Source organism: Pristis pectinata, chromosome 8 (genome assembly GCF_009764475.1).
Source record: "Pristis pectinata isolate sPriPec2 chromosome 8, sPriPec2.1.pri, whole genome shotgun sequence".
In the NCBI taxonomy this organism is placed as follows: domain Eukaryota; kingdom Metazoa; phylum Chordata; class Chondrichthyes; order Rhinopristiformes; family Pristidae; genus Pristis; species Pristis pectinata.
In genome coordinates this window covers 83,494,710-83,638,888 of record NC_067412.1, presented here as the reverse complement: position 1 = coordinate 83,638,888, position 144,179 = coordinate 83,494,710, and the positions used below count along the sequence as shown (strand labels likewise).

At 39.9% G+C, this 144,179-nt stretch overlaps 2 protein-coding genes and 1 long non-coding RNA gene across 5 annotated transcripts; 2 read left to right on the top strand and 1 right to left on the bottom strand.

Annotated features, from left to right (window-relative positions):
- Positions 1 to 78,390: 78,390 nt before the first annotated feature.
- On the bottom strand, positions 78,391 to 120,833 carry LOC127573176 (ubiquitin carboxyl-terminal hydrolase 12). Of its 3 annotated transcripts, XR_007956759.1 has the most exons (10): positions 120,573 to 120,833; positions 104,742 to 104,822; positions 101,163 to 101,376; positions 100,203 to 100,429; positions 96,400 to 96,476; positions 86,234 to 86,317; positions 85,700 to 85,897; positions 85,165 to 85,303; positions 84,358 to 84,436; positions 81,572 to 81,608 (listed from the first exon to the last, which is right to left on the bottom strand). XR_007956759.1 is itself a non-coding variant. In XM_052021149.1 (9 exons), the coding sequence occupies exons 1-9, from the start codon at positions 120,618 to 120,620 to the stop codon at positions 81,507 to 81,509; spliced, it is 1,110 nt and encodes a 369-aa protein (XP_051877109.1). In that variant the 5' UTR covers positions 120,621 to 120,833; the 3' UTR covers positions 78,391 to 81,506. The 3 variants fall into 3 exon arrangements, 2 of the variants coding, with proteins under 2 accessions (XP_051877109.1, XP_051877110.1); XM_052021149.1 differs by lacking the exon at positions 85,165 to 85,303 and having other exon boundaries at positions 78,391 to 81,608; XM_052021150.1 differs by lacking the exon at positions 85,165 to 85,303 and having other exon boundaries at positions 78,391 to 81,608; positions 101,163 to 101,339; positions 120,573 to 120,640.
- Positions 120,340 to 126,784, top strand: LOC127573757 (uncharacterized). The gene is made up of 3 exons (XR_007956810.1): positions 120,340 to 120,505; positions 123,287 to 123,382; positions 126,539 to 126,784. It is a non-coding gene; the product is annotated as an uncharacterized LOC127573757 (long non-coding RNA).
- A 1,079-nt stretch (positions 126,785 to 127,863) lies between these two features.
- On the top strand, positions 127,864 to 143,941 carry rasl11a (RAS-like, family 11, member A). The gene is made up of 4 exons (XM_052022011.1): positions 127,864 to 128,194; positions 133,051 to 133,107; positions 133,200 to 133,279; positions 143,336 to 143,941. The coding sequence occupies exons 1-4, from the start codon at positions 128,053 to 128,055 to the stop codon at positions 143,801 to 143,803; spliced, it is 747 nt and encodes a 248-aa protein (XP_051877971.1). The 5' UTR covers positions 127,864 to 128,052; the 3' UTR covers positions 143,804 to 143,941.
- The last annotated feature ends 238 nt before the right edge of the window (positions 143,942 to 144,179 follow it).

The window sequence follows — 144,179 nt, the reverse complement described above, 5'->3', positions numbered from 1 at the left end:
GAGAGAGTACATACGAAATCCAAATGTTCCACGATGGAACCCAAACGACACTTCAGTGTTTACTCGGTAGTGACTTCCTCACCCCGAAAAACATCCGAACCGTGGTCGTCCACACACAAATACCTGTTTCCTTCTACAGGTCAGCAACAAAGTGAACTCCACCGGATTACTTCCAACTTCCATACATGGATTTCAGTGGCAAACACAGTTATTGTTTCTCATCCATCGATAGAGAAAACAAGCAGGCTGGTGTCTCTCTCCCTTCTCTCTCTCTCTCCTTCTTCTTCTTCTGACTTCTTCAACAACGTCATTACGTCCTTTATCTTCTATTGACGTAAGCACGCCCCACACACATACACACACACTCTCTATCTTAAAGGGACTTTCACTGAGTCCGTAACAGACTTCTTTGATACTAAGGTTATCACAATTTTGAGGAACAAGCTTCAAGGGTCTTTCCCCATCCATATTGTTCATATGTTCATATATTTCTATATGAGTCATTGTGATTAAACATGCCCAAATTATCTAATGACTGATTTACTTTGGTTTCTTACGATTTTTATTTTCATCAATGTTAATATCTAAAAATGTCCTCCGTCAAATATATTCTCTGTAGTAATTTCTTCAAAAACATTTACTCATTTTTGCCTGGATGCTATAACATCTCTGTTTTACAGTTTTAGGAGCATGAGGCATTTCCCCCAGAAACAATGCCACACCTGATTACTATTCTTGTTTATTTCTGTGTACTTTATATCAAGCTGTAAATGGGAAGAAATCTGGAATGGACAATATTAGTTGCTATTTAAAAATTCTATGTCATATTCATATTCCTTCATGCCATTTAGTCTAATCTGTTGTAAAAATATTTTCTTAGCTCTGTGAAGCCAACAAAGTGTGGTGTGTGAAATGGTTCATCCATGTGTACACACAACTAATGGAATACTTTTGAAACAAACTCAGCTTCTTCATGCTAAGTTGTGACAGTGGACTTAATAGTTCTCCTTATCTGAATGTTGTATGAATTCCTGTCCAATGCCTCCCATGGGTACTGTCCATCACTGTCACATCATCAGTACCTCAAGATACTCCTTAGTTTATACTGAGAATATCTGAGGATTATAGACCAGATATTCAGATTTTATCTGTGAACTGTAAAAATAATGGAGAAAACTTTAAAGAAAAAAATAGTCACACCACGGTGAATTCAATGGACCTAAATTTATGACACTCTATTGCCAAGTTTGGCTAATAATGTGGCAAATACTTTGTCACAATGCTGATCAAATCAAAAAAGACAATATTGTTTCATAGTGGGTGTTAGAAAATTTCAGTTCATATTTGCAATTACTTCTTTGTGTATTTTGCTTCATGCATTTATTAATGTTTCTGAGCAAATGTTCATTTTTAGACATTTCTGGGATTTTCTTTGTGTTTATTTTCTTTCATTGATATTTGATGCTATTTAAGTAACACTATATAATGTAGTAAGGATGAGTATTCAGTCCTTTGTGGGTTCTGTTTCTACTGCAAATCCAGAAGAGATTTCTGTAAGGGTCAACAAATCCAGGTGTACTGATATCTAAGACATTTTTGATATACCCATCACTAACCCAGAACTCTGCTAATAGATGCCTCAACATGTACTAAAATAGATCAAAAGAAATGTACCTTCACCAACTCCATGTCACAAGTAAGATTGCCAGATAGTTCTGTTCCTCAAACAACATCCAAAATAAAGAGAATCATGGCTTTTTATATTAGCCCATGACCTGTGTCAATAGAAAGGAGTTACAATCAATTCGTATAGTATCGGATAATTTATCATGCATATCAGAAATGGGAAGTAGTATGTAACATGAAAGATTCTCCAGGCTGGGGCTTTATTCTCTAGAAAATAGAAGGCTGAGAGGCTGACCTGATAGAAAACTAAAATTATGGAAAGGTTTTAAACTGTACCTTCAACCATGTAACTTCTTCTCTATGTAACAATGTGTTCATGCTGCTAACCTATGGATAGGGCAGTCACATGGTGTGCTTGCTTCTCAATGTCATAAAAATGTCACAGACAGTCTTGAACATTCAGTCGGTCAGCCTAAAGGCTGCAGCCTTGCAAATAAACAGTTACCGCTTTGGATATATGCGTAATGTATCTCAGTGCATTTGTGAAGACATTACATGTTTAATGGTGTAAACATTGAGACTATATTTCTATTGTAGTGGGTGAACAAAACTAGGGGACATTAATCTAAACTAGTCACAAGTAAATCCAATAAATAATCCAGATAGTTACAGAATGTGAGGGAAGTGAATAAAACAAGAGTGTTTAATGATAAATTAGATTAACAAAAATGGGAAAAGGAAATCATATGTTGGGGTTTGGATCTAATGTACTGACTGGAGCTTTGATAATTGGTTTATTATCATCACATGTACTGAGATGCAGTGAAAAGCTTTGTTTTGCATACCATCCATATAGACCATTCCAAAACATATGTATATCAAGGAAGTACAAAGAGAAAAGCAATAACAGAATGCAGAATTTAGTGTTACAGTTACTGTTGCAGAGAAAGTGCAGTGCAGGTAGACAAATAAGGTGTAAGGGCCACGATGAGGTAGATTGTGAGATCAAGAGTTCATCTTTGTTGTGCAACAGCAAGATAAAAGCTGTCCTTGAGCTTGGTGTTGCATGTTTTCAAGCTTTGTACCTTCTGCTGATGGCAGAGGGGAGAAGAGAGAATGACCAGGGTGGGAGGGGTCTTTGATTATGTTGGCTGCTTTCTGGAGGCAGCAGGAATTGGAATGGAAGGGAGGCTGGCTTTCATGATGGACTGAATTGTGTCCCAACTCTCTGTAATACCTTACGGTCTTGGGCAGAGCAGTTGTCATATCTAGCTGTGATGCATCTGGATAGGATGCTTTTGATGGTGCATCTATAAAAACTGGTGAGGGATAATGGGGACATACCAAATTTCATTAGCCTTCTGAAGAAGTAGAGGCGCTGGTGCACTTTCTTGGCCATAGCATCTACATAGTTGGACCAGGACAAGTTATTGGTGATATTTATATGTAGGAACTTGAAGCTCTCCACCTCAGCACCATTGATACATACAGGGGCATGTAATGCTTCCTGAAGTCAATGACCAGCTCTTTTGTTTTGCTGATATTGAAGGGAAGATCGTTGTCTTGATACCATGTCACTGGCTCTCTATCTCCTTCCTGTACTCAATCTCATCATTGTTTGAGATCCAGCCCACTGAGAACTTGTAGATGGAGTTAGAGTAGAATCTGACCACACAGTGGTGAGTATACGGGGAATAAAGTAAGGGGCTGAGGATACAACCTTGTGGTGCCCCAGTGCTGAGGATAATCATGGTGGAGGTGTTGCTGCCTATCTTTACTGATTGTGGTCTACTGGTCAGAAATTGTTCTCTCTCCATATTACCAGTTGCCCACTGGAAAGTCCATTGTTACTGTACATTTTTAGTGGTGCTTTGTTATCGTATCCCAGTACTTTCGCTTTCAGTTTATAATGGTCCCAAATTGACTATTTTCATCCAGCACTGTCATGCCCAGCCCAGATTACCTCTGCTGTCATGGTCAGCACTCCCTTCTGTGTTCCACTGCACAGGCTTCACCTCCCATCCTTTTCTCTCCAAATTTTTCTGTTCCCCAATACTTCTTCCTCCTTCCTTACAGTTTCTGATTGACTGAAATTCTGATTTCCATCTGATAGAACATAGAATATTACAGCACAGTACAGGCCCTTCGGCCCACAATGTTGTGCCGACATTGCAGTCATCGAATTTAAGCCAGGAGTTAACTCTAAAACTTCTGTGGTACTTAGCAATAAAAGAAACATTTGACAATAAGGTATTATAAAATAGTAACTTTCACACATTATAAATCTTATAAGTTAAAACATTTTATTCTGTAACTTATTTTAAATAATGTTGTGAAGTTCCACTTGTAATAAATTAGAATTCCTTTCCTCATAATTAGCTGAATCGTGGACATTATATCACCATTATAAATCACTATGGTTTCTTGCTGCTCTTCAATGGCAATATTGTGAAGCTAAGTGTTGATCTTTAGCTCAGATGTCTTAATGATTAATTTTGCCTTTGTAACCTTGTATGGAAAAATCTCAAAATAGTAAAGGGGCAGTGAATTGTTGGCAGAAGTCATTCAATCATCTTACATCTGCTGCCAGTTTTAAGGGCCTAAGAAAGATTCCATCTGCATTGTAAAAGAAATAAATAAAAGCTCTAGAGTCATTGACCTCCATGGGAAAAAAGAATCATGTAACTATATCTGTGCCACTTAGAACTTTGATTCACATAATATTTCCTCAATGCTGTTTTCTTGAACAAGGCAGAGAAGGACTTTTATCAGAAGGAGAAATTGGAAAAACTTGGATTGTTTTCTGTGGAATTGAGAGGTTAAAAGGAAAGCTTTAGATGGTTTAATAGAGTAAGTAGAACAAAACCATTCCCTTTGGCAAGTTGATAAACTACCTCAGGCAATAGATCTGAAACATTTTACCGAAAATATGGAAGGGAGATGAATAGATTTTCTTTTTCACTCACATTTGGCAGGATCTGAATACCTTGCCTGAATATGTGATGAAAAGTGACTCCATAAATAATTTTAAAAGGGAGTTGGGCATACATCTGAGGATGAGCAACTCAGAAATTATGGAGATAAGTCAAAAATATAGAACCTGACACAAAAATGTATTTTTCAAAGAGCCAACATACGCATGATGGCCTGCTTGTCCCAAGCACAGTGTCAATATCTTTTGTCCATGAAGCAACCACCATTATGCAGTACTCTACATTGATCTCGTCGAGATAAAAATGCACTTATTATGATCTGGCCCAATAACAATAAAGAAACCCATTGTTTGATAGCCAGAGCACATGGACTTGTTGCAAAAACATTTTAAAAAGTGTACATACGGGACAATGGTTGTTTGCTGTACTTTACGTGCCACATTACACCAAATGTGGAACTTAACTAGTTTAGGTTTGTGCCACGCTTGGTGGGCCCCATGAGGAATGTATAAAGTCCCTACACAACTTTGTCTTTTGTTTGATACCAGCAAATACAGCCTCAATTATAAGAGGTAATAGGAACAAGTTTGACTCACTGACGACTCTGTTCTCTGATTTTACAGCACAATATTTTATTGTAGGTAACCTACATCCTCATTTTCAATACTCATACATAGGCATTTGTGGAAAATAAACCAAGTCATCATAACAACAGAAAACAGACGCAGTAGACTGGAAATGCAAACTCTGAAAATGACAATAATGTACTGGTGTATTATCATACTTACATGTAATTTTCTTGACTGCCACTTTAACTAGGACATTATTACCCTTCAGAAAATAAATAGACTATTTTGTTAAAGTAGCAGGAAACTGTGTTCATTGGTATTGGTATTGGTATTGGTTTATTATTGTCACTTGTACTGAGGTACAGTGAAAAGCTTGTCTTAAAAACCGATCGTACAGGTCAATTCATTACACAGTGCAGTTACATTGAGTTAGTACAGAGTGCATTGAAGTAGTACAGGTAAACACAATAACTGTACAGAGTAAAGTGTCACAGCTACAGAGAAAGTGCAGTGCAAATAAGGTGCGAGGTCACAACAAGGTAGATCATGATGTCAGAGTCCATCTCATTGTATAAGGGAACTGTTCAATAGTCTTATCACAGTGGAGTAGAAGCTGTCCTTAAGTCTGGTGGTACGTGCCTTCAGGCTCCTGTATCTTCTACCTGATGGAAGAGGAGAGAAGAGAGGATGTCCTGGGTGGGTGGGGTCTTTGATTATGCTGGCTGCTTTACTTTATTACTTTAGGATTCTCCGAGGTTTTGAAAGGCACATTAAAGCAAGCCCTTTTATCAGTATCAAACAGCATGAACTCATAAATCCTCATCCTCTATTTCAACCAACAAAGGTTCAAAGTTTTATAACATTCCATGATAATATATTACCAACAAAATGATGGTTATCCTTTATTTTTAAGGTACACTGACACCAGACAATATATTAGAAGCTGTTGATTAATTACTTCAGAGGTTGGAGATCACTTTTTCCCTGGCTTCCATTCCATGCATTCCGTAAGTTATGTGGAACTGCTCTAGTATCATTTTCTTGTTTAAATTCATCATCTTTCCTGGTACATACAACTTCATCGTTCTTAAGTCCTGTACTAATTCCACACACATGCACACACACATTGAAGAAACCATTGGCAAAACTGGATGGTTATTTCTCCCTTTTGTTTCATTATATTGATATTCCTGTCAACTTCTGGATTTAACAGTTTAAAAGACTCTGCTGCAGGATGCTAATTTGTCCATTGTCTCCACAAATGCTTCTTAACCTGCTGAGTTTATGATCTTTTCTGGTTTTGCTTCAGGTGCTGGTTCATTATTGAGTTGCTTGCTAGTTATTCCAGTCCTAGTGTCTTTGAAAAGGTCTACACTACAATAACTTGTATTTAAATAGCACATTTAATATGCAGATAAACAGTGCCCAAGTTTCTATTGAAACATTTTAAAAACACCCATTGTCATAATGTGCAGTCATCTGATTTGTTCAGAGGCACTTTATCTGAAATCTTATGTTAACTAAAAGTGATCTTTCCTCAAGGGACTCCCTTTGATAAGCTGACCTCATGCTTGTGATCAACATCATGTAGGAATTTTGCCCTTTTTGGTGATATTAATTCTCAAAATAGCATAAGAATGCCTCTGGGATTTGCTTCGCAGAGTAGCTCATGAGTATTTAAACAATCATTGCATACTCCTTCAGAAGTCATCAAAATACAAGGATTGCACATTTGGATTTATATGATTCTCTCTTACCTTTTGAGCCTGATGAATGTTCTACTATTGGTCTTGACTCTTTAGTGAGGGTTCTCCAGAATATCAAAGCTATTTACCTTCTGGAAGAGTGGTATATATTTTTTACACAGTGTGGTTCCTGATTTCAATACTTAGTGTCAGTTTTCTGCCAGATGAATGGGAAGTACAGAGTTGGAATGATCTGCATCATTGTCATGTTCCTCTGCAGCGTCATCTGGAGCAGACAGATTTCAGCAGTTTTCAGTTGAATGCCAAGAAACTTCTGTCCTGCAGCAATGCTATATACAGCAAGCATTATTTTCAAGTCAGAATTATCTCATGCCTGTCATTCTATTGGCTTTACAATCTTTGCGTGTATGGTTAAAGGCATCCTACACAGCTTTTAGGCTAAAGAGACAGGGGCTAATAATTCTCTATCCCCTAAGATGACAGTAGGGCTCGAGGGAAGCTTTTGAATGTGTTCGGGGTTAATGAGATATGGCGGGACTATATCCTCCGAATGGTAATTCATTGCTGACATTGTGGATTTGAAGCAAACTCTCCTCAGAGAAAGGAATAATCATTCTATTAACAGTTGTTTATGTTGATGAGACTGCAATAATATTTCTCACTTTGCTCCTTATCAGCTGCTTGTATGTTTTTTTTCAATGAACTGCTTGGTCATAGCTCTATAGAAATGCACAGAATTGTACCTTTTATTTGTGCTCAGGATCCATGGGTGATGCTGGTAATGCTGCATTTATTGCTCATCTCTAGTTGCCTTGAGGTGGTGGGATTCTCCTCGACAGCTGCGTTTCTATTGGTATAGATGCTTCTAGATTGGTACTAGGCAAGAAATTCTCAAAGAACTCAGAGTGGAGCATGAGTTAGAGCTGAACTCAGAGATGATTGTATTTCATGAAATTCCTGTCCTTTTTGATGGTGGTGTTCACAGTCTAGAGAGGTACAGATATTATAATCTTGAAAGGTTGGTAGGCAGAAGAGAATAAATACTGTAGCCTAAGTGGTGAAGAGACTAGATAGTGAATTTGATATTTGTGGCATCAATCAAGTCCACGTAGTAGGAAATGAGATGTAGTTTGTTCAACATATTGGGAAAAGTCACAATGTCAACTGGGAGAAAGAATTATGGCTATTTTTGATTTCCATCATGGACTGCTGAGGTCAAGTACAGTGCCCTGACACTTTGCCTGCTATCAACTTACTGTACATAGATAATGGGTCGAACATTGATCCAAAGCTATCTCAATCTGATTCCCAATAAGGTGAATCCATTCAAGGCAGGGCCCAAGGATTAGAAAGCCCATTGTTAGTAAGGCGAGTGTCTGTTGTTGAGGTCCTTGGTTTGGCCATTCTGTCCCTGGTGTTCATACAGTAACGCAGAGATACATGTTATAAACTTTACCAAGACAAACCCTATCTGAAAATTTGATGGGCACATTCCTACATGCTGCATGAGTTCGTAATGTTGGGATATTACATTATCCATGTAAGCAGGTTCTGTCCCAATATCAGGGCTAAGCAGCTGTTGGATGTGCATTAGTCATACAGTGAGCAACAGGTTACACTTTGAAAGAGAGCTTTACAGAACAAAATATTCTAGTATTGGCCAAAGAAGTATTGGCCATAATTTGTGAGTTGCTCATTAGGTAAAATCTAACTTTGACTGCATTTTGAGGGGCAGTTTATCCAGACACATACTATGCATGTATTTGCATATACATGGGTGCTTAATATGATTACATTATCAGGGTGATGTGGGTGGGGGCTGTGTCCCTGTTGCCTCTTCCCTTCCCCATCCCATACATGCCTATGGGTATGGTCTGCGGTGGCACACCACATCCCACAGAAACAATATATTGGAATACAAAATTACATTACAGTTATAGAAGCTCTAAGTAGCTATATTATAATACATTTATTACAAGCTTGAAACACTGCAGTTTTATGCCTAAGATTAAGACAACTGTTAAATGCAATGAATTCTTTACTCCCACTTTGGAATATTGAACTCTTCTGGAGTTTAACATTTTTCATTTCCTTCAAAAATAAAGACAATATTGTCAAATAAGAGAAAATTGATCTCCAGATAGTCTGTAGAAAATGTGATGGGCAAATGAGGGTTGGTAAATAATAGAGATTATCTTCTAAGAATGTGTTGGTGATGGAAGACCTCACCAGCTGTCAGTTTATGTGAAAATATGCAGGGATGCTCTTGGGTAATCCAAGGTATGTTGGTAGTGGGGAAGGTTCTAATGCTAGTGTGCATTCAAAAAATTACCCCTTCTTCTGAATAAATGAGACATTTAAGGGCATATTTGATTACTATTCTACAGAAAATGCATTCATTCTCCCCTAATCTTTTAAACAACCTGTTTCATATTTTTTTTGAGACACCTTAATGTCAGTTTAGTATTTCTTTACCCTTTCACGAAGATATAAATTCACAGACCAATCTGTCTCCTTTGACCTCTGTGAATATTTAAACCTGGAAGCTCATAGGACGGCCAATGATTAGAAGCATTCCACTGTAAACACTGTGTGATTGGGTTTACCTCAACTTTTAAAGCACTTCTAAGCCTCTTTTTGAAGAGATAATTCCAAACAGTGGAAAGTCATGCACCATTAATTTTAGCTTCTTATGCAGCTACAGTGAAAAATGCTGCATATTCAAACTCCACCTTTATCTCTTAAATATGATGTGCCAAGAAGAAGGCATCAAATAAATACACACAAAGATCAGAAAACACAAATAACAATGAAAATAGTTTTCATGGTTGAAGAAAGATAACCTCTGCTATGAAGAAAGATGGCTGACGCAGGCTTATTTTTGGGAATCTTAATCATACTGCAATGCATGTGACATCACCTTAATCCCTCTCACTTTTATTTACTAAGTTTGTACCTGGAAATGCATTTGATTTTGTATGCATAGCATAGAATAAAAATCACATTAAGAATACTTATCACTCTAATGCAAGAAATTAAACAGGCACACAGGAACAGAAGAAAATAACTAGAATGTAATAATTTCCAAAAATATACAAGAGGCTTTAGCTCTTGACAGATGGGAAAGCTTTGTAAGTAATATTCAATCATATGAAGCCTATTATTTTATGTTTTTGTTGAAGGGTATAAAAATAACTTGTCAATAAGTTTTCAAGTTTTTATTGCACCTCAAAAATCATCTGGAAAATGTATTTAAACAATAAAGAAATTACAGTTATTTTTCCAGGATCATGGCAGGGTAAAAGCCAGAAAACATGATAAAAAAAAGAAAGTCTGAACAAATTATCTTCCTTTTACTGCTTCACCGGGAATCTATTCTAGTTATGCATTGGGGGACATGACTTGTATAAAATTACCTTTGAATAAGCTTGTAACAATAGAAACCTTAATCTTACTTATTGACAGAAATCACTGGATGATATTTTTTGAACAATTAAAATGTGGACAAGGTAGTATGTTCCATTTCTCACACTAATTTAAAAATTTTAATCCTAAAAATAGAAGTATTTCCTTTTAAGCTTAAGGATTAATGAAAATGTCATGGTCCTATGAACATCAGAAATGACAGATATTTTCCACAAGGCTCATCCTCCATCTTAATTTGATAGTAACCTTCAAAGCAGTGTTATTCACTGCTATTTTTGCCAAGGGCCTATTACCAATCAGTGTCTTGTACAAGATACACTCTTAAGAATATTGATTTGTACATTATAAAATGTAGTTAAACTCCCGATGTCAAATATGCTGATATTTGACAGATCCTAAAATCAATGAAACATCAACTATTCTAGCACAGTATGGATCTATTCGGCCCATCAAGTGTGCTCCAACTTATTTTGAATGCAAATCTACTTAATTTTCCATTGTCATCCCTTCCCATATATTTGCAATTATGAAGAAGGAAGTAATCAGAGGGAAATGGGTAAAGAGTCAGAATTTCCATTCGATGTTTACTTTTTAATCCCTACCCATCATCATTTCAGGCAGTGCATTCAAGCTTTGACCATCAGATTAATAATATTTCTTTATATAATTTCTGACTCAAAGTCAAGGTTGAGTTTATTATCATATGCACAAGTGCATTTATCAACTTTAAATACTGCCAGCTTGTCTGGTATCATCTCTTCAAATATTTTAATTCATCCACTATCCTTTATGTCAGCCTCTCTGCTGCCTAACACCAATGCAATGTATTCACTTGGTACCTCAGTCATGCATTCCTCCTGTACCAATTGATCAATTTTGCCACAACCATTCCTCTGACAACTGTTTTACTGTTAATGTGCTTTTAGTACTTTAGATTCCACTTTGTTGCTGGTTTCACATCTATTCCAGAAACTTTCCCTATTTTGTTTTCTTTTTTTACTTTGTCTCTGTACTTTTCATATTCAACTTGACTCCCTTCTGTATTAGCAAGGTCAGAGATTCTGGGAGAATTCAAGGTCAAGATCAAGGTCAAAGATCTTGGATGTGATCAGGAGGGAAGCTGGAGACCTGGGAATGGATTGTGTGAACCAGTGTATACCATTATAGGTCTGATATTACAGATCCACAATATCACAATTTAGGCCTCAGTAACAACATAATCACCTTGTGGCAGTCTTCCTTTTGGGCACTGGTATTTTCCTGAAACAAACCTGTTAACACTTTTTTTCCTACTCTCTCTTTTTCCTGAATAAATTTTATTCAATAATAGTAAGAAACCTCAATTCTAAAAACTTTTCCTTTTTGAGCCACACCGCGGTTACTGTCACCACATCATTTACCCATATGGCTACTTGTAACTACATATCAGTAGGCACTGATTTAATTGAGAGGGGAAAATTTAATGGAGATCTGAGGGGCAGGTTTTTCATAGAGAGGGTGGTGGTTATTTGGAACAAGCTGCCAGAGGAGCTGGTAGAGGCAGATACAATTATGACATTTAAAAGGCATTTGCTCACATACTTAAATAAGGAAGGCATAGAAGGACACAGGCTTAATGCAGGCTTATGGGATTAGCGTAGATAGGCAACATGGTCAGTATGGATGAGGTGGGATAGAAGACCCTGTTTCTGTCCTGTATGATTCTATGATTTTATGATTCTATGACTATTAACTGGAGAAGAATCGGTATTGGATCCTCTCTTGATCAATAGCTCATCAAGAGTCAGAATTCCAAGTCTTATGGATGAAGGTGAGACAGGATGCGAAAGGTCACAGGATTGCATTAGAATTTTCAACACCCGGCTGGGCTTCAAACACTTTTTTTTAAATTTTAAATTTTAAATTTTATTTACAGCGTGGTAACAGGCCCTTCTGGCCCAACGAGTCCGCGCCGCCCATTTTAAACCCAAATTAAACTACCCCTACATCTTTGCAATGTGGGATTTGCAATGTGGGAGGAAACTGGAGCACCCGGAGGAAACCCATGCAGACACGGGAGAACGTACAAACTCCTTACAGACAGTGACATGAATTGAACCCCGATCGCTGGCGCTGTAATAGTTTCGCCCTAACCGCTACGCTACCCTGCTGCCTACCAAACAAGATTACCAAACAAGAGTTCTTTTACCATTTGCTTCTTTCTTATCTCTCACTGGGACCAAACTGGGCTGCAAATGTTAAGCATTTTCTCAAAAGCTAATGACATTTTACCGTTCTGACTACATTTGACTGTTGCTTAAGTTAGGCCATAAATGTTTTATTCAGACAGTGCAAAAGTTGATATACATGTTGTGCACTTTGTTTCTATGACAATTCATGGCTTCCGGAGCTCTGAGGGGGAATCAAAAAGCCAGCACTGCTTTTAAATGATAGAACATGTATAATTCAAGATTTCAAATATTAATTTTTAATTATACATATCTTGCCATAACATGGATTGTCCACAGAGTCACAATGCAGGCCACTGGCTGAAGAAAAGAAACAAAGGATTAAAACGAAAATGTTATAAGTCTAAAAATATGCACTTTCTTAGGTGGAAAAGAAAAGCATTTGGATATGGACCCTTTGTCAGGCCTGAGACGGTAATGTGTCTTTTCTTTTTTCAAATATGTGTAACATTTACTGTTTTATCACTGGTTTTGTACATTTGACAATTACTTGTTAATTCTTTTCTTCATACCTGTGCTGGCAGTTGCAGTAATTTTCTGGGACCATTGTACTGGTTCTTCAATTAAAAGAGAACTTGACAACCAGAAATTCACAGCATCTTTTGTCCATCTAGCTGTTGCCATCACGCTTTTATTGGGTAAAGCACAGGAAAGAAACCACCGTTTTAATGGATCTTTTTCAATAAAAATTAAATTAATCAGTCAGTTAAAATAAACAATGTAAATTATTTATAAAAACACAGAATTTAAAGCTGGAAATGAATTGTTGGATCATTTGAGTTGAGGGGAGCGGTTTGAATGAAAATAGGACCCAATGTCATATGTCTGTAGTATTAACAGCTTCCCACTAGATGGAGCATTGAGTTGAGACATCCAGGTGAGTCCCATCTCCCAATGTGCAAGGCTGAAAAAAATTAATGAAATCGAAGTATTTTGACAAGTAAGATTAGCTGATACCAAGCATAAGTTATAAAAGCTGGAAGATAATAGGAAAGAAGCAATATTGAAATAATGGTGCAATTTACAGGTGATACAAAGATTGCACAGTGATGGTCCTAGATTCAAGATAAGATGCATCTGAGGAAGTGATAAAGTGTTTAATCCACAGTACTGAAGAGTGTAGAGAGATGAATCACAAAGTATAGAAAGAGGAGAAAAGTTGAAGGAGAAATGAATCAGGTAAGAAATAAATCATTTTCCAGATCAAATACTTTTTTTTGTATTTAATCCAAAACTAAAAAAACCTTTATTAGGAAATGTCTGACTCTAATGTAGCAAAAGTAATAAGAATACTTCTTGCAAAGAGCTGCTAAATTAATGTCTGGTTTTGCAGATTCTCTACTAAACTAATATGAGAATCAAATGAAATAATAAGACCTTGAAATGTCCCTTTCCTTAACCAAATTTAGCAATGTGTTTCAGTTAATTACTGCCCAGCCACTTTTTAAAGAAAGTTATTAACCATTTTTTTCAATAGGGTGTAGACCATAGGGATTTTTCATAAATGGATTAACCACAGAACTAAAAAATAGATGTTCTATGGAATTTCAACCATGAAATCAAAATGTTAGCTGGGAAGTTTGAAAAAAAATGTTTTAATGTGCATTTGCTTCCGACAAGGGCACTGGTTAGGAGTGTATGAATACATGAATGCAAGAACTGGGAGTAGGAGTAGGGCACTTAGTCCTTTGTCTGCTCTGCTATTTTATGAGATCATGGTGGGCCGAAGGGCCTGTTTTGTGCTGTATGGTTCTATGGCTAATCTGATCGTAAGCTCAAATCTGCTTTCTTGTCCTTCACTCCCTTGCTTAAGTACCTATCTGCTTCTGCCTTTAAAAAAGATAATGAAGAAGAAGGTATGTTGCTCACCCGAGAGAAGACAATGTAGACATTGTCAGTCTCACGGGTCTATGTCTTGTTACTCTTTTGATCCTGGGAAAGAGCAGGATGCAAAAACAATGAAATTCATTCAGAGCCCCATTAGTGTTGCCATGTAAGCTTTAAGAACCAAAGGATAGGCTGAAGCCGACCAGGAGCCATGATTGCAGCAGTCTGAATTCCTGCTGAAGCTGCTAGAGCTGCAGTTTATGGAGCTGACTGTTTTTCCATGGTTGGCTGTGCTGTACAGCTGCTAGGTACAAAGAACATTAATCTGCCATTGTGGAATGTGGCACTTCTAGTGCATTTAGAAATTTATGTCGAGTTCTGTTCTGCGGACTGGGTGTTCAAGGTCTTCAATTCTGTTGTCTACAAGCCGGAGGATTAGGATATGAAACTCTCTCTGTCATTTTTTTCTCTAGGGCACCAGTCATTTTTAAACTGGAACCTACTTCACTCATAACCCTCAGGAATGGAAATTGGCTGTTCTTGCCTGGACTCACGAAAACGGTTGGTTCTTAACTGCCTCTAAATTCAAGGGCAAATGCGCTCGGACAATAAATGCCAGATTGCCAGCAACATCCATGTTCTGTGAATGATTAAGTTTAAAACAAAAACTTTCAAGCTCAGTTACCCTGCAAGTTCAAATCCTTACTGTGGTCTCTTTATTGGCTCAGTCTATGAGATGGTGCTTGCTTGGGTACAGTTCAGTGAGTGATGCTCTAAGTGGATGTCCAGTGCCCTATGGAGCCAATGTTAGGGAGGAGAGAATCCCTTTGGGGTGGGAGAGAACGTTGCCCATTCACAACTGAAAATTGTGATGGGACTCCTACAACTGGTGGGAGACCTCAATTAAACAAGCTGCCGTCTGCTTTAATTGTGAGTAATGCTCATCTGTTTTGAGACCCACTCAAATAATGAATCAGAAGGGCAGTGGGAGTAGGAATTTTTTGAAAAGAAATCCAGTGATTGTTGTGTTTTATAATGATGACAGGTGGATGTAAATCTCTCTCAGAACTTGCAAAGAAATATGGCAAGGAGAAGAAATTGGAGAGGAGAAAAAAGACAGCTGGAATTGTTACTCAAAGCAAATTCTTGCCTTCTGCTTCTTCCCTTTGGGCTTCTGTCAGTGTGTTCATGCATCCATGCACTGCGGGCAATCTGTCAACATTATTGTTAACTGTGTGCTCACTGGGTTATGAAAATGAGTGAGCCACTTCTATTTTTAGTCATAGCCGCACAAAATAAATGTGTTAAACCACTGAGGATTGCTATTCAAGTTTCATATTAATTCCTAAGAATAGTTTATATTTATGATTTTTGAATTTACTCATGCACAAAAGGGGTGCATTTTGTATTTGCCTTATCTTATCATCCAAAATAGTTAACCTTGCTTTCTAGAATTCCAGAAAGCAAGAATTCTAGAAATTCTAGAATATGATTCTATTTGTGAAATCTAATATTGATATTTTTGTTCTCGCGGAATCATTTCTAATGAATGGCGTCAATTGTTAAAGGGTCATAGTGTTTATGAAAAAATCATTACTTTCTTGTTAATGTATAAAACAACAATGTTAATTAGATTGACAGATGTTGAATATAATTCGATGAAGCTAGGATAAAAATAAGAGTTCTTTACCCAAATAATACTGGGATTGACCATATTTTTTCATGAATGTGACCTTTTAAGACATAATAATTTTTGATTTTGACTTTCTGCAGTTGTCACCTTCAACTGCAGAAGCACAGCTTTTGATGGATTGAGGAATGGGGTATTTGAAGATCAAGACTTCAGACTTGGCACAAAACTCATGATCTCCCAGACGGCAGTGATTCCCTGCTCTCTGAAGGCTTGAAACTGGCATCCCAAGGCACTGTCTTCATTGGAAGGATAAGCAAACCAATGTCAACATCCTCTCAGGTGCGGAGGCATTGGTGATACTTTTCCAGGAATCAATAGACTCCGGCATGGTTCTGGAGGACTGGAGGGTCGCAAGTGTAGTTCTGCTGTATAAGAAAGATGGGAGGCAGCATAAAGGAAATTACAGACCTATTAGTCTGACATTGGTGGTGGGAAAGATATTGGAATCAATCCTCAAGGATGAGGTTACGGAATACCTCGAGGTGCAATGCAAGATAGGTCCAAGCCAGCATGGTTTCGTGAAGGGAAGATCCTACCTGACCAACCTATTGGAGTTTTTTGAGGAAATCTCAGGTAGGGTGGATAAGGGAGAGGCTGTGGATGTTGTGTATTTAGACTTTCAAAAGACCTTCGACAAGGTGCCGCACAAGAGGCTTATTAATAAGATGAGAGCTCATGGAATTACAGGTAGGATAGTAGAATGGGTGGAGCATTGGCTAGTAGGCAGAAAGCAAAGGGTGGGAATAAAAGGATCCTGTTCTGGTTGGCTACTGGTTACTAGTGGTGTTCCGCAGGGGTCGGTGTTGGGGCCGCTTCTTTTTACTTTGTACATTAATGATTTGGATGATGGACTAAATGGTTTTGTGGCAAAGTTCACAGACGACATCAAGATAGGTGGAGGAGCAGGGAGTATTGAAGAAACAGGAAGGTTGCAGAGAGACTTAGATAGTTTAGGAGAATGGGCAAAGAAATGGCAGATGAGATTCAATGTTGAGAAATGTGCCATTGTACACTTTGGAAAAAGAAATAAACGGGCAGATTATTATCTAGATGGGGAGAAAATTCAAAGTACAGAAGTACAAAGGGACTTGGGGGTGCTCATGCAGGATACCCTAAATGTTAACCACCAGGTCGGATCGGCAGTAAAGAAAACGAATGCTATGTTGGCATTCGTTTCGGGAGGTATAGTGTATAAAAGTAGGGAAGTGTTGATGAGGCTCTATGGTGCAATGGTGAAGCCTCATTTGGAATACCGTGTGCAGTTTTGGGCCCCATATCTTAGGAAGGATGTATTGATGTTAGAGAGGGTTCAGAGGAGATTTACGAGGATGATTCCTGGAATGAAAGGGCTTGCATACGATGAGCGTTTGTCGGCTCTTGGACTGTGCTCACTGGAGTACAGAAGAATGAGAGGGGACCTCATAGAAACATTTAGGACGTTGAAAGGACTGGACAGAGTAGATGTGGCCAAGCTGTTTCCCTTGGTGGGTGAGTCCAGGACCAGAGGGCACAATCTTAGAATTAGAGGATACAGGTTTAAAACAGAGATGAGGAGAAATTTCTTTAGCCAGAGGGTAGTGAAATTATGGAATTCTTTGCCATATACAGCTGTGGAGGCACGACCATTGGTGGCGTTTAAGGAGGAGATAGATAGGTATCTAATTGGTCAAGGTATCAAGGGATATGGGGATAAGGCTGGAAATTAGGGCTAGATAGGAATAGTTTTAGTTTAGCTCATGGAGCAGATTCAGTGGGCTAAATGGCCTACTTCTGCTCCTTTGTCTTGAGATCTTGTGATCCCCAGCTTTGAGGGCCTAGTTACCAGGCAACAGGGTTCTGTCCCCTACTTAAGTTAATCTCAGTTAATGGTCAATTTGGACGCTGTGGCTGTTGGACTTGTTTTAGTCCTACACATCTTTTTAATGATGTGACTTGTGTATATCTAGTGGTAATCAGCTTTACTGAAACAAGACAATTTAAATTGGACAGTTGCCTTCCTTCAAGTGTCAAATTGTTAGAAATGTTCAAAGTGTCAAATTTAAATTTGCTTATGATATTTATTACTTTTCCTTTCTCTTTCTTCCTATCATCTTTTGGTCATTATTTGCTTTTTTATTCTTGATTTGACCTCAATTCACCTCAGCTGTTCATTTGTTCTTTCTCAGTCCCTAAATGTCATCGTTTAAGGAGATGGATTTGTGGTCCCATCATTCACCAAAGTTCCTGATGCCTCATTATAGTTATTGCACCATTTTGAACTGGAACTTCCAGCAAGATATGCTGCAAAATGTTTTGAGCTGTAGAATGAGGAAAAACCAATTGGGAGCATCAAGGTGACTCACTCCAGTAAATCCAGATCAAATTTTGTTCAACCAATAATACAAAAGCAAAATTATGCAGATGCTGGAGGACTGAAATAAAAACAAAAACCACTGGAAATATTATCCAGAATCCACTGTATTTTCCTCTGATAATTTCAATAAATGCTTCTTTTCTCTGATGTATACCTCCTCCCATTTGACCTGTTGTTTCTTTACTTGTCCCATTACTACCCACTTGCCTTGCAATGTTGTCCTTTTGTGTAATTTAATCTCTCCTGCCTTCCACCTCATTATAGGCCTTGTCTTTTGTTCTCTCCTCCGCTCTTCCCTCTCTGCATTTTAAATCCTCTCTATCACTAAATTTTTTTCCCATTTCTAATGAAAGGTCATTAACTTGAAACATTAACTATTTCTTTCTCCCCAGGGGTTGCCTTCTAAGTCTCGCCATCACTTTCTGGTTAAACCACACTTACTTTTATCCTTTCACGCTTAACAGGGAAGATTAGAGTACAGATGAAGGGTCTTGACCCAAAACGTCAACTGTCCATTTTCCTCCATAGATGCTGCTTGACCCACTGAGTTCCTCCAGCATCTCCTGGGTTGAGGGCAGTTCATCTGCTTATATCTGCCAGCAGATAAGCCCATAACCGAATTATTCCTAAGCATAGGCTAAGGTGTGGACTTCACTGGGACACCCACTCTGCCTTGTGGAGTCCACTGGCGCAATGCCAACTTCAACAGATTTCCCAGCCTGAAAGCTGGGAGGTCTGTCTGCTGAATCTATGCCAAATTAATCTGACACAATGACAGAGGTCCCATTTAAAATGAATGATAAAAATCACCGCTGAGGTAAAGATATAGATTTGTATTTTGTTTAATTAAGTTAGTTTAAATGTTCTTAATTAAGTGTTTGTATTTTTAGTGTTCTGAATATTTAATTTTTTAACATTTTTTAAACCTGTCTGAGCATTTTTGAATGTTTATAAATGTCTAGAATATTCATAAAAGATTAATAACAGTTACAGCCGGTAACCCTGGGGAAGAGCCTCACTGACTGTCTAAACCATTCTGCCAGGGCAGCAGGCCATTAATGGTGGGAGGGGCCCTGTGCAGCTCTGCCTCTGGCTGATGAGCTGGCGGTGGGGGCAGTCTCCCAGTAGCAGACTGTTGCCTGTTCCAGCTTGGAGGAAATGGAGTGGTCCAAAGGCAGGCAACCATCAACCTCAGGGCAGCAGTCGATCTGGCTTCAAGTGTATGACACCCATATTAATTAAAGGAGACAGAAAATGGTGGTGGAGGGAGTAAACTGAATTGATGAATTGTTGCACTAAAAGCACATAGCACAGCAGTAAAAATATTGATTTCCTAATAGCACCTTAGTTCCACCAAACTACATGTTTCTAATGGTAAAATTGTTTTAGACATGTCATAGTTATACTGGGAATCATGAATAAACTGGAATAATTACCAGGCAAAGATTTCTTGAGTGCTTTCAAGAACATTATTCTAATCCACTTGTCTATTTGTAGTATTTTTTATCAATTGTGACTTTCTGAAGACATTGGAAAATTCAATTGTACTTTGAAATATTAAAACTTGTAATTTAACTGTTGTAATTTTGTAAAATATTGTCAAATAAATTCTTGCACTTAAATAGCAACAAAATGAGTGACCACCTTTTGGCGTTTATTCCAATTGGTATTTTGGATAGGACATCATGAGAACTCAATTGTTAATATCCCACTAAACAGAGAGACATAGTCTAAAACTGAGTGGATGAATTGATATTTTGAATCTCCGACACACATTTAGGATCATTCATTCAAGTAGCACCTTTGTAGGGATTTGTTGATTTTGATAGGGTGTGTTACCTAGCAAATCTCATAGATCCTTTCTAGAGTTATATAGCATAGAAACAGGCCCTTTGACCCACTGCATCCATGCTGATCATCATGTCTATCTATACAAATCTTACTTGCCTGCATGGTAGTGTAGCAGTTAGTGTAACGCTATTACAGTGCCAGTGACCTGGGTTCAATTCCCGCTGCTGTCTGTAAGGAATTTGTACGTTCTCCCCGTGTCTGCGTGGGTTTCCTCCCGGTGCTCCGGTTTCCTCCCACATTCCATAGACGTACAGGTTAGGAAGTTGTGGGCATGCTACGTTGGTGCCGGAAGTGTGGAGATGCTTGTGGGCTGCCCCCAGAACACTCTACGCAAAAGGTGCATTTCACTGTGTGTTTTGATGTACATGTGACTAATAAAGAAATTTTATCTTAATTCCATATCCCTCTATGCCTTTCTCATTCAAGTACTTGTCAAAATGCATCTTAAACATTGTTACTGTTCCTTCCTGCCTCCACCACTTCAACTGGCAGCTCATTCCAGTTATCAACTGCACTTTGTGTGGAAAAATTTACCCCTCAGATCCCTTTCAAACTTACTTCCTCTCAGCTTAAACCTATCCCCTCTAGTTTTAGACACCCTTACTGTGGAAAATGGACACTGGCTATCTAGCTTGTCATAATTTTATATACCTCTATCATGTTACCTCTCAGCCTCCTTTGCTCCAGAAAAAAAAGCCTATCCTCCTGATAACTCAAGCCCTCCAATCCAGGCAATGTCCTTGTGAATCTGTCTGACAGAATGTGAGTAAAACTAGCTGTTACATCATCAGTCTGATTCCCAATGTATACCAGTCCATGACACTAAGCATATGGAATTGAGTGACACAAATTTACAAATGCCACTCATGAGGTCACATAGATCGATCTGTTTTAATTTAGTTCCCAGGGAACATCTGTCTTTTCCAAGGAGACTGGCCAATACATCCTAATATTCAGGGTGTCCAATGCTCAGTGCTGAAGGGGCTGAGGCATGTTTCAAAGTCAATGATGTAAGTGAATTTTCCATCTGATAAGGAAATATTTGATGCAAAGTGAGAGAACATTTTATTTCCCACGAATGTCATCACAGTATCAAAGCTACATTCACATATCATGACAAGAATCCCCAGAATTACTTTAAATTGGAACAAAAGAATAACTGGAACTGTAATTATAGAAGTAAAAAGAAAACAATATTATGAAAGTGGAGCTTGTCAGACCTAAAGATCAACAGACTTATATGTGGCTTTTAATCAAAGGTGGACATTGTTGCATTAGTCATTTAATAAGATACCAATAGAAGCCCCACATAGCAAAGCCAAGCTTAGTAGGCAGCAGAGTAATGCAGGTAGTAGAGCTGGCACCTTATGGATTCGGGGACTCGGGATGAATTTTGACCTTGGGTGCTGTCTATGTGGAGTTTGAAATTTCTCCCTGTGTTCAGATGGGTTTCCTCCCACATCACAAAGATGAGTGGGTTGGTAGGTTAATTGGCCACTGTAAATTGTAGCCAGTGTACAGATCAGTGGTAGAATCTGGGGTGGTTGGTGGTCAGTGTAGACTTGGTCGGCTAAAGAGCCTATTTCTGTGATGTATCACTCTCCTACTCTATCTATGAGGTTAGCAATTCTATTGTGTAGCATGTATTAGAAGTATTGCGTGATAATCGCCAAATATGGTCCTCACTACCATATGTGGGCAGAGTAATGAAAAATTGTACTGCAGTTTTCCATGTTTACAACAGTAATTGTTACGTAAGGCACAGTTGGTATTGCTGGGGCAACTTTTATATGTATCTACACACTTCACAAAGTGGAAGAGAGAACCTTTACAGTGTTTTGTGTACTTGTTACCATTGGCTTTTACCCTTACCTTGAACTCTTGTTATTTCTCCTTTGAATGCTTCCTGCTAAGCTGTTATAGACTTGCCTGCAAGTAGATGCTCCTAATCAACCTTTGCAGCTTCTCCCTATGTTAATGCAATTGGTCTTGCATCAATTTAAAACCTTATTTATTGGTCCATCCCTATCTTTTTCCATAACCACTTTAGAATATATTATGGTCACTATCTCCAAAAGATTCCCCTACTGACACTCCCTCCACTTGACCAGCTACATTCCCCAAGATAAGGTCCAGTAACACTCCTTCCCTTGTTGATCTATCTATATCCTGTGTCAACAAGTTCTCCTGGACACACCTCAAAGAAATTCCTACCCCTCTGAACCTTGGACACTAAGGCAATCCCAGTTTATATTTGGAAAATTGAAATCCCTCCATCTGATAACCCTATTTTTGTTGCAGCTTTCTACCTCCTGTTCCTCTATTTCTTTTTGACTGTTGGGAGGTCTGTAAAAGTGACAAAACCCTTTTTGTTTTGAATCTCTACCCATATGGTCTTGTTTGAGGAGCCTTCTAGGGTATCCCCTCTCAATACTGAAGTAATGCAATCTTTGACTAGCTGTGCAATACCTCCTCCCCTTTTACTCCCACCTCTGTCTTGCCTGAAAGTTCCATACTCTGGAATATTGAGTTGCCAGTCCTGCCCATGTCTCAACCATGTCTCAGTGAAGGCAACAATATCATAGAACCCATGTTAATTAAAGCTTTGAGTTCATCTGCTTTACTGGTTATACTCCTTGCATTAAAATAGAAGCAATTTGGCTTTGAATTCATTTACTTGCTTGTTCTGCCTAATGGACATGCTAACTTTTGTTCCTCTAGGTGCTTGTACTTCTACATCCGAGCAACTATTCTGAGCTCCCTTCTCCTGCCAACTCAGTTTAAACCTTCTCCAACAACACCAGCAAACTTCCTAGCAAGGATGTTGGTCCCACTCTAGCTAAGGTGCAACCTGTCCCATTTGTACAGGTCCCACCTACCACAGAAAGTGTTCCAATGATCCAGAAACCTAAAGCCCATCCTCCTGCACCATCCCTTCAGCCACGCATTCATCTGGCTCATCCTTCTATTCCTGTACTCACTACCTTGTGGCATTGGAAGCAATCCAGAGATTACAACCTTTGTAGTTCTGCTCCTTAAATGGCCAGCTAGCATCCTAAACTCATCCCTCATCCTTTCTCCTACCAATGTTATTGGTACTTACATGTACCATGATCTCTGGCTGTTTACCCTCCCTTTTCAGAATGTCCTGCAGCCACTCTGAGACATTGTTGATCCTAGCACCAGGGAGGCAACATACCAATCTGGTGTCTCTTCTGCAGCCACAGAAATATCTATCTGACCTCCTTACAATAGAATCCCTTACCACTATCACTCTCCCTGCCTTGTTACCCCACTCCTGCACAGCAGCATCCACAGTGGTGCTACAAACTGGGGTGTCACTGCTCTTCTCTCCTGGGAGGCCATGTCCCACAACCGTATCCAACATGGTATATCATTCACCATTCTATTGTTTTGCACTCGTCATTGTATTTATTATTACCATGCATGCTGTTTACTCTCAGCTTCACATGAGCAAGGAATTTCATTGCATCCTGGTGTTTATAACAAGACTTTGAGATGGAGTATAACCTCATGATCTACCTCGTTGTGACCTTGCACCTTATTGCACTGCACTTTCTCTGTAGCTGTGATACTTTACTCCGTACTGTAAAAATTTTTACCCGTACTACCTTAATGCACTCTGTACTAACCCAATGTAACTGCACTGTGTAATGTATTGACCTGTATGATCGGTATGCAAGACAAGTTTTTCACTGTACCTTGGTACAAGTGACAATAATAAACCAATACCTATACCAATACCAATAAACCAATCTGAATACTTGTGAGAACACAGAATACTTGTTAGAGAAACAAAGGACTGCAGATGCGGGAATCTAGATGAAAAACACTATGATGCTGGAGGAACTCAGCAGGCCAGGCAGCATCCGTGGAGAAAAGCAGGTGGTCAATGTTTTGAGTCAGGACCCTTCTTCAGGACATCTCCATCTCAGGAGATTCTTTATCTACCAGAATACTTGTTTGTGAGTTGTGAATCTGAAATTCTCTGCCCCAGAGAACTGTGGAGGTGGGTTCAATGAATATATTCAGAATGGAGAGTGACTGACAGGGTTTGAACCCAATGTTTCCTCCCAGATCCCAAAAAGACACGGGTCGATTAATTGAGGACTGTAAATTTGCCCCCTAATGTAGGCAAGCAGCAAAGAATCAGGGGAGTCAATGATATATGGGAGAGAATAATTTACATGGCTATGTAGAAGCAAGAAAGGGGGAATGGACAAATGGGATTGGTCTGTTGGGACCCAGCATGGACTTGATCAGCTGAATGGCCTTCTGTGTCGTAATAAGTAAGATAAGATAAGATATCTTTATTAGTCACATGTACATCGAAACACACAGTGAAATGCATCTTTTGTGTGGAGTGTTCTGGGGGGCAGCCCGCAAGTGTCGCCACACTTCTGACACCAACATAACATGCCCACAACTTCCTAACCCATACGTCTTTGGAATGTGGGAGGAAACTGGAGCACCCGGAGGAAACCCAAGAATGGTGGAGCAGGCTTGAGTGACCCGTTGGCTTGTTGCTGCTCTTGTTCCTTATATCCGTATTATAAACAACCAGAATTGCCCAGATCTCTGGGAAATATTCTTAAATGTTGTACAATCAAAACGACTTTGCAAAACACTGGTTAGACTGCCCTTAGAATATTGTGCACAATTCTTCTCACCACACTATTGGAAGGATGTGGTTGCGCTGGAGAGAGTGCTGAAGAGACTCACCAGGAGGTTGCCTGGATTGGAGGACTTTAGTTATGGGGAGAGATCGGATAGGTTGGGGTTGATTTTGGACAGCAAGGAAGGCTTTCAAAGCTTGCAGAGGGATCTGGACCAACTGGAAAAATGGGCCAGAAAATGGCAGATGGAATTTAATGCAGACAAGTGTGAGGTGTTGAATTTTGGAAGGACAAATCAAGGTAGGAAATACACAGTAAATGGTAGGGCACTGAGGAGTGCGGAGGAACAAAGGGATCTGGGAGTTGAGATACATAATTCCCTGAAAGAGGTGTCACAGGTGGACAGGGTTGTAAAGAAAACTTTTGGCATCCTGGCATTGATAAATCAAAGTACTGAGTATAGGAGTTGGGATGTTATGGTGAGGTTGTATAAGACATTGGTGAGGCCAAATTTGGAGTATTGTGTGCAGTTCTGGTCACCTAAATATAGGAAGGATATCAGTAAGATTGAAAGAGTGCAGAGAAGATTTACTAGAATGTTGCTGGGTCTTCAGGAGTTGAGTTACAGGGACAGATTTAACAGGTTAGGACTTTATTCCTTGGAGTGTAGAAGAATAAGGGGAGATTTGATAGAGGTTTACAAAGTTATGAGGGGTATAGACAGAGTAAATGTGAGTAGGCTCTTTACACCTAGATTAGGAGAGATAAGTACGAGAGGACATGGCTTTAGGGTGAAAGGGGAAAGGTTTAGGGGGAACATTAGGGGGGGGCTTCTTCACTCAGACAGTGGTGGGAGTGTGGAACGAGCTGCCGTCTGACGTGGTAAATGTGGGCTCATTCTTAAGTTTTAAGAATAAATTGGATAGATACATGGATAGGAGAGGTCTGGAGGGTTATGGACTGGGCACAGGTCAATGGGACTAGCGGAATAAAGTTTTGGCACAGAATAGAAGGGCTGAATGGCCTGTTTTCTGTGCTGTAGTGTTTTATGGTTCTATGGTTCTATGTTTTGCCTGGAGCAAAGGAGTCTGAGGAGTGACTGGATGAAGATATGTAAAATTGTAAGAGGCATAGATAGGGTGGACAGTAGGAACCTTTTTTTGCGTGGTAAGGATATCAAAAACAAGAGGACATGCGTTTAAGATGATGGGAAGGAGTTTTAAAGGGGATTTGAGGAGAGAGTTTTTTACACAGTGGTTGATATCTGGAACTCATTGACTGAGGAGATGGTGGAGTCAGAAACAATCATTACGTTTAAGAGATGTTTAGCCAGGTGCTTAAACAAGGCCTAGAGGGATATGGACCTCATGTGGCCAAATGAGATTAGAGTAGATGGGCAAAAAGGTTGGCATTGATGTGTGGACTGATGGGCCTGTTTCTGTGCTGTACAGCTATATAAAACAAAATCTGATGTGTTAAATCACAGTAAAGCAGTGACCTCTGCCAACATTACTGACGACTTTACATGAATGCATTGTTGTTAACATTTAGCAAGGTCCAAATCAAACAGCTGACAACATTGGAATAAAAACAGAACACATCAGATAACATCCATGGATTAAGAAGCAGAGTTAATTCTGTTAACCAAGCAACTCAGTGGTGGTTCATTCCAGATTTCTTTAATTAACTGAAGTAAAATCAGAGTGCTGATAGGTTGAGGATTGGATACATTCACTGAAAATACTTCTGGGGATGAAATCAACTTCAGTTGCATTAATTAAAAAGCACAGGTTACCACTCTTAAATAAAAAGAATTTTGTTTATATATGGGGAAAAATTAAAAGCAATGAAATAAACTGGTTCTGTGTTGCCATGGTTGTGACTCTGATTGGTTTGGTTGGTTCAGTGTGCATTGATTCCTAAGAAGGTATTTATTGCTCATTAAGGATTTCCTGTAGTCTACAGATGAAACCAAATCAAATAAAGGAGAGTGAGGCCTTTAGGTTAAACATTCAATGTTTAAAGCTCCCACTCCGGGAACTTTCTACTGCCCCTGCCATAGGTGCAACACCTGCCCTTACACCACCTCCATCACTTCCATCCACTCAACAGTTTCATAAATTTCACCACTAATTTTCACCCTGCTCTCCAATTAACTTGGACTATCTCTGACACCTCTCTCTCCTTCCTCGATCTTTCCATCTCCATCTCAGGAGATTCCTTATCCACTGGCATCTTCTACAAACCCACTGACACCCACAGCCACCTCGATTACAGCTCCTCCCACCCTGCCTCTTGCAAGGACACGATCCCTTTTTCTCAATTTCTCCATTTCTGCCGCATCTGCTCCCATGATGAGGCTTTCCACTCCAGGACATCCGAGATGTCCAACTTCTTTTCTAACTGGGGCTTCCCCCCCCCCCCCCCCGACTGTGGTCGAGAGAGCTCGCACCTGTATCTCTGCTCTCATCCCCACCCCTCCCAGACCCAACAGGGATAGGGTCCCCCTTGTCCTCACATTTCATCCCACCAGCCTACATATCCAACACATCATTCACCGCCACTTCCACCATTTCCAACGAAACCCCTCTACCCAGCATATCTTCCCCTCCCCACCCCTTCCTGCCTTTCGCAGGAACCGGTCCCTCTGCGACTCCCTTGTTCACTCTTCCCCCCCACCCACCCATCCTGCTCCCACCCTGGGAACTTGCCACTGCCTCCACCATAGGTGCAACACTTGCCCCTACACCACCTCCATCATTTCCATCCTCCCCAGCCCCCTTCCCCACAACTCCCACCCCCCTGCCGCCATTCTTCTTCCCTTTCCTAGCCTCTTTGTTTCTACCTTTTTTCCCTCTATCTCCTTACCTTTTACCCATCCCCTGATGGATCTGCTCTCCCCTCCTCCTCAGCACCTGCCTGTCACTATCTCTTACCGGCATCTACCTATCACCACCCTGTGCCCACCCCGCCTCCCCTCTTTTGTCCACCTATCACTGCTCTGCTTTTCCCTCCTATATATTGGGCTTCCCCTTTTCCTATCTCCAGTCCTGAAGAAGGGTCCTGAAACACTGACCGCCTGCTTTTCTCCACAGATGCTGCCTGGCCTGCTGAGTTCCTCCAGCATCATAGTGTTTTTCATCTAGATTTCAGCATCTGCAGTGCTTTGTTTTTCAAACATTCTACGTTTTCCCTCATGTATGAATAAGAAATGAAAACAATTGCTGCAGGATTCACATCAAGAGCTAGCTCAGAGGGAGAGCAAAGTAATATGAATGTCCTTTTATCATCCTTTAGTGGTACTGGAGGTTATGAAGTTATTAATACAAATTAGAACAGTGCCTCTGAGCTTCAAGCCAGTCTACAAAAAAACGTATTATGCAAATGCACCACATTGCACTATAACTCTCTCAGTAAAAGTCTCATTTGCCTGATATCCTGATCTGATCCAATGCACTTCAACTGTAGGTTAAAATAAGTTTCAATTAGGTAAAGCATCAGGGCTTGATCAAGTCAATACATAACAGAATCTCCATACAATACTGTGACTGCAAATGTTGATCAAAATCTTAGATGCTGTCATTCTAAGCTGGAGCAGTAATTCTAGAGCCGGTATCAAGGACAATACCAGGCAGCTGTTTAAAGTGATGCTCATTCAATAGCATCAGCCCCACATATATTATTTGGATGCAGAAAGACATTCATTCAGCTAAAGTACCCCAACCACGTTTCTTCCGATATTATCAGCTGGATTTGACAAGACCCTTCATACAATACTAGAGGGACTGTTTGTCAGTATTTTTTCATGTTGTGGGATCTGGGCATTGCCAGCAAGGCCAGCATTTATTGCCCATTCCTAATTGCCCTTGAGAAGGTGGTGGCAGTGTCATGAAGGTCCTTCTGCTGAAGATGCTCCTATGCTCTTTGTGAGGGAGCATAATGATGAAGAAGCAATGATATATTTCCAAGTCAGCATTGTGTGTGATTTTGAGGGAAACCGGTAGATGTTGGTGTTCCCATGCACACGCTGCCTTTATTCTTCTTGATGTAGATGTTACAGGTTTGGGTGGTGATGTTGGAATTGCCTGGGTGAGTGACCACAGTGAATTTTGTAGGTGGTACCGACTGTAGCCACTGTGCACTGGTGGTAGGAGTGAATGAATGTTTTATGTGGTGGATGGATGTCAATTTCCTTGAGAATTATTGGTACTGCATTCATCCAGGTGGGTGAGAAGTATTCCACTACGCTCCTGACTTGTGCTTTGTTGTTGGTGGAAAGCCTTTCAGGTGTCACTGATCACAGGATACCCAGCCTCTCACCTGCTCTTGTAGATGGTCCAGTTGAGTTTATTGTCAATGGTGTCCCCACAGGATATTAATTGTGGTGAATGTAGTGAGGGCAGTGCCGTTGAATGTCAAGAGTAAATAGTTTGATTCTCTTTTGAAGATACTCTTTGTCTGGCAGTTTTGTGATGAGTGATATTTACCACTTTCAGCCCATCCCTTTATGTTGTCTGCTGCTTGCTCCATGCAGGAATAGACTGCTTCATTTACTGAGGAGTGGTGAATCAAATTGAATATGATGTAATCATCAGAACAAGAAGGACTGCTTACAATAAAGCATTACAAAAAAGCAAAGTACAGTGAAGTAAATGATAACCTAAGCAAAATTATTCAGGCAAAAGACAAATAGCAAATGTGTCAACAGATCAATAGTGGGAAGTCCTCAAATATGAGATGCCAATATACGAAATAAATATTTTATTGTGAAATTAGTAAAAGGGTATATTCAAATTATATCCTTTTGCTCTCTCCTTTTCCATGGGTCTTTCCTTAGAATTACCCTACTTGTCCAAGCTGTTGGGGGCCTTGCACCTTATTGTCTACCTGCACTGCACTTTCTCTGCAACTGTAACACTATACTCTGCATTCTGTTATTGTTTACCTTTTGTACTACGTCAGTGTACTTATGTATGGAATGATCTGTTTGGATGGCATGCAAACAAAGATTTTCACTGTATACTGGTACATGTGACAATAATAATTCAATTATCAATTACATCACTGCTGCAGTTATTATTGGACTTGGAGAGGGTACAGTTCCATTTCACAGAAGTGGCTTAGGGTGGCAGAGAAAGAGAGGTGGTACAGTATGATGTTGTGATTGCTGAAGGACAGGCGGTAATAGTTCAATGCTATATTAAAGAACTGCTTGCAGATGTCTTGAGACAGATGAGAAGCGACCTTCAATTTTGCTACTCTTAATGTCACTGAACCGCCTTCCATTTTGAACCCAAATACTGTAGAGGACAAGGGATGTGTTGGGAAGGGGTGTTGGTGAGGTTAGCTCTGGCTACCTTTCCATCAATGTTGGGAAATAAATTTCGGGTTTTGCCCTGATCCTCTCCATGGGATCTCCAGAGATGTGCCTAGAAATTAGGACACCTCTTTAAATTCAGTACTGCCATGAGAATTTTTTCTGTTGTTTTGCCACAGAAGTTTAAATCAGGGAATCCAACCATGAAACTGGTACTCTCATTGTCCTCGCCCCACTTAATTCCCGCACTAGGCTAAGTTTAGAGCTCAAGTAGTTCCTGGAAACTGACATTATGAAAGATTATGGGCCACAGGGAACAATCAAGGGAATGTTTAGGCTGGAGGATTCCATGGGGAAAAACCTCAGCATGGACTTGATGTGTCCACTAGTATGTTTAACTGCTCTAATATTCTCTGTGGGAGAAATTGTCTCGTTAATGTGTCCAAGAGTATCATTCAGTGATACTCAACATGCAGAGGCAAAGATAACCAACAGCCAATCCTCATGCAGGTGTTGTGTGCCAGCAGCCAAAAACAAATTTCTCCACTTAACTAAATGCAATGTTTTCTGGGGAGCATTTCCCTCCATTCCCAAATACCTGCACTCACAAAGGCTTTCGGGTGCAGGGAAACATAATCTGGTTAGTTTTCTACCAATAGCTCAACCCAACGCCTACTACTTACACTGTAGTTAATACATTAATAAGATATATAACCCAAGTATTAGTTCTTTTGCATTATTTTGCATTCTGACAGGAATAATAGAAGTATAAATTTTCAATTATTTAGTTTTGAACTAAAAGTTGACTGAATGTTTTCATGTGTTTGCTGTGCATTTGGATTCTACTAATTAGTAAGGCACCAACAACACCAAATTTAATTATCAGCATCAGAGCACAAACTAATTGAAACAATTTTAAATTCTCTATAATTGTATGCTGCGCCAGGTGTTCTGAAGGCATCAGCGCCTGCCTCTTCAATCTATCAATGCTTACAGTTTACAGTTTGAGAATTTGACTTTGGCATTCTCTCTTTGTCACTTTTCCTAGAAATAATGCCTGATGTTGGAAGAACACTTAGCAATTTCAGGAACTGGTCATGATGTAAAAGGTGTAATCCAGAAAACAACACCCAAACAGAATTAATATGCATGAGAAAGAACTATTGTGATTGAAGAAGAAAGAATATTTAAAAAAAACCTGAAGGCAGGTGGATGAGGGCAGACAGAAGCTTAAACAGAAGGCAGTCTTGGTATTCCGGGTATGACTGCCTATGTTTCACATGCATAAAGCAAGTCCTGTTGATTGTGGGGTCCAGAGAGCATGAAGTTTGAAAATGAAATGTTCCATCTCAGTAGAGAAAGCAGAAGAAAATATAGTATTGTCCAGCTTATCCTACTCAGAGAGCACCCAGTCTCAGCTAATAACTGAAGAACTTTCAATCCCTCCAGCCAAATAATCTCACCCGGTTTGGCAAGACGATGATTCATGGTGACATGAAGCAAAAAAAAATGGACAATTTTACTAATCCAGCATAAAGAAAACAGGTAAAAATAACTGGATAAAATAGACATTTATTTGTCCTGACACTGCTTGTCTAATCACTCTCTTTCTGGAACACTTTCTTATATAATTCTTCTTTTATTGCTGGTAGAATTATTTTCAATCTGTTGTCAAAAAATATCATTGCCTGGATTTTCTTATCTGGGAAATTGTCAAGGGCAGGTAGCCATATAAAAATACAGCTAACGAGAAATACTTAAGGCTAAATGGGCACTGATGCATTGCCAATAAAACTCAGCAATAAGATATTGTGTTTAATTTTAAATGACAGAGGATTTCATATTCAAACAATGAAATAGAAGTTCTGTTGCAGCAATGTAAAATGAAGGTCTTATAACCAAATGGGACACACTTTCTGAAAATCAAAATAACTGCAGATGCTGGAAACCTGAAATAAAAGCAGAGGATTCTGGAAGTGAAAGAGAAGCAGATTTAAGGTCAAAGACCCTTGGCCAGTATACTGGAGATAGCTTCTGCTATATTTCATGTTTGGAGCACATCTGATATATTATGTGTTGAACTGGCAAAAGGATTAGTGAGAAATAAAGCTAATGTACATTTAAACACTCTCGGTGGATTCTTAATATCCAATTGTGTCCATATGAAAAATGTGCATATACAAGGAGGTTAAAAGGCGTGTCCTCAATGGTTCCCCTAGGGCGGCCTTTTTGGAATTTTCTAGAAACATTATTGCAGCCCAGAAGATAGGTAGTCGTATGACACAATCTGTAAAGAAGTAAGAGATTTAAAGTGACAATTTTGTTCACAACTAAAATTACAAAGACTTGAAAAAGGAACATTCAAGCCACACCAACATACTTAGAGTGTTTGTGCAGCTTATGTTCGTGCCCCTTGCATTGAACTTGAGAATTCCCCCAACGTTGTTGGAGATCATCCAACCTGATGTTGTCTTTTCATCAGCAATATGACAGATCAATTTTTTTCCACCAGTTGTGGTATTTTCTGTTAAAGAATGAGGTGCAATTCATGGCCATTTTTGATCAACTCTCCATAACCTACTTCTCCAGTCCTCTTCAGCTGTGCAGACTGACATATCTACTTCCCCTTGGATGCTGGGTGGTAAGGAGAAGGGAAATGGTGCCTTATTCCATTTCTCTTCATGAACTGTTCATGAGCCGTGAACTGTTGTCTGACACAACGTCTTTAGGCAGTCCATGCATGGCAGATACAGATCTTAATTCCACAATCATATGGTCTATGGTGATTTTGCAACCAGATTTTTAACTTTTAACCACTTTGAAGGCTGTCAAATTAGCACCACTCATCTTTCACAATACAAACCCATTTGGATGGCCTTACTAGCCATTTCCATACTCTTGTGGTGCTTTCGGCAATTGTGTTTGACAGTCTTGACACACATGTTGCATCTCCTGATTAGGTCTTCTACATTTTTGTTGATATTAAGCTTTCAGACAAATCCTCTAGCCAATCCTCAATCCTCACACTTACGATGCCAAGGATTATGCATAGAGTTCATATTGTCTGCAATGGAACAGCTTTATGTCTTTAGACAGACCCATGCCTGATTCTCCAGAGCTACTGACTGTGTATTCTTTTAAATACTTCAAAATTGGGTCTTTTTGTGTCGCTCCAGCTATTTCCACTGCTTGACATTATCCATCACCGGTATAGTAAAAGTTTCCTTCGCTATGTTTGTTGTGGTCTCTTCCTATGATAGTCTTGTTAAATATGTTTTTGTTTTGATGCTCTACAGCCTAGGTTGTGCTCAATGCTCTTCTCCCCCTCCCATCAGGCAGAAGATACAAAAGCCCAAAAGCTCGTACCACCAGGCTCAAGGACAGCTTCTATCCCACTGTTTTAAGACTGTTGAATGGACCTCTGCTATGATTATTTGGACCCTTGACCTTACAATCTACCTCATCATGGCCTTGCACCTTATTGTCTGCTTGCACTGCACTTTCTCTATAACTGTAACACTTTATTCTGCATTCTGTTATTTCTTTTCCCTTGTACTATCTCAATGTACTGATGTGATGAAATGATCTGCATGGATGGCATGCAAAACAAAGTTTTTCACTGTAACTCAGTACATGTGACAATAAATAACCAATTTACCTCTACACTGGTGGTGCAACCATTATGCAAATGACGGATGTAATAGGGCTAGCAGGACTATGTGGTCAATATAAATGTGAATGGTCATTCCTGGCCTCATCATTCTGAATGCCTTCTCCACTTGTGCATAAATTATGTTCACTTTTGATCAACATGCCAGATGCATAGGAAAGTATTTTCATGCCCACTTTGCATGATGTGACTAAGAACTATTTCAAATGCATCACAAGCTAGTTTCAATACCTATTTGGTGTCACAATGTACCAAACATTACACACGGAGGTTTTTCTTGCACAGGTCATGCATTAGTTACTGGTCCTTACTCCAGCAGCATGGTTTGCTTTTCTTTAAAAGTTAATGAAGTGGTGTCAACCCAGCAAGTTCAGATAGAGGCCTGGCACTGCATTGGATCAAACCTGAGCCCAGTAACATTTTCAGGTTTTCTGGCTTTGATGATGCTGATTTTACCCTATGGGGCAGTTTGATGTACAAGTGGAACCATTCAAGAAATGATAGTTTTTTTACTTAACATTAAGCCAGGCATAGGCAAGAGGAAAGGTCAAGCTTCATAAAAACATTCAGCACACTAATCTGGAATATAAGGCAAGGATATTGCTTGTCATTTACTGCACTGTTAAGGTTCACTTTGTCATCATAACAGAACTAGATGCTCTGGTCTACCTTGTGCACCACTATGACAGGCATAACAGATCTTCTCGGTGCCACTTTCATCAATGCTGCTGAGCTTGCTTGGCTCTTCCTCTTTTTTCAAAGGCTCCTCATAGATGGTCTCTCTGGAACTTCATCATTGCAGCTCAAAGAGCAGTTATCAATCCTGAAAGAAGTAACAACCTTAGAGCAACAATGACTGTTCATAACCAATATTACACATAAATGCATAAAAACAATTTTGCATGTGTTTAAGACATTAGCACCTATTTCTGGCTGAAGTCCCACCTATTGGTAAATTCAGCTGGGCACTTCCAGTACGATTCACCCAAGCATGGCTGACATTTCTCCTATCTCTCTCTCTCTCTCTCTCTCTCTCTCTCACTCACACACACACACACACACACACACACACACACACACACACACACACACACACACACACACACACACACACACACACACAAACGATGTTGTCACCAACCCTAAAATATGCAATTCTCTGCTTTTCTGACAGAAGTTAGAGCAAGAATGTAATGACAATTGATATTTTATTAGTATAGGATCATAATTCCCCAGGCCATAACTCTTCCAAATCTTTTGTTTTCAACTCCAAATAAAGCAAAAACAAGTTGTCTAGGAGACGTAAATTAAGGTTGTGGCTGGAACAGTGATGTGTTTCCGTCTGCCTGAGTTCCCAATGCTGTGTATATCTTTTACATCTCATAATGCTCATTGCTGACTTTAAAAATCATCTACAGTTCAGATATGCTATGATCTCTCCTTAAATATTGAACCCATGCTTTGTAGAGTCATTGAGTCACTTATAGTATGGGATTCCATCCGTGAGGATGGTTGCGGGGGAGGGGCGGGGCATCGAGTGGGGGTGTGCACATGTGTTCCCCTCCCTCACATTGTCCCTTAGCTCCATGGCAGTCTTTTCAACTGGTGCTCTGGCTGCCATGGATACTGATCTCTTGGGACTTTGACTTGCTTCCCATGGTTCCCAGTGGCAAAGATACAGCAGATGGGTTCTCTGCAAGTAGCTGTGATTGGGAATCTCCTAGGTTGCATTTCAATACTGCAATTAGGGTGCAAACACCCTAATAATTTGTTAATGGAAAAGTTACTGAATTTCGCCATTTTTGGTGCTCTCTTGATTGGGCGTTAAATGCAACAAATGACAAGTGCACCAAATAGGGGTGACCTCCTATTGGTTTCTTATTCATTTAAATTAATTCTAATGCACTTCTTACTGAGTTGCAAAGTGGGAGATTTAGTATTGACGTTGTCATGGCCAATAGCTGAGTGAAAGATAATGGCAAAATAGAGACAATAGTCCCTTGGAAAAAAAATCTTGTTTCCCTCTCCACACCCTCCTACGTTTTAAGAATTCCACCTAGTATTTATCCTTCTCCGGAAAACCAAACAGGAAGGTGGCTGCAAATAATACTCCTTGGAATTATCTGTCAGATAAAAAACTTGCTCACATTGCCTCCCTTTCCCGTAAGTAAATGCTTTTCCTTTCATGTGCTCTCAAACATCAGAATTAAATCAAAAGCTTTCACCAAATCAGTACAAGTGTGGGGAGGTCAGAGAATGTGGGGGAGAAGGATTATAGGAATTATGGCTAGGGGATTACAGTTCTAAATTGATATAATACCAATTGTTATTTCACTATTTTAATATATTAAGTATTAAGATTGACTTCTAAATTAATAATTGGCATATAGGCTGGACTTAATGAAAGATCAAAGCTATTTCATTTGCAAACAGTACACTTATAAATCCGTTTGCAATACTATTGTGTGGTTCAGTAATTACTATGAAATAACATCTATAGATCCTTTGTAAAACACCCTCTTACAAGAACTCATCTGGTGAATTAGCTCATCTAACAGAGGCTCATTTATGCTAAAGATACAGGGGAGCCTGCAGATATACTTTCCAGGTCCAAGATTTCACAAGCAGGTGATATGGAAGGATGAACAAGGAACAAGAACAAGAGCAGAGAGAAAAGAAGGAAGATTAGTTCAATACAAAGCTTTGCATGAAGTTTTGATCCCACTCACCATATTCTTTCTGATAGGAAATCAGAAAGTGTGGGAAGACGTGGAAGGGCAAACAGTATTTCAAGCATTTTCTGATGTTATTTCAGATTCCCAGCATTTGTACTGCTTTCTCCCTGATACCTTGTTAGCTATTAATACCAGAGGGACAAAATGAATACGCTCATGCTTGTTCATGGTAACCCATGACATTATCTAAGGTTGGCGTTCATTTATTTTTGGCTTTTCACAGTCCACAAACCTTACCGTTCTGCTCTGGCTAGTTTCCATAGCAACACTTGTTCAAAGTTTTTTTATTTTCCCTGATATCCTAGTCACATGGTCATTGAGAAGAGTTCTGTTTCTCATCATGAAAGAAGGTTTCAAAAGCTATCCAAAATTTAATTTATACTTTACTCGGGCTCCTTCTGCTTTTGATCATTTCTGCACTGCTATCAATTTGAGTCCTGAAGGAATTCTCCTGTGTTTTTTAGATACCATGTTCTTTCTGCTGCACTGAGATGTTTGATGCATTTTTTTTTCAAAACAGCAGATGGTTTTCTTTTGAGGAATTTGATCATTTACAGTTTAACAAGACTAAGGCATGCTGCTTTTGCTGTCAACAAATCCTTGTTGTGCATGAACTAGTTACAGTTCCTAGATTACAAAGGAACTGTACAAACAGGAGGAGATTGAGCTGTCTGTTTCCCATATCCTTTACTACCTTTGATTATCAAAACATCTATCAATTTCCAGTTCAAAACTTAACAAACGACCTGGTTTTTTGCAGAGGGGAGTTCCAAATTTCTACAACTCTTTTTTATACAAAACCTCTTTTTTCTGAAAGTTTGGGTTCAGTTTTTAGATTTTTCCAACTAGCCTGAGGTGCCACAATTAATGAAAATTGTTTCACTTTACCTTATCGGTTCTTTCTATTATCTTTAAAAAAAACCTTAATGTCATGGATTCCATCCCTAATTTCTGTATTCTCTCTCTTAACTTAACCCTTGGAATTCAGGAATCATTGTAATAAATCCATGCTGGACTCCCTCAAAGCCTATATATCCTTCCTAAAATGCAGTGCCTAGAACCACTTCACAATACTACAGGTATGGTCTAAGCTGTGCCTTGAACACCTAAACATAACTTCTCTCCCTTCTACTGCAAATGCCTGGGTATAAACGCCAACAACAACATGTCATTAACATGTGAGTAGTTTTGGGCCCCAACACAGATCCTTGTGTGCAACACAGTCACATCATGGCTAATTCCCTACCTAGCAAATAATGTACCTTTGTGAGTAACTAGACTTCGAAAGTAATTAATTGGCTGCTTTAGTACACGTTAAGAACATAAGCAATAGACCATTCAGCCCCTTAAGTCTGCTCTGTCATTTGACTCCATTTTCTATCCAGTCCCCTTGACTCCATCGAGTTCAATCAATCTCAGCTTTGAATACTCTCAGTAACTGACTATCCTAAGTCCTCCAAGGTAGAGAATGCCAAAGGTTCACAGCACTTCAAGTGAAGAAATTTTTCCTAATCTCAATCTTAAATATGACCATGCCTATAATTCTAAATTCATCTAGGAGGATAAGAAAGTGTTTTGTCTTTGACTTAACACTGTCAGAAACTATTGTTTCATTCAGATGATGTTGCTTTATCCTAAATTCCTGAGACTCCTACTCAGCTGAGATTGAACTATACAACCTATCTTTTTTTTTGCCTGCAAACCTGGTCATGGCAGATATTGTAGGTCATGAGATTAACTATGGTTGTCTCCTCTGCCTCAGGTAGTGAGTCCACCTGGAGAAGGGGCTGCTGGAGACCTCTGATGCCTGCCGTGGTATCTCACGATTCACCATTCATCCCATGTTCTCACATCTAATCACCATTCATTCCATCTCACACACTAATCATTGTTTACCAACATGACAGATGTTTGCATATTAATCACATATTCAAACACACATTTAAGGTATCTGTTGTCGCAAAGAGTTCTTTTTTCCTTCCTATAGCATTATATAATATCATAGTCAATCAACTCCCACCCACAGACAGGCAAGGTGTTGAAGACTAATTTGAGTAAGAATTTGAGTTTGTTTTGCAGGATGTTGTGATGCACCTGAAGAATGCAAGGTAGAAGACTGTGCCAGATACTCATCAGCCACAGTATAGCACTACAGAGCTTGAAGACACTGCCAACGTTTCAAGTCTTATAGTGGAAATGAAGTTGCTCTTTGGCGGCTACACAAAGTAAGTGACTGCAAATCTGCAGTCCATTTTACACTCTGTATGGTTTCCTACTCCACTAAAGTCAATGGAAAACACAATGCTGATCTGTTATTGGTGTGTCTTTTGCTCTTGGCAAAGACTAGCATCACCCTTAGATATTTATGTAAATGAAAAGGCAAAATTTGATCGCAACATTTAGGACTGATAGAGGCCTTCTGATGGTGTATAGGCCTTCTCCTTTAGTTCATTGTGGTCATACCATACAGACAAACAACCAACCAACATCCGGACTCTTGCCTTGCTGTCTGCCAGAAGAGCTGCTGAACTACTTGAGGAGGCTGAATTTTCCTCCTGCTTGGAGAGGAAATGTCCAAGGGAATGACTGATATTTGGACACAGTGAGATCATAGACACAATGACTTGTTCTGTCAGCCATATCACAGCACACTGTGTTCTTCTACTCTCATCAGCTCTAAATCAACAACCGCCATGAAAACTTGCATTTATATCATATTTACAGGTGCAGAGTGTGCCATGTTGCTTTTTTTGTATTGGATATTTATTACAAAGGCACTATTACCTGAGTCCCTTGATGTTCATGCTGCGCACTGTTTATTCTTTGGCCAAAGTTTTATTCTGAGGGGCTGTTCTAATCTGCCATGTTGTGTTGAAAGAAACAAGGGTACAAGACCCACCGTATTTGGGGGCACTTCCAAACATCTCAAATTTATTATGCCATTGTTTTAGTTCATTTCTGTAAAGCTGATAACAAAGATATCTCTACAGTAATCACATTTTACTAATTATTTCTCCCCTGCCATAAACAATCAACTATTGGTACAGACAGCACAAGTAACATTTATAGATGGATATGATTTGATACTGTGTGCTGCTCTGTTGAGCAATTGGCCGTAACAACCTCGACCAGGAGCAAATAATCCTCACAAGAATAAACATGGTGATTCTTCCTTGACACAATTGGCTCTATACCATCTTTCTTTTAAGAAGCTAGATTTAGTGAATTAGCTTGGTTAATGAAGAGAACAGTATGATGCAGCAATATTCTAAGAAATTAATCTATTAAAATTCCACTGTTTGTTTTATATTTGTCTTGGTGTTTATGTGACCTTTCAACAGCTTTTGAACTAAGGTTTGCAAAAAGGCTATTTGTTCCTTGGGCAGAGGACTTCACTTTTTGTAACTAACCCCAGGTGACAACTGCTCTCAAAACAATGATTTCATTCTAGTTTTTCTTAAGAGCCTAGGGCCACAACATTTGGTTACTGTGGTAACCAGGGTCATAAACCCTTGGCAGAACACTAAGAACAGAAAAAATGTCATCAACTCATATTTCCCTTCAGAGTTTAGCAGAAGTCAGATGTTTTGTACTTGAAATTCACATGGGAAATCTTCAGTAACCATTCATCAAAATAGTACAGCAAAACACTCAACTAAAGTTGTTGTATCTAACAGAGCTGTGTTACATGGATATTGGGGCTGTTGCATATTCAAATATTGTTCTTTTGCTAGATAAGAAGAAGAGAATAAATGGATAACTGCTTTGCCTGATACCATTGGAGATGCATGGAACCTGGGGTCACAGGTTAAATCATGACCAGGTTACCTGGTTTATTATTGAATGTGCACAACTGATGCGGTGCCTATGCCTGCATACACTTTTACCTGCAATTCCCAATTACAGGCAGAACTGGAGTAGTGACAAATCTAGCATTGATAACCTAAATAACAACATTCAAGGAATAAAGAATTGTACAGGAACTTTATGACAGTGCACCTGGAGTTTTGTGGATCTGGTTTCCTTATCTAATAAAGGATGTACATGCTGTGGAGGGAGTACAATAAAGATTCATAAGATAGATTCCAGGGACTTTCCCCCTTGAGGAGATTTTGAGTAGACTGGGACTATATTTCATCCAATTTAGAAGAATGTTATGAGATCTCATTGAAACTTACACAGTCGTTAAAGGGCTTGACAGGTGAGATGCAGGGAGTATGTTTTCCCTGACTGAGGAACTGAGAGAGCATTTTGAGAGTAAGGATTAGGCTGTTTAGGACTGGGATAAAGAAAAACTTCCTCACTCAGAAGGTGGTGAACCTTTGGCTTTCTTTACTCTGGAGGGCTGTGGAGGCTCAGTCATTGTGTTAATTGAAAACAGAGATAGATAGGTTTCTGGACATCAAGGAATATGAGATTGTGCTGGAAAATGGCATGAAGATAGATCAGCCATTATCTTGTTGAATGGTGGAGTGGGCTCAAAGGGTTGGATAACCTACATCATCTATTATTCCTTATGTTCAACATTCATCCACCACTCAAATGTAGTAAATATGACACACAGTGTAGGACCCACTAATATCCTCTCCAAGAACCGACAATAAATGAGTTTGCATTGACAATGCACCTATTCAGAGCAAAAGGTTTAAAAAAAACATACACAGACAAAATACCTAAACCTTATAACAATTCTGTGGACCTCAGGGAATTTCATAATACCAAGTTATTGTGGGCATTTATGTTCAGCTTCTGGAAACTGAAAATGCAGAAGGGTCAAAAGACATTTGATGGAGGAAACCTTACAAATTGCAAATACATTTGTTTACTTTACATTGGGTGGCCCAGTATCTAATTAGTAATTTTATTTAATAATTTCATTTTATATATAGGCATTAAAACTTCTATAATCAGCACTATCATCATAAAAGACTATCTTGATTCTCACTTATTACAAAAAAAAGCTGACATACATCACTTCGAAAAATCAGTGTAAGTTATATCAAAGAAGTGGAAATACCTAAAGATTCTTCTGGTTTCTGGTCCTTTCTGAGTGCACACACGGCTTTTGTGAAAATAGTGTTCCTTTCAGGGAGCAGAGATTTGAAGAGCATGAATGTCATGAGTTTCAAAGTTATTTTTTTTACAGTGTACAGATCAAATGCTGGTCACATTGGCTGTATTTAATCGTAACTATGATCTGTTTGAACTGACTTTCAATATACAGTAACTAATTACCCTAACAACATGGGATGTGGTAGGAAACCAGGGCACCCCGGGAAAATCCACATAGTCACAGCAAGAACGGGTAAACTCCACACATACAGCACCCAAGTGCTAACTGCTGTGTAACTGTGCCACCCTACATACAGAAATGGGAAACTAAATTCTACCTCAGCATATATATTATTACTTTTGTGTCAGTTACTAATGAAATCAGGGCAATTTTGATTTTTAAAATTTTGCTAATTTTGAACTAGATTATCACAAAACATTTCCCTCAAAATCTTTAAAACCCCTGCAGGTTAGAGAGGTAGTCAATGGAAAGTAAAATGAAGCAGAGTGCCTACTGGGCGTCTGTTCAAAACATGTTTAGTTACTGCCTATCAACATTTTTACTGCATTGCTCTTTTTGTTGACTAGAAATGGATGAAGTTTAAACAGACCTGAATGTTAAATTTGCATGTGAGGTTCACCATTTCAGACATAGCAGGAGAAATCTGGGACCATGCTCGCAGATGGTCTTGAATACAACAGTGACATTTAAATTACAAGAGGGCCAATGGGTATAGGGAGAATGCGGGAAAGCAATGTCGAGGCCAAGAATGGATCAGTCAAGATCTTATTAAATGGTGGAGCACACTCAAGGGGCCAAATTGGCCTGCTGCTGCTCATGCTTCTTGTGTTCTTATTAGCAGCTAACTTGGTCAGTCCTTAACACTGCAGTTCAACTATTCCCTGTGGAGTAATTGTATCTCTTGTAGCTGCAACTGATGAGCAGAGGTTGATTATGGGTTAGCAAATTTCCAGTTCCAAGGTAATCCCAGGCCTTCTTTCCCCATGTGAAGTGCAATATTATGTCTGGTGTGTGATGGACGTGCATCAGGCAGTTTAAACAGACAATGTGTCATCGTTATGCCAGTTTTTTTTTCTGAACTAATTCATTGAGTATATTTGCTGTTCATCTTTTTTCTGCCAGTAAATTGTCCCTTTCGCATCTGTGTTAAAACTGAAATATGAGCTTCTGAAAGTCAATTCACCAGATTCTATGTTCCTATTGAAGGTGTTGTTCATTATGGCCGACCAATATTAAGAGTAGTGTATTTGTGTTGAAATAGTTTGCTGTATCAATCAGAGGTTGATATTGTTGCAATAAAAATGATGGTTGGATCTTTTCTCACAAATGATAATAGAAAACTGCCACAGATTTGTATGAGAAAACAGTCATCTTTTAGAGGGCTCACCACATCTTGCATATTAACTATAATAAAACTGATATTTGTAAGTTCATTACATGACTTAATTAGACCACATTGGAATAACAAGCATATGTTTCCGATTAAAAGGTAAACTCAACAAATTTAAGGGATCATACTCAAAGAGAAGTTGGAGTCATATCATACTGCTTTCAAGAAAACAAGAGTGCCATCTATTGGGCTCCATCTGCTAAAGACTAAAGGAACTAATGAGAACAAGCTTCTGATGTAAGATTCACACAAGCACCACTCCAAAGACTGGCACTAGGTGTTCCTTGCTGAATTAGCTATAGGAATCTGCATTGGGGAAGTCACAGTGGTTTCATGTGTGGAGCAAAGGATTTCCCAGGAAGCAGCTTGCCAGACAGAGAGAGAGAGAGAGAGAGTGCGAGAAAGAAAACAAGAGAACATTATTTGCCCTCTTGCACAGGGCTTCAAAAAACAACAGTCTGCAGAAAAACATTGTTTGCTATAAACCAGAAACCAGTCCATTGAAAATGAAAGAATCCAGTAACAAGTTTTGATATTTTGTTTAGTCCTATGGCACAGTTAATAGATCTGCTCGCTTGCAGTTCCAGAAACTTGGATTCAATCCTGATCTCTGATGCTGTCTGTGTGGAGTTTGCACTTTCCACCAGCGACCATGTGGGTTTCCCACATCCCAAAGACATAGAAATTACTAGGCTAATTGGCTACTTAAATTGCCTCCAATGTATAGATGATTGGTAGAATCTGCGGTTGATGGGAATGTGGAGAAAATTTTAAAAAATGAGACTAATGTAGGATTAATGTCAGTGGGTGCTTGATGGTAGGTGTGAACTCAAAGGACTGTTGGGTCTGTTTTCATGTTGTATGATTATGAATCCACATTGAAACCATGCTGACATGTAGAATATTTGACATAGAGTCACATAGCACAGAAACAGGCCCTTCGGCCCAACTGGTCCATGCTGACCAAGATGCCCATCCAAGCTAGTCCCATTTGCCTGCGTTTGGCCCATACCCTTCTGAAACTTCCCTATCTCTGTACCTGTCCTACTGTCTTTTGAAAGTTGTTATTGTGCCTCAATCACTTCCTCTGGCAGCTTATTTCATATATATATACCACTTACTGTGTAAAAAAAAGTTGCCCCTCAAGTTCCTATTGAATCTTTCCCCCCTCTCCTTAAACTTATGCCCTCCAGTTCTTGATTTGCCAACCTTGGGAAAAAGACTGAGTGCATTCACCTTATCTATGTCCTGCATGATTTTATATATCTCTATAAGATCACCCCTCAGTCTCCTATACTCTAAGAGAAAAAGCCCTAGCCTGTTCAACCTCTCTCTATAACTTAGTCCCTCGAGTCCTGGCAGCATCCTTGTAAATCTTTTCTGCACTCCAGTTTAATAACATCTTTCCAATAGCAGGGTGACCAAAACTGATATGATCTGGGAACCTTGGTAGAGGACATAATAATGGAGCTACCATAATGATTCCAAAAGTAGAACAGTGATCACATGTCAAAATTACATCATTGGCTCACATTTGGATGCCCTGGGTCTCAAAAGCCATTTTCTAAATGCAGGCCTTTATATTTTGGTAACTAATCCAACGGCTTTGCTTGGAAATCATGATTCTGAGGTCTCACCTTTCTTAGCTTTTCACTGTGTGAGGGAAAATATGGACACAAGATTAGGACTCCCAGAACATGGCTATATTCCTGCATGCAGAACAGGGTGTAGAGGTACAGTCCCATGATAGTAGCAATGGATCATAAGAAAATACAAGAAATAGGAGCAGGAGTAGGCCAACTGGCCTGTTGAGCCTACTCCACCATTCATTAAGATCATGGCTGATCTGGCCATGGACTCAGATCCACCTACCTGCCTTTTCCCCATAACCCTTAATTCCCCAACTATGCAAAAATCTATCTAACTGTGTCTTAAATATATTTAATGAGGTGGCCCCTACTGCTTCCCTGGACAGAGAATTCCATAGATTCACTACTCTCTGGGAAAAGCAGTTCCTCCTCATCTCCATCCTAAATCTACTCCCCCAAATCTTGAGGCTATGTCACCTATTTCTAGTCTCACCTACTAGTGGAAACAACTCCATGGAAGAGGTCCCAGTTAGCCTGTATCTAATATGGTGCTTTTGTTGATTTAACACAGCAAGGTGGCTTAGAACGCCATGGACAATAATGATCCACCACAGTCTACAGTAAAGTTCACAGGCTCAGAACTGCCTATTGTCATCAAGTACCGGTGCAGAGGTCAGATATACGAGATTGCACTCTGGTGATTTTAGTTCACAGTGCTGAATTTGTACAATAGAACAAAATGAAGTAAAGAGAATCGGTTCAGTCCTCTCTGGCTTATTCTATAATCTAATTCCCAAGCCAGGTCACAAAATTATATAGCATGGAAATAGAATCTTAGTACTATTGAGTCCTCACTGACCATCAAGTATCCACTTACACCAGTCCTATTTGATTACATAGAACATAAAACAGTACAGCACAGAACAGGCCCTTCAGTCCACAATGTTGTGCCGGCATAGCTATTCCCTCCTACCTACAGAATGCCCATATCCCTCTACTTTCCTCTCATTCATGTGTCCATCCAAGCCCTTCTTGAAAACCCCCAATGAATTTGCCTCCACCACCCTATCAGGCCTTCCAGGCATCCACCACTTTCTCAGTAAAAAACGTAACCCTCACGTCTGTTCTGAACCTGCCCACTCTCACCTTAAAAGCATGCCCATTCTCTCCACATTCCCATCAATTCCCCTCAGATTCCACACAACTAAACATTAAGGGCAATTTACAGTGGCCAATCAACTGACTGACCTGCATGTTTTGGGGACGTGGGAGAAACTGGTGCTCTCAGAGGAAACCCACACAGTCACAGGGAAAACGTACAAACTCTAAATAGATAACGTGGAAGATCAGGACTGAATCTGTAGAGGCCAGAGTTCAACTAGCTGTGCCACTGTGCCATCCAAAGATGCTCAAAGGAACTGTGGGTTACGAATACAGCCAATCCTGAGAATGGGACACCAAAATATCCTGAATTGAAGATATTGCATTGGATATGGAATTTCACTAATCAGTTTCATATAACTTAATGCAAAGTGCAAATTGGGCTTAGCTGGATGAGTATGAACTTCGTCAGTGTGGTATGGGGAATAAGTTTAAGTGTTTACACTCCAGCAGTAAAACTGAGAACATTTGACGGAAGGAATGGGTCTTTCAATCCTTGGTCTCTCATCTTCAGTTAAATGCCACAGTTTTACTGAACTAAAGTCTGCAACAATGGGGAGTCTGTAGTACTCCACAGTGGTTGAGTGTGAACTCCATTTGTGTGGAGATTAATAAATATGTTAAGTTTCTGAACACCATATAAACCCAGCTGACCTAATTAAGAGCCTCATTTTCTGTCTGAATGTTCAATATTTGACAACGGCTGTAGAGGTTGTAGTAAGAGAACTATGTGTAATTAGGGGTTAATTAAAGATAAGCAAGATACACTAATCTAGGTTCTGAGCACAAACATGATTTTTATCATTCTTTTCAACAAAATAATTCTTCAGAAAAGGAAACCCGAAACTTTTTTAGAGATTCAATGTCACCCTGGTCAAACTGAATTATTTGATCACTTATTAGAGTGGAGTGTACCTTTGCAATTTCTAAAGCATATGGCTATCCTTAATTGTTAATAGTAAAACATTCTTTAATGTAAAGTACAGTACATTAATGATGCCACTGCACAAAAATGTGGATAATGTAATTTCTACTTTTCAACATGTGATGGCAGTAATCTGCAATTTCACATTAATGTAGCATTTTTCATCTGGTTTCGTCTGGCACTGCAATATCTATTGCTGTGTGACTAAGTGCTTAAAAATATCTCAATGCTGACACACATGATTGTTGCAGAATTCCTCCACTGGGAATCCAGAATCAGAATTCCACACATATAAAAAATGAGAGGTTAAAAATCTTGAGTAAAAATAGGAATTGTTGGGTCAGCAACACAGAAAAACAGATTAGAACTGGATTTTTATTGTTTCAGAATGGTGTTTTTTTTTAGAATTTAAGAAAACGTTTGGAAAACTTGCTGAGCCCCTTGACAACTGGAAGGTTATAGGCTCAAATCATTTGGGATTTAGTCACCTTTTCATTCTTGAGGTGGACAGGCCAGGTAATATTCCTTGTGAACGGAAAAAACATATTGTAGCGGTTGAACTTATTTGCAATTGAATACTGATGGTTTTTGCCAACTGTTTCCAAATGGAAACAGATACCAATAGCATGAAACTAGCCTTCAATCAGCAAATTGATTGCTCTCGCTGATCTTTTAACATCACCTACTGTCTGCTTTGTCATAGGACACACTTGATTCTGTTCATTTTTCCTTAGACTGTGAGATCTAGATGCTTAGCAATGGTTAAAATGAGCAAGGATATTGTTGTATTGTCCCAGCATTGCAGCATAAGTCATAAAAGCAAATTTTTGTCTTGTTGGCTGAGCACTGTATATTCAAACTTGATTGTTTTGGTTGTGGAATTGGATTGAGCTGGCCTGATGTGAACCAGGATGGGAGGCCTGCCCACTCAATAACGGGGCTTGAGTCTCACTTAAATCAATCCAATGGGCAATGGATGTCTGTTGCAGATTTCCAGGCAACTGGCAAAACAAGTTGTGATGTTGTAGCCCCTAGTGAGACTTAGTTGCAGGAGGGGTAGAACTGGCAGCTCAATATTCTGGGGTTCCGATGTTTTGGACATGATAGAGAGGGAGGTATTGGGGGTGGGTGGGTGGCATTACTCATCAGGGAAAATATCACGGCGGTGCTCAGAAAGGACATACTGGAGGGCTTGTCTACTGAGGAAATATGCGTGGAAATGAGGAATAAAAAAGGGATGACCAAGTTAATGGGACTATATTATAGACCTCCCAATAGTCAGCAGGATTTAGAGGAACAAATTTGTACAGAGATAGTAGGCAGTTCCAAGAAATATAAGGTTGTGATAGTAGGTGAATTTAATTTTCCACATATAGACTGGGACTCCCAATCTGTAAAGGGATTGGATGGGATAGAGTTTGTCAAATATGTTCAGGAAAGTTTCCTTAATCAATATATTGAGATCCAAGTTTCAAGATAATCGTGGAGAAGAATAGGAATGGTCCTCAGGTTGAGATTCTAAACTGGAGGAAGGCCAATTCTGATGGCATCAGAAGGGATCTGGCGGGCGTGGATTGCGATGGGCTGTTTTCCAGCAAAGAGATGCTTGGTAAGTGGGACGCAATTAAAAGTAAAATGCTGAGAGTACAGAATCTGTATGTTCCTGTTAGAATAAAAGGCAAGACTAACAGGTTTAGGGAACCTTGGTTATCCAGGGATATTGAGGCCCTGATAAGGAAAAAGAAGGAGGTGCATGTCAGGTATAGGCAGTTAGGATCAAATGAGGTACTTGAGGAATATAAGAAATGCAAGAGAACACTTAGGAGGGAAATCAGGAGGGCTAAAAGATGACATGAGGTTGCTCTGGCAGACAAGGTGAAAGAGAATCCCAAGGGTTTTTATAGCTATGTTAAGAGCAAAAGGGTAGCAAAGGACAAAATTGGTCCTCTTGAAGATCAGTGTGGTCTCCTATGCATGGGGCCGAAAGAGATGTGGGAGATCTTAGATGAATTTTTTGCATTTGTATTTATTCTGGACATGGACACAGAGACTATAGAACTGAGGCAAAACAGTAGTCATGGACCATATCCAGATTACGGCAGAGGAGGTGCTGGCTGTCTGGAGGCGAGTTAAGGTGGATGAATCCCCAGGGCCTGACAAGGTGACCCCTTGGACCTTGTGGGAGAATAGTTCAGAAATTGCAGGGGCCCTGACAGAGATATTTAAAACCTCCTTAGCCACAGGTGAGGTGCTGGAGGACTGGAGGATGGCTAATGTTGTTCTATTGTTTAAGAAAGGCTCTAAGAATAAGCTGGGAAATTATAGGCCGGTGAGCCTGACATCAGTCATGGGTAAATTATTGGAAGGTATTCTGAGGGACAGGATATTTAAGTATTTGGATAGACAGGGTCTGATTAAGGATAGTCAACATGGCTTTGTGTGTGGTAGGTCATGTCTAACTAATCTTACAGAGTTTTTCGAGGCGGTTACCAAGAAGGTTGATGAATGAAAGGCGGTGGATATTTAAATATTAAATTTTTTAAAGTTTTATTGACAGTGTGGTAACAGGCCCTTCCGGCCCAATGAGTCCGCGCTGCCCATTTTAAACCCAAATTAACCTACTTGTACGTCTTTGCAATGTGGGAGGAGACTGGAGCAGCCGGAGGAAACCCACGCAGACACGGGGAGAACGTACAAACTCCTTACAGACAGCGACGGGAATCGAACCCCGATTGCTGGCGCTTTAATAGAGTCGCGCTAACCGCTACGCTACCATGCCGCCCTGAACTGTCTACATGGACTTTAGGAAGACCTTTGACAAAGTCCTACATGGGAGGCTGCTCCAGGAGGTTAAGTCACTTGGCATTCAGGATGAAGTAGCCAATTGGATTCAACATTGGCTTAACGGGAGAAGCCAGAGAGTGGTAGTAGATGGTTGTCTCTCTGACAGGAGGCCCGTGACTAGTGGTGTGCCGCAAGGATTGGTGCTGGGTCCATTGTTATTTATCATCTATATTAATAATTCAGATGATAATGTGGTGAACTGCATCAGCAAATTTGCAGATGGCACCAAGATTGGGGGCATAGTAGACAGGGAGGAAGGCTATCAAAGCTTGCAGCGTGATCTTGAGAAGCTGGGAAAATGGGCTGAAAAATGGCAGATGGAATTTAATGCAGACAAGTGTGAGGTGATGCACTTTGGGAGGACAAACCAGGGTAAGACTTAGACAGTGAATGGTAGGGCTCTGAGGTGTGCAGAGGAACAAGGGGACCTGTGAATACAGATCTATAATTCCTTGAAAGTGGCATCAAGGTAGATAGGGTAATAAAGACAGCTTTTGGCATATTGGCCTTCATAAATCAGGGCATAGGATTTGGGATGTTAAATTGTACAAAATGTTGGTGAGGCTGAATTTAGAGTATTATGTGCAGTTCTGGTCACCTACCTACAGGAAAGATATCAATAAGCTTGAAGGAGTGCAGAGAAAACTTACACAGATGTTGCTGGGACTTGAGGACCTGAGTTATAGGGAAAGGTTGAATAGGTTAGGACTTTATTCCCTGGAGTGTAGGAAAATGAGGGGCGATCTTATAGAGGTATACAAAATTATGAGGGGTATAGGTAGGGTGAATGCATGCAGGCTTTTTCCCCTCAGGTTGGGTGAGACTAGAACTAGAGGTCATAGGAATAGGGTGAAAGGTGAAATGAGTATGGGGAATCTGAGGGGGAACCTCTTCACTCAGAGGGTGGTGCGAGTGTGGAACGAGCTGCCAGTGGAAGTGGTAGATGCAGGTTCAATTGCAACATTTAAGAGAAGTTTGGACAGGTACATGGATGGGAAGGGCTTGGAGGGATATGGTCTGGGTGCAGGTAGATGGGACTAGGCAGAAGATCAGGTTGGCATGGACTAGATGGACAGAAGGCCTGTTTCTGTGCTGTAGTGCTCTATGACTCCATGACTCTAAATAAGTTGAAATTTAGGGTTTCTTTGCCATCTGTAGTGGTCCTGGTGAAAGGGACAAACAACCTGGAAGGGCTGGTCATCGGAAGGGAAACGTGCAGAGCATGGCAACTGTTTTTGGGCCTGGTATATTGGAGCTGGAAGTCACACTTATTCATTTATTTAAGTACATTCCAAAATGTTATCTTTTTGGTATGGGTCTCCTTTATGCACCTATTCATGCTGAGTATGGGCTTAGGAATCTTATGTGTGCAAAGGGTCTAATGAATGTAATGGAGAGGGTGCTGGTCGTATCCCTGAAGTCTTCTCTTCTGGGCTGGGTAATTCTGCTGGTGAGGTGTTTTGGCCAGTATCTGGAAAGTGTTGCTGACCCAAATGCTAGTTATACAGGTTTTAGTACATGAAGACTGTGCTGATGCCAGCATTACTAATTAATGTAGCTAAGGAGAGGGCTCTGGGCAATCTCTGACAATGCAATCTCCCATTGAGTGGCACAAATGACTTTCCAGGCAGCCTTGCTGGAATGGACGACCATGAAGCTGCACTTCAAGATGGAGACAGAAGACACTGCAGATACTGGAATCTGGAACAACACACAAAACGCTGGAGGAACTCAGCAGGTCAGGCCTGGAGGGAAATGGACAGTCGATGTTTCGGATCGAGATCAGGTGATAGGTCCTGACCTGAAACGTCGACTGTCCATTTCCCTCCATAGATACTGTCTGACCCGCTGAGTTCCTCCAGTGTTCTGTGTAATGCTCAAGCTGTACTTCAATCTTGTTTTCTTTAGAAAGCCTCAAAGATCTACTCAAAAAAAAATTTCTTCTGAGCTTGGGTGTTGAGCCTTTGCAGACATACTTGCTTGTTTATTTCAGAAAATCCTGCAATAGACATTCTTGAAAAGAATGATAATAGATTCTGATTAAGCACATCTCCTTTTTACATGATTCCTCTCCATTTGTGACTGAAGTGTGCTTCTGAATCTACACTTCAAATTTCTTGTCCTGCAGAAGCTTAAAGGCACCTTTATGTTTGTCACAACCTTAGGACATATCCAAATGCTTTACAGCCACTGGAATATTTTTGAAGTGCAATCACATTTGTAGTTTAGAAATGCAGCGCACAGAAAGATTCCTTAAACAGCATTCAGATAATGACCAGGTAATCTCTCACTGTGATATCGGTTGAGGAATGAACACTGTCATTTACAGCCACTTACAATGGCAGTTCATTAGTTACTGGTCAGACAGTTATGCAGATTCTCACGTAAATTGTCTCTTCAGATGACCTGTAAGTACAAAACATATTTTAAACAGTTTAATTGCAGAACACCACCAAGAGCTCAAATTCAGGAGGAACTGAAAATAAGAATATTCTCCTTATTGTGACCTGCTCTTCCTTAATTACTTTTCTTCTTAAGGATTTTCCCTTTCCTATTTCTGTTACCTGTGACAAGAAGTTACTGAGTAATAAATGGTGAAAATGTCATGTCAGATTATATAGCAGCATGCTTGAGAATTACTGACAGAAATCTATCATTCCAAGCCTATCACACGTCAACTGTTAAGGATTGGCAGATTTATATAAATGTAATTGCGTTAAGAACCTGCTGTTACAACTGTCTTGAGACCTAATTCAGAGTTAATTATAATCACTCTTGCTGATGGTAACAATTAGGTTTCTTTTAGATTTAAAGCAGAAAATATTATGACAATGACTATAATAGGCTGTAAGGTAAAACCTTCAGTTGAATATATGGTGATTTATTGCTACAGATGCCAGATGAGACTAGGCGAGACAATGCAGACATATTCAGTAACTATGGCAACAGGAAGAAAATACCCTAGGGAGCATTTAATCAACTGCATTGATCCTATTGCATGGTATCTCCTGGTGCTGCTATTGTTTTACAAAATAATACTCTTCAACTTTATTGAATAACTGATTTTGTTTTCAACATATGATTACGTGAATGATAAACCCCTAGAACAACCATATATTTCTTACATACTGTATCTTAAATACATCATCATTTATATATTTTGGCAGATGGAGCTGTTAAAATCCACTTCAAAACTACAAAATGCATAGCTGTAATTTCAGCTGCAAGGTTTGTGAATGGAAGGGCAATTTTTGGTCCCTGAGCACTGTTTTATAATATGTCGCTGCCCAAAGGTGAGGAAAAGCTGCTTCTAGATATTACAGAAGGGCATCCAACATCCTTCTGGCTGTGACCACAAAAAGATTTGCAATTCAGTGGGCAGAGGGGTAGCCAGTGGTGAACTCTGTGTTTGTTTTCTCCATTGTAGAGGAGACCACATTGTGTGAACCAAATGAGGTATTAAATTGGAAGTACAAGTGAATTACCACTTTACCAGAAACTGATTCTACCAACTCTTACACCTCCTCAAAGCTTTTATTTGTACCATGAGCACACCAATGAATATTATGCTCTTGTCTCCCTGGTAATTAGTCACTGAGCTCATTTTTTTTTGAAGATCCTTCCTTCGTAGCCTCCAGCCTCTTCTTCATCCAGCTATGCATCTTCCACCAACACCCATGCAGAACATCTTCACACACAACAACTGTTCTTTTATCTCTTTCCTTCCCACCATCCAGGGACCCAAAGCCTCCCTTCGAGGCAAAGTGGGAATTCACCTGTACACCTTACAATTTAATGTGTGGTATTCAGTGCTCATGAACGTAGTGTCCTCCACATTGGAAAAATCAAACATAAATTGGATATTCCTTTTGCAGAGCACCACCATTCATTTTGCCAAAAGTGATCCTGAGCATTCGGTTGCCTGTTACTTTAATTCTCTGCCCACTCCAAAGCTCACCTTTTTGTCTTTGGCCTCTTACACTATTCTAATGAATTCCAACATAAGCTTGAGGAATAGCACCTCATCTTCTGTCTACACATGATACAGTCCTCAGGATGCAATACTGATTACTAAGATAACCAGCCTTTGCAGATTGTAACAGAGCTGACAATTCCAATGAAAGGTCATTTACTTTTTTCTCTATTTTCCTCTCTCCACAGATGCTATGTGACTGACTGGGTGTAGTGTGAAAGGTCATGGCTGTCACATGACACCATTGAGCACTGGTTGAAAGCGACACCACTGTCAATCAAGGTCTGGCTCCACCCACTCATTAGTGTACACTCTTGACCATTGGCTCCTGTACACACCTCTTGTACCTGGCCATAACCTATTGGACCTGTTGAATTACCTGGACTGGCTCCACCAAGCTCTCCAGCACTATGAAGAATGCCACTTGTGCGTGGTTCTCTTTCTTTTGATTGCCGCAGGAGTTGAAACCGCACCGAAGGGACCATTGGTAAGAGTGTGCACTTCCACGGGGGTTTATGAGCATCCTGAGTAGATTCCCGGTAGTGTAGAGCCGATGCTTGTCCAGAATCAGGGTGCTCAGGCATTGTATTGTGTTTTCCATGGTCACTTGTAACCAGTTTGCTCTGTGTGTGTGTGTGTGTGTGTGTGTGTGTGCGCGCGCGCGCGTGCGCGCACTTCACCCCTGTTGCGACTTCCCCCACATTTCATGATCACCCGTGTGCGAGTGTGCATCCATTCCCATTCATTCTGTTCCTGCATTTGTCTTTGTGATTAAATCATTTTTGAAAAACTCCAAAGACTGTGTCCAGAGTCCTCTACCTTTGAGACCCCAAAGAACCTTTTCTCACAACACTGGGTATTTCCAAAATTCTCTTTTAAGATTTCCAGCCAGTACAGTGTTTTTTATCCCAGAGCTCCCTGTTCTCATTCATCTCCTCCAGATAAGATCAGTTGTGACGAACAAGCCCTCACCACTCTCTCAGATGGCACCACCATCTCAGTGTCTACCCAATCACAGATATTCCATATGTTCTCTCTGCTCCATCCCCATTCTCCACAATTAAAATACATCTGATTTCTAACATTTGCTGGGTCTTTAGAAAGATCATCCACCAGAAGCATTGACTCTGTTTCTCCCTCCATAGATGCCATCTGGTCTAGTGAATATTTCCAACATGTTTTGTTTTTTTTTGGCTTCTATTATCTCTGCTTTTCAGGATGAAGACTGATGATAACCTGCAGCTCTGGGTTTATTGATCAATTTGAGAAGGTTTGAAATTTCTTGGTAGATTATACTGCTGGACAAATAAATTATGACTATTTATTGATCCATACCCTAGCCTTTCATGAGACTGGTAGGTTCATATTATACAAAGGACATGTCTCAATTAAAGATTCTGAGAAGCTAATACAAATTTCTTCAAAGTATAGATTTCTGAAACTGCTGGACATATTTTTCATACCGGCATTAATCTGATATATTTAATCTTTTTCAACTTTGGAACAACATCTGATTTTATTGTGCCATTATTCGACAGCATACATCTATCCTTGTATAAGTCTTGATGCTATATAGATCTATTATGATTTGAAATGTATATAGGAAAACAAAAGCAATGGGAAAGGAGCAGGCTACTCAGCTCTGTTCTGCTCTTCCTTTAGACCTTAGCTGATCTCTCTCTCAACATTTACATTGCTTTGCTTGAAGAATACAAAGAAAAGATGATGCACCAATGGTGAAAGACTGGGATTAGCTCTGTATTGCTCTGCTAAAAAGCTAACGTAGTCATGACGGTCCAAATGGTGTCCGGTTGTACAATAGTCAGATAGGACTATGGCTGTATGAAGTTCATGGAATTCACAGAATTTGTGTAAACCCAATATATCACCCAAAGATTGCATTATTACAGTATTACTGTGATAATGCAATAAATTAAAAGGAATATGATTCCATAAAGGTTTGACAATAATGTAAGGACGGAAGAACAACACACAGATCAGTGCCTAGTTTACACTCTCTTACAAACATAGCTTTAAGAATCTAAATTCAGAATGTAATTCCCAAACGATGTGATCTATGCTGAATTACTCAGATGTTTCTAGAGGATACTCCCTCCACGGGTGAAATGTGGGAGGCAGGAAGATGGTTTGGCTCAATCAAGTGCTCATGATTGGCAAGTCCATGAGTTCAGTTCAGAGAGATCCCAATTACCAACATGTTCAACTTGATGCTTGCTGACTGCTGGGACGGTCTGACCCAGCTTGCTTTCTGGCGATGAAGCAGGTATTGGTTGAGTAGTCAAAAAGGTATAATCTCATTTTGCTTTCTTTTAAAACTTTACATTTATTTGCACCAGATGCATATTATTCCAACCTATTTTCTTTTTTAAAGATAAAACTTGGCTTGCTATTTTTCTCTGAATTTGGAGTCAGGAATATTATCCTCAGGATAAAACTGCCTCAGGCAGTTTTAAAACCATATCCAAAGTCAGCTTTCAGACACCCCAACATCACAGAAATATAACATGGCCTAGCTGGAACCAGGTAATTTCTTGACATTTTTTAATACATCAGACTAGAAAGAATTGCATTGGAATGAGTTATTCACACCAAGTGTCATAAGGAATATAATTGACTCAGTAGGAGGCATGACATCTGGATCATACTTTCCTCTCACTGCTACCATCAGACAGGAGATACAGAAACATGGAACTCCCACACCACCAGGTTCAGGAGCAGCTACTTTCCTACAAAAATCAGGTTCTTGAACTGACCTGCACACCCTAACCCTATCTCTGCAGTGGAAAACTGCGGACCACCTCTTCTTCGATTGTGTCTTTGTTTTATCTGCACTAAGGTCTTGGTTTTGCACACTTTTTTCACTGTATGGTATAATTTTATGTATAATTTATATTCTGTGTGTTGTCTGTACCTATGTGCCTGTGATGCTGCTGCAGGCAGGTTTTTCGTTGTACTGTACCTCACCATACTTGTGCATATGACAATAAGCTTGACTTGACTTGAGTTAGTAAAAAAGAGAAATTATTTTGGACAGTCTTGAATCTTAAGGAGATACTTAAGTATGGAATGCAAATGACATTGGACATTTACAACTGCTATATATTTCAGGACTTAAGCAGAGATACCATCTTCTCCCAAGATCAAGTGAGCAGAGAAGAAGAAATATGGATGTTCTGAAAACCTCTCAGAAACTGCAACAACCTCACTGGCTCTTGGGAATCTCATGATTACCAGAAGTGAAGAAGGGGAATCCAGATTGGCACTGAGGACCTTGAGTCCGTACAGGGAAACCCAGTCTATGTGGCAGAAGGAACACATCACCTCTCAAACCACCCATCCGTCCATCTTGCTTTGCAACTCCTGTCCCACCTGTGGCAAAATTTGCTAGTCCCACATTGTCCACAGTCACTTCAGAACCCACAGAATTGCAGTGGAAACAAGTCATCCTCAGACCCAAGGGACTACCTAAGAAGCAGCTTAAGAGAAAACATTTCAATAACATTCTGATTTTATTAACTTATTAACTCAAATTTTATGTATTTTATCATAAATACTTCCATTGATGAGATTATTATGACTTATGAAGTCTTGAAAGAATAATGTTCCACAAATATTTGCTTATTTCTATTTAGTTATATGTTTAATCTCATTTTAATAACCCAATATACTTTCAGCTCTGTTTTATAGCAATGAGGTGATACAGTTTTGGTAATTAGTTTATTATTGTCACATGTACAGAGATACAGTGAAAAGCTTTTGTTTGCATGTCGTCCAGACAGATCATTCCATACATAAGTACATTGGTATTGGTTTATTATTGTCACTTGTACTGAGGTACAATGAAAAGCTTGTCTTCCAAACCGATTGTACAGGTCAATTCATTACACAGTGCAGTTACATTGAGTTAGTACAAAGTGCATTGACGTAGTACAGGTTAAAACAGTAACAGTACAAAGTGTCACAGCTACAGAGAAAGTGCAGTGCAATAAGGTGCAAGGTCACAACAAGGCAGATCGTGAGATCATAGTCCATCTCATTGTATAAAGGAACTGTTCAATAGTCTTATCACAGTGGGGTAGAAACTATCCTTAAATCTGGTGGCACCTGTATCTTCTACCTGATGGAAGGGGAGAGAAGAGAGAATGTCCTGGGTGGATGGGGTCTTTGATTATTCTTGCTGCTTCACCAAGACAATGAGAGGTAAAGACAGAGTCCAAGGAGGGGAGGCTGGTGTCCGTGATGCGATGGGCTGTGTCCACAACTCTCTGCAGTTTCTTGCGGTCCTGGGCAGAGCAGTTGCCGTACCAAGCCGTGATACATCCAGATAAGATGCTTTCTATGGTGCATTGGTAAAAGTTGGTGAGAGTCAAAGGGGACAAACCAAATTTCTTTAGCCTCCTGAGGAAGTAGAGGTGCTGGTGAGCTTTCTTGGCTGTGGCTTCTACATGATTTGACCAGGAAAGGCTATTGGTGATGTTCACTCCCAGGAATTTGAAGGTCTCAACCCTCTCGACTTCAGCACCATTGATGTAGACAGGTGCATGTACACCGCCCCCTTTCCTGAAGTCAATGACCAGCTCTTTTGTTTTGTTGACATTGAGGGAAAGGTTGTTGTCATGACACCATTCCACTAGGCTCTCTATCTCCTTCCTGTACTCCGACTCATCGCTGCTTGAGATATGGCCTACAACGGTGGTATCATCTGCAAACTTGTAGATGGAGTTAGAGCAGAATCTGGCCACACAGTCATGAGTGTATAGGGAGTAGAGTAGAGGGCTGAGGACGCAGCCTTGTGGGGCACCAGTGTTGAGAATAATTGTGCTGGAGGTATTGCAGCCTATCCTCACTGATTGCGGTCTGCTTGTTAGAAAGTCAAGGATCCAGTTACAGAGGGAGGTGCTGAGTCCTAGGTCTCGGAGTTTGGTGACAAGTTTGCTTGGAATTATAGTATTGAAGGCAGAGCGATAGTCAATAAACAGTAGTCTAATGTAGGTGTCTTTACTGTCCAGATGCTCCAGAGCTGAGTGTAGGGCCAGGGAGATGGCATCCGCTGTAGACCTGTTTCGGTGATAGGCGAATTGCAATAGATCCAGGTTGTCTGGGAGGCTGGAGTTGATGCGAGCCATGACCAACCTCTCAAAGCACTTCATGATGGTGGATGGCAGAGCCGCTGGTCGGCAGTCATTGAGGCATGTTACCTTGCTTTTCTTTGGTACCGGGATGATAGTGGTCTTCTTAGAACAAGAGGGAACCTGAAATTGAAGCAGGGAGAGGTTGAATATTTCCGCAAATACTTCTGCCAGCTGATCAGTACAAGGTCTGAGCACACGGCCCGGGACACCATCTGGACCAGGTGCTTTCCTTGTGTTCACTCTCCGGAAGACTGATCTTACATCCTCCACTGTGATCACCGGTTCAGTTACATTGGTGGCTGTCAGGGTGGATGGTGACAATCCACTTTCCTTCTGTTCAAAACGTGCATAGAATGCGTTAAGTTCATCAGGATGGGATGTGCTGTTGTTAGCTGTGCAGCCTGACTTTGTCTTGTAGCCTGTTATGACACGTAAGCCCTGCCATAACTGACGGCTGGTCAGGGACATTGAGGTGGTACAAAAGAAGAAAAAACACAGAATGTAGAATATAATGTTACAGTTACAGAGAAAGTGCAGTGCAGGTAGACAAATAAAGTGTAAGGGCCATAACGAGGTAGACTGAGAAATCAAGAGTTCACCTTTATTGTACAAGAGGTCCACTCAAGTGTCTTATAATAGCGGGATAAGCTTAAGTGTCTCAATATAATAGCGGAATAAGCTTAAGTGTCTCAAACTTTTGTATCTTCTGCCTGATGGAAGGGAGGAAACGTGAGAATGACCAGGGTGGGAGGGGTCCTTGATTATGTTAGCTGCTTTCCCGAGGCAGCGGGAAGTGTAGACAGAGTCAATGGAGGGGAGGCTGGTTTTGTTCACAACTCTCTGCAATTTCTTGCAGTCTTGGACAGAGCTGCTGCTAAACAGAGTGGCTTTGTCTGTTTAGCTGGGAACTCGGTCTTGTCATACATTCATAATTTCTACATTTGTACCTACATAATTGATTTAGCTACACCTCCATCACAGCAGAATATTCAGGTGAAAGTCCCTTTGTACATAATGTTAATAATTGTTTTGCCAAATGCTACATCCTCAAGAAGCAGCAGAATAACCCATTTTCAGGAATGCCTCAAGAAGTTGCATTGAAAGATATTGTGATTTTATCTCTGTTGATTCCTGACCTGTTGAGCTACTGATGTTGGTATTCTCCTTAGATTTCACATAACTGGCCACTTCCATTTCTGGATTCTTCATACCCAATGAACAAAGGTCTTTCTTTATCTCTCTGATATCTACGTAGAAAGGAGTTGAACAGAGAACCCTTGCTATGACTTTGCAGTTCACTGGATTATTTCATCTTCAGTAGGTAGATTCAAGAAGACAGCCACTTCCACCTTTTCAGGACAATTAAGGGTAAACAATGAATATGGATTCACTAGGAATACACACAGCCCAAAAATGAGAATATCCAAAAATACTGGCAGAATTTCAATGTATCACCTTCGATTGAGCTGTGCTGCCTAGGAATCAACACAAAGCCAGTCAGCTATTTAATAAAATGGGACTAATGATTTTGTATTCAATGGTTATTGATACTTTAATCCCTTGCTGTTCCACGAGAATATGTTACAGATGCACATTTATTGACCCACCAGACTGAAATATGAATTCCCTGAAAAGTCAGTGAGTGATATCCAATTTTAACAGTTAGTAATATGAGCTAACCAAAAGGAATAAAGAAATATACCACAAATAGTACCTTGTGGCGGCCCACACACGTGGACTTGAACCGCCATCGGGAGCTGCGGGCAGACAAACGGTAGTGCATTCTGAACTACCTGCTCAGAGCGGACCCTCCGGGGACAGTTGGACATCACTTCTGCCCCGTGGGTTGCAGGAGCTCTTGGGTAGGGAGTTTTCGCACACTTTGTGGATTGAGTAACGGTTTGGAGTTCATTACTCTTTGCCTCAGTGTGTTCCTTGAGTACCGCGTTGCGTGCGGCTACATTGGTGACCCCGATGTTCCAGACGGCATCTGGAACCGGCGACTCAGCGACCAGCCATGAGTTCGAGCAACTCGCACAGCGTGGTCTCTCTGAAGCTCCCAACCTTTTGGGCCACTCAGCCCCACATTTGGTTCGAGCAGGCTGAGGCCCATTTCAATATCAGAGACATTACAGCTGATGCCATGAGGTAATACTACATGCTCAGCGCGCTCGACCAGGACACGGCAGGCCGCATCATCGACTTCCTACACCAGCCACCAATGGAGGACAGGCACACTAAGCTTAAGGCGCTCCTGATCTGTACTTTCAGACTGTCCCGCTGCGAACGAGCCGCGCGGCTCCTACACATGGACGGTCTGGGCGACCGCACGCCATCCGAGCTCATGAATGATATGCTGGTGCTCATGGACGGCCATAAGCCGTGCCTTTTACTTGAGCAGTTGTTCCTTGATCAAATGCCAGAGGACATTCGCCTCCTCCTCGTGAGTGAGGTTCTCAGCAACCCATGTAGGGTCGTGGCTAAAGCAGACATCCTTTGGCAGAGTAAGCAACGTGGAGCAGCCTCCATTGGCCTAGCCACAAGCGCATGCCCCAAAGCCCAGGCCCTGCAACCGAAGCCGTCGAGACCCATGGGGGAAAAGGACGAAGGTTTGGAACAATGGTGCTTCTATCACCAAAGATGGTTCAGGCGCACCGCTGCCGTCCACCATGTGCTTTTCCGGGAAACGCCGGGGCCAGCCGTCGCTAATGGCTACGACAGCTGGCCACCGAGACAGCCTCCTGTACCTCTGGGACCGACACTCCAGGCGGCGCACCTGGTAGACACCGGAGCCGAAGTCAGCGTACCTCCCCCCTCAAACATGGACACTCGTAACGCAGTCCCAGGCCCTGAACTCACCGCTGCAAATGGCACCAGTATTCGGATGTACGGCTCGCGAACTATCCCACTGTGTTACAGGTCCAGCTGTTTCACTTGGACTTTCACGTTGGCAGCGGTGTCACAGCCACTATTAGGGGCAGATTGCCTACGAGCCAACTGCCTCCTGGTCAACCTAAAAGGCAGGCGTTTGGTCCATGCCGAGACGTTCCAGACTTTCCAGCTAGAAGAAGCCAGGCTACCGGCCCTCCACCTGCATTCCGTGACCCTCTCGGGTAACAAATTCACCAGGGTGTTGGCGGAATTCTCCTCCATAGTCACCCCGCAGTTCTCCACGGCCGACCCCAAGCATGGCGTGCAGCACCACATCCCCACACAAGGACCGCCACTGCACACCTGAGCTCGCAGGCTCCCACCCGACAAGCTCCACCTCACCAAGGAGGAGTTCCATAAGATGGAAGAGATGGGAATTGTACACCGCTCGGACAGCCCGCGGGCATCCCCACTGCACATGGTGCCCAAGTCCGCAGGAGGATGGAGGCCCTGTGGGGATTACAGAAGGCTCAATGACGCCACAACCGCCGACAGATACCCGGTACCCCACATCCAGGATTTCACGGCGAACCTGCACAGAGCGACCATCTTCTCGAAAATCGACCTGGTCAGTGGATACTATCAGATCCCAGTGCACCCCGACGACGTGCCCAAGACAGCCCTCATCACCCTGTTCGGCTTGTTGGAAATCCTGAGGATGCCTTTTGGTCTCAAGAATGCAGCCCAAACTTTCCAAAGGCTCATGGATTTGGTGGGACGCGGCCTGGATTTCGTTTTCATTTACTTGGACGATATCCTGGTGGCCAGCAGTTCACATCAAGAGTACGTGGCACATTTGTGCCAGCTCTGCCAACGCCTGAGCGACCACGGACTGGCGATCAATCCGGTGAAGTGCCAGTTCGGGCTGACGGAGATCGACTTCTTGGGCCACAGAGTCAATCGACATGGCGCAGTTCCCCTACCGGACAAGGTTCAGGCCATCCGCCAGTTTCCCAAGCCCAGCACGGTCAAGGGCCTGCAGGAGTTCATAGGGATGGTCAACTTTTATCATCCGTTCGTGCCGGTGGCGGCACACATCATGAGACCCTTGTTCAGCCTGATGGCCGGCAAGGCCAAAGAGGTGGCATGGGATGCGGAGTCCACAGAGGTGTGCGAGCAGGCGAAGGAGACGCTGGCAAAGGCGGCCCTCCTACTGCACCCGAGAGTTGATGTGCCCATGGCACTCACAGTCGATGCTTCCAACACGACAGTCGGCGGAGTCCTGGAGCAGCTCGTCAAGGGCCAGTGGCGACCACTCGCTTTCTTCAGCCGACACCTATGGCCACCAGAGGTGAAGTACAGCGCTTTCAACAGAGAGTTGCTAGCGCTCTACCTGGCTGTCCGGCATTTCCGGTACTTCCTCGAGGGAAGGGAGTTCACTGTGTATACGGACCACAAGCCCCTCACCTTCGCACTGGCCAAGGTATCGGACCCATGGCTGGCTCCGCAGCAGAGGCACCCGTCCTTTATTTCAGAATTCACCACGGACGTCCGCCACATCGCAGGGAAGAACAACATCGTCGCCGACACACTGTCTCGCCCCTGCCTCCACCCAGCGGGCATATCGTCCTTAGGAATAGACTACACAGCACTGGTGGAAGCACAACAGTCGGACACCGAGATCCCGGCTTACTGCACCGCCGTTTCGGGGCTCCAGTTGGAGGATGTCCCCATCGGCCCGGCAGCGGATCGACTCCTGTGCGATGTGTTTACCGGCAAACCCCGACCCGTGGTACCACCACCCTGGAGGCACCGGATGTTCGACATGCTGCATGACCTGGCCCACCCATCCATCAAGCTGGTAGCAGACAGATTCGTCTGGCACGGTTTGTGCAAACAGGTCGGACACTGGGCCAGGACCTGCGTACACTGCCAGACCGCCAAAGTCCAGCGGCACGTGAGGGCTCCCCTCCAGCAGTTCCAGCCGGTGCACAGGAGGTTCCAACGCATCCACGTGGACATTGTCGGCCCCCTGCCGGTCTCCCAGGGTGACAGGTATATCTTTACCATGGTAGACAGGTTCACCAGATGGCCGGAAGCCGTACCACTTGCAGACACGTCCACTGAGTCGTGCTCCAGGATGCTCATTGCAAGCTGGATCGCCAGGTTCGGACTCCCAACAGACATCACCTCCGACAGAGGGGCGCAGTTCACGTCTGGTTTGTGGACAGCACTGGTGCAGCTCCTGGGCACCCAGCTGCATCACACCACAGCATACCATCCCCAGTCCAACGGTTTGGTAGAGCGATTCCACCGGCATCTCAAGTCGGCCTTGATGGCGCGCCTCAGGGGCCCCAACTGGACAGATGAGCTTCCCTGGGTCCTACTGGGCATCCGCACAGCCCCCAAGGAGGACCTGGGCACCTCCTCGGTGGAATTGGTCTACAGCGTCCCCCTGACAGTCCCGGGTGAGTTCGTACCAGAGGCCCGAGGTTCGGAAGAAAGTCCAGCAGCAGTACTAACGAGGCTGCGAGATGAGGTAGGGACCCTGGCACCGGTCCCGACCACCAGACATGGTCCCATGCCATCCTTCACCCCTAAAGACCTCCGAGACTGTGAGTACGTTTTTATTCGCAGGGACATGCACAGGTCACCTCTACAGCGGCCGTACGAAGGACCCTTCAAGGTGATCTGGCACAACGGATCCACGTGTGTCGTGGAGGTGTGTGGCCGGGAAGAGACTTTTACAGTGGACCGCCTGAAACTGGCGCACTTGGACATTGAGCAACCAGTGAGGGTACCCGCACCGCGCCGGCGAGGCCGGCTACCCAGGCAAGCCACACGGACTGGAGGCTCCACTCCCCCGATGGACATTTCTTGGGGGATTGGTGTGGCGGCCCACACACGCGGGACTTGAACCGCCATCGGGAGCCGCGGGCAGACACGTGGTAGCACATTTTGAACTATCTGCTCGGGGCGGACCCTCCGGGGACAGTCGGACGTCACTTCCGCCCCATGGGTCACAGGGGCTCTTGGGTAGGGAGTTTTCGCGCGCTTTGTGGATTGAGTAAAGGTTTGGAGGTCAGTACTCTCTGCCTCCGTGTGTTCCTTGAGTAGCGCGTTGTGTGCGGCTACAACCTCATTCTTTTTTTACACACCCCAGTCAGTAGTGTTGTAAGTAAAGGCAGAGTGTACTGTCACGGGGTGTATGATGCACTGGTGGAACTCTTATTTAGGATGACATGAACAGGTTAGCAGAGAACTTACCATGAGAAATAGAAGCAATGACCAGGGCAGTCAGGTCCAATACTCATGGAAATTCAGTGCAGAGAAAGTCTAGCAATTTACTGACATGACATTAAGTCAGTAAAGGTTACATTCTCATGGAACAGCAATTTCAAGAATGCTCCAAGAGGCAGTACTGGAAAATGCTGGGATTTCAGTTTACATTGATAAATCTTTGCCTAGGCTTCTGATTCAAATATGCTACAGCAGGGATCTTCTGGGTGGTTTGTTGGCTTGTTTTATGTATTTTGGAACAGTCTGGCTATTTATTAACATTCCCTTGCTTTCTGGCATGGGAGAGCAGGAAAAGCTGCTGATTCTTATCTCTGGCAACTGCCCTCACCAGATTGGGTGGTCGGGAAACAAGTCAAACAGCAGTTAAAATGATGGCTACAGGCAAGTAGGAGATGGACCTAAAGCAAACTGTGACATTTTGAGACCTGAAGTAGAAACATAAAATGTTGAATGTACTTAACAGGTCAGACAGGGTCTGTCAGAGGATGCTGAGTACCTCCAATATTTTCCACTATCTGCAGTTGTTTGCTTATTGACAATTTGAGATCTCCTGAGGTCAACTTGAACATGCTTCAACTGGTGTCTAAATGATCTCTCAATCTGGGGATTGGAGACATACCTGCACAATAATTCTTTGATATAGCTAATGCCTTATTTTTAAGCAAGGGCCAAAGGCTAGGTGCAGCATCTGGCCACTGCTGGCAAGACTAGAATTTATTGTTCATCCTTAAGTGTCCTTGAGAAGTTAGTGGCGAGCTGCCTTCTTGAGCCTGGGTAATCCATGTGATAGAGGTACTCTTGTGGTGCTGTTAACTAGGGTGTTCCAATATTTTGACCCAATGACAAAAGAAATGCAATGTATTTCTGAGTCAGGATGTGTATAGCTTGGAACAATCTTGAGGGTGCTTGATTTTCCATTTGCCTGTTGCCCTGAAGTTCCAGATACAGAACACAAGTGTTGTTGAATCCTTGCTAAGTTGCTGCAGTGTATCTTGTGGCTATTACACTCTGTAGGCACAGTAAGACCATGGCAAAGTTACAGAACTGAACAATGGGTAAGAATTTCCCTCTGAGATAAAATTTCTTCTGTGATTTCCTACCTATGTATAAATCATAACAAACTCCTATTTAACCAATAGCTACTGAAAATTTATGAATACTAGCCATGTAGCACTACATCAAATGTGGCATATGGTGTATGTGTGCAACATATGTATGAAGTGGGAATTGGCTTATTGTTGACACTTCCATTCTCCCAACTCTGTCACTGCCTACTCATCTACATATCAGCATTTAATCCAACATTACAAAAGGTGAAAGTGATTTCAATCCCAATGGAATAATTTTTTTGCAAAGGTAACAAAATTGCTACAGGCTACCTGAATAGGCTGATTACTCTAGAATTTTAATTACTTTTTTCACCCTTCCCTCCATTTTTGTTTATTAATAGCATTTTAATTAAATCATGTAAATGGATACTGTTTGACAGCAGTGGCACATTTCATCACCGACAAGACAATAATTGATTTATATAATGTCATCTATCTATGCAGCCTTTGACAGTGATACTGACTGGGTGTGTGTAAAAAGAAAATGAGGTATTATTTATAGTATATTACCTCATTCCTCTTGGTTAGCTGATGCCAAAATGTTTCATATGATTTCAATTAATTACATCTGAGAATGCTGTATCTTTCATTTTACCAAAATAAACATTCAGATATGACATTTGAAACATGGGATGATATTTAATGAACTGAAAGACAAGAACCTAAAATCATATTTACCTAAAAACAAGCACAATAGGTGTTATTTCCTGCAATCTGGTGGCACAGTAGAGCACATTCTGGTTAGAGAGCAGTTAAGGAAATGGTGCAAATTCTGGCATTTATACTCCATCAGAATTTGCCCCATTCCCTTAAACTCTCTATATTGCTTTGTACCCTTCTCATGTCCTCTGCACAACTTGCTTTCCTCCCTAGCTCAGTAACTGATATTCCGATGAAATGCCACTGAGTTGAACTTCTAACTCAACTTCTCCTTCCATTGCGCATCTGGGAAGTTCCAGTCTTTTCTGGTTTCAGATTTAATGTAATGTCAGTAAATCGCCAGACTTTCTCGGCATTGAATTGCCGTGGGTATTGGACCTGACTGCCCAAGTCATTGCCTTTCATTTCTCCTGGGGTGTTATCTGGTGGCCTCTTTATGTCAACCTAAATATGAGTTCCATCAAGTGCATTATATACCCTGTAACAGTACTCTCTGTGAACTTAAAGAATTTTAGTTCACTTTTAGATCCAAAACATTGTGTTGGATGATGCTGAATTTAGCAAGTGGTTCTGACTGAAACTGATGCGAGTCCTGGGCTTCTGTGCACATGCTGTGACCGCCCTGGCGCAATGGAGATGCAAGACAAACATTTAGGAGGCAAAGTGGAAAGCAAGTTGCATTTAAAAAAACTACTTCAGCTTAATGATTTAAATTATGTCTAATTTTAGTAAATTATAAATTATTTAGTTCAATTTTAACAAATGTCTCTGATATCAGAGATATTTAATAACTCTTACAACTTTCATAGCTGGCAAAGTTCCTCCCCTGGCTTAGCCAGCTGTCAAAGATGGGACATTTCAGGAGCAGGCCCTCCACACTACATCTGAGGCCTACCTGCCATCGGCTGGATTCCAGGGTGCAGAGATCTAGTGAGATGGGCCCTTCACTCCCAGCCCAGGTACGTGCAGGTGTGGTTGAATTGTTATCCCACTGCAGGCATCAGGTTGGCATGATCCAGCTCCTTATTTTTCACTCTAACCTTGTAACAGGGTCTCAGCCACTTATTTGAATGATGCCCTTTGTGCTGCTCCAGGCCTTCAGATCTTGATTTAGCATATTAGTTTCCACCACTGCAGCCCCCACAACTAATATTTCTCTCTTGAACTGCATGCCTAATGTCCATATATTGTTATCATTCTATGACATGGATAGGTGAGAGTCCATGAGATATTCATGCCCCCTGCCTCAGTACTAACTGTAATGAGGATCAGGTGAAGCATGTTAGGCATGAGTCCTGGTTAATCAGGGTTTGGTGGTAGGTGAGCAATGGGAAGGGTGGTTATTTGATGAGTGGCTGAGACTAGAAATGGAGTTTGGAAGATGCATTCACACACAGGATCACTTGCACAAGGCCACTAAACTTGTAACACACCATTTACCACTGCCAGTCTACAGTCCAAGTATTTGATGAATCTTCACCATGTTTCTGGAGGGTCTCACGTGGATACAGGGACATCGCTGTTTGTCCTCTGGTACATTGTTGCAAAATTTTTTCTCTCCCATTCTTGTGTTTTGCGACTCAGACGAGACTTCAGCACCTATTCCAATCTTAACTTACTTCTCCTTTTGAGAACTGCAGGCTAGCTTTAAATAATGCTAGTAAATTTTCTTTTTGGCCACCTGATGTGCATAGCCCATCAAATGCAAATTATTGTCCTTAACCTTTTAAAATAGTAACTGTTTCATGATACAGACATTCCCAACATAGGTTTGCACCAAAACAAAAATGTGCACACAGGATTTGCCATGCTCCAATGCCAGCATTTGATGCAGTCAGGAACTCAGCTCTATACATAACCTAACCTACTTTTGTGTATCTGCAGTAAATCAAAATCTCCAGCATCAAAGAAAATGTATCATTATTGTGAGCAATTAGACCACCACTACAAACTCTCTTTTCATTAAAACTGCAGTTCTTTACTTACCGGATTTTGTGCACCCTAGGCATGTGCTCCGGAGTGCAAGCTAGACAATTGCACTCAGTGTATTGTGTGCAGTTCCAGTCATCCACAATATAAGGAGGATATGTTTGCAGTGGAGAGAGTGCAGAGAAGATTTACCAGGATGTTGCCTGGATTGGAGAACTTTAGTTATGGGGAGTAATTGGATAGGCTGGGCTTGTTTTCCTTGGAGTGGAGGAGGCCAAGGGGTGACAACAGAGGTATATAAAATTATAAGAGGCAAACATAAGGTAGTCAGAATCTTTTTCCCATGGTAGGGACATCAAAAACAAAAGGGCATAGGTTTAAGATACAAGGAAGGAGCTTTACAGGGGATTTGAGGGGAAAGGATTTTTCTTACACGGAGAGTGGTTGATATCTGGAACTCGCTGCCAGAGGAGATGGTGGAATCAGATATAATCACAAGTTTAAGAAACATTTAGACTAGCACTTAAATAGGCAAGGCATAGAAGGATATGGACCTAATGCAGGAATGTGGGATTAGTGTAGCTGGGCAAAAAGGTCAGTATGGACGTGGTGGGCTAAAGGGTCCATAACTGGCTGTGCAAGCTCTCCATTTGCAACTTGCCTGTTCACACAAACGAATGGGTTTCTTACTAAATCCCCAATTTAAGCTCACCAGCTCCAACCTATTTTTTCAGTCTCAAAAAATGGGAATTGATAACTCAGCTTAGCAGCAAAGTGTGAAGAGTGTGAAACCATCCACATTTTTGGCCAAAACTATCATACAAATATGCAACAGAGTACATCACCATGAATGACACATCCATGGCAATGTTTCTATGGATGAGGCTATTTCTGTTATTGTGCAAGAAGTAGTTTGATTTGGAATGTATGAGATAACTCTTTAAGAAAACATTTAAAGTAAGCAGCATTACCAAATTCAGGAAGTACTAAATCAAAATTCAATGCAGATTTTCATGAGTATCAAAACATGAATTAGGATTTCTTATCCATTGTACGGTCCCAGGCTAAATGAGTAGCAGATAGGAAATTGTGCTGAGACCTTCGTCAGATACTAGGTAGCTTTGTGTACCTGACTTAAAATGCCCTCAATAAAAGAGATTTATTTATATCAATAATTATAGTCACAACAGCAAACAGCAAAACGAAATTTCCTAATTGTTCATTAGTGCAGTCATTGATATTCCTGTTTTGCCCACATAAAAAGGGAAATGTGGGCTGATTCCCTTCTGAATATATAGTATTGGACTACTTAAAAAGAGCGCAACAGCCATTTTCAAATGATCATTTCTGAAAGCAGATGATCAATAAAGATGTCATATTTCCTCACAACATAGAAGAAAGCCATTTGCCTTATCAAGTCTATGCTAGCTCTCAGAACACTCCTATCAATCCCATTCCCTCGCTTATTTCCCTGTAACCTATCTTCTTTCACATGCCCTTCAAATCTCCTGCCATTCACCTACACTAGGGACAACTTATAGTTAATCAAACTATTGGCCTGTTGTTGAGATGAGAGAGGAAACCAGAGAATCATGTTATCAGAGGGAGAACACACACACAAACAGCACCAGAGGTGAGGTTTGAACTCGGGCCACTGGAGCTCTGCATTCTCACAGATGGATTTTGAAGCATTTTCCTGTTTCTTTACAATTATAATTTATCATAATTAATCATAATGTTGACATTTCTTTGAGCATTCCTTTTTCTGTATTGCCCTGGCTCTGTCTGCATGGGCACCGTCTCTTCAAGAGCTCTGCTATTTGCAGGAATGTGACCTGTCCACTGCAGATTCTGCAATGTCATTGACAATTATTGTCACCAAAGCCTTGAACTAGGAGGCTTCAGGCTCATCCCCAGCTTTACTGAAAATTGCCAGCTACATCAGACAACTTGCAATGCATAGTTGCATGAAGCAGGTCACTGATAAATTCACCCTTTATCACCATCCCCATCAAAAGCTAGCAGCAGAGAGTGCCCTGCATGTTTGCCATACTATGATTCTCCAAAGCCTAGGGCATTATTAAAAGCATGCCTTTTCATCTGGATCTCAACACAACTCTATGGGCTTCAAATCTCAAAAACAGCTCCAGTCAGGCAATAAGTCAAGTAGGGATGGGGAAAGGGCAGTGACCTAGTTCAGTCAATGCCTGCTATTCAAGCAGCAGTAAAGACACCTTTTATTTTAAAACATTCCTATGTGTCTTCAGCCACTTTTGCAGAAGGTGTCATGGAAACCCTAATTAAGCAACTCTCTTTGCCTGTAATTGCTGCATAAACACCTTCAGCCTCTGAAAAGAGAGATGTACTATGCAGCAAAATTCCTATCCAGCAATTTGCTCAACAGTAGAGTGCATATAAAAACTGCAGCCTTTAAGTTATGTGCAGGGCTTCGAATAGTTTTTCTCGTGTTCCTGTGTCAATCAGATATTATTGCACCTCATACTCTCTGGCTATTCCCCACCCACTCACCCACCACAGCCCTAGGAAATACAATAGATCCCAAGAGATCAAGTACAAATTTGGGAAATTTCAGGCATTTGCCCAGGTGGCAATTTCAGCAAACAAAACTCACTGTATCCTAGCCTGGAAAATGTAGCCAACTGCCTAGGTTTTCAAATAAAAAAAATAATTTTTGCTCCGCAATTGGAGAATTTTGGAGAAGGAGCTGGACAGTGAAAACAAATCTCCCTGAAGTAGGGTACTTCAAGACTGAGAATAAGCTGCTAGGATCCGATCAAATAATTATATTAAAATACGTTTAAAAGAACCTGAAAAAAATTTTAAAACAGTCCAGATAAAGGGTCTCGACCTGAAACGTCAACTGTCCATTTACCTCTACAGATTTGCCTGACTCACTGAATTCCTCCTGCAGTTTATTTTTTATTCCAGATTTCAGCATCTACAGTCTCTTGTGTCTTCAAAAAAAAATTGCGAAGTTAAAAGCACATTGATTTGTGCTTTTATATTGCTTGACTGGCTGCCTTTACATGAATTGCAATTTGTACAATCACCAGACAGAAATTCACAAAAGAAATTATTCAACCCTAATAGCAGCAAGGTTTTTTATTATTTTCCTAACAGTTATATTGTGCAATCAAAGGAAATATTAAATGGCTTTGATGGCCAGATGTCTCCTTAAGCTGAAAATAAATTGAATATAAAACTCACTGTATCCTAGCCTGGAAGATGTATCCAACTGCCTAGGCTTTCAAATAAAAGAATAATTTTTGCTCAGCAATTGGAGAGGAGTTTTAGAGAAGGGGCTGGACAGTAAAAACAAATCTCCCTGAAGTAGGGTACTTCAAGACTGAGAATAAGCTGCTGTGATCTGATCAAATAGTTATATTAAAATACATTTCAGTTAAATTGTTTGCAGAATATATATTAGTTGTATAGTCTATTCTAATTACTTCAAAATTAGAATGGGTTACAACAGTCAAACCGTGAGTTCAGATCTCTCACCATAGATTATAAAGAATTGGTAGATATTGTAATATTTTAACAAAGATCACAATCATGTCACCAGTTATCATTGTCATCAGCACTATATTCTTGGTGACTTTCTAACAGCATTATACTCAGTGTCCTTTACGCTGGGGAGAATGCTTATTAAGACAATCTCAGTTCTCAGAGATTGCAACAGACTTTGGATCTCAGCTACAGTAGCCTGAAGTACATTCTTCTTGCATCCCTTGTCCAATAGTGAGAAACGTCTGGGAGAAATGGAATGGAGGAGATTCATAGCACAATGTTACCCGTGTCTGCAGCTCAGCAGGTACATTGCACCAAATTTTCGAGAAGGAGGGCCTCCTCTATAATTAAGTGCTTGGAGACCACAACTATAAGACAGAGAAGACTTTTTTCCATTCCTTGCCCTGTTGAAGCATACATGGAATGATTATTCTTTGGTTTCCCCATTTGTGGCTGCAGCATAATAAAATCAATTATAAAAGTTGGCTGAGGGTGATTGCCAACTGAGGCAAAACATTCCTGCGTGCATTAACCTACATACAAAACTTGAAAATTTAGTTATTTCTTCTATGAGTTTCCAAGATGCTCTGAACTTTGCATGGTCCAACCTTTCCTGGGTCACTCTGTTCTGTTTTAGAGGATAGCAACAAATAGCTATTACCAAGCCCACAGTCTCCCACAATTATCTTGGCTAAAATACCACCCACCCTACTGTCCTAGAGCTCCATTTCCTCTGTTTCTGTTACCTTTGCTCCAATATTGAGACTCAGCAGATAGGACCCCACAGCCCTCTTTATGCGAAGCAGTGAATCACTAGCATTTCTTCTGATTTGGCATACTCTATCAGTGCTCAAGGTGATTTCTATATTCAAGAAACCAAATGCAGATTGGGTAACTCCTTTACAGAGTACTTGCATATAGTCCACAGATGCAACCCTGTTGCCTGTGACTTTAATTCTCCATCTGTCTCACACTCTGCCTTCCTATCTTGAGGCTCTTGCACTGTTTTAACAAGGCCTAATGGAAATCTGAAGAAGAGCATCTCATCTACCATTTAAGCATGCTATAGTATTCCAGAATCAATATTAACTATTTCAGGTAACTCCCTTTCTCTCTTTGTATTAGAACTGGCCACTTCTGCTGTAGGTTATCTATCTATCTATAATATTAACTCCTTTTTGCCCCCTCTGGTAGGTATTTTCTACAGCTGTGACCTGCATTTCACAGCTTTCATATGTCCCTTTGATTTTTTTTCTTTTTCTGACTTCTCAGATCAACCAGATAGTCTTACTAAGGCAGCAGCCTAGCCTTACCTTATCAGGTATATTCTCTTGGCCTGGTCTATCCCTCCCCCACCCTTTCTGCAACTTAAACCAGCCCATTTGCCCTCTTTCCTTATTCTCACAGGTCTTTGGACTAAATGTTAATAGCGTTTCCCTTTCCATGGATGTTACATGACCTGCCTAGTACTTCCAGAAAATTCTGTTTTTATTTCAAATTTCTAGCAGCTGCACATTTTTGAGTTTTGAGTTCAAGATGTCACCCACTTTGTTCCAACAGAGCTGCACATTCATAGTAATTTGCAAACGTCAGTAGCACAAACCTAACTTGGGACCATCTCTTAATACTGATTAAGTAATGCATACTACAATTTTCCTTTTGCACAGTCAGCAATCAGAGGGACCATGGTTAAGCATTTGTAGATGAGTTTTAACACATTCTATGCACATTTTGAAGAGAAGGGGATTGGAATGTCACCACCCACCCTGACAGCCTCTAATGCACCAGAGCCCAGTCACTGTTGTGGATGTAAGATCAGTCTTCTGGGGAGTGAATATACGGAAAGCATCTGACCTGGATGGTGTCCCTAGCCATGTCAGATCAGCTGGCGGGGGTATTTGCAGACATTTTTAACATCTCCCTGCTTCAATCTGAGATTCCCAGCTGCTTTAGGAAGACCACCTTCATCCCAGTTCCTAAGAAAAACAAGGTAACGTGCCTTAATGGCTACTGCCCCGTGGCTCTGACATCCACCATCATGAGGTACTTCGAGAGGCTGGTCATGGCACACATCAACTACAGCCTCCCAGACAACCTCGACCCACAGCAATTCGCCTTCCGCTGAAACAGGTCTACAGTGGAAGCCACCTCCCTGACACTACACTCATCTCTGGAACATCTGGACGGTAAAGACACCTATGTTAGACTATTGTTTATTGACTACAGCTCCGCCTTCTATACTATAATTTCAAGCAAACTCATCTCCAAACTCCTAGACCTGGGAGTCAACACCTCCCTTTGCAACTAGATTCTTGACTTCCTGACCAACAGATCATTGGAGGCGTTTAAGGAAGAGATAGATAGAATTCTAAATAGTCAAGGTATCAAGGGATATGAGGATAAGGCCGGAAATTGGGGTTAGAATAGTGTGGGTTTTTTTTGCGCCCCCCCTCCACAATTTCTCATTTCTTTTCTTTTTTCCCTTTTCCTTGGAGCAGACTCAATGGGCCAAATGGCCTACTTCTGCTCTCTTGTCTTGTGATCTTGTGAACAGCCTCCCCTCATGGTCTACACTTCTCGTTGCCTTGGTAAAGCAGCCAGCATAATTAAAGACCCCACGCACCCCGGACATTCTCTCTTCTCCCCCCTACCATTAGGCAGAAGATACAAAAGCCTGAAAGCACGTACCACCAGGCTCAAGGACACCTTCTATCCCACAGTTGTAAGACTACTCAACGGTTGTCTAGTATGACAATGTGGAGTCTTGACCTCAGAATCTACCTCGTTATGACCTTGCACCTTGTCTACCTGCACTGCACTTTCTCTGGAACTGTAACAATTTATTCTGCATTCTGTTATTGTTTTACCTTATACTACCTCAATGCACTAATGTAATGAATTGATCTGTATGAATGGTATGCAAGACAAGTTTTTCACTGTACCTCGATACATATGACAATAATAAACCAATTTGCCATATCTGTAAGCACCAACTGATATAACCAAAGACTCACAAATGATATTGAACTCTATTTATTTTCTCCTATTAACTTGTCATCATCATCATCTAGTTCATGCAGCACCATGATAATGCCCAAAGCAATCAGTGATAGGTGGTGTTATTTATTTAGCATAAAGAAAATCAAACAAAGGCCCACCAGAAGAAAGGAAACATCTTCCAATAGCCTGCCAGCCAGACTCACGGTTTCAGCAAGTTTTCACAAGACTTAGTTAATATATTAATATCAATTCCAAGAAAAAAAATGTTAATGCTAGAAGCAATTTTTTTTGCAGTATCTTCTCTCAATCTGATCCCATTATTAAAGAAACCAACATATTTCACAGTGATGATACAGAGGTTACATTTATCTTAAGATCAAATCAAGATCGGAAGGGCATTCTGTAACTGGAAATTTTTAAAAAAACTGCAGATGCTAGAAACCTGAAATGAAAACAGAAAATGCTGGAAATACTCAGCTGATGAGGCAGTATTTGTGGAAAGGGAAGGAGAGTTAATGTTTCAGGCTGAGGATTGTTCATCAGAACTGGGAAAGAGAAAACAAGTTGGTTTCAAATTGCAGAGGGTGGGTGGGTAGTCATTTTAATTCACCATCTCTCTCCTCTTGGATCTGTCTTGGGTCTCCTGTCCTGTTCTAATGAGGCCCAATGTAAGCTTGAAGAATAGCACCACATCTGAGCACATTGCTGCCTTCCAGGCTTGATATCAAATTCAACAATTTCAGGTAATTCCCTTTCTGCTATAGGTTATACATCTGTAACATTAACTTAGTTCTTCTCTCTCCACCAGCACTGACTGATCTGCTGGGCATTTCCTACAGCCCCGACCTGTATTTTACAGCTTTTACATGTCCCTTTGTTTTCTAACTGCCCTCAATCATGAACAGCTTATCACCACAGCAAACCTATCAAAGATAATAAACCAATCTCTTAATCCTATCCATCTCTTCCCACCCTCTCTGCAAATAGTTTTCCCTCTTTCCCAGTTCTGACAAAAGGGTCATCAACTTGAAACATTACTCTATTGCTCTTTCTACAAATGCCGCCTGAAATTCCACAGCATTGCCCATGGTTCAAATGAATAAGTATAAATTTACTGTAGAATCAAAATCATATGTTTGTCCTTTTGAAGAGATTTGGTCAAACAGTGGAATTACTGCTATATAAATTTACAAAATTAACATGTCCCATTGCTCTTTAATTCTTCATAATCAATTTGAAAAAAGTTATAAAATTCACAAAATCTCTGAAAAAGGCAACCAAATCCTTGTTAATAATGAACCCTAATGTTTTTGAGATATTAAATTCTGAGTTTAAACAATTTTTGAGTGAGCCAAGGGGAGAAAAATCAAAAAGTTTTGTTGCTACATTTTTTTCCAGATTTCATTTGATAATAGGGCCTGTTTAAGATGTTTAAAATAAAAAGTTAATTAACAATTTTGTTATATACCACATTATTAAAAATCTAGAGAGACACATTTTCTGGCATTAAAGTGGAAAGACAACACACCTTCATGGAACAGAAAGTTGCTTCTCCTCAGTGATGCCAAGGGGCTGAGTGTAAAACTCAAAATGGTAAACAAAGAATGATAAGCTTTATTCTAAATACTTGGCTAGAAATTGCAAGATTCAGAATGTCATTTAAAAGAAGTAACTTTAAAGACATTACTTGAATGGAACACAAATAGAGCGAAATTTATACTGATTCTTATTGGTTCTTTTGGCTTTTGTAATATACTCATATTTCTTCCTAGTTCCCTTTCATAATCTTAACTGTAAACAATACCTGACATTTAGCTAACTGACGAAAAAGGCAGTACAGACTCTGAAGTAATTTGTGATGGAAATGTGTTGCACAATTTCTTAGTCCTACTTTAACGGCAATCAAGAAGTCCACTATAGTTTAACATCAGACTACATGAATTTGTGTGGTACTAGGATTTCTATAATCCTCAGAAGTCAAGACTGAGCAATTTATTGCTTTTGTATATGTGTACATTTATTTAGTTATCTCACCATAACACAAACACATAGGTCAATCGGATTCCAAAAAAATGTATACAAAAATGCATCTGGTTTTGTGAATAATTGAAAATCATTTCAAATGACATTTAAAAAGCATATCAATGTGAAGAAAATTGCTACCCTGATTAACAGCTTTTCACAGTAGTAAAGTCTTTCAGGCACGTTACTGATTTTTAACCTTGGAAGGAGAATGATGGCAAATAGGCAAACAAAACACTTCCCCTAGGCTCTGTGCTGCCATAAATACATCAGAAAACCATTTAAAGAATTATAGCACTTGTATGTGGAAAAATAAACTCAATTTATTGATATGATCTCTGAATGGAATCCAAGAATTTGGAAGAGAGTGAATTACATATATGCTATATATTGTGGGAAAATTAAAGAGGGATCTCACTATAGCTCAAAAACCATCCACCAAAGACAGATGAGAGGAAACAAATCAAGTATCATGGAGTCAATACTAATATTCACTTAAGCTGTCATAACATTGCAAAATGCTTGGTGTACATCCACAGAAAGTGAGATTACCTAGAAGTCCCCCTTTAGAAGTAGGTTCATGGGAAAGAATTGGAAATGCAATACTCCCTTGTGGGATTTTTAAGACTGGCTATGACTCTGCTGTGTTTCCCCACAAGTGAAAAACTTAATAGCATTAAAGCTATTTTGGAAAGGATAAAAGAGAAATAATTAAGGATTGTTGGTTCGGTCCTGGCTTTTTGCCTCTGGGAACCGCTTAAAATATAGATTAACGTGTTGAAATGATAGTCTATTCTGTTTGCTTTAAATAAGCTTAAACAGTGCTCAAAAACAAAACTGCCATAATTAAGCACTAACTCACAATCCAACTCGAGAAAAACACAACAGCTGATGTGAGAAATAAAACACAACTGCCATATGTCAAAATTTAAATTTGGGATCCGTAGTTACATCTCTGTGGATCTTCTTTTGTTCTCAACTAATATTACTATGTGGATAATTTATCAGCTTAGTCATTGTTCTGAAGCACACATTGTTCCAAGAGATCATTTCACCCTAGGATGATTGATAAGGAATGTCTAAATTTCTTTAGAACAAAATGCTGAAAGCAAGAAACATGGAAACAAAATAGAAAGGTTTGATGTATTCAGGTCAGGATGCATCTGTAAACAGATGTTGGTTAATTGGTGTTTTGGGTATGGAATAATTAAACTGCTACAACTAAGAAGCCTTTTGCTTTAACATATTCTAATTTCATTTGCACTCCATTTCCCCCCCATTTAAAATATTTAAGTACTCCTTACTCTGCTGCACCCAAGTTTAGTACTGTTTGGTATTGACACTAGGAAGAGGAATGCTGTTTTCTCCCAACACACTCCCTACACTTGCCCCAACCATCAAGAACCTTCATCATCAGTAGCCTAAATAAATTAAATGGGGATTTGATAAACTTCTGAAGAAATACACAACAGTGTAACCAAAAGGAAATCTTAACCAAATCTGCTGCCACCACCACTTCCATTGGATCTTGCCCATTTTATTCATCAATCTAATTGCCCAGTCTTCCCGGAATCTCAACCAGGAGCCAACAATACTGATCCTAAGATTTCTGCTAACAAGGTGCCAAAAGCAGTTAAGGTGGATGTGAGGATGCAGTCATCTGAAAATATGAGCTGCACTGCTTATAGAAATCCTGCTGCATTGGCATGCTAACTGCAAGGTCATGGAAGTTGCTCAAAAAGGCAGAGTGATAACTGAAAAGTAAATAAAAATGTCACGGTGAACTCAGCAGAAAAATGTACTCAAACACTTAAGCATTATCTTTTTTGCTAGCCTATAGGATCATATTCTGGTTCAAAACTGCTGTGCTAACTCAGCAGGTTAAAGTTTGCTAGCTCTATTTCTAGTTCAAATGGTTGAGAGATGTAGTGATCATATTTGCATGTACTAACACATCACAGCTTTAGAGCACATTACAAAGGAGTGTAATTTGCAGCACACAATTTATTTTTGGAGTAGCTTAAGAGTATGACTGGAAAAAATTGATTGAAATGACAGATAAGCATTTATTGATATAAAGATTATTACCACTGAATGTTTTTAAGAACCATTGTGAATAGCAACTTACCGTATCTGGTAAAAAAAATTAAAGAAAAATATTTAAGGCTATTGATGTGGAAAATAATATTCATACAGTTTTGAGATAGACTGAAGAGTACATTTTAGAAAAAAAATTACTTATGCAATATTCTTGAATTTATTGATGTAGTTACAAAAGAACAATACAAGAACAAAGTTTTGCACACATGCAAATGAGGATTCTGAGTGCACCCATTTTCTAAGCAGAACCAGGATCTGATGAGAGGACATCACTTAAGAATATTGCTAAAATTAAAACTGTATTGATTGCAATTATTACAGACCTTGCATAATATCCACTATCCATTGCTCGCTTAGATCTATTCATTCGAGTATAAAAATAATGGAAACTATTTTCCTCTGGAAAGAGCATGGTAAATTAAGTGATATTAATTTACCCCAGAGCTTTTTAATAGACTTGTGTGGATGTGACTGTTACTTCCATCAAAACTAATTTTTCTGATCATATTCAAACAACAATTCAGGAAAAATATCTCAACTCCAATGATTATCCTAAAACATTAGTTTTAGGCAATCCTGAATGCAGAACAATATAACAGCAAGTTCTAATAAACCTGCTGCACTTTGTCCTGCAACAATGTCTGTTTGGTTGTTCCCATTATATGATGCAAGTAAGCTAAGAGCAGTGGATTTTATCCCAGCTGGGTACAATGAGGAGTAATCTTAGCCACTGAATGCTTATTCTACATCAATCTGTTTTTCCTTTGTTAGCATCATCACAATTATCACAGAGAAAGACATGTTTGGAAACAATTCACACCACAGTTCAACGTGCTGTACACTTCACAGCTAACATGAGAGAGTTTAATATTAAGATAATTCAAAGCAATAGAATGTGCTGAAGCTTCAATGGTTTGTACCACATGGTGGCACGGAGGGCCTATAACCATTCCAAGGAACTTGTTCCAAGTTACAGTGGTACGGACTTAAGAGTCAGTTGGCTCTGTTGATGGGCATGGTGCAAGGCACTGAAAGGCTAAAAGGAACAGAAACAGGAAGATACAACAAACAACTGCTAATTGAAGTCCATTCATTAAACCAGAGCCTTAATTGGCCACTTTATATATACTGCACAGAATCACTTCAGAATCTCTTTTGGACCATTTGTTACCTTTATTCAACACAGGCAGCATCCTTGGAATACAAGACTGTGTCAAAACACACCTCATAAGTTATGCCTGTTCAGATACTTATAAATCTGTATCAAAAGTGCACTTTGTAACAGGTTTTCAATCAATAGTACGTCTTGCACAATAGTATATCCTGCAAGTTTTCAAATCACATACTTTTCGTTTGTAAAAATGTTGAACACAATATACAAAATACATGTCTCTAATGACCTGAATAACTTTCCATTACAGAAGCTGGAGCTTGTGTTCACAGTGTCATCATTAACACTGTACTTGGCCCACTGGTCACCAAGGGAGTGTTCATTTACTAGTTTGTGGAGAGAGGATGGGGAGAATTTAAGCCAGCTGGAGCTGAGGTGGAGTAAAATAAAAATTGATCAAGACATCTCCAAATTAGAATAAACTTACATAGGTATTAAATTTCATTCACTTCTCACAACTTTATATATGCATAATTTTGTTTAGTTTGTTGCAAGAATTAAAGATTCAGCAGCACCTGTTGTCAAATATAGCCCTGATCACACTAGTTCTACTGCAAGCCAATATGCCTCAGTGCTTCATAAGCATAAAAATTCAATAGTGATCATAATTGAACCCCCATAATTTTGATGGGGGTAGAAATAATAGAATGCATTCTATTAAAAAATTAAATCTTAAACAAAACTTTCAGAATTAGGGTTTTTAAAAAAATAATCAATGTTCTTGCCATATCAGAATGCTTTCAATGCTGAAATCAATTGACTTAATACATTAATAACTAAATAATTTACAGTAGTGTCAAATATGCTTAAAAAAGTCAAATTATATTATTGAAAACCAGTTTTAAAAAAAGTTACCAGAAAAAGCAGTTGGACCAACTTGCCTTTTTTTTTCACCTAAATAGTGTACAATGATTTTGGAAGATGATACATAGCAACAGGAAGAGAGTGGTAAGGAACACAAATGTCTTGTGCCGTCATGCTGTCAGCATACATTCATACTCTCAGCCTGCAAACCAAAGTATCCTTGCTGTTCATCATTCTCTTTAGCTGGATTCAGTCCCACCACATTAGTGGAGAATGCTGTTGAGAACCAGCTTCCTTCAGGATGACAAGTAATTCCTACTTTAAATTTCTTAGTCCCTTGATTGGTAGAAAAGAATATAACCTGATTCTGAGTTTTTGGAAATGTCTGATGTTAACCCATAGAATTCTTCAATTGCTTGAGCATCTATTTTCTGTAATTTGAAAAGAACATTCAGGTTTAATATTGAATATTTCAGCACACAATATTGTTTGTTCCACTAGTACTTTTTTGTTTAGCCATTATAAAAATTAAAAACATTTCAATTTTTATTTGATTTGAGATAGAGGAGTAAAAGGAGTAAGAAACCAAAGGTAGACAGGGAGAATATTATTAGTACTAATAACTTTTCCAAATAAAAAAGTGGATGAAAATCTAATTTAAAACAAGACACATAGTGGACATCATAAATAAAGTTTAAATTTTATAATTTAATTTATATTATGATTTATAGTTTAAAGCAGCCAGTGCATTTTTAAAATTAAACAGCTAAAACTTCTGGATCTTTCACAGTATGGCTAACTTAATAACTAATGTTACGGACTAGGTTACTATTGGTGAATATCCCTTCAAGATAGAGCATAGTGGGGTGTGTGTGTGGCGTGCTTATGTCAACAGAAGATAAAGGACGGAATGACGTGGTTGAAGAAGTCAGTCAGAGAGAGAGAGAGAGAGAGAGAGAGAGAGAGAGAGAGAGAGAGAGAGAGAGCGAGAGAGAGAGCGAGAGAGAGAGCGAGAGAGAGAGCGAGCGAGAGAGAGAGCAGCCTGCTAGTTTTCTCTATCAATGGATGAGAAACAATAACTGTGTCTGTCACTACAGTCCACGTATGGAAATTGGGAGTAATCCGGTGGAGTTCACTTTGTTGCTGACCTGTAGAGGGAAACGGGTATTTGTGTGGACGACCACGATTCGGATGCTTTTCGGGGTGAGGAAGTCACTACCAAGTAAACACTGAGGTGTCGTTTGGGTTCCATCGTGGAACATTTGGATTTCATAATTACTCTATGCTCTCTCTACACCTACATCTTATCTTCAGACAACGGTGGTTGTTGAAGAAGCCTTTGCTCATGTTTCACCTTATGGCTTGCTGAACTGAACTTTTTTGGAGTTTGGGACTTTGCCACACACACGCGACGAGCTCAGTTTTGGGGTTAATGTTCAAGGTTTAACATTTTTACTTCTAACATTCTAACATTTTTACTTTTATTTTTCTTATTATCATAAGGAGTTATTAATAAAGTAGTTTTTAACACTTATCACATGGCTCGGAGTGCTTCTTTTGTTGCTGGTTCGTAACACTAAAAATTACATATTGTTGCTGTACATACATCAAGCTGTTAGCTTAAAAATATATTTTTTAAAAAATGCACTGAAATAATACAGGCTTTACACATGTTGAAAATCTGAAATAAATACAGAAAATACTGGAAGTGCACAGCTTCTTCATATATCTGATACTGCAAGTGGAGGCAATGCAGATGTTTCTCAGCAAAATTTTCCACCAATTTTCTGGGTGCACCAACTGTGCATTCCATATAAATGTTTATTTATGTGCTATTTCTTTTACAAAGTCGCTATCAAATACAATAATGTTTTAATAACTGTAGATCATAGAACAATGTGCAATCACTAGTAAGCCTATATATTTTCACTTTTCTCTTAAACCACACTCAGATTTCTGGGAATTTTAGCACTTAGAAGTTCATCCTTGGATCTGGATTGTTAAATGCAGATAGAGTAGCATTTGTAAACTGCACTCTGTTTTTAGAATTCAAGTCGATTGAAATCAATTCCAGCAGTGAGATACAATCTACAGACACTTTTCTTTTGTACATTTCACTCCAGTAATCCAGTGACTTCTATTTGCCCAAAAACTTTTAGTCAAAAATCAGAAATGATTGCTGGGGAACTGGTTGTTTTCTTTATGGAATCATATATATTTATAGCTTAGGAAACAGCCATTTAATAGATTACACCTGTGCTGCTTTTGAAAGTGCACTTGCAGTTTGTCCCACATCCTTCCATAATGCTTATAATATACCAAGCTGCATCCTTAAGTTCCAGCAATTCCCTTATAAGAATCAAATTTCAGCACTTTAGTCAGAACGTATTGCTTTTCTATTAAAGCTTCTTATCACCTTGATTGCCTCTTGACTGGAGGAAAGCAATCGTAACTTTTCCAATCTGTCCTTATAAAGAAAATATCCCAGTGCTAGTATTTAGAGTAACTAGCTTTTAAAAATATTTGCTTAACTATTGCTAAGTAGGCACCTACATGCTTTCCCTCTACAGAGGGCAATGGCCACGAAGCATTTGTTTATTGATTTCTTTTATAGCGAAGTTGGGACCATTATTAAAACCATAAAACTGGTAGCAGCTATTTTGTGACTGGATACCTTCTGCTTTCTTGGAACGTTCACTATTTCTTCACAATCTTGGGATTTTTCCATACAAGGGTACAACAACAAAACAAATTAGACCATAAGATAATAGCAGCAGAATTAGGCCATTTGGCCCATCGAGTTTGCTCTGCCATTCAATCATGGCTGATTTTTTTTTCACCTGCCTGCTCCCTGCAACCCTTAACCCCCTTACCAATCAAGAACCTATCAACCTCTGCCTTAAATATATCCAATGACTTGGCCTTCACAGCCCTCTGTGACAATAAATTCCACAAATTCACTACCGTCTGGCTGAAGAAATTCCTCATCGCAGTTTTAAAGAGATGTCCCTTTATTTAGAGGCTGTGCCCTCAGATCCTAGACTCTCCTACTAATGGAAACATCCTCTCCACGTCCACTCCATCCAGGCCTTTCATTACCTGGGAGGTTTCAATGAGATTCCCCCTCATCAATTATTACAAAATCATCTAACAAAGAGCTAAGGAATCAGAAGAAATTACCTCCACAATATCGTCATCAAAGAGCAACCAAAATCCATGGCTCTTTACAATGGTGATATAATGTCCACGATTTGGCCCACTACAAGAAAAAGGATAAAATTACTGTTAGATTTTACATATTTCTATTTAAAATAAATCACAGAATGAGTTGTTTTAAGTTACAAAGGATATATATTTGTAACTTCCATATGTTATCCAATGACCTCACAAGGCAAAATGTGTTACAAAGCACTACAATAGCATTAGTAATAAATCCTGATTCAAGTTTCGTACTTTAGTGCCTACATTCATGGAAAGAGTAAATCTGAGCCTTTGACAGTTTAACTATGCAGTTAGTCCGCCCACTTTTAAAGTGTACAATATTGAGATACATGTTAAATTGCAGGAATGCAGGAGGCAAGTTGCGGAATCTCCCTATCAAAGTGGGACATGTTCTGTAATGTGCAAGTCACCAGTACTATTTCTGTGATTCTGCAGTTTGAGAGCCAAAGACTTTGGTGTGTGAATATGGGGAGTGTTGCATGAAAAGGTTTGAAACCGAGGGATCAGGTGGGTTATAAAGGGATGTGATTAAGCACTGTATTTTGTCAACGTATCACGCTTGGGAGCATGTTATAAACTTCTCTGGAGTTCATGTTTTCTACACTGTTTTTCATTTCGACCATCTAAAGAATGTGCAGATTTTTCTTATTTGAGTAACTGGAACATGAACTATGTTTGGATCCATCGATATAACGCCTAATTTTCTTTTTGCAGCAATCAGAAGAGATGACTACAATATATAATAATAATAATTAGGGAATATACCTGCATTATCTTTTATTCAATCAATGACTGCGGCATTGCGAGCAAGACTAGCATTTATTGGCCTTCCTTAATTGCCCTCGAACAAAGCATTTGGGACATTTCTGAGGGCAGTTTAGAAATCAACCACTTTGGTCTTGATCTTGAATCACATACATGGAAGAACAGATAAGAAGGAAAGGTTTTCTTTCCAAGAAGGCTTCCGTAAACTAATTGGGTTGATAAGCAAAAAGAACTCACTGTACACTATATGTTTGGGATTCTGTTACAAGGATTCAATATTATATTAAGTGTAGTTTTACATCAAAATTCAAATATATGAATATATTTATTGATTAAAGTAAATCTGAATGATCAAAATTACTCAATTATGTTACCTATATTACTAGGCTAATGTATCCTACATTTAAATAGGTACTACTTTATTGCATTGAAAATATTTAACTTCAAAAAACAGCATTTGCATGCAGACTGTATCAGTTAAATAGCATGCTTTATTTACGAAAATATTCTGTAGAATATAAAGCTCTCAAGTTACCTGCCACAGTGAACAACTACAGCTACAAGATCATACATTCGGTCTGGATTGGTGGCATCCCCCGATGTGTTAAAGAGCCTCAACTCCAGGGGAAAAACCACCCTGTAAGAGAGTTTAGTGTATCGATGGAGTTGATCCATGTATTTGAAACGTTTCAAATGCAAAGCAAGTATCATTGGTAGTTTCTTCACTCTCATTCTGCAAAAGGAAGAGTGGAGAATAACATCTTATTTTAATAGCTTGCACCCATTTCAACATTCAGCAAAATATGAAACACCATTATTTTGGAAATTCAGGATATGTAGAGGTCATAAATCTATGTGAAAAATAAGATACATTGTCAAGTTTTATATCACAATTTACCAAAAACATTTATTGTGTTACAATCAAGTTAGGACACAGTGCAGGAAGACAGTATAAATAACCAAAGAAACAATCCAAGGCACGTGCAAAATAATGAGATTTCGCAAGCAGACTTAAATTTGATGAACCAAAACCATCTATTTTTCGGTTTTACAAGATGGAAGTGCTCACCTCTTTTGCGCTTCTTGTTTACTACGACACTGCTCACAGTAGTATTTATATTCACTGCACAATGTCTCAGTGTTACTGAATCCTCTAAAGAATAGAAAATATGGTCAAACATTAACAAAAGACCATCAGGATTTATCAAAATACTTTGAAAATTGTTTAATATGCTTTATCTGTGAAAGCAGTACCACTTTGAAATTGAGTCCCTCAGTATAATTGGCTGCTGTAGTTTTCACAGTCAGTCGTAGAATTTGCTAATTTTTCTTTCTCAATAACCTAGTTGAAGACCACATGTTTCAACTGTAAGAGTTGGTAAATTATCTGAATAAGTGAGACACTGCAGTCCTGGATCTTATCTGATGTACCCATATACAACCAAAGTTACCCTTAAAATTGTCACCTTTTCATTGTTCCATTCCCTGATCTTCAAAAAACAACTTTAAATAAAGCTCTTAATAGCTCATGCTCCAGTTAAAAACAGGTAAATTATTAAAGTAAATAAAGCTGCAGTACCAAGGTGATAGCAAGATTAGGATTTAAAAGCCCATATAATACTGATTGGAAAAAATTGAGAAGTCAGTTCCATAGTTCATAGTTCTTGAAGGAGTTGAGTTGAATCTTGACTTCAGCACAAGGGGATGTTGGAGCAGGAAGACCGTGTAAGATAATGTGTTTTAGGTTTAGAAGAAAGATCAAAGTTGTGATATTATATTAGGATTGACAAAACAAAGACGATGATATGGATATGCAAGACCAATAATGGCATTTAAACCAGAGTAAGATTCCCCATCGGAATCCAGACATTTTCTGTTTTCAGTGACAGGGAGTGCTCAAAGAGCCTTTGCACATTTAGGAGCAGTATTCAAGTTATGGATGGATTTTGTCTTTTCAGAAAAGTAAGTTGTTGAAGAGAAAAGAGGATACTGATCTTCTCATAGTAAAATTTAGCAATAAAGTTGCAAGATCTCATTTAACTCCAAGAGAAAGTGAATCCAAGATAGACAACAAATGAAGGACAAGAGTTAAGATATGGTAAAACTATCTTGTGACCTCATACTGAACTACTTTTAGAAAATGAGACATTATAAAGTGAATTAGCATTCTAGGAGGTTGAGACTAAATTAATAACTGTCATCAGCCAAACCCAACTTGCAAGAGAGGTTTTTTGACCTAAAATGTTAACCATTATTCTCTCCACAAATGCTGCTAGACCTGCTGCATTTTTCTAGCATTTTCTGGTTTTAGTTCAGATTACTAGCATCTGCATATTTTTTGAATTTTGTGTCATTGGAATGTGGGAAGAAACTGAAGTACATGGGGGAAACCTCCGCAATCAGGTGGAGAACGTACAAACTCCACACAGACATCGTTGGAGATCAGCTTTGAATCCTGGTTGCTGGAGCTGTGAGGCATCAGCTCTACAAGTGGAACCACTGTGCCGTCCCTATTATAATTCAGCAAAACCAATAAAAATATTTTCCCACACTCAGCGGTTCACTGATTCAAATGAATGTAAACCGTGATAAAACAATTCATTATGATAGTACTGAAACACAAAGTTCATTCCTTCAATTCCCAACTCCTACAAAAATCCCTACATGATTTTCATTTGCAAATTATTTTCAAGTAACAGGAAGGGAAAGAATAAAAATACAGAAATAATCTTGCAGACATTCTCACTCACAACGTGACACATCCAAGACCTCAGAATTTTTCACGGTTGTCTAACTTAGAGACTACTGAATGGATGGAAAACCACTGGGGAACTTCAGTTTAACTGAAACTGAATTGCCATCATCTCAGTAATAAAAAGCTTACCTGATGTTGCTATCACAGGTATGCACCCAGCAGTGGAAAAACACAGAAAATGTCCTGTTTCCTAAAGCAAAATTAAATAAAGTAGCATTTACTTCGAAAAATTAAAACTTTGGAAATATTTTTGATACAATTACGTTTCTTTAGGTTCACTTCTTATCAAGAAACAAAGTAAATGATCATGGGCCTTATGTTAAATAGTGGTCATTTTTCCACAGATGAGCACATACCAAAAATTGCTTTAGTAGGTAAGCCTCCCATGACTATAATGGCAGTGTTCCAGTTTCAGCTGGACCTTCCCATAGGTTGAGTGAAGGTTAGTGGCTGGTCGAGCTTAGCTCCATGATAAAATCAATTGTACACTATCTGGAAGAAGCAGGATTAATGGGCCAACAAGTTTATTTTTTCCACATTCCATGCTATCAGCTCACTTCATCATAATGGAAACAGGGTACTTTTAAATTTAGTGAACTGATTTCAACATGCAATGCAGTATTTTCTAAAAATACTTAATATTTTCTCAAACAGCGTTTGAAATTGATTAACTCAACTTTTTTTTCTCCGTACATAAGCTTGATCTTTAATAGCTTTAGAACTAACTGCATATTTTTCTTTCTAAAAAACACATGCTGATATGGATAAAAGCCACAAATTTATCTATGACAAAACCAGAATGTAGTCAGAAAGCACAAAAAACTTACAATGTACTTAAACAATGCCAAGTCTTCCTTGAATCCTGTACTACCATTATCTAATACTTGCCATGCAAATTGTAATTTTATTTAGTTTAGGTCCTACCCATATACTACAATGTTAAAAATGTATTAAGTGCAGTTATTGACCCATTGTTGAACAGCACATCCTTAATCCAGCAGCTTTTTTTTCTTTCCAAACTATTTCTAATTTTAAATTCAGAATTCATTTGTCTATTCTGGCAACAACTGCAGCAGTTAAATCAAAGCAAGCCATTTATTAAACAAGGCCATTAAGAAACATGGCACATTAAGCCAATAGTCACTGCAAATTTTACTGTTGTTCCAAACCATGCATAACACATTCTGAGAAATGGTTCGATAGTATTAACACTTATCCAGTATATCAGCCAAACAATTATTCCTCACAAATGATTTAATCTTAACATTACTAATTCCAATCCTATTTTCATCCAATTTTCATGCATAAAAGCAGCATTCATTACTCAGCAACTGGTAAAGGCTGATATTTACAAAAACTAGTCTGAGATAGACATGCAAGGACAACTGCAGACACAAGAGACTGCAAATAGTGGCATCCAAAGCAACAAACAAGAAGCTAGAAGAACTTAGTGGGTCAGGCAGCATCTGTGGAGGGGAATGAACAGTCCAGATGAAGGGTCTCAACCCGAAATGTTGACCATCCATTTCCCTCGACAAATGCTGCCTGACCCACTGAGTTCCTCCTGCATCTTGTTTGTTCAGGCAAGGCCAACTGTAGCACTAAACACTAGCCAACTTAATAAAGCAGAATCAAATCTGAACCTTCTGGTTTGCATAGTCTAGTACCTAATCAGTCCTGCCTTAACCCATTACAGTCTTAGAAACAAATCTGAGGTAAATTATAGAAAATCATCAGGAAACATAACATTCATTCTGTAAATTAGAATCAAGTTTATTATCACAGACATATGTCATGAAATTGTTGTTATCCATTAAAATGTCAAAAGTGATATCATGGACAAAATCCTCTGCCCAGATTTTACAAATAACAAAATCTAGCAAATGTACTATCAATACAAGTATCAAATACAGAACTTTGTCAAAAAAAGTCAAATGGAAGATGATGGGAGGATGAGTAGAGAAAAAGCAGGTTCAGCACAAGGACAGCTAATCAGTGTGACAATGACAATTGTGCCAGGGGGCTGATCAGCCACACAACCGAGGCGTGGTGGCAGAGAACACCTCAATGGAACAAAGCTGTATGGCAAGCAATTGCCCAGAAGTGCAAGAGACTGCTCAAGATTGTAGGTCGAATTCACAGATTGAGCTGCAATTCAAAAAGACCAGGAAAGATCAGACCGAAAAGTGCTTTCTAACTTATTCTAACCACCTATTAAGACTCACTACATTGACTGACAAATATTACTTTAAGCTTGAACTCTGAATTACACTCATAATGAGCATAGTGATCAGGATGGCTGATTTCAAGTCAGCAAGAAGAGTTCTTTTTTAAGATCTTCACAAAATATGGATATTATCTTTTGTATAAACATCATTCCCAACAGTTAACTTTTTCCAATTTAAATCACTGAAAATGAAATGAATTAGAGAAAATGAGGATAACCTGAACAGTAACCGGAAATTTATTTTGGCTCAAGGAAGACCATTATTTAATTGATATACCTCTGATAGCCATGGCCTCAATTCATCACACTCATAATACTGAAGACAAAAGAGACTGCAGAATCTAGAATCTGAAGCAACAATTTGCTGGAGCGACTCAGTAGGTCGAGCAGCATCTATGGGGTGGGGGGGGGGAAGGAATTGTCCATGTTTTGGGTCAAAATCTTGCATCAGGATCGATGCAGAGATGCTGCTTGGCTCGGCTCGGCTCACTGAGTTTCTCCAGCAGATTGTTTGTTACATTCATAATATTCCATCTTTCTGTGTCTCAGACTTCTCCATTGCCAGGTGTGGGTATGTCCCCAGGCGGGGGGAGAAGGAGCACGAACCACCAGAGGTAGTGGTAGGTAAGGAAGTGAACCCAAGATCTTCAACATTGATTCCTGAAACCCATTTAGGCTAATGGCAGCAGGTCAAACATTGGCAAGTAACCATTCTGCTGACTACCAACTACCATCTTCCTTGAGCTGATGAATCAATATCCCTCCATATTGTATAATAAATGAAAAAAGCAAAGTGGATGGCAAGAATATATCATGGATAGGGAACTTCAATAATACGTAATGAAGAATAGCTTGGTGACATCAAGTGAAATGTTATTGTTTTTACCCTGTACTACCTCAATGCACTGTGTAATGAATTGATCTGGACGAACAGTATGCAAGACACGTTTTTCCACTGTAGCTCGGTACAAGTGACAATAATAAACCAATACAATCAGTACTGTTCGGTTAGGCCAAAGTTCTGCAAGAGAATGGACTCATGGCAGCTGATGAGGGAATACGAAGAAAAGGCCATTTCACCTCATCTTCACCAATTCTCCATGAAAGATTTGGAGGAGTGATCATGACACAGTCCTTGCATATACAAAGCATCATCTTAACCATGAAGATACGCTTCATCGAGCTGATTAGCAGTACCACTGTGCTAAATAAGATACATTCAGAACAGATCTTTGATCTCAAAACTGAGCATTCAAGAGATACCATAGCCTATTATCAGATGTCAGATCCTGATTTGCTTATTGTCATACACACTAGGGTGTAATGAAATTCCTTGCTATTCTACCAAGGTTGCTAATTTGCAACTACATGGTTCAACACCTCTCTCACACTGCCATTACCAGCAAGCCAATGGGCCAACTCTAGCTCAATAGGAAGTGTAAAAGAACATCACCAGACCAAACTAAAATGAGGCACCATCCTATTGAAGCTACAAAACAGGTCTACACAAAATGTTCTAGAAAAAAAAAGTTAAAAGTATTGTATCAGATTAAAGCTTTGCAATCTCACTACATCTAGTCATGATCAGTGGTGTCCACCATCTCCAGCAAAGCTGTGCAGTTTTGCTAAAAACATTGGCATTCAGCAATAAAATGAAAAAATAGTCCACCAAAAGCAGGAGAGATACAATCTGCTTACTTACTTCCTCGCTAGCTACTCTTAATCCTCAGCAAAGTGAAGGAAGATGTTGAAGGAAATGCTATCAAGCAGCAGTTACTTACCAACAATCTGAGCACGATGTTCAATAAGAGTTCCACCAGGAACCAAACATCTACAAAAGAGCTCAATTCCAGCGATAGGAATGGAAGTGACTAGCCTCAACATTAAGGCAGCAATTGACCAAGCACAGCATCAATGAGCCCTAGTAAAATTGACGTCAGTGAGAATCAGCAGAAAAACCCTAATGGCTGTAGTTACACTGAACAAAAAAGATGGCTGTATTTGTTGGAGACAACTTTACGACATCACAGCCTGAGTTCTTCAGGAGAGTGATCTTAACTACCTCTAGCTGCTTCATTAAGGACCTCCCTTCCATCAAAAGGTGTTTGCTGATGATTGCAGAAGATTCAGTTTCATTTGCAACTCCTCAGATAATGAAGCAGACTACATCTGAATGCAGCAACATTTAGCCTGCATTAGGACTTGAACTGGTAAGTAATGATACACCTATCACACAATGACCATCTATAGCAAGAGTCTAACCATCATGCTTTGATTATCAGTGGCATTAACGTTCCAGGGTGGAATAGAATTGGGTGGGGCTGATGGCTTGGGCAGCAATGACCAAAAATGTATCTTATGGCACATATCATCAAGACTTCCCTATACCTTATTTCCATCTACATGCCATATCCGATGGAATATTTTTCACTTGCTTGGACATAGAGCTCAATGAAACTCAAGAATTTGCTCAAAGCAGCTACTTGTTGGGCACACTGTCCATCTTAAACATTTACTTCTTCAACACTGGCACACCGAGGCTGCAGTATGCATCAACTGCAAAATGTAATACAGCAACTCAACATGATCTCTTCAGTGATGCTTGACAGATGTGTGATCTCTATCACTTTAAGAGGACAAGGATGACAGGTACATGGGGGCATCACTATCTGCAAGTTATCCTCCAAATCCAGTTGGATCTACAGTATATTGCAAGGGGCTGAATTGAGTTGATTGTCATCTGCTTGGGCCTCAGCATACTTCAGCATCCTGTGCCAAACAAAGAAGCCCATGATGAGATGGTTAGTTGTCAGCATATCTGACTTCTCTCTCAACTCACATTTAGGGCAGCAGTGGAGAACACATGCTATAGGCCAAGGCTGCTTGATATACACCATTCATTTGAACCACGTGGAAAAAGGTAAGTAACTTGAGTTATTTTACTCTATGGTTTTTAATTACTTGTTTGTATTCTAAGGGGGTTTGAATTAAAGTTAGTTCTTATTAAAGTAATTGTACTGTTGTAATTATTTCTTTTTATTAAATAGTTTAAAGCATCTCTTAATATTGGAGCCATTTATAAACAGTCCAAAAATCTTGGGCAGCATTGAAGCTTTGGTTGGAGTTATACCTGGCATGAAGGAAAATGTTTGTAGTTGATGGAGATCATTTTAGAACATCACAGCCCAAGTTCCTCAGGGTGGTATACTCTCAGATGCCGAACATCAGCCCCTTTGGCTTTCCTTGGCTGGAAAACACAAGTCCGGATGTGTGGTACCATGTGTAGCAAGTCTGAGCAACATGCTGGATCCAAGATGATCCCAGCCATGGCATGTGAAGCACCACCCTGAAATAGCCTACCTAACATCATTGTGCATGTACCTTCACAGCATTACCTGCAGCAGTTCAAGGTGGCAGCTCATCAGCACCTTCTCAGGCTTTTAGGGAAAAATGATAAATGCTACCCTTTCCAGTTATCCTCACATCTCTTGAATGAATTTTTAAAAAATGAATATAACTAAAATGAAAAGTTCTTTTCAAGCAAGGTTACTTACACATTGCCAGCAATGGCATTATGATGGATTAAAGAATGGATACATACATAGGTTTCCTTCTTGAAATGGTTTTTCATTTGTCTAAAGATCATAAACTTCAAGTTGGAAGTCAGGAGGCTTTTTTTCTCTTCAACAGCATACAGGGCATGTGGATTCCCAGAAAAGACAATGAATTTGGGGTCAAGGAATATTTATCTTACAAGAGAGATGGATCAAGAATTGTTGGATTTGAGGAATACAGAGGCAGAAATTATATCACATGATTTTCTTCACAAGAGGTCACCTGGAAAGCTACATTGTATTCCTCAAAGCAGGTGAACAAGTGATATGAATAAAGTGTTAAAAGTTTGAATCGCGTGAGATTCATGGGTTGTATTTTCTACAATATACAGAAATGTTCTATGTTCCTGTCACTTTCCCCATTGTTCAGATTTAGATTAATGGTGGTTAAAAACCTTTATCACAATATTTATCTCTCTAATATTAGAATATCTGAATATCACAATACATAGATATTTCTTTGGTCATTTTTTTGCAAGGCCTGAAAATTATGAAATGGAGAGAACACAATCACTAAATTATAGACCAGTACTTACTTAGCAGGGAATATTATATTTGCTATAACTCAGAATGTGGTTGAAGCAGAATTGTTGCCCGTAATAAAGTTAGTTAATTTTATACAAAGTGAAAAAGAGAAAACCGTGACAAAAATATAGACTTCCAGATCATTCTTGCATAGAATTATGTAGAATAAACAACACAGGAAACAGGCATTCGACAAAACTTGTCTGTGTTGATGTTTATACTCTGCGCCAGACTCCTCCCATTCCAACTACTTTAACCATTTTGTTTTGAAAGCATCTAAGCCATTGCTTTTACCACTTCCTGTGATAATGAGATTCTCATTTAAATTAGCAAGTTAAAAAACTCTTTATTTTTGAGAATCGGTTGTATCATTTGTTTGAGGCTCCTAGTTTATAATGTTCACACAAGTGGAAACATTCTCTCCAGTGCCACATTGTCCAACTCAAACAAATTTTGAAGACCTATGTTATGTCTTTTCTACACAGAAGGCCCAAACTGCTCAATCATTTCTGAAAGCAGCAATCTTTCAGTTCTTTCAATCATCCTTGCAAATTTTATTTTCACTTTCAACAGTGCTTTGATATCTTCTTAAGATATCAAAGTTTTAAGATCAGAACTGCCTCATACTTTTAGGAGCAGCTTGACCAGAATCCTCCACTAGTTTAATACGAAGTAAATACTTTTGAACTACAGAGCTACATCTCAGCGTTTCATCAGCATCCTGTATTGCTCTTTAAGATTGTGATGAGACTTCTCATATTTTTGCTCTATCCCTGGTTGCGAGAAGTTGTTTCTCTTTTGATTTTTTTTGAGGTGCAGATAATGTTTCTATTTTTATAGCAAAATGTGTCACCTCAAATTTATCTATTATTTGTCACCAATTGCCAGTTTGTAATTTTTTTTCTAATTTCTTACATTGTTTGGTATTTTTCTCCAGTTTGATATCATATGCAAATTTTAGGAAAAGATGTTGGTTTCCAAATCAAAAAAGCAGTGGACTCAGTAAAGATGTTTGTGGAACAACTTCCCTCAATCTGAGAAACTATCTTTATCTTTAGTTTGTGCTTTATGTTAGTCAATTACCTACTTCATTTTTGTTCCCTGACTGTACATCCTCTGTTATGACATTACCATCTGGTAAGTCAATGAAAGCACTTAAAAATTTTAAGCATGGGACATCCAGTCCATCACCTTTGAATATTTTTCCCGTTACATCTTCAAAGAATTCTGTCTTGCTATTAAAACAACCTGTAATATTTTGTAATCTGTGCTACCTCGAGATGCTTGACAATTCTATTAATGTAGATTCCAGGATCATTCCCTTCATTGACAAAGATGAGTAGTGTATAGTTCACAGTTTTGGTCCCACCTCTCTTTCTGTGCCTCTATTAGTACCTCCTCAATTTTCTTAAGCATATGTGGTTCCATATCATTCAAATTAGGGGCTTCATCCTTTTTAAGTTTGCCAGTTTGTCAATTATTTTCTCCCTCTACATCCAGACTGCATTAGCAGGAGCCTTAACCTCACCCCATAGTGAAGTGTCTGCTTCATTATTTTCTTTCGTAAAAACTGTAAAAGCATGGTAATGCAATACTTTCAGATTCCTAGTATAACCAGAACGATCATCTTTCTCAACTTTTAGTAGCTCTATCCCTAATTAATTTTCCTTTGAAATTTGTATGTATCCATTGGCTATTTCTTTTTGCATTCTATGGTAATTTGACTTTGAAATTGCTTTTTGCTTGCTGAATTTTTAAAGTTCTCTCCTACTTTCTTCATATTTGTTTCATCCTTTAAGGTAACATAATGTTTTTGATGTGAACTGTCAATGCTCTACTAATGGTCATTATCCTATCTTCCTTTGGATCAGCTGCATTGACCAACCATTCACACTCAAATTATTCACATTGTAAACAGTTCAACTCAAAAAAAAATTTAGCTTTGAAAAATCGAAGTTTAAAAAACTGATCATCACTCTAGGAACACGGATGTAACACCTTTCAGAAAATAAAACCATAAATAAAACTTGCATATCTCACTTTTTAATTTGTACACAAATCAAATTCTATCATCTTTAATAATATCCTTATCAAACTTCATCACACCAACCTACCTTAAACAATGGGTTATTGAAGTGTTTTGTTCTACATCAACTGAAAGGTCCAAAAAATCTTCATCTTTGCTACTGACCTATGTAGAAAGCAAACAAGATTCTTAACAGTGTATGTTAATTAGAATTTTGCCCTATAATTTATTTTCCTTTGGAGGGTGATGGTAGAGAGGGGAGGAATTAGATAAGATATTTATTAGTCACATGTACATCGAAATACACAGTGAAATGCACCTAATGAGCCAGGCATTATATAAAAAGCAAACTTCCCCAATGGCTAAGAGATTAAAGGTAAAACGTAGGTGTAGCACTTAGTCAGACAAATGCCCGAGATTAGGAAGGAATCCTTGTGACCCTAGACAGCAGTGTGAACAAAGGTCAATTGGGACTTGGAAATGAGCTGCAAATGAGTGTGGTAACGGGAGAGTAAACCATTAAAGTCAGGGTAGGAACACTTATTGTAAATTTCTCAGAGGAGAGGGGAAGACAGTTCTTTCTGAGATCCTTACAGAAAAGAAGGTGCTGGCGAGACTGAGGGAGAGGTATCTGGAGAAGGGGCAAAATTCATTACATGTGAAATGGGATATACTTAGCCAAAACAATGAATATGATGAAGGAGAATCTTTGGCTGACAAATTAGGTAATTTTGGAAACAATGGTGTCGCATCCTTCATCAGCATAGAACCAATAGAGACAAATATTTGGAGAAGGGAATGGCACTTCTAAGTGAGGTAGAGTAAGAAGTTGTTTAAGCCAAATAGTTGTGCAAATTGGTGGGCTTGGCCAATGGACAGATTCTTATGAATAAAAGAAGGTGGAAGTAGCATGGAAGTATTCAGCTATGGGGGAAAAAAAATGAGACCACCAGAGTTAGACACACCTTAAAAAAATGCCACAAATCAAGCCGCTGCAAATTTCAGTTACATGATTTATTTGGAGGAAATGAATGGAGGTGAAGCAAAAGTGATTCAATTTGAGACCGTTATGCCAAGTAGGAAAATAATGATAGATTCAAGAAAGAATGGGGACATCTTGGTGAGAGATGAGAATTTGAATGAGCTGTACATTCAAAGTGAAAAGTAAACTATTAGGGCAAGAAAATTGCAATCAATTAAAGCGGCAGGTGGCATAAAAAGAATTGCAAATATTAGATGTCAGGGTCTTAGAGAGATATAGTACAGAAACAGGCTCTTTGGTCCATCAAGTGCTCACTGACCATCAGTCACTCACTTAGACCAATCCCATTTTTATTCTTCCCACATTCCCCTCAACTCCCCCCAGATTCTACCACTTACCTATACATTAAGGGAAATTTAGTGGCCAATTAACCTACCAATCTGCAAATCTTTGGAATGTGGGAGGAAACTGGATCACCTGGAGGAAACCCATGTGGACACAAGGAGAATGTCCAAACTCCACACAGACAGCACCCAAGGTCAGGATTGAATCTAGGTCTCTACTAACTGCACCACTGTGCCACCTGAAAAGTGGCAAAATATTTTAATTTAAGATAAGAAATAAGAGTTGGGAGAGCAACAGGCTGAAAGGATTTGTCTACTTTTGAGCATCTACAGGAAGCAGCAACAGGATGCAGCAGAGTAGGCTACGTGAGATGTAGGTAATGAGATCATTTCCAATGGACACAATGTCAGTAGCAGTCTGGGCAATGATGATTTAGTTTAGTTTTAGGGATATGTTCTAAAGGAAATAAGGTAAAACTCCAATAATCCAGCATCCTCAGGATTTAAATAAGACACACTTTTACGTTACACAATAAGGTTTTCAGTGAACCTGGTGAGTTTCAGTTTGTTAACACAAGCTGGGAGGCAGCAGAGTGGTGCAGCCTGCCTCACAGCTCCAGTGCCTTGGTTCAATCCCGACCTCCGGTACTGTTTGTCTGGAGTTCTCCCTGTTACGGCGTGGGTTTCCTCTGGGTGCTCTGGTTTCCTCCCATATCCCAAGGATGCATGTGTAGGTAGGTAATTGGCCACTGTAAATTCTCCCCAGTATATGGATGAGTGGCAGAATCTGGGTGGAGTTGAAGAGAATGTGAGGAGAATAAAATAGGATCAGTGTAAATAGGTGTTACTTGTTTGACATGAACTTGGACCAAAGGGTCTGTTTCTCCATGCTGTATGACTCCACACAAGTGCTCTGAATCCTGGCTCTGGCAACAAACACATTCCTGACCCTGGCTCCAGCTGCACACTGGGCCCCACAGTCCAGAACCCAGACCCAGCTGCAATCCTCATTCACATCCAGGACAAATGAGTGAGCCAGATGCCAAACCATCAGGATTTCTGAACAATCAGATAGCTGATTATTAGAGTTTTACTGTACAAGGAGTTGTCAAAGAGTTTGCATTCAGTCTCAGCAACAATACAACAAAATCCCCAATCTCTCAATAATTATAAAAATATCGTGGCTGGATCTCAGAAAATGGAGCTTTTTGTAGTTCGGGGGAAGATAGATTAGAGTGATTGTGAATAATGGAGAAATTTACATAACAACTTTACAATAATATTTGGCAATAAAAAGGATAATTAAATGAAGTTAGGAGGTCTGAGGGAGGGTCCAAATAGCTTCTGTGCTACAAGTGTTTACGAAATGATCCAATGCAACAAACAAAAGGCAGGAGGTCAATTTACCAGGCTTCTCCCGGGCTCATGGGTCACGGAGTAAAACATAAAAAGCTGGAGGAACTCAGCCGGTCAGACAGCAACTATGGAGGGAAATGGACAGTTGACGTTTCAGGTCAAGACCCTCCAGCTGGACGACACCCTCCTCCAGCTTTTTGTGTGTTGCTCCAGGTTCCAGCATCTGTAGTCTCTCATGTTTTCATGGGTCATGGAACCTGTGCAGCTAGTTTTACAGTTTCCTTCTTACCCCTGTATTCCCCCAAAATTCCATGATATTCATAATCCATCTTCCAGAAATGCTTTTTATTATTCTGTTGTCCCATGCATATTTTAGTCTTCATTACAATCATCCCCTGCTCTCAACTAAGCATGTAACAAATTAATTTTATTCACATGTATGGCATATTTACCTTGTTCCCCTGGTTCTGCTACTTTGTAAAAAAGGTAATTCATCTCCGATATATTCTGGTTTTGATGATGGCCAATAACCTTTTTGTTCTCTCCACAAATGGTCCCTGACTCACTGAATGTCTCCAGCATTTACTGTTTACTTTCATTCATCATTCTGGTCATTTCCACAAATAACTCAAACAACTTGTACATTTCCTAAACAATGTTTTCATGTGAACATTTATCAAATCACATATACTATTTTCAAACGTTCCTTATTATAGGCATCAAATACATGGGTCTGATTGTTAACTTTTGTTATGATCAGAATGTGATTAATAGGGTTATACCCTAAATGAAAATCTGATTAGTAAGATCATGCTGTCTATCAGAACTCTCCATTCTGAACATCAGCCTCATTGAATCATATCCTGTTTTTAAAAAGGGAGTCTCTGGTGGTTGGAGTGCTGTTAGAAATAATCCTCTATGGTAAATAACTGCTTTGATAGTGTTGCAGTATAGAATTCCACTTTAAAATAACCTTCCAGGATGCATCTAGTGGCGATTTCCCATATGGAGCACTTGTGAGGCACTAAGATTTTGCAGACCTCCATGTCATTATTGAAATGGCAAAGATATAAATTCCCAGTATAACAGAAACACATCTGGCAATGAGGTAAGCAACACAACTGTGGAATAATTAAAGCCCCTCCTTCTTCAGTACAATTAATAAACCACTTTACAGTAACATACAGATTTTATCACTTTGAAACTTACCGTTTCACAATTAAGACACCTTGTTTCGTTTGTTAGTGTTCCTTGGAATATTTCGTGTACCCAGGTTGGTTCCATTTTATCACTTTCCTCGCTTTCTAAATTGCCATTCTGTATCTTGCCATTCTGTTTCTCCTGTTTCTTTTCCTCTTGTAATAGATCAGCAATCGTGTTTAAAAGATAGTTCAGGAACTCATGTGCATCTTGCTGCATATAATTATCAAACAATTCTGGAAAAGGAAATAAAAACTTAACATCTCTGAACAAACTTGCCTTTGTAATCACTATAGAATACACTTAACTAGGTATTATTTTGCTTAATAACATTCTAAGAATTTTCCTTTTAATCTCAGGTAGGAAAAGTGAATCCACCAGCACCCACAAATATTTTTGTCACATTGAATCAAAATGTATTGTCAGTGCCACTATTTTGTTACTTTTTCAAATGGTGCTACACAGCACCACAAGCAAAATTACCACACCCTTGTTAAAAAATGAGTATGTACACACTACAGCAAAGAAAGTTGGACTATTTATATTTTCATAAGCAATTTAGAAGTTTTTTTAAACCAACTTCTGTCTTATTAGCATTTCCCTCCCTTGCCCTATTTTATTTGCCAATCAATATTACAGCATAAATGCAAAATTAAAGTAGGTTATGTTACACTTTCCAACCGCCTCATTATTCAAATACAACCCAGGCATCTTGAAATTAAAAAACAATTATGTCTGAGACATACAGAGACAGTACACTGATCTAAATGCAATAAAATTCACATGAATTCCTCATCATTATCCATTCCAAATTCAAAAATCTGCATTGATATATTTTTATTGTACCCTTACATTCACTCCAACTTAATCTTAGATACAAGTTTAAACCAGCCTGTAATAATGTCAGAAGCTTAGGTGTAACATATTCTTTGCTTTACAAACACAAATAGTTGGAAATGTTCACATTACCATTTTCTTTTCTTAATCTTGATATGAATTTCTTTGGTGGTATTACACCAACTTTCTTTTTCTGTGTCGCTATGCTATTAAAGAGGTCAGAGAGGCACGTAAGCAGGCTTTCTTTCTTCCTGGGCTGCACCTTGTAAGCCAGAACCTTTTCCCGAAATGGCCGACAGAAGTAAAGTGCTTGTAAAACAGAATTGCAATAGCAAGTATTGCCGAACTAATAAGATACAAGAAAACAAATACACAATAAGAAATGTGACATAAGATCCTTTTCTCTCAGTATTAATGAGTTAAAGACTCTTTCAGGTTGTATTACCTCAGCTGGTTCACACTACTGAATTCCAGAACAATCAAGGCATGAAACAGATTAGCAGCATTGAGTCTTTATACAAAAATGTATGATTTGATATCTACAGAAAAAAAGATCTTTTTTTTAAAATCACAGTTTAATTGTAAAACAAAGTAAGGCACATAGTACTGGGTTATCATTCTTGAAGAGCTTTAGTTTTTTTAATATATGAAAATAATTAAAAGTGTAATATTTTTGAAGTCTGTTATTACATTGACTGTTTACTGCTTCAAGTTCTCTTGTGGCCAAAATGACTATGTTGAAAACCATCTTTTCCATCCAGGGCATGTGGACCTAAATTGCCCTTCCTCCATGATATACATAAATTCATACAAGGCAAAGGATTAATACAAGAGTAAATAATGAACACAATCTGTCTTAATTAGGATAACTTCTCCAGGGATCAGTTCTTGTTTTACAGAAGATTGCCTCATGAAATCTGGCAAATGGTTGTATTCTTATCAGAGGTTTCTTAGACCTCTAAACCAATCTGTGGATGACGGCATTAGATGAATTTGCTTTTCTTCTCTTCCTGTCTGCTGTTTTTCCAAACCCTTCGTTTTCAAAGACCACATATGGAGAATTGCAATTTAAGTCTACTGCTATTGAACATTTCTTAGAATCATAGAACCATACAGCACAAAACAGGCCCTTCGGCCCACCATGTTGTGCCATCCATCAAACCACCCTCACACTATCTAAACCTTTCCTCCCGCATATCCCTCTATCTCACATTCCTCCATGTGCCTATCCAACAAACTCTTGAACCTGTCCAATGTATCTGCCTCCACCACCACCCCAGGTAGTGCATTCCATGCACCAACCACTCTCTGGGTGAAAAACCTCCCCCTGACATCTCCCCTGAACCTCCCACCCATAACCTTAAAGCCATGCCCTCTCGTCTTGAGCATTGGTGCCCTGGGAAGGAGGCGCTGGCTGTTTACTCTATCTATTCCTCTCAATATTTTATGTACCTCTATCATGTCTCCCCTCATCCTCCTCCCTTCCAGTGAATAAAGCCCTAGCACCTTAAGCCTCTCCTCATATTCCATACGCTCTAATCCAGGCAGCATCCTGGTAAATCTCCTCTGCACCCTCTCCAACACCTCCACATCCTTCCTATAATGCAGCGACCAAAACTGAACACAGTACTCTAAGTGTGGTCTAACTAGAGTTTTGTAAAGCTGCATCATCACTTCGCGGCTCTTAAACTCAATCCCATGATTTATGAAAGCTAACATCCCATAGGCCTTCTTAACTGCTCTATCCGCCTGTGAGGCAACTTTCAGTGAACTGTGAATATGAACCCCCAGATCCCTCTGCTCCTCTACACTGCCAAGTACCTTGCCATTTACCCTGTACTCTGCCCTGGAGTTTGTCCTTCCAAAGTGTACCACCTCACACTTCTCCGGATTGAACTCCATCTGCCACTTCTCAGCCCAGCTCTGCATCCTATCAATATCCCTCTGTAAGTTCTGACAGACCTCCACACTATCCACAACACCGCCGATCTTAGTGTCGTCCGCAAATTTACTAACCCAGCCTTCCACCCCCTCATCTAAGTGTTACGGACTCAGTGAAAGTCCCTTTAAGATAGAGAGTGTGTGTGTATGTGTGTGTGGGGCGTGCTTACGTCAATAGAAGATAAAGGACGTAATGACGTTGTTGAAGAAGTCAGAAGAAGAAAAGAGAGAGAGAGAAGGGAGAGAGACACCAGCCTGCTTGTTTTCTCTATCGATGGATGAGAAACAATAACTGTGTTTGCCACTGAAACCCATGTATGGAAGTTGGAAGTAATCCGGTGGAGTTCACTTTGTTGCTGACCTGTAGAAGGAAACAGGTATTTGTGTGTGGACGACCACGATTCGGATGCTTTTCGGGGTGAGGAAGTCACTACCGAGTAAACACTGAAGTGTCGTTTGGGTTCCATCGTGGAACATTTGGATTTCGTATGTACTCTCTCTATGTTCTCTACATCTACATCTTATCTTCAGACAACGGTGGTTGTTGAAGAAGCCCTTGCTCATGTTTCACCTTATGGCTTGCGGAACTGAACTTTAAGAACCATTCCGGAACTGGGAGTTTTGGACTTTGTCACACACACGAAGAGTTTAGTTTTGGGGTTAACGTTCGAGGTTTAACATTCTTGAATTCTAACATACTAACATTTTTTTTTTAACTTTTATTTTACGTATTATCATAAGTAGTGATTAATAAAATAGTTTTTAACACTGAATCATGCTCAGTGTGTTTCTTTTGTTGCTGGTTCGTGACATAAGTCATCTATAAATATCACAAAAAGTAGAGGTCCCAGAACCGACCCCTGCGGGACACCACTAGTCACTGCCCTCCAATCCAAGGGCACTCCTTCCACCACAACCCTCTGCTTTCTACAGGCAAGCCAATTCCTAATCCACACAGCCAAGCTTCCCTGAATCCCTTGGCCTCTGACCTTCTGAAGAAGCCTACCATGAGGTACCTTATCAAACACCTTATTAAAATCCATATAGACGACATCCACTGCACTACCCTCATCAATCTTCCTCGTCACCTCCTCAAAGAACTCTATCAGGCTTGTGAGGCAAGATCTTCCCTTCACAAATCCATGCTGGCTGTCCCTAATCAGTCCATTATTCTCCAGGTGTTCATAGATCCTATCCCTTAGAATCCTTTCTAACAGCTTACCTACCACAGACGTAAGGCTCTACTACCTTTTTTGAACAAGGGGACAACATTCGCCACCTTCCAATCCTTTGGCACCATCCCTGTGGACAACGAGGACTCAAAGATCCTTACCAGCAGTTCAGCAATCTCCTCCCTCGCCTCTCGAAGCAGCCTGGGGAAAATCCCGTCAGGCCCATTCCATTTCTTTTTTTTTTGAAAGCTGCACATAATGACTGACAGATAACTAAAAGGATAGTCATATGGGATTAGGGCTACAAGGAGAATAAACAGCAACATAAACTGGTTTGGCTGAACACCTCATTCTCTTGTGGTAATTTCCATCCAGAGATGCATGCTTATTCAGAGAGTTCCAGGAATTGTCAGATTTGTGTGTTTAATTTTCCATATTTGGAATTTTACTAATTTGCTTCCATTCTTGTGAACTCAGCACTTTCAGTTTCAATATACTTCCACTACTTCAAAAGAAATAAAAATTATAAAAGAAGAATAATTTGAAAAGGTAGAGAAATTAGTTTCAAGACGGCTTCAGAGAAATAGGAGCAACTCACATTGACCAAGCCAAAGTAATGCTCATTTACGGGAAACTGTTCTGGCCCAATCTCTTTTTCCAAAGCGGAGGCATTGGCGCCCTAAAAACAAAAAATCAAAGGAAAGATCATCTAATGAAATCGCAATGCAAACAACCATGTTTAAGTAACATCCACATGATAATTTTGAAACAAATTGAAACAATGTTCTAGAAAAAAAGCTTGCTGTTAAATATGGGATTCTAGAATGTTTGAAAGAATTATAAAATCAGTCATCTTACTGTAAGAAATACAATTTTAATAACAAAAGTAAATGGAGCCAAAATGGCCACTGCCAAGTCCAATTTTAGAATAGTAAAATGCAAGTCAAGGAAACCTTTGCAATTTCCATCACACTTAAGGTTTTGTTATATCTATTCGTACTGCATTTATCAAAGAGAGAATAGATTCAAGTGCACAGCAGTCACAAAACCTTAAGACATTATTGGCTAGAGATTCATTCCCAGTAGGTCATGTTAAACTTTCTATATAACTGATTAAGCATGTTGTAATTTGAAATGAATTTCAAAGGCAGAATACAAAGTGCTGATAGGATTACATAGCCTATTTAAGACTCAGAATCAGATTTATTATCACTGACATATGAAATGAAATCTGTTGTTTTGCGGCAGCAGTACAGTGCAAAGATATAAATAAAAATCTATAAATTATATAAAAATCTATAAATTACAACAAAAAAAGTGCAAAAAAAATAATGAAGTAGTGTTCATGGATCACTCAGAAATCTGATGGTGGAGGGGAAGAAGCTGTCCCTGAATCATTGAGTTTGGGTCTTCAGGCTCCTGTTCCACCTCCCTGATGGTAGTAATGAGAAGGGGGCATGTCCCGGATGGTGAGGGTCCTTAATGACGGATGCCGCCTTCTTGAGGCACCACCTCTTGAAGATGTCCTTGACGGTGGGGAGGGTTGTGCATGTGATGGAGCTGGCTGAGTCTACAGCCCTCTGCAGCCTCTTGGAGCCTCCATACTAGGCTGTGATGCAACCAGTCAGAATGCTCTCCACTTTATATCCAAGCTAGCTCTTAAACCCAGAATACATGACATGACAACAGATATCCAAACTGCAAAGAAATTCCTCAATTTCAATACTGAATAAGAATGTAAATATTATTTGAAAGGGTATATCAATATTGATTGAAAATTGTACATTTTGACACAACACTGACAATACAAGTACAAAAACAAAATACTGCAATGCTTGAAATTCTAAATAAAGAAAACAGAAAAAGATGGAGAGATAGACAATATTAAAATCTCAGGGTGGTGATCATCAGATGGGCATCATGAACTTTTATTCCTCAAAATCCATTCAGAGTCCCTTGATAAATGCTGAATTTGCTAAACAAAAATTAGGGAAATGCTACAGCACTAATATTCTAGTGCTAAGTATTTTGGTATGCTCTGCAGTGTATTCATAAATTTGCCACTACAAATCAATGCTATGGGTACTTTAATTTTAATTTAATTAAATAGCTGCAATAGAGGGGTCCTGGGGGCAGTCACTATTACACAAAAGGAATTTTTTTGTTTGATCTAGATGCTGATCTGCATCATCTTAATACTTCTCCATCTTAAAATGCAAGTAAGAACATTATTTATTATCTCTCTTAAACACACACACTAAACCATGAAGGAACCCATGCAGTAAATTGTAAGATTTGATTAATTAACTGAAAGTTGTAGAAGATAAATATTTAATTTTTAAAAAAATATCGACTGGAGCACTTGATCCTTTATTAAATTGTACAATTTTGTGTGTCATTGTCACAGGGAACTAAGCTGGCAACACATGAATAGACTGATTAGGATAACTATCATGCATGCCTTACAAAAATCCATTAAATATTCAGATTAGGATGTGAAATGAATAAATAATTTTAAAGCGTATGTTGTATGATATGCCAGGAAGAAGTCTTAAAACAATGATGATGTTCAAAATATTCAAGTAATTGACATGGCTACACAGTACTTTTATACACCAATGCGCTGTGCCATAATGGGAGGCCCAGATTCACACTCTCAATTCTAGTTTCCAACTTCAGTGAGATGAGGCAAAGAATGGACAAAAGCAATTTGCTCATGTTTGTTACCCTACCCTGGCAATGTAGTGCTTTTAGATAAGCTACAGTATGAAATTACTTTACTGGTTGAAATGCAAGCATTAATGAAAAAAAGGCTGGGGTGGAAATTCATTTATATAATGTTATTAATATCCACCCTAAAAATTATTGCAACTTTAACACACAAATCATGGTAACAGTAACCTGTGAAAAGCACAGGTAGAAATATTGCACATCCTCTTTATACATACAGTTATTCTCAAAAACTACAAATCTCTCATCTACAGAGAAATCCCAAAGTACTTGGTTTCAACAGTTCTCCACACATCTATCCACGAAGAGGCAATAGTTGAGCTGAGCATAATGAAATCAACACATGTCACTAAAAATGACAGGTACTCCATAATAATGGAATGGGAGGTGTTGAGGAGAGTTGGTGGGGTTGGGGAAGGAATATACTTTAACAACTGCTTTAAAAAAAACATGTTCACATATTTGTTCCTTTAAAGGACTATGAGAAATGAAAATTACAATATTTAAGTTCTGATGTTTTTTCCAAAGAATTAAATAAGCAATTTGTTCAACTGTCTCTGAAATCACTAATCAACTGAGACCCATTATGATTCAAAATCTCCCTTCTTTTTCGAAGAACAGACTTACATTTACTAATTTCCAACCTAATAGAATCTTCCTAAAATCTAGAGACCTTTGGAAAATTAAAAGCAATGCTGCAATTATCTCACTAACTGCTTCTTTTAAGACACAAAGAAATCTGGGCCAGATTGGTCCACAATTACAAGCGATTTGCTCAGTACCACTTCTGTGGTGATTGAAGTGTTCGAAGTTCCTTCTTCCTTCCCAATTCCAGAGTTAGAGCTATTTATTGGTTGCCACGTGTCCTCTGCAGTGAAGATAATTAAAAAATACCTGTTTAGTTCATCTGCCATCTTCATGGTTTCTTTTATTTATTTCCCAGGTTCACTTTCTATAGGACCAACACTCTTCCTTTTGAAATATCTATAGAAACTCCTACTATTTGTTTTTAGACTTCTGGCTAGCTAGCAGAAAGGTTAGCAACTTGGACATTAAATATTAATTTCTCCATTGATGTTGACCTGCAGGGTTATTCCAACTTCTCTTTTTTTTTTAATCTATTAAACTCCATTTTCTCCCCCATGGCCTCAAAGCATATGAATTTACCCACCCAATAGGACCAGAATAAAACTTGCAAAAATAGCTAAGAAAAAAAAAAGACCTGTACACAAAGACCTGGCACAAAGTTCAACTGTAAAAGATGTCAAGTGCATCCCATTTTTCAACAAACACATTCACTTCATTGGGGATACCTGGATGGTGAAAACAAGCAACATGCACAGCTGATTTTCCACATAATAATTCATAAACACTGAAGCTACTGCAGAACTACTCCAATGACCCTAGCTGAGGCATACATAGATCAGAAATTGATTGTGGATCATGCCTTCATCAGAACCCTGAAACATTAGCTGTTTCTCTTTCCATAGATGCTGCCCTGACCTACTGAGTTTTTCCAGTATTTTCTGTTTTTATTACAATACATTCCTGGTCCTCCCTCATACTGTTCTCCTTACCCTTGAAGGCAACCAAATATCAGTTCCCTGCATCCTAACTTGCACTAGGTTCCATTCAACCATAACCCCTGTGCGTACCAGTCAATCAGCCTCAGACACCTCAGTTTTTAAACAAAATAAACTTTATTCATAATGAAAGACAAGCTATATACAATAATAAAACAGTGCAAACCTTTACATTCATGTACAGATCAATCAATCATTAGTGTTACATTTTGTAAAAAACCACAGCACCGATGCCACCCGTTTGGCTCCCTGGGGTGATACCCCAATCCCATATTTACCATCCTAAAGGGGATTCCTCGCTTGACCCTGCCCCTCCCTTTCCAGTGGCAGAAGAACCCTAAACTGTTGTCCTTCCTCACCAAGCCCTCACATTAGCTGCACCCAGCTTCAGTGCATCCGTCAGCACGTACTCCTGCAGCCTGAAATGTGGCAGTTGGCAGCATTCCCCTACGGACATCTCGCAGTGCTGGGAGACCAACAAGTTTCGGGCAGACCAAAGGGCATCTTTCACCGAGTTGATGACCTTCCAGCAGCAGTTGATGTCCGTCTGTGTGTGTGTCCCTGGGAACAGCCTGTAGATCAGAGAATCCTCTGTTACGCAGCTGCTGGGGATGAACCGTGACAAGGACCCTTGCATCTTTCGCCACACCCTCCTCGCAAACCCACAGCCCGCAAAGAGGTGGGCGACCATCTCGTCCCCAACGCAGTCCTCCCGGGGGCTGCACGTGCTGGGAGTGATGTTCCGACCATGCAGGAAGGATCTGACTGGGCGGGCCCCTCTCACCGCCAGCCAAGCGAGGTCTTGGTTGCTCCAATTCCAACAGCTTCCACGTTCCGAATTTAATCACTTCAACATTGGCAGCCACATCTTATTAGCAAAGGCCCTTAATGCTGGAATTCTTTCCCTTTGTCCTTGCTTTTCCTTTAGACTAACTAGTCCATCAAGTCTAAGTATGCAGCCAAATTTCAAATAAATCGTTATAAACTCAAAAACTCTCTTCCATCTCCCACGTAACTAAAGGGAACAGGAAAAAAAACTGAAGCAAATTTAAGAAAAATATTCTTAGAAATTTCTCCAATTCGGGACATCATATAATAAGAATTTAGGAAACTACCGTGAACATAAACCACATTAACAATACTTCATTCACCTTTTGTATGCAATAATATCAACCTTAGACAGGAACACATCCAACTTCCTTACGAAAGTACCTCAATGTACAAACACAGCAACTTGCCAAGATGACTGTGAAAAGGTTCTTGACACTTAATATTTCTCTAGATTTATATTTCTTATGTCCAAACCCTCTGTTTTTTGTACCATGCAATTCAAATAGCCTATCTGCCAAGATACAAGCTGATTCCTTCATTAATGCAAATATATCAAAGAATATAAAACAGTACAACACAGGAATAGGCCCTTTGCCCCATGATGTTTGTGCTGAACATGATGCCAAACTAAACTAAATCTCTTCTGCCTGCACATAATCCATATTCCTCCATTCCATGCATATTCATGCAACTATCTAAAAGCTTCTTAAATGCCAGTGCTGTATCTGCTTCCAGCACTACCCTTGGTAGCCCATTCCATGCACCTATCACTCTGTGTAAAAAAAAACGCCCTGCACATCTCCTTTAAACTTGTCCCCTCTCACCTTAAATGCGCATCCTCAAGTATTTGAGGCATGAACTTTGATTTGATATACTGATGTGGTGAAATGATTTGTATGGGTGGCATGCAAAACAAAGTTTTTCACTGCACTTCAGTACATGTGATGATAATAAGCCATTTAACAATTAACATTTCTACCCTGGGAAAAAGATTCTGACCGTGTATCCTATCTATGCCTTTCATAATTTTATTAACTTCTTTCAGGTCTCCCCACAACCTCTAATTCTCCAGAGAAAACAACCCAAGTTTGTCCAACTTCTCCTTGTAGATCATATACTCTATTCCAGGCAGCATCCTAGTAAACCTCTTATATACCCTTTCCAAAGCTTCCACATCCTCACTGTAATGGGGGCGACCAGAACTGCATATCAAAATCTCAAATTATATTCTTCAAGAAAACAATTGATGATTGAGGCATTTTGAGTAAGGCTTCATTCTAATTAAGACACAAGAGACTGCAGATGCTGAAATCTAGAGCAAAGTGCTGGAGGAACTCGGTGGGTCAGGGAGCATCTGTGGTGGGAAATTGACTGCCCTTTCCCCTCCACAGATGCTGCCTGACCCGCTGAGTTCCTCCAGCATTTTGTTTTTTGCTTTATCATTCTAATGACATCTTCTTAACTTTTATAGATATTCTATATTTCCCCCAGATTAGAAAATATTCTAGATATTGCTGAAACAAGATAATTTGCAAGAAATGGATCTATTTCCCACTACATCTAAACCTGATGGTAAGCTTTATTCCTCATGCAAGGTTTGCATTATACAGTGAAACTCTTGATAATCTGGTACCCATGGGACTTCGATAGTGCTGAACTAGCAGATTTTCTGAATGTTGGACATTATTTCTATTAACAACCAAACACATTTATTTCACTTTTTTTTTTACATGCTATACAGTAATATAATAACTTTTCCAGTGAACCTAGTAAGTTTATAGAATGGGAAATATACAAGCACTCCAGACCCCTGCTCCAGCTGCAAAACTACCCACGTTCCTAAGCATAAACCCAGCTCCAGCCACACAGCGGATTCACAAACCAATCTTGTGCATTCAAGGATCAGTCCTCTAATGCATGCAGGTCGATCTGTCTATTTAACTGCTGGAAGCACCCAAAATCTAGATGAATACATCATTTCCACCAGATTATCTTTGTTCATCAATCCAGTAATCATAAAAATACTGAATCTAGTTGGTGAAGAATAAAGTGATTTCCCTTCTCTATTCAAATAGTCATACATCAGTTTCCCCAAACATTTCATAACAACTTGCACATAACTGAAGTCATAAAAATCTGAAAGAGGTTTCCAGCACCTGGCTAATGTCATAGCAATTGAAAGCATGGCTGCCAATAGTACTGCAGTTAAGTTTAAGGATTGGAGTAATGAGAGGAGTACAGGTATCTCAACATTTATAGGGTTGGATGAGATTATAGATATAGGAAGCACTGGGACCATACAGGAAAACAAGGATGAGAATTTTAAAATTGAGGCATTGCTTAAGCTATTATATGTCAGCAAGGTCAGGAGTTGGTGGACATGGGCAGCAGAGCTTTGGCGTTGTTCAGGGTGAGCAGAACAAACAACAGTGAAGTCTGGAGATAGCAATGGCATGGATGATTGTAGCAGCATCAAATAAGCTGAAGCAAAGACAGAATAGGATGATGGTACAGAGATAAAAATGGGAGATCTTAGAGATGACAGAGATAAGAGATTCAAAACTCTACTCAGGATCAAATATGACACCAAGATTGTGAATACACTCTGGTTCAATGTCATGTAGTTGCCAGGGAGAGGGGTGGAGTTGGTGGCTAGGAAATGGAATTCATATAAGAGGATTGCATTATTTGTGAAAAAACATGATGTAAAGACATCAGTCTGAAATTCTAAATGCAGCTCATTTAATTGAGCATTCCTTTTCATCTGTTTCTCTTTTCTGTAACAGTATAATTCTGTGGCACATCACTAAGATACATTAAAACAGCCTGGGTTGCTGATTTATCTGCATCATTATGATGAGGCATCTCTGCTCTAGTCAGCAGGGGAAACAGAGATGGAGAAGAGATCACACAAATAGTAAAAGGTTTTCTTAGTAATTGCCTAGCATGACGACAAGACTCAAAAAAGAACCTGAATAATCAATAAAAACTACTGTCAAATACCTGCTGATCGCACAGAATTGTGGCAAAGCAAGGGAGATATAAAGGCAAATATTTATAGTTATGTAGGTTAGCAGGGAGGCAGATGAGGGAAAGAGGAACAGGAAGATCAAGGAATTGAAATCTTAGAATGAATAACTGATGATCCCCTCTTTTTTTATACAAGTGTTTTCTACAAAAAATATTTATGTTAATGCTCGTTACTTGTAGACTGAAGGCAGGAATTAGTAAACTTCTCAATGTGTCCAGGACAATAGTTAATCAAAGCACAAAGCAGAAGAACTCCACAAAAATGAAAAATTATTGTTTTGTTAAAAAAATTCAGCAGTCCATTTAATAAATTTGTGGGTTAAAAGCAGAATCACTTTTTAAACAAAGTGATTGATAGGTTCTTTTGTCTTGACTAATTCAGAAACAAAATGGGTATTTTACTAAATAAAAGGATAAACAAACCTGGGTGATTACCAGCAACTCTTTGAATTTCATTGATTTTTATCAGGACTGTGAGATTCCGAGACTCCACTTCAGTTTGCCCTTTTTATTTTTTTTCGGTTTAGCCTTACATCCTTTTTCTCTTCCAAAAGAAAATTGCGCAAGTTGCATCAGGTACTTGACCTTTCCAGCAGGTTAACTTTCACGGTCTTTGCAAATAACAAAGAGTGTAGCTGGGTTGATGTATGTGATCACTGGCAACATAGGGAAAAATCAAGTTTCTTTGGGAGATTAATAAAAATTCAACTAATGTTAGATTGTGCTGTCCAGTCCTGGGAAATGTTGTTTGAATGCAATTATGTATCAAAAATAACCTTCCACAGATTTTCAAATCCCAGGAGTAATCTGAAAGAGTGTTATTGTTATACATGTACATAATCACCACAGGCCAAAAATGGATTTTGAAAAACTGTGGCACTTGTCTTGGTGACAAGCACATGGTAATTAGATGCTCCATCTCTTTTTTAAAAAGTGGGGCAGCTGGGAAAAGGGAAGGAAAATGTTTCCGGAACAGGAATAGGGCAAATACCCTTCTCCTGAAGGCTGACCTCAGTTAGCCATTTTATACCATCAACCTTGAACTCTCTTCTCAGAAGTACATTTCTAGTTATACCAATTATATCAGCAAAGTTTCCTAGTTCCTCATTCTGCAAATTAGCTACTGTTTCAATCACTAATCTCCAAGAAAACACGTCGTGCAAGAAAGTCACATATATTACAGCAATTGAGACCACACATAAATTTTTATAAGATTGAAATTAATATTACATTAACTTCCCAACAGTTTACGTTACACTCTGTTTTGTATATAGATTTATCCAACAGAACAATGTGAAAAGCCTTTGACAATCTTCAGATCCACAAAACATATGGTACAAAGCAAAGTGAGGAGTATAAACCGAAATAACAGAGTTGCCTGCTGATCTAAAATCAGATTATTATTCTGCTCTGTGAAGCACAGCAGAAATACCACAATAATGCAAATATTACATTTATGGGAAGAATGAATGAAGAGTTCCCGGAAGCTTTTCAATAAGCAGCCTTTGCAATATTAGTCTTGGGCTTAGCAACAACTAAATTATGAAATCAAAAGAGGGGGCCGTTAAATTTAGAAACATTAGTGTCTCGATAAATGAAAATAATTATTCAACTCAATATTAATTCTAATTGCACATTTAAATCCAAATAGTGGCCTCATATATGACCACTGAGAAGATCATTGGGGAAATCTGCCCACTGCTTTACATTTTTCCTTACTGTCACACCGACAATTTCAAACAACCGTCCTTCTAAATTCACCACGATAGAAATTATCTGTCCATGTTTCAAATAATGGGGAATCTCATAGGAGATCCATAATAAATACAAGCAGGAGTAGGCAAGGCCTCTTGTGCCTGCTCCAGCATTCAATAACATGCTGGCTGATCCATTCCTAGTCTAATCTCGAAGTTCGGCCTGAATCGCATAACTCTTGACTCCCTTCAACCTTGAATATACACTTGGGACTTTGGTGATGCTGGACCAGCAGATTTGCTGGACTGTTGGATGTTATTCCCTATTAATACACAACACATTTTTAAAATTCACTTCTTTTAGATATTTCCTAGTGAACCCAGTAAGTTTAAAGGGAGTGTGGGAACAGGGATTCTAATCAATTTAAAGAGAGTACAGTAACTGGGGCCCTGGTGAGTTGGAAGGGAGCATGGCAGGACCTTAGGCCCTGACGAGAAAAAGGGAGTGAAGGAACTGGATCCCTGACGAGTCAGAAGGGAGCACAGGAACCATGGCCTCAATAAGTATTATGTAATATTATGGTAAATCTTTCCTGCATCCTCTCTAAACCCTTTAGATGTGTCCTAAAGTGTGGAACCCAGAACTGGACAATAGTCCAGTTGTAACCAAATCAGTTGTTTTATAGAGAGAGAAACAAAGGACTGCAGATGCGGGAATCTAGATGAAAAACACGATGATGCTGGAGGAACTCAGCAGGCCAGGCAGCATCTGTGGACAAAAGCAGGTGGTCAACGTTTCAGGTCAGGACCCTCCTTCAGGACTGAAGAAAGGAAAAGGGGAAGCCCAATATATAGAAGGTAAAAACAGAGCAGTGATAGGTGGACAAAAGAGGGGAGATGGGCACAAGGTGGTGATAGGAGGATGCAGGTTAGAGACAGTGATAGGCTGATGCAGGGGAGGAGGGGAGAGCAGGTCCACCGGGGGATGGGTCAAAGGTAAGGAGGAAAAAAAAGGGGGTAGAAAGAGAGATGGGCTAGGAAAGGGAAAAAAAGAAGAGGCATGGTGGGTGTGGAGGTTAATTAAAGTGGGAGAATTCAATGTTCATGCCGTTAGGCTGCAAGGTTCCAAGATGGAAAATGAGGTGCTATTCCTCCAGTTTGCGCTTGGAATTCTCCTGGCAGTAGAGGAGGCCGAGGACTGACATATCTTGTTTTATAAAGGTTCATAATGGTTCCTTGTATTCATCTGCTATTTATAAAGCCCAGTATCACGTTTTGCATTTAACCACTTTCTCAACTTGTCCTGTCATTTTCAATGAACTATGCACTTAAACTCTCAAATTCCTCTATTCTTCTACCCCTTTTAGAATTGTGCTCTCTAGATTAACTGCCTGGAGATACAAGTAGATGAGAAAATAATAAAAAAAAAGAAAAAGAAATTAATGCTGGAGCTGTAAGATGCACACAGGAGAAGCAAAATATTGCAGATGCTATAAAATGCAAAATTAAAACAAAGAATGCAGGCAATACCTACTGGGTCATGCTGCACACATGCAGAAAGGAACAGAGCTAATATTTCAGGCTGATGACTTTTCATCAGAGCTGGATAGTTTTTATACAAATTAACAAAATTGGTTAGTTGAAACTGTCAAATCCAATGTCAAGTCCTGAGGGCTACACCATGCTCTAAAGAGACGAGATGCTGTTCCTCGAGCTTACATTGGGCCTTGATGGAACAACTGCAAGAGGCTAAGAGGTCAAAGTGGGGGAGAGCTGCCAGGAAATTAAAGTGACAGGCAAACATAAGGTCACCCATGCAAACTGAAAGGAGGTGCTTCACCCAATCTGTATCCGGTTCCTCCAATGCAGAGGAGACTGCATTATGAATACCAAATGCAGCTTTACTAAACTGGATATAAAAATGAATAGCTGCTTCACCAGAAAGCAATGGCCGAGTCCCTGGATGGTGGAAAGGTAGTGGATGTTAGTGAATATGGCAGAATGAACCAGAGCAATGTGGAGGGAATTTTTTTTTTAATGAAATGCTGAAAGGGGAGAAGGGATTATGTCCCTAGTGGTGACATGATGCTAAAAGTGGCAGAAATTACAGAGATGATCTGGTGAATGCAGCAGGAATTATGGAAGATGTTTTGTTGAATTTGAATGAAGGATGAAGTCATGGGAGACCTTTTCTTTCTTCTGGGTGGGAGGAGATGGGGTGACCATAGAAGTACAGGAAATGAAGCTTTGCAGAACACTTCTTTTCATTCTGCAAGGATGACCATAAACTTACAGTTGCCCGTCACTTTAATTCCCATCTCACCAAGACAAGTTTTTGTTCCAGTGAAGCCCAGCGCAAGTTGAAGGTGCAGCATCTCATCTTCTGATCTGACCCTCAGACCTTAATGCTGCATTCAACAATTTTAGATAATCAGCCCTTCCAGTTCAATCAGAACTGGTCGGTTCTGACAAAAGGTCAAGAACTGAAAATGTTACCCATTTCTCACTCCACTGATGCTACCTGACGAGTTTTTGCATCACACTCTGGTTTTATTTCAGATTTCCAGTACCAGCAATAAGCTTGACACCATACAGTCAAGAAGCTAGACACAATACAGGACATAGCAGCCTGCTTGATAGACACCCCATCCACAACCATTCACTCATTCCACACAGTAGCAGCAGTTTGTACCATCTACGGGATGCAGTGCAGGAACTTACCAAGACTCCTTACATGGCACCTTCCAAACCCATGACCAGCTAAAAGGACAAAGGCAGCAAAAGCATAGGAAACATCACCATCTGGAAGCTGCCCTCAAAACCACACAGCATCCTGACTTGGAAATATATTGTCATTCCTTCACCGTCACTGGGTCAAAATCCTGGATATCTCCCCCTAATGGCATTGTGGGTATATGCACACCTCAGGGACTGCAGCAGTTCAAGAAGACAGCTCACCACCTTCCCAAGAGCATCTAGGAATGGGCAATTAAATGCTGGCTTAGCCTGCAAAGCCCACATCCCTTGAATGAATATATTTTTTAACAATTGTGTTATTTTCATTTTTTTCTGTCTCCTCTTGCAACTTCATTCATCTAATCTCCCCCAGCCATCTCATCTGCTTTTAACAAACCTTGACTGCCATCTCTAAGTAGGCACCATCACCATTTTTCAGGATTTGGGAATTGCTGGCAAAACCAGAATTTAATGTCCATCCGTAATGGTCCATGAGAAGATGATGACAAACTGCCTTGAACTACCTGATATCCTGCTGGTGAAGGTACTGTCACAGGTTTGTGGATTGGGGGAGTTCCAGGATTTAACAATGAAGAACATTACAATTCCAAGTCAGGGTGTAGTGCAACTTAGAGGGGAACCTGCAAGAGGTAATGTTTGCATGCACCAGCTGCCCTTATCCTTCTTGGTGGTACAGGTAACAAGTTTGAGAGGTTCTTTCAAGCAAGCCAGACACTTAGCTGTAGAACATTTTGTAGATCATATACCAGCAGTGAAGAGAATGAAAACTAAGTGCCAATCAAAGAGTCTGTTTTGTCCTGGATGATCTCAAGCTTTCTGTGAATTGTTGAAAATACATTCATTGAGGCAAATGGAGAGTATTCCATCACATCATCACATCCCTGACATGCACCTTGTGGAAAGCCTCCGGGGTGATGGGAAGTGAATCACTATCCCAGGAACTCTCAGTCACTGACCTGCTCTTGTAGCAATGGAAGTAGAGACATACAGCATGGAAACAGGCCCTTCGGCCCACTGAGTCCTCACTAACCATCAACCAACAATTTACATTAATCTTACACTCATCCCATTTTCATTCGCCCCCCCAGATTCTATCACTCAGCTACACACTAGAGGCGATTTACAGTAGCTAATTAACCTGAAAACCAGCACATTTTTGGGATGAGGGAGGAAACCCATGCAGTCACAGGGAGAACATGCAAACTCCGCACGGACAGCACCACCATCAGGATTGAATAGGTCTTTTGCACTGTGATGCAGCAGTTCTATAAGCTGTGCCACTGTGCTGCTCTTTTTTTTAAATATAAAAGAAAAATGTAACAATTTCCAACAGGAAGCCCCTTAGTTTGGATAAACTGCCCCGGGGGCTGACATAAATGCCATGGAGTCATACAGAGAAATAACATAAAGACAGGTCCTTTGGTCCATCGGAGTTCATGCCAACTATCAAGCACCCATTTACACTAATCCTACACTAATGCCATTTTATTCTCCCCATATTCCCATCACTTTCCCCTGGATTCAATCACTCACCTACACAGTAGGGCAACTTACAGTGGCCAATTAACAAATAAACCTCACTTTTTGGGACATGGGAGGAAACCAGAGAACCCAAAGAAAACCCATTGTGGTCACAGGGAGAATGTGCAAACTCCATATAGATGGTATGCAGGTACCCAGAGAGAAGTTGGGCAGTATCAAACAAAGGCAAACACCAGGCCCATAAAACAGTCAGGCAATTCAATTCTATCTTTAGTACGAAGGTCAGAGGAGACAGCGAACACAGTCTCTCGCTACCACAAATTTTGTAGTCAAGTATCCCACATTTGGAGTCAGCACACCCCAAGTACAACAGCCTTGTCCTGTGAAAATAGCCATAGCAATCACTGACACGCCCCTGCCAGGTAAGTCTAGTACTTATGAGGCTGGTCTAATTGAGTTTCTCGCAAAGGTGAACCCCAATGTGTTGATGATGGCGCACTCAACAATGGCAATGCCATTAATTGTCAGGGGTAGCTTGTTAGACTCACTCTTGTCAAAGATGGTCATCATCTGGCACTTCTGAGGTACAAATTCTACTTGCCACTTATTAGCCCATGACTGAATGTTGTCTAGGTCTTGCTGTGTGCAGGCATGAACTGCTTCATTTACTGAGGAGTTGTAAATGAAATTGAGCATTTTTCACTGATGACTGCACATCCCTACTTCTGACCTTATGATGGAAGTAAGGTCACTGATGAAGCAGCTAAGTGACATTCTGTCCCTCTTGGTCTCTACCCTATCACAAACATTCCTATTGTTCTCGCCACCCTCCTCTACTCTCTGCAACGTAAAAATTGTGTGATTTTAAAGTTTTCTCAGTTCTGACAAAAGATTATCAGACCTGAAAATGTTAAATGTTTCCTCTGCACAGACTCTGCCTGATGTGATGAGTATTTCCAGCATTTTCAGATTTCTGCAGGTTTTTTGTGTCTTTATTTCCACTACTACGTCTAGAATTAAGAAAATAAATTTACCATACAACTCTAAGCACTGAGAAGTCAAAAACGCATGTTATTTAACAACTAATATTGGGTTCTTTTGGTTGAAAGCTCCTACAGTGACCAAATTATTCCAATTTACTATACTGGATGAATTCTATTTACTTGATTGAGAAATAGCAGAAACTTTATTTTAAAATGTAGCTAATATACTTTAGCTTAACAGCCCTAGAGCTCTCAAGAAAACAAAGTTTAGAGTTTAAAAACAAGCATGAACTTGAAATGGATTTTTGTTTAGTGAAGTCAACAAGAACTGCAGCTACTGCTAAAGTGATATCTGCAGCCCAAGCATTAAACCCAGGTATAGAAAGACTAATAATTATAATAACAAATATGATTCTAGAACAGCTAGGTCACTTCTCTAATGTAACTGTGAAACAGATGCTGTGGTGACAATAGACTGTTGTCCGAGTAATTGTTGAATAATAAAAAAAAGCCCATCTTCTAATGAAGCTACATTATTTCAATTTAATGTAGGAGAATAGTGTATCTGGAGATGGAAAGGTATACATCCAAGTTGTCAAATGTCTTTTGTCAGAACTCGCACTGTGCCAGTACCATCTGATAAATGTACACGATGTCATTTATACAAATGAATATTCATTTAAATAAAATTCCATATTAATGGTGCTCCAATGTACCAGTGTAAACATTGCTGAGTAGTCAAATAATCTGAATACTTTAATTAATTCATTGCGACTAACTTCCCACCAGGTTACCAACATCCACCTTTGAAGGAATTAAACAAAAAAAAGGGAGGAGTGGCAATTTTTTCTTCAATACACAAATACAAGATGGACTAGGAGATTCAACCTGTAAGCCAATTTTATCAGTCCTGAATAAGGACCTGATATTAACAGCGGAAACTATTAAACAAAAAACAAAGACCAAATTTGAAATCGAAGCAAAATGCACTGGAATGTTTCACATAATACTGCTGAATGTTACAATGAGAATTGCAACAACCCAGAATTGGACGATGTTACAGACACAGACCCGTTATTGCAGCAGATCAGACACAGCCGCTTATCCTTATCGATCACTTTGTTGCAGATTTTTTTTTGTTGTGTGTGCCGTTCGTGATGTTTAAAGTTATCGGCGGGCTCACCCCTGCTCCGGGACTGGGGGCTGTAGCTTCGACTGGGCGGGGAGCCTCCACCATTTCGCCGAGGCCCAGTTGGTCGGCCTGGAGCAGAGGTAATAGGGCCAAGGTTGCAGAGAGGGAGGAAGGAGGGAGGGGGAGGAGAGGGCCACCCACACTCACCATCGTACAAATCGAGGCGATTTTTCTGACAGTCATCAGTATTTCCATCCGTCCGCCGCCATATTGCCCAAACTGTGCCCCGCAACCGAACCGGCTCCTCCGCCGCACCGCCTCCCACTGACCCGCCTCCACCGCGCAAACACCACCGGCTGCACACCACGTGCCCCCCACAGCCGTTCCGCTGCAGATGCGTTCCTGTGCTACTGTACTGGGCTCCACCAACTGTACATCACTGGAGCGCCTGAGAGAGGGGAGGGAACGTTTGTTCGCCTGCTAAAAATACATCGCCAGCAATGCGAACGACCGGTGCTGGCTGATTATTCTGGCCGGTTAAATATACAGGGCTTTCTCAACGTGAGAAAAATACATTCAATGCAAGATAAAATCTGAGTACAACCAATTGCAAAACAAAAATCCCCAACTTGAACAAAGGAAACTGTGTTGTAAGAGTGATTTCATCAAAACGGGTCACGTTTTCAAATGAAACCCAAATATTAGGTCTGTGAATGAACATCTAAACCTTATGGGGTCGCGTAGTTTTTAATCTGGTAATTGGAACACCGACTGTTGTGTAATTCGAATCTTTCTAACCATTTTAATTTATTTATTAGGAATTCGCAGTAAGAATCGCCCGCGGCACAATTTTTATTCCATTCCAAAGTGTCACATTTTACTATTAATGTCAATTTGCTGCAAATTAACAGACTGTAGAAATAAGTAGTTGTGTTACAAGTTACACAAAACAAAACTGCATGAAATCATACTCCAAGATATTCTGCTAAGTGTAATCATATTCCAAGATGTTCTCCTAACACAAAATGCATGGTGCGAACCTTTAGAGAGTTTTAGATTGTCAATCAAATTGCACCTGCATTTCATCGCTGATGTAATGTTTTCGTTACAGTACTAATAAAATACTTTTCTACAGTGATGGCAATACTACGGCTGCTAAAGCTCTCAGCAGTTCTGAGATAAATACTCCAGTCATCTGTCGATATTTGAAGGGGATTCCCTCAAAGAAAAGTTTAAAAACTATTATGCTTGCAGTTAATTTTAACTGCTAACGACAATGAAGGAGATGTAATTGGATTTTACAGGTTCTATTCACGACAGAATTATTCTGTACTTATTCACACCTGTAGAGTTGATGTGTATATATGTCAATGAAATCTCGTCATGAATTAATAATAATCCGATTATTTTTCTGATTTAAAAATAATTTATCATTTGCCCTGACATCATAAAAATCAAACTTCAATAATTTTCACCCTCCCTTTTCTGAAGGTAAATGCCTGATTTTTAAAAGGTGTACTTAAGAAGTTGCTTGCCAGGTTTATCCAGTTTACTGCCTTTGTTGCCTCTGGAATGAACTCGTTGGGACACAAGATAACATAGTTTCATGAATAACAAACACCAGATTGATGAAAATCATTCTGGATTGTCAAATTATTCAAATAGTACTGACCCCAGAAACTATGATAGGGTCAGCTTAAATGCCATTGGGCAGGATTCTAGATAGATTTTCACTTGCCCAGCAGCACTAAAGCTGACCCTATCATAATTACTGGGAAATTGGGTCTTTATCCATTTGGGGTTAGACACCAGCATTGTTTGGGTCTGCAGCACCTTAAATATATATTTGACATAATTAATTAGAACAACACAGGAAGCCATTTAGCCCATCTAGTCTATACCACTTCCCAGCAAAGCAACCCTGTTCATTGTCATTACCCCTCATTTTGTTCCCCTACAGCCCTGCATGTATCACATGTCCACCAACCTTTTGATTCCTTTGCCACCCAGCCTACAGTAAGGGGCAATTTTACAGTAGGCAATTAATCTACCAGCATGTCTTTGGATGTGGGAGGAAACTGGAGGACACAGTCCTTGAGAGAACATGCAAACTCGACACATTCACTACTCGAGGTCAGGATCAAAGCTAGGTCACTGTAGCTGTGAGGCAGCAGCACTAACTTCTGCACCAATTGAATTAGGAGTAATTGATTAATCTGATACTCTTGGAGAACCCAACTGGAAAAAATAATGCCCCCAGATATATGGATAGGTAGGCCCGAAAGAGATTGCCATGAATCCGGTCATGGAAGATTGACAGGACAACTCAGCCATCACATGTGTTTGCATAATTTTCCTAACAAGTTAAAAGAAATCAACCACACCTTTTTTTTCTTTTAAATTTTATTTACAGCTTGGTAACAGGCCCTTCCGGCCCAACGAGTCCACCCCGCCCAGTTTAAACCCAAATTAACCTACCCGTACGTCTTTGCAATGTGGGAAGAAACCTTCCAACTTTACATTGTATCATGTGCCACTTATGATGACTTCCCTTTAGATGGTGTTGAAATCCTTTTGGAGGCTTATTATCAACACAAAACAGGGAGCAGCAGAAACAGCAGAGGAGTGTATCACCTTCTCCCACCCACCTGCCCCTTCAAGAACCTCTTGCTGCACTTTTGGCAGGGTCTTCAGATCGGGAATGGAAGAAATCGTCCTCAAGTGTGAATGAGTATTTAAGAAGAATAAAAAGGACAAAGCCATTTACATCCCAGCTTCAATCAGATATTTTCTAACCTGAAATCATACATGCAATCACTTTACAACAAGCTCCTCCCTTTTTGTGGCTATGCACATAGACCTCAATTTAGTTAATGTTTTGGATCCAAAACCAATTCTCATTTTTTGCTTTCTTTTTAAAGGACAAGACAACACAAAACTTCAACAGAGACACAAGAGAGACTGCAGATGCTGGAAATTTGGAGCAGCACACACACAATGCTGGAGGAAATCAGCAGGTCAGGCAGCATCTATGGAGGGAAATGGACAGTCCGAATAGTCGACGTTTTAGGCTAAAACACTTCATCAGGACTGCAAAGGAAGAGGGCAGAAGCCAGAAGAAAAGGGAAAGGGGAGGGGGAGGACCACGAGCTGGCAGGTGATAGGTGAGTCCAGGTGAGAGTCCAGGTGAGAGGGGGAAGGTAGGTAGGTGGGGGAGGGAGGATAAAAGGGAATGATGTGAGAAGGTGGGAGGTGATAGGTGGAAGAGGCAAAGGACTGAAGAAGAAGGAATCTGATAGGAGAGGACAGTAGACCATGGAATAAAGGGAAGGAGGTGGGCAGGTTGTGAGGGCAGGGGAGGGGAAAGAGAAGGGGTGAAGGGGCCACAGGAATGAGGGAAAACAAAGGTGGGAAGGGAAAACAGAGGAGAGTGGTTACTGGTATTTAGAGAAATCGACTTTGATGCTGTCAGGTTGGAGACTACCAAGCCGGAATATGAGGTGTTGCTCCTCCAACCTGCATCTGGTCTCAACATGGCAGTAGAGGAGGCCGTGGACTTCAAAACCAAGCAGAGTAGTATCTTTCTCTTATGAGATGGCAGGTTTTCGGATCCAGAGGCGAGACAACATGGGAAAGATAGTAGAAAATGGAGCCATGCTTATAGAGAGGGAAGTAGGAAAGAATGTGCCCATTGATGGTTTCTCATTATATTCCAGTATTACAGTCCATCATTCTCCTCCTGAGGTCCATATCACAGAAGTCAGTCTTCACCCGATTTGATTCACTCCAGTCTACCATGCTACGTTGATACCAAGAAATGGCCAAGTGTAATGGATGCTGTAGAGACTACCATGCCTGATAAAACTCCAGCTTTACAGAATTAGAATTTTGCTCTGAATCACCTGTCGCTCTGGCTTCAGTGCTACTCCAGTACAGCTACAACACTGGTTTCTATTCAGTAATGTGGAAAGTTGTCCATATATGTATTGCCCTTATGGGGCAGGATAAATTCAATCTGGCCAATTACTGCCCCTGCAGCCTAGTCCCAATCATTAGTTTAGTAATGGATCATGTCATCAAGCAACTATCAAGTGGTATTTCACAAAGAAACTTCTCATCGAGGCTCAGTTTGTGTTCCAACAGGGTCATTTGGCTATAAATCTCATCACACCACCATCCAAACATGGGTGTGAGAGCAAGTGCCCTCGACATGAAGGTAGAATTTGATCGTGTGTGGTATCAAGAGGGGCAAGTTTTTCACACAGAGGGAGGTGGGTACATAGAACAAGCTGCCAGAGGAGGTGGCAAAGGCAGGAACAATCACAGTGTTTAAAAAGCATTTGGACAAGTACATTGACAGGAAAGGAATTGAGGGATATGGGCCAAATGCAGGAAAATGGAATTAACATAGATAGGCGTCTTGATTGACATGGATGAAGTGGGCTGGAAGACCTGTTTCCATGCTGTACGACTTTAATAAGAAATAAGCAATGCAAATCAGGGGATAACTCCACTGGCTGAATAATACCTTGTACAATGGAAGATAATTGCTTCAGTCATCTCAGCACCACATATAACTGCAGGAAATCCTCAAGACAGGGGGCTAAGCTCAAACATCCTCAACTGTTTTATTAATGACCTTCCCTGCATCTAAGACCATAAATAGAAATGTTTGCTCTTGATGGTACAATATTCATATACATTCAAAATTCCTCAGATAGTGAGGCAATCTGTTCCTGCATGCAGCAAGTTCTGAACAACATTCATATATCAGTTAGTAAGTGGCACACATCATTCCTTCTAAACAAGAGCCATACAGTGTCTGTGTCCATCAAGAGAGTGTCCAATTTCTCCTTAACATTCAACAGTCCCCCAAGCATCTACTTTTGTGTGTGTCACCATTGACAAGAAATTTAATTGGATCAACTACATAAATACTATGGATACAAGCAAAGATCAAAGGCCTCTTGACTCCAAAGCCTTTCAATCAATTATAAGGCATAGTAGGAGTGTGATGAAATAATTATCACTTGCCTAGATTAATGCAGCACAAATACTAAAGAAACATCTAGAACAAAAAAGCCTATTTGATTGCAATCCAGGTCACCATCCTAACCATTTACTCCTTCACTACTGATGTTCTGTGGCAGAAATGAGAAATATGGCAAAAAGATGCACTAAATCAACCTATCAAGGCTTCTTCAATAGCAACTCTCAATCCTGTAAACTACCACATTGAAGAACAAAGATATCAGGTGTATGAGAATGTCATCACTTGCATATTCTCCTCTGAGTCATACACCATTCTGACTTGGATATTTATCACTATTCCTTTATCATCACTAGGTGAAAATCCTAAAGCTCCCAATTTAGCAGCAATATGACAGTAACTTCCACACAATGACTGCAATGCATCAGGAAATTAGTTCAAGGACATTTGGAAAGGTCATGTAAATGCGGCCTTCCTGGCAGAGCTTACACCCCATGAACAAATACCAAGATCCCTTTCTTCTAATGAATGAAAATGGCACAAATTTCAATCTATTTTAATCTTTCTCCTCCTCTTGTGTCTAGATATCCTGCAATGTAGAACACAGCACAGTACCGCACAGGAACAGACCCTTCAGCCCATGACGTCTGTGCTGAACATGATGACAAAATTAAACTAAATCTCTTTTGCCTGCACGTGATCCATATCCCTCCATCCCTTGCATATCTAAAAGCCTCTTAAATGCCACCATCATATCTGCTCCCACCACTACCCCTAGCAGCCCTTTCCAGGCACCTACCACTCTCTGTGTAAAAATTTTGCTCTGCACATCTCCCTTAAACTTTTCCCCTCTCACTTTAAATGTATGTCCTCAACACTGACATTTCTACACCTGGGAAAAAGATCCTGATTGTCTACCCTATCCATGCCTCTGCTAATTTTATAAACTTCTATCAATATAAGGAAGACACAGGTCCTCTCAAGGCAAGGCCAGCATTTATAACATGTACTCTAATCTGTTCTATCCCTGCAAACATGCACTAAAGGACCTGGAACATTAGATATTGAATATCTGAATATAGTGGGTAACATACAAATCAGAAATGGGAAGCAACAAGAGGTTTTGATTGAGTGTTGACTTTTTGTTCAATATAACATTTGCAAATCTTGCAAATTTCTACAGATGTACTGTGGAGAGCATTCTGATTGGTTGCATCACCACCTGGTATGGAGGCTCCAATGTGCAGAATCAAAAGAGGCTGCAGAGAGTTGTAGACTCAGCCAGCTCCATCACAGGCACAACCCTCCCTGTCATTGAGGACAGCTTCAAGAGGCAGTGACTCAAGAAGGTGGCATCCATCATTAAGGACCCTCACCACCTGGGACATGCCCTCTCTATGTTACTACCATCAGGGAGGAGGTACAGGAGCCTGAAGACCCACACTCGACATTTCAGGAATAGCTTCTTCCCCTCCACCATCAGATTTCTGAACAGTCCATGACGATGAACACTATCTTGTTATTCCTCTTTTGCTCTAGTTATTTATTTTTGTAACTTATAGTCATTTTTATGACTTTATGTTTTGCACTGTACTGCTGCAGCATAACAACAAATTCCATGCCATATGTCAGTGATAATAAACCTGATTCTGATTTTCTTTTACAATGACGGCTCTCAGCACTAATGATAGAGTAAACTGAAATGCATTGATACCGTTGAAATTTTCAAAAAGAAAATTAACTGGGCCCCTGAATCAATAGGAAATTGATGGGTCTCGATCAGAAAGAAGGAAATAATGCCGAGGAATCCTATTAAAAGAAGGATCTGCCCACTAGACTCCATGGTAAACATGGTAACAGGTGCACTCGTATTTGTCCCTTTGGACATCTTGGACTTACAGCAGATCTTGGGTACCTTTGGGGCTTCCTTATGGGGTAGTGGTCAAATTCCCATTGGGATTGCATTCCACTGATTCCTCCTACTGGATGGGCTTTACTTGCTGAAATAAATAGAAAAAACCTAAGAAACAGTCTGATGGAGCGTCATTGACATTAACTCTGTTTTTCTCTCCATAGATACAGCCCGAACTGCTGAGGATTTCCAATATTGTCTGCTTTAGTTTGCGGTTTCCAGTATTTGCATTTTCTTTTGCATCACATAAGAATATGTTCATAGAATTTTAGCATGTTGCACCATAGAATTAGGCTACTGTGCCTATTCTAGCTCGTTGAAAGAGCTGTCCGTTTAGTTTCATTCCTCCTGTCTTACCCTGGCATCCTTAAAATGTTTCCTTTCTCGTCTGGAAGTCACTATTTGAATCTGCATCCACCACCCCTTCAGGCTGCGCATTCTAGATCATAACATCTCTGTCGGAGGAGTCCAAACACTTACGTGACTGGCAGATGTTGAGTTTTTAAATCTCCCATTGGTCGCTGCAGTCGGAATATTTGCAGCAAGTTTGGAGAACTTTCATTCTTGGAAATTGGGAAAGCATCACATCAGTCGTGGTTCATGGCATGGGGAAGGCCCCGGGGGGTAACCGGGAGCGATCTGAGTCCGGACACTGTCGGAAGGGTCAAATCCTCACAACAGACGTAAACCAGGGAAATCAGGGCAGTTCCCACAAAGTTTCCGTTTAGCCGTTTTTTTTCTCTCTCTTTTCGCTTGCCTTAAATGCTTTGAGGGGAGCTCCATAAATGCTGCTTCCCCACACCACTATGTCAAACAATTCAAGTAACTTCCTGCTGATTCCCATTCCGGAGGTCCCGGTGGTCGACTGTCTGCATAACAGAAATGTGAAGATCACGGTGCTGGGAGCAAGGAGCGTTGGAAAGACCGGTGAGCAAGAGAATGGCGAGATCGGGGAGGTTGGCTGAAAATGACAATTCATTTCAAGTGTCTTAGAACCGTGGTCAAGTACAGACCTGGTGTATAGACCACATTAGCCCAGTCCACTGCTTTGTATTAACAAACTATTGGAAGGAAACTTTTGTTCTGCATTTCCCCCTCAATTCCAACTCTGTAAAACTGCTAACTTTTCTTTTCTAAAATTATCAGTCAATTGGCCGTTAACTTTATTCCCTAACCACACTGGTAAAATTGTCAACATCCTCACTGCTTCAGCCGCTTTGTGGTGAACCTTAACTTATTAAAGATGTTATTTCCTTAAGCTCTAACTGCTGATTTCCCCAGATGCGGAAAGCTGTTCCTCTGTAACGGCTATCGTCAACAGCGGAGGTGATACATCTTTTTTTTCAAAACATAGAATGATCTGAAATATATCTTAACTCGAATGTCATTAAGTAAACTTTGTTTGCGCTAATTCTATGATGTTAATTCAGCAACAGCTGTTCTGGCACACAGTTCAAGAGTTGATGCATAAAACAAATATTTCAATATGAAGGTAGTTTTTCGTAGCATTAGCACAATACGTTATCGACTATAACAATAGAAGGGGTTGTGTTCTCGCCATTGATTTTGCTGGAAATTGATGGATCATAAACTTGAAGTTGAATGATCCAGGAAAATTCCCTTTCCCAGGGAAAGGGAATCAAAATCTAGAGGGCATCCGTGTAAAGATTTAAAAGAGACCTGAGGGACAACTTCTTCATGCAGAGGGTGATGCATCTATGGAATGAGCTCCCAACGAAAGTGGTTGAGGCAGGAACAATAAGAACATTTAAAAGACACTTGGACAGGTAGATGAATAGGAAAGATCTCGAGGGACATGGGCCAAATGTGTGCAAATGGAACTAACTTCGATGAGCACCTTGGTCAGCATGGAGGAGTTGGGCCAAAGGGCCTGTTTCTCTGCTGTATTACTTTATGACTCTAAGTTTTTACAATTTAGTTAAAATTAAATCTTTTCACCAGAAAGAATCAAACAATAACTGAGCATAGTCGCTACCTAAATGCTAAGGATAAATATTTTGACAAATATTACGTGAGCCTCAGTGAGGGTTATGATGTTCTACCAGTAACTGCCCTTTCAAGGAGGTACTGGAACGATGCAGGTAATTGTCGCCCCTTGTAAAGTTCAGAGATAAATCAGAGGTCAGTAAATCATTTGTATATTGCAGAATTCAGATACCAAAAGCTCTTTTTTTAATGTTTTGAGATTGTTTTGTATCTGTGGCAAAGTGTGGTGAGTACAGTGCGGATTATGCTGGCTGGATCAAATCATGTGGACATTTGCAAAGGTGAGTTGGAGGAGATGGTGGTTTAGCCATCAAGGAGTTTGGACCATGGATAATATTTGTGAATCTTCCTATCATCCCAATCCTCACATTGATACAGTATATATGTGGGGAGATGCCTATTGTCACACAACATCTTGGACTGCTTTTCCTTCTACCTTCTCCTTCACCTACCCTTATCTATTTTCTCTCTACTTTCATTCCTGTTATATAGTGCTTTCTTACACTTGCATCTTTCACATCATTGACTTTACATGGGATTAGGCTATGCCCTTTCCCCTCTTTCCCTACCTGAATGGCATAGCTTTTAAAGTATTAAAACTTTCTGGCACTATTTGAATTACAGTGTTTTTGTTTAAGAATATGTACTGTATTTAGGCACTAACCATGCACATTCTATCCTTCTAATACCCCACGTCACTCATAAGTAACAGTTTTCTCTCTTGCACTGACTCATTTTCTATGATATTGTTTACATTTTGTTCCCTGATTTATCCTCCTCATCCCAGATGCGAAGAATGACATTGTGGATTTGTGACTGATGTTCTTCATTGATGAGTTTCAGAACTGAAGTAGTGATTCCATCTGCTCCTGAGGCCTTGTTATGTTTTAGCTGGGGGATGTGGCCATTTCAACTTTTTGTTAGTCAGAAGTGCCACCAAGGCTGGACTGAATTGGCTGTTGTGGAATGAATTCAATGCACTCACATCAGTGAGAAAATTGCAGTTGAGGAGGTCTTTGAAGTGTTCCTTCCATTGACTGTTAACTGCCTCTCAGTTCAGGATAAGTTACCCTCTCAGAGGGCTGTTGGTTGTCTGGGCTGTAGACAGTTTTGAAGGGGCCAATGACAGTGTCATTTTTGACATGGCTGCTGTCAGTGTGTTGTTGAGCCTCCTGTGCTCTTTCCGCCCACCATAGGTTCATGGCCTTTCTGTTGGATCTCTGCACTCAGGTGTCTGGAGATCTGTTTCTTTACTCTTGAAAAATTATGGAGGTTCCAGTACAGGTATGCCTTATGTATGTAGTTAATTAAGTCCTCAGAGTCCTCCTAGTCATTCTCATCAAACCATTCTTTTTGGTAGAGAAGCTAGGAATCTCTTCTCAGGTAGCAATTATGATGAACCTCAGGACAGCCCTTACAGGGTGGATACCCTGTGGCTTCTGTGTCTCTGGGAGTTGACAGATTGTCCGGGGAGAATTACCTTTGTGGGTCCTTGAGAGCTTCAACATTGATCTTCTTGTGGCAATGTTTCTGTTAATGCAAATCATTTGGGGCCAGGTTGATGGAGAAAATGAAATGGATTAGGTGGTGATCAGTCCAGTAGTCATTGGTACCTGTCATGGCAGAGTAATCACCAGATACTCATGGAGCCATACTTCCTTGCAACTGGTTCTTCAGCCCAATGAGTCCACGCTAACCATCAATCACACATTTTCTCCCCATGTTCCCATTAGCTCCCCCAGATTCTGCCACTCACCTACATATTTTAGAGGGATATAAGTCAAATGCAGGCAAATGGGACTATCTTAGATGGGCATCTTGGTCAGCATGGACGAGTTGGATTGAAGGGCATGATTCTGTGCTGCTGTATGACTCTATGACTAGGGTTGATTTACAGTGGCAAATTAATCTTTCCAACCCACATGTCTTTGGGATATGGGAGGACACTGGAGCACCTGAAGAAAATCCATATCCTCACAGGGATAACATGCAAACTTCACACAATCAGCACCAGAGATCAGGATTGAACCCCGGTCTCTCACACTGTGAAACAGCAGTTCCACCTGCTGCTCCACTCTGTTGCCTGATAATGTGGACACCTTTGCAGTCCATTGCTAGCTCAATATTATCAAACAGGTGACTGTGCCTGACTTGGGGGCATTGACATGAAGTCCCTCAGTGATCATGACAATCATTAAGTTTGACTGCAGTAACTACACAGGGAAAGTCATTGCTAGGGTTCTCTTCAAATGTCTTCTTCCAGTGGCTTAAGAGATGCTTCCTAAATCACAAAGTAGATTCCATCCCTCTAGAAGGACAGTGATTGACACTGCACATAAACTCCAGGAGAGATGCAGGGAGCAGCACAAGTCACAATACATTGTCTTTCTCAACCTTATTGAAGCCTTTATCACCATCAAAAAGGAGGGACTGTGGAGCACTCTCCTCAAATTCAGCTTCCCAAGAAATTTGTCTTAGTCTTATGTTTGTTTCATGATGGCATGCCATGCATTGTCTTAACCAATGAGCCTACTGCAGAGCCAATATAAGTGCAGACTGATGTCAAACAAGGCTGTGTCGTTGCCCAACACTTTTTATCAATCTGTCTCACTATAATGTCGCACGTCACCTCCCACAAACTTCCTGCTGGAGCTATTCTTCAGAACGAATGGTCAACCTATGTTGTCTACTCCAGAATCAAGGTGACACAAATCTGCAGTATGCAGATGAAGTTTGTGTATGCATGTGCTCAGAAACCAAGCTCCAAGCCATCAATGACTCATTCACTAAAGCATATGAAAGCATGGGCCTTACATTAAATCTGTACAATAAAAAAGGTCCTCTACCAACCTACCCCTGCTGTGTATCATTGCCCTCTGACTATAAAGGTTCACAATGAGGCCATAAAAAACGTGGATCATTTCTCATATCTCAGAGCCACTTCTTAGTGAAGTCAATGATGAAATTTACCAACCCCTTGAATGCTTCACCACAGACTTTAGTCAATTAAGGGAAAAGGTAGTTGAAGATAAAGAGCTCAGACCTGACACCAAACTCATGATCTACAAGGCAGCAGTAATCCCTGCCCTACTTACAGCAGGCACGTCAAGGAAATGGAAAGATCTCACCATTGCTGTCTTTTTGAGATTCTCAAACTTTTCTGAAAGGATAAGTGAACTCACATTGGCCTAATCCCACAGAACTAGAGTGAAAAGCAAGTCATCCTTGACCCTAATGGGCTGCTTAAGAAGATACATTTTGTACATAGTTCCATTATGATGAAATTTACAACTTCTTGTGTCAGATAATGCACAATTCAAAAGCCACTTCCCAGCACTCAACATGAAGTCATTATGATATATTTATACAGTACATTTTCTTTTAAGTTTTGATAGCTATTAGTTATGGTTTCTTAGCACAATGATTAAAAGGCTTAAGTTTCAGATCAGGGACCTGGGAGTGGATCCAGCCTTGGTTATGATGCTGAGGGTGGCACTGTTTTGCATGGTTATACTTTCAGGAGTACTGAAGCGTAACAATAACAGGATAACTGAGAAATAAATAGTAAACTATGGCATCCAAGCATGACATGCAAGATCATAACGAAGGAAACATATCACAAATAGCAATTGTCAAAGGTTACCTAGACATGAGCTGTGTTTTGTAGCTATAAATAGATGTGTAGACAGATCTGAAATATAAGTGAGAATGTAGAGTAGAAAGCCTACCTTTCAGATGAAATACTTCCTTTCAAATGTTTTCTCAATTTTTTGCAGCTTTGATTGTACGTTTTCTCACAAAACGATTCATTGGTGATTATGAGCCAAACACAGGTAGGTATAACACCAGGTGCTGTCTAATTGGTAAATCAAACTAATGGTAGCTGTTTATTGGCACTTACTTTGGCTTGTTCTTATAATTTCAGGAGCTTTGTACACTAGACAGATGAATATCGACGGGGATCAAATTACACTGCAAGTTCAAGACACTCCCTTTGTTACTCAGGTAGAACCCACAGGTGTTTTTACTCCTTTGTTGCCATTTACACTCATGAAGGTATGAACTATGATTTCCATTTAGGCATACAGTTGCTACGATACGATCAAGTATATCAAACATTATGCTCCCTCTACTTTGCTTCAAAATGGTGCCAGCTTCAACTTCTAAAGAGGAACAACACAAAGAAAAAAAATTACATTTCACCCAATATATGGCCTTCATTAATGAGGATCCCAATCTCAAATTAATTATGTCAGTCTTAAGGTCCATGCTCGCTGGATTGAGATCATTCTTAGCATTCACAGCAAGATTGAATCACTATCAGTTCAAAAAAAAATCTTTTCAGGATAAATGGAGACAAAGGCACAAATGCCTTAGATTCATTGAAATAATAATGAAGTAAAAGGCAGAGTGGTACTCTTCGCTTGAACTTTGGTGATTTCCAAGCAGAAAGCAGAACTACTTGATTTGTAATAGATTTACTAATAGTGACTGGTTTTAAGGATGGAGCTTGTCATTAAAAAAGTACTACAGAAGATCACATAATTGTGATTGGTGCAATTTTCCCACCTTTCAAAACAGACGCTTTCATATTAATTTGCTGAAGGATGCCATTCTTTGGGGTAAAACATTGTTCTTATTTCTGTGATCCATTATCAGTGTTGTACATTACAAAGCGAAAATAGATGCCCAATAAAATTCTGTTTAGCTAGATTATGCCCTTTTCCCAAATTATCAGGAGTGTGCCTCTCATAGACCAGTTGTTATAGAAGAGCAGCTGTTGAATTCTCATTTTCATGTGGTAGAGTGCCTGTTCTTTCATGGATTCATCATGTGTGGAATTATTAAAGAAAAGCCAAGATATTATCAATTAGTATGCTACGGTAGTACTAGCTTATGGCACAACCATATTATGTGTATGTGCGCATGTGTGTGTGTGTGTGCGTACGTGTGTGCGTGCGTGTGTGTGTGTGTGTGTGTGTGTGTGTGTGTGTGTGTGTGTTTGTCTGGAGGGCAATGAGTGAAAGAATTTTATATACAGCAGATCACATGGAAGTTACATTACCCTCTTCCAATGGTTTGATTAACATGCACATTTTAAGCAAAAGTCATATTAATATTCAATTGGTTTCTGTCAATGGAACGTGGAGATTAAATTACAGTTTGAATCACTGTGAATACTGTTCTTTCCTTGCACCATTAACCATTTTGAGCTGTTGTGAAGCTTTTTCAATTATTAGTCGGTTTGTGAAGTGATGGTGACATTACACATGTTGCCTGTGAGCATGCTCCATTTCTTTCATGTGTGATGATCAGCCAAGAATACTGATGACTCATGATGATTTTACTGCAGTTTGTTTTTGAGACAGTTTAGCAGGAATAACTACTACATTTAACAATCTAATAACCGGTTCAGTGAATGTAAACTGTCAGTGAAAACCTGTCCAGATGAGTCAAAATATGAGAGCATAATGCCATTGAATAAACATAAATAGTGTATTTTAAATTCTTTTAACATTTCAATCACATTATTTTGAAAGAAAATGATAAATGGGGAATAACAAGGTTGAATTTGTTTCGATCGAAATATAAATATAAAGAGACATAACTGGGGAGCTTTATTTAAAGGGAGTTGTCTAAATAGGGAGGTGGTGACCTGGCTTTGCTATTTCCTCACCGTAGACCTGTGGGATGATTAAATATCTGTGCAGCAATGACATTGATCCTGAAAGACACAAAAAGGAGAATTGTTCCCTGACCTTCAATTCAAATTGACAGCTTCTAATATGTTTCTAAGTATGGCTTTACCTCATAAAAAGCAGAACACTTTTTTTGGCCACTTCCCTCTTTGTCTGTTATCCATGCTCATACACTGTAAATCCAAAAGATACAGACACCAATGTTTATGGAGTTAACTAATTTGGTCATTCATCAGCGGATCAGGCTGAACCACATTTTATGTCCTTTTTTCCTCTGCCAAAATTGATCAAATAGAGTTATAGAATAATACAACAGGGAAGGCCCTTCAGCCCAACTGGTCCATGCTACCATGGTGCCCACCAAGTTAGTCCCATTTACCCACATTTGGCCCATATCCCTCTAAACCCCTCCTATCCATGTGCTTATCCAAATGTCTTTTGAATATTGTCATTGACCTGCCTCAACCACTTTCCCTGGTAGCTCATTCCATATACCCACCACCCTCTGCATGAAGAAGTTGCTCCTCGGGTCTTTTTTAAATCTATCACCTCTCACCTTAAGCCTATGTCCTCTTGTCTTTTAATTCCCCTTCTCTGGGAAAAAGACTATGCGCATTCACCCTATTTATGCCCCTCATAATTTTATACACCTCTATAAGGTCACTCCTCAATATCCTGTGTTCCAAGGAATAGTCCTAGCCTGCCCAACCTCTCCCTATAACTCAGACCCTCAAGACCTGGCAGCGTCTTCGTAAATCTTCTCTGCACTCTTTCCAGTTTAATGATGTCTTTCCTAAAACAGAGCAACCAAAACTGTACATGTACTCCAGGTGCGGTCTCACCAATGTCTTGTACAACTGCAACATAGTGTCCCACTCCCAACCTCAATGCTCTGACTGATGAATGCCTGTGTGCAAAATGCCTTCTTCACCACCCTGTTTATCTGTGATGCCACTTTCAGTGAACTATGTACTTGTACTCCTAGGTCCCTCTGTTCCACAACGCTCTGCAGGGCCTGACCATTCACTGTATAAGTCCTACCCTTGTTTGACTTCCCAAAATGCAACACTTCACACTTATCTGAATTAAAAGCCATTTGCCAATCCTTGGCACACTTACCTAGCTGATCAAGAACCTCCTGTAATTTTTGATAACCTTTTTCACTCTTTATGATGCCACCTATTTTAGTATCAAACTTAGTAACCATGCCTTGTACATTCATATCCAAATTGTTTATATAAATAACAAACAACAAAGGTCCCAGCACTGAGCCCTGTAGCACACCACTAGTCACAGGCCTCTAGTCTGAGAAACAACCTTCAACCGTCACTCTCTGCTTTATGAACCCAATTAGCTATCTCTCCCTGGATCCCATGTGATCTAACCTTCCAGATGGGCCTGCCATGTGGGACCTTGTCAAATGCCTAGCTAAAGTCCATATAGAAAAGGTTCACTGCCCTACCCACATCTATCCTCTTGGTTACCACTTTGAAAGCTTCTAACAGATTTGTCAGACATGATTTCCCATGCACAAAGCCCTGCTGACTATCCCTAATAAGACCTTGTCCATCCAAATGTTGACAGATCCTGTCCCTCAGAATCCCCTTCAGTAACTTACCCACCACTGATGTCAGACTCACCAGCCTGTAGTTCCCTGATTTGTCTTTGCTGCCCTTATTAAATAATGGTACAACATTAGCCACCCTCTAGTCTTCTGGAACTTCACCTGTGGCTAAAGATGAAGCAAATATCTCTGCAAGGCCTCTGCAATTGTTTCCCTAGCTTCCCATAAGAGGATGCATTTAGTTAGACCCTGATGATTTATCCACCTTTAAGGCACTTTAAGGCCACCAATGCCTCCTCCCTGCTAATGCATATGTGCTCCAGGACATCATCATTCATTTCCCTCATTTCTTTAGCATGTTATTTTCTCCACAGTAAAATCTGATGAGAAATATTATTATATTATTATTATATATTAAAAATCTCACCCATCTCCTGTGGCTCCACACAAAGACAGCCATGCTGATCTTTAAGGGGACCTATTCTCCTCCTAGCCACTTTTTTTACTCTTAATATACCTATGGAATCTCATGGGGTTTTCCTTAACCCTGCCTGCCAGATCCATCTCATACCGTCTATTTGCCCTCCTGATTTCCCTCTTAAGCGTACTCATACACTTCATATAGTCATTGAGGGATTTGCTTGTTCCTGATTGCCTAAACCCAATGTATGCTTCCTTCTTTTTCCTGACCAGAGCCTCAATATCTCTCATCTACCAGGGTTCCCTGGTAGATGAAGGGCAAGGGTTGCCAGCCTTGCCCTTCACCCTAGCAGGAACATGCCGCCCCCGAACTCTTGATATCACACAGGTAAAAGCCTCCCACTTGCCAGTTGTCCCTTTACCAGTGATCTCACGCAATCGACCTCTGCGAGATCCCACCTAATGCTTCCAAAATTGGCCCTGGCCCCAGTATAGGACCTTAACCTGAGGGTCCTCATCTTTCTCCATAACTATTTTAAAACTAGTAGAGTTATGGTTACTGGGCCCAAAGTGTTCCCTGGCTGACACTTCAGTCACCTGCCTTACCTTGTTCCTTAACAGCAGATCCAGTGTTGCACCCTCACCAGTAGGGCCCTCTATATACATACTGATTTAGGAAACTTTCTTGGACACATTTAACAAATTCCACCTCATCCAAGCACTATGGGTGGCCCAGTCAATGCAGGTAAATGTGTGGGTAACTTTCTGAAAACTGTAAAAATAACAAGGGAATAACAGCAAGGGATGGCAACTGCCCAACTATTAACTGAAGCTGCAGAAGAGTCAAGAATAAAAAAGGCCCAACATCCATGAAATACATTTAAAGCTTTTTGAAATCACTATGTAGCAGACCCAACAAGTGACAGGGTGGTACTGGATGGTACTAGGTGGTATGAACTGAGGTGAGTTGTAAGGTTGGCAGTGAGAGAGCATTTTGGTAGCAGCAATCATAATTCAGTTAGACTTAGCATAGTTACGGAAAAGAACAAAGGTTATACAGGACCAATTGTACCAGATTGTGATATGATTTGGCAAAAAAAGATTTGAAAAGCTACAAAGACATGTTAGTATCTGAGCTGTTTAAGACATTCAAGGAGGAGACGAAAGGGTTCTGACTAAATATGTTCGCAATAAAAGAAAAGGGGAACTCAAAATCCAGAATCCTATGAATAGCCCAAATGAGGTAAATTTCTGACAAATAGTGAGAGCTCCTCAACACTGCAAAAGGTCTGGTGAACATAGTGGGTACCTTTATATATACTTAAAAAATAGCTTAACAATGAAGTAGTCTTATTAGAGTTAAAATGGTAACCTAAGCATGCAAGTGGTAAATGTGTCTGTAATTCTAAATGAATATTTTGCATCTGTCTTTATGGAAGAGGGTAATTATACATTCAGACAGAGGAATGTGAAATATTGGGAAATGATAGAGAGAGAGAGAGAGAGAGAGAGAGAGAGAGAGAGAGAAGAGAGGAGGGAGGGGGTTGGGGTGGGGGAAGATAGAGACAGACAAATAGATAGACAGAGGATATATCAAGAAGTTGAGCATTTTAAATGTGGATAACTTGCCAGGTGCAGTTAAAACCATCACAGGCTCTTTAAAGAAGCAGGGAGGATATGGTGCAGAATCTGACTATTGTTGTCCAATCCACTTTGACCATAGTTTTGGGCAAGAGAAGCAGAATACAGCTAATGTGGTACAGATATTCAAAATAAAAGAAGGGGTTGACTTTGTCACTACACGCCAATCAGCCTAATATCAGTGGTGAGTAAAATATGGGAGAAAAAATCTGCAGGACAGTTTAAATCAGCATCTCAAGAAGCAGAAATTAATTACTGACATAATTATTGGATTTGTTAAGTTTAGGTCTTGTCTGGTTAGATGACAGAAGAAAGGCAAATGGATTTCAATCCAGTGTAATGTGGGACAATACATTTCGAAAAGGCAAACATGGCATGGGAATACATGATAAATGCTAAGAAACTGAGACAAGTAAAGGAATAGAGGGATCTTGGAGTGCATTTTCACAAATCCATGAAGGTAACAGGACAGGGAGATAAGGTGATCAAGAATGCAAATGACATACTTGACTTTGTTAGCTGGAGCATGGAAAGGAAGAATTGTACAAAACCCGTTAGGCCACAGCTGCAGTTGTCCTGGTCATCGCACTACAGAGAGGATTATCTTTAGTCCTGAAAATCCCAGTGCTTTCCTGGCCAAACTCTCATCTGCCACTCTCCATAAATCTGAATTGATTTAAAACTCTGCCACCCAAATCTTAACTCATACCAAGTCCCTTTCTGCCAACTTTGCTGACCTACATTTCCTACTGGCCCAGATGTCCATTACTTAAAAAAATTTCCATCCCTGCTCTCAAATCTGCCAATGAGGTAGCCCCTCCATATTTATCTAATGTCATCCAGCCCTCAATTTTAATAAAATCCCTACACTTTGCCAATTCTGAAATTTTATGCATCTCACCATCGGTGTCTGTATTTTAAGTTGTGTTTCAGAAGCAATTGATGTGGCATAATTGGACTGTCAGAAGGCCTTCCATAAGGCGATACATGAGATTATTGAACAAAATTAGGGTTTATGGCATTGGGGGTCATATATTTCCATGGATTGGGGATTGGTTAATAGATGGAAACATAGTGTAAAATATTTTCAGGTTGGCAGTTTATGACCACTGGCTTCTACAAGGATCAGTACTGTGGCCCCAACTGTTCACAAATTAGATCAATGCTTTGGATGAGGGGATCAAGTGTAATATATCCAAGACTGTTGAAAGGTACAAAGCTAGATAACAGGATGGGCAGAGGAGGGAAGTTTCAGTAAAATATAAACAGGTTAAGTGAATGGGCACAGACTCATCAAGTGAAATATAATGTGGAAAAATGTGAAGTCATCCACCTTGGTGGGAAACAGAAAAGTAGAGTACTTTTAAATGGTGAGAGATGGAAAGGTGTTGGTATTGAGAGGATGTTCCTGTACTCAAATCATTGTAAGCTAATATGCAGACTTAGCAGACAATTAGGAAGGCAAACAGTGTGTTGGCTTTTATTGCAATAAGATTTGAATGTAAAAGTCGAGGCATCTTTCTTCAAGCATACAGGACCCTGATAAGACTGCATTTGGAATATTCTGTACTGGCCTATTTGAGGAAGGATATATTTGTGAAAAGGGAATGCAGTGAAGGTTCACCAGATTGATTCCTATGATGGATGCCTTGTTGTCTGAGGAGAGATTTAGCAGACTAAGCCTGTACTCTTCTCAGTTTAAAAGAATGAGAGGTAATCTCTTTGAAATATACAAAATTCTTATTCAGTTTGACAACACAGATGGAGAATTGATGTTTCCCCTGGTTATCTTGCCTCGAACCAGGGTTCCTATCCCAAAATAAGAAGCCGGTCAGGGTGGAGATGAGAAGGAATTTCTTTACTCAGAGCACAATGAATCTTTGGAATTCTCTATCCAAGAGAATTGTGGAAGTTCAATCACTGAGTATATTCAAGAATAAGATTGGTATATTTTTAGATATTAAGGGAACCAAGAGAAATGGGGTTAGTGCAGAAAAATGTTGCTGAGGTAGTTATTGAATAGTGGAGTTGGAAAAGGGGAAGAATGGCTTACCGCCACTTCTGTTTCTGATATTCTGATGTAAATTCTGTCTCTTGGCATTGCCATTTTGTGCTTATTATACTGCACACTGTATAAAAGACAAGTTAGCAGTAAAATTGTGAGTTCATGCTACGTTTAATTGCAGTGGAAAAGCTTAGACAATGCTTCAGCAATCATTTTTGTAATTGTCTGTCAAAGCTCAAGCATGAAAAATGGCCACCTGGTTAATTACCAAAGGGCAGCCGGAACCTGCAGACCATATGCTAGAAGACACAGCATTTCCATACTGGGATAAAACTGGCTAAAAAGACTGGCATTTCTTTGAACTTCATTCTAGTAGTTAATTTTTTTTTGTTTGGTTTTAGTTTTGATTTTGAGTGAAAAATTCCTTTCACAGTTTTATTTTCAATCAGTTGTTACTAAATATAGTATCTTACTTGTTAGCAGGAGGGGAGCAACGATACATACAACAGTACTCTCAAACAAGTATTTATTCATGTTTCCTTATGACAGAGTGGAAAGCCATTTTACTCATCCAGTCTATCCCACCAATCACTCAATCTTATTCCCATACATTTCCCTTGAACCTATTCTCTCTTAGATGCTCATTAACTCCCCTCTGAATCTCCTACCATCCAGCTACACCAGGGGTGATTTACAGTAACAATTTACCAACTAATCAACACTTCTTTGGACACCTTGGAGGAAACCAAAATATCTGGGAGAAACCTGCACAGTACAATCTCTGCAAAGACCACACCCAGGCTCAAACCCGGGTTGCTGGAGCTATGAGACAGCAGCACGAACTGTTGTGCCACTGTGCCACACCAGGGTGCAATTGGAGCTATGATCAAAATATCAAATATCTTGTGCATTCAACTGTATTATGTAAAATATGTACACTAATATCTTCAACGCTGATCCACAATTACCAATAATAGTCCAGCGAACCTTGCTATTTGTTTTCATGCACATATGGTGGTGATACAATCAACTGTCTCGCTGATTAAAGTTTAGTTGCTTTCTGGATTTGAATCACTTGAAAATCTATTGATTTTAGAGTTGGGATAGCCACAAGTTGGAATACATGGCATAGCTCATAAAATATATATACCAGCAGCCATCAGAAGGACAAAGCTGGGGAATTGTTGAAACGCCAGTCCAACCAAAGATAAATGCTCATGCAGATTAGAGATCTGCAGTTTGCTAGCCTGTCGATTTTTCTTCATGAAGTAATGCAAGCTATATTCTAACTCTTGTTTATTATAGTGTCTAAACTTATCCACAGATACTTGATGTGTTCTAATGTGATATATTGTTGCAAAGAATTTCTTAATAATTTCTTAACAGTATATTCAGTAGCAAGTTATGGTAGTGCAGTTTGAACATTCAACTTGACAAATAAATATAAATTTTACACAGATATATCAAATCTATAGCACAGAAACATTCTGTTCAGCTCAACAGCCAGTTTCACATTTGCTTCCTCCCTCAAGTACTTATCGAACTCTGGTTGGCTAAATTATTCTTTGTGGTACCATCTCCTGATTCTAAGCAATTCCTGGGTATAGAAATTTCTGCTTGATTCCTTGTTGGGTTTTTAATGAAATCTTATAATTATTTCTCTTATTTCTGGATTCCCTCACAACTTCTCTACAGAAGTCCAATCAAGTCTTTTCATAATCTTAAAGACCTCCAGCATGTCATCCTTCAGCTTTCTTTTTCTGAACAAAAAAGAGATATAGCCTTTTTAATCTTTCCTAACCTGTCCAATATTTCAGTTCCAGTGTCATTTTAGTAAATATTTTAACAAAGTCTCGAGTGCCGAACTGTTCACATTATGTCGAGTGAAGTGTAGTAAAGATTTTTACCAAATTTAATGTAATTTCTTTGGTTTGCAATTCTATCACTCTGAAAGGAACCTTAGAGCTGTGTCTGCTATTTTAATTCCCTTATTAACTATTCGTTAACTACTTTACAAGGTGTCTCCTGGGCATCTGGACTATTATGTCTTCTAGGAAAACATGTGAAAATCAGATCAGAATACCAGAAGGTGCCTCATCAAATTTCCAGGTTAATGCAAAACAAGCCAGAAATGGTCATAAGTAGGTTTCACTCTGTAAAAAAACAAGACTTTCAATGGCATGACAAGGAATAAACAGTGTTACGTGATTACATTCCAAGGACACTGAGAATTCAGGAGAAGATATAATTTAAGAATGTTGTAGACTGAAGTGACTATGCTTAAATTTTACAAATTTAATTCATTAGTACTAGTTGCTAGAGTTAAAGCTACAGTAATGATTTAGGATACAAATAAAATCATAATACTGGAAATACTCAGCTGGTCTGGAAACATCTGTGGAGAGAGAAACAGAGCTGATCTATTTCCTTTTGCACCGATGCTATCTGACCACATTTCCAGCATTTTCTGATTTTATTTCAGATAACCAAAATCTGAAGTTATTTGCTATTCAACATGGGATGCAAAATCTGTCTGTACAAGAGAATAAAAATTCAGCATCTAAGGAGTTACCTTTGGAGAAACAAAGTAATTTTGAAACCGTTTGAAAGCAGAATTGAGTTCAAAGGTATATTGTGCAGATTTGACTTGACATCAGGACAGCAGTATGAATATAGTTAACCAAGAATAATAGGAGCTGACATTAAATGATATCCTTGTGTTCCTATGACAGGGAGATGGAGACGATCCTCGGAATCAAGATTTTATAACTCGATCCCTTCACTGGGCAGATGGTTTTGTTTTTGTCTTTTCGCTTACAGACACAGACAGCTGGAAAGCTCTCCGTCCACTCCATCAGCAAATCAGGAAAATCTATCCCAACGTCCGTCTTCCATTTGTGTTGATAGGAAACAAAGCTGATTTACCTCATGCACGGCAAGTGGAAACCACTGAAGGGATCCAGTTGGCAAATGAGATAGGGGGAACTTATTTTGAAGTTTCTGCCAGGGAAAATTGTAATGAGGTCTACGATGCTTTCCATCAAGTCTGCCAAGAAATTAATAAAGTGATTGGAAGCAGCAATGGAGAGAAGAGAAGAGGTCTGCTTTTAGCTAGGCCTAAATCACCAAACATGCAAGATTTTGGAAGGCGCTTAAAACAAGCTCTATCATCTAAAGTAAAATCTACTAGTGCTGTTTAACATCACTTTTTTGCGCAGGTTCCAAGCTTCAAGTCCATTATATTTCCAGTTTACTTTAGGGATGAATGGGTGTTGTGTTTGGAAGACCCCAGTTACGTGTCTACCCCAAGATGTTCCAAAGATTAACAAATACAAATTGTAACTTGCGATTTTCAGTTTCCTTCTCCAACATATTACTTGTGACAAAATGTTAACTGCTGAGCACCTTTTGCAGCAGATTATGTTTACATTTGATGTCTACAGTCATTACAGCAGCAACTTGTTTTGTGCCATTTATCTGCTAAATTACATTGTTCAAATCATTCCCAGACTGAAACAATTTGAAGCTGTGGAGCAAGTTACGTTATTAGAAGCATCCACTATGAACCCCACTCCA

What these genes read in the sequence shown, in the direction of transcription:
- LOC127573176 (XM_052021149.1), bottom strand. Translation starts at nt 120,620, where the DNA reads ATGGAAATACTGATGACTGTCAGAAAAATCGCCTCGATTTGTACGATG. An exon ending in ATTACTTTGGCTTGGTCAAT is followed by an intron (nt 101,377 to 104,741) that starts GTGAGTTGCTCC and finishes GTATCTTATTAG; the next exon opens with TTCGGCAATACTTGCTATTG. An exon ending in TCAATAACCCATTGTTTAAG is followed by an intron (nt 86,318 to 96,399) that starts GTAGGTTGGTGT and finishes TCTATTCTTTAG; the next exon opens with AGGATTCAGTAACACTGAGA.
- rasl11a (XM_052022011.1), top strand. Translation starts at nt 128,053, where the DNA reads ATGCTGCTTCCCCACACCACTATGTCAAACAATTCAAGTAACTTCCTG. An exon ending in AAGGAGCGTTGGAAAGACCG is followed by an intron (nt 128,195 to 133,050) that starts GTGAGCAAGAGA and finishes AATTTTTTGCAG; the next exon opens with CTTTGATTGTACGTTTTCTC. An exon ending in TGATTATGAGCCAAACACAG is followed by an intron (nt 133,108 to 133,199) that starts GTAGGTATAACA and finishes TTATAATTTCAG; the next exon opens with GAGCTTTGTACACTAGACAG.